Genomic DNA, 133,427 nt, shown 5'->3' with positions numbered 1-133,427 from the left:
ATATTATAGTGCGCACTTTTATATTATTTAACTAATTTTAATTAAAAAATTAAAAAAAATTAAAGTTATATTTTAGGAACAAAAAATTTGCAACAATCATTGTTTTATTTCTTCTAGGACTCTATTATCTATACATATTAATAAAATTTGAGTTTCTATACGTAATATCGAGAGAGAAAAAATCTGTCTGTCTGTATATCTGTCCGCAAGGCCGCGTTTGTTCCGGGTAACCTCTCGAACGGCTGGACTAATTTTGACTGGACTGTATCGGGAGGGAAGCTGATGCATGCATATTATAAGCTACTTTTTTTTAAATTCTGTACTGAAGTCTCTATTAAATATGACTTAATACAAACTTGTATCACTTAAATACATACTCAGAGTTGCAATTTATATTCTATTTGAATTCCATTTGAGATTGCATTTTCATTCCTTCAATTAAACTCTTTATAATCGTTATGATTACAGACCTAGATTTGCTGAGTAAGCTATAGTAATGATTTATTGTTAAAGTAATACGGAATGATTATACAATTATTCCTTAGGTACAAGCAAGCCCGATATAACCAATCTCGTACCTTAGGTTACATGTTACATGCAAGCCCGACATAACCACTCTTTTCCCCGCAAGGATAATATGCATAAGACATTTCCCCACGTTAAAAAAGGTACATGTTTAATATCTGTATTTTAAATTGTGATTCAGTTCTATTAATAGACAATTTAGGTCTATTAAATACCTACATATGTCTACTTACGACTACAAATAATGGAAAATATTCTCTAATATCTCGTCAGACAAATTCATGACTTTTGAAAGCTGTCGCACGCGACTCCGTCAACGCGGAATTATAAAGAACTTAATTAGTGTTCTTCCAGACTATGTTCTACATCTATGCCAAATTTCAACATGATCAGTCATTCTGGAGACACCTTCTAACAATCATCCATATATTTGCATTTATAATATTAATAAGTAAGATATCATCATCATCATCAGCTCACTATACTCGTATGTCCCCACCGAGGGGCTAGGAGCCTACCCTAAGTTCAGGTTGATTAGACTATAGTCAACCACGCTGGACAAGTGCGGGTTGGTTGACTTCACACATATCTTTGAATTTCTTCTCAGATATGTGCAGGTTGCATCACGATGTTTTCCTTCACCGTAAGAACATCGGATAAATGTACATATGTAAATCGGAAATGGAAAAACACATAGGTATATGGCGGGATTCGAACCCAGGACCTGCAGATTGCAAGTCAAGTGCTTGACCACTGAGCCACCGACGCTCCTGAAGTAAGAAATGCTTAATTAATACTTAAAATACAATTAACGAAGGTTTGAAGTTAGTTGTTTTTTTTTCATACATTTATCCTAATTGGATATATCGACAAAAGATAAATCGTATTCACAAGACGCATTACACTGAATAAACTTTAAGATAACTTTCTGATTTGAATAATTCATTGCGTGAATTATAAGTGAAATTTACCTTCCGTCGTTAAAGGCAAATGGGGTCCACTATCTGAAGAGCTAAGCCTCTCTTATCTCATCTGTCAAGCTGTCAATTCACGGCTGGCCAATGCTGTGCTATATAGGTATATTGCTAAGGGTGTTTACACATCACGTCAGTCTAAATAAGAAGCTAGTACCTGGATGACCGAGCTTTGCTCGGTATTTTGTTTTTTTTTTTAAATTTTGTTTTTTGGAAACTATATTTAAGTACGAATTACTAATAAAATGATGAAATATGAATAATATTTTTCGATCTTACCGATAGAAAAAGTTTATGTTTAAGTTGATTATCGATAAAACACGAATAAAATGACATTTTCTAAAAATGATTCCTAGCTAGATCTATTTATCGTCCCCGAAACCACCTATATACTAAATTTTATGAAAATCGTTGCAGCCGATTCCGAGATTCCAATTATATATATGCAAGAATTGCTCATTTAAAGATATAAAATAAATACTTTCTTAAGAAAGATAAGAACTTTTTACTACGTGTAATCGTTTGCATTTTCTATACAGTTTTATACTGTCAATTTTATACTGTGGCTATATAACTCTTGGTGCGGATTTTTGACAAATCATGGCTAATGGAAACATTATGGGTAGGCTTACGAAATGAGTTCTTGATCAAGAGTTTATAAAATACTTTTGCATAAAGTGTGGTGTTACATGGTTATGGTGAAGGATATAACTTTGACGTCTATAATATTCTTCAACGGCGTTCAAAGGCACATATTAACACATTTTTAACTACCATATGATAGGGGTGCCTAGACTATAGTCAACCACGCTGGCCCAGTGCGGGTTGACATTACATCTTCGAATCTCTTCTCAAATATGTGCAGGTTGCATCAGGATGTTTTTCTTCACTATAAGAACGTCTGATAAATGTACATATGTAAATTGAAATTCGAAAAACACATTGGTACATGGCGGGATTCAACTCAGGACTTACTTAATGTTAATTACGAGTAACTGAGTTTTTAAATACGTAGCTCTGTATACAAGCCATCTGCCACCAAGCCATATCTGTACATACTCGTAAGCCATGTCATAATTATAAGGAAAATAAATAAATTAATTATAAACTAAGTGCATCCAAACCTTTATCTATCCAATGAATCGTCAGTTTCGACAAATAGCAGAGCTGAATTGATTTGATTTAATTTTAGCCGATCCATTCCTTTTATGTTATACAATATAAAGCCTTACTTAACATTAATAAAGTTTAAATTAGCTTAACCAATATCAGTTGGTCTGGTGGCGTGTGTCTGGTAAGATTTGACGCATTTCAAGTCTGCAGTTCTATATGCAGGAAACATAATGCGCTAAGCTATGAGGAACTTCGATTGATTTTGCTTAACTAACGATGCTTAAGATTTTATCGGAGTATGAGGAAGATGTGGTTACATCTAGGTAGGTGTAACCACATCTTCCTCATCGAGGAAGGAATGGCAAACGAAGGTTCGTTTGCCATTCCTTCCTCGATTTATAATCTTACTAATGTTGAATGATGTGAAAAGGTATCTGCAAAACGGCTCAATAAATCTCGATAAAATTTGACCTTGAAATAAAACAAAGTTTGGAAGAACACATATGTAGTTATAAAGTTTTCTTTTAATTCAGCGCGGACATACATATTTATACCGACTTCTATTATAAAAATTATGTATGTAATGGTAAAAAGAAAATCCGACACTGTGCCGGTGTATCGGCGTAACACTAGCCTTCTTAAAACATCAACGTTTATGTCCCCACACTAATCAATCTGACACTTGACTTGGTAATGAAAGCGCGATTCGAGGCCAAAGGATTCTTACTAATAATACGCACAAAGGGCTACTTAAAGCTTTAATGATATTTAAAAAACTTTGAAAATAAACTAACTTAAAGTAACGTATATATACAACATATATTATTTACCTGTATGTTGATTTTAGGTCAAGAATAACAATTGCGAAACTACATACCGAACGTAACTATGTCCCTTCACGTTCCAATGAAATGTAAGGGACCATGTTAAATGATAATAATTTAGAATATTAATCTGATAATATTGGTACAATCGAGTAAAAACAACTTGTACAATCAGACACAACACGGCTTGTGCTAGCGATTGTAACACATTTGATCGATTCGAAATAGAGTTGTGGAGCACACACGTCTAAGCTAAGCTATAATTTGATATATATATTTACTGCGCGACTGTACTTGTTTACTTATTAGATATAAACTTTTTTAGCCGATTCCAAAAAGGAGGATGTTCGTCTGTATGTTTTTTTATGTGTTAATAGATATAAACACGAAGATTTGTTAAGAATTTATGGCCATTTATAGCTTGTCATCTTGGGTGATTTAAAATGTTAAAACTGTGATTATTAGTACCAATCATCGTCAAACTGCCCTTATCTCCATACATCTCTATCAGCCGTCATATCAGTATTAACCCCTCTTTTTATACATATCCTCTTTCACACAATCTATTCATAATTTCTTTGGTCTTCTTTGTAGCCATCCACATTCAAACTCATGAGTTTTTATGTGATCAATAGTACCAATTAACGTCTGTAATTTCTAGATCTTTAAGCATAGTTCCAGAATGTCAATTTGATTTTCAAGTATATTGATTAAAACAAGAAGTTGAATACAAGAAAATAATAGTAATATTTGAACATTTTCAAGGTAAGTGGATAAATTTAAAGTTGAAATAACAACAACTCTATAGGAAAAGGGAAAATACAAGTACACAATTTAATTATGATTAGCTCCTAGCATTGAATAACAAATCCATGCCTGCCTAAGGCGTGCTAAGTTTATTTGTAATGATAACACGACATTGGTTTAAGCATTAACTTTGACTTATAATGATTCCCATTATCATTATTATTTAAATTTAATGATTCGATTTATAAACTAAATGACAATCAAATTAATCGATACGCATACCAATATTCAGTTTCTTGTAGAATTTCAAAGTTATTCGAATAATTTCCAGCAATTAAGATATAATAAATTCATTAAACCTGTTATCAATACTAGCAACATTTTGTCAATTGTGAAATTGACAACGATATCCATTTAAGGTATATTTTAAACGGTTTTTTTTGGGGATACTATCGGGGAATTTGGTGATATTCTACTTAAAGGTTTTTAAATGTCTGTACGCAAAAAGAACTCTATGTCAGTGGCACACGACTAATAGCTTTTTACTATTATGTTTGCGCAACTCTCAGCTACCTTATTAGTTATTTTGTAAAAAGAGTTTGTCGTGTTATTAAAAACACAACAATATTTCTGTAAGTGTAACATCGTACATGGCCCTGACTGTACTTAAGTTCATCCTTATATGAAGCGATGAAAGCTCATTAGCAGTCATCTTTTGTTTTGATGTGCTTTTGTTTTTCAAATTACCCTAATCTATGCAACAACCAATACGACTTTTCTTAGCTACAATCTTACTAATATTATAAATGCGAAAGTGTAGATGGATTTTTGTTTGAAGGTATCTCTGGAACGGCTGCATAGACCTCACTGATGTAGAACATAGTCTGGAAGAACACATAGGCTTATTAAGTTCGTTTTTAACTCCGCATGGACGGAATTGCGGGCGACAACTAGTGGTAATATAAACGTACAGTACGTCTAATCTTGAATTGTAAACAGTAGAACAATAATTCGCGTTTGCATTATGCATTCAGTCGACGCAACCGGTTGTTAATAAAGATATTGTTTGAATAAGAAATGCGGTTTGCCGCTTGCATCGCAATCGCGTACACTTATTGCAAATTTGAAGGTTTATCAGCTAGTTTTTATTCAAACATAGAAGTAACCATTGTTACACGACGACAAACTTTGGACAGTTCAAAGTTTGTCAAAAAGGAAAATTTAATGGCTACAAATTCGTCATCATACTACGGAGGATCGACACAGTATGTACTCTCCCATACATCTCTATCAGCCGTCATATCTGAATTTACCTCCTTCTTACGCATATCCTCTTTCACACAATCCATCCATACTTTCTTTCGTCTTCCTTTACAAATTAAATTATATAAACGTGAGATATTAAGTAAATGATGACGTCATATCATGTAGAACTTATTTGTCAAAGACATGCCTTTTTGACCAAAATGGCGTGATCTAACGTTAAAGAACAAGATGAATTTTTACCATCTAAAACATACCAGAGACATTACCCTAAGAATGTTTGAGTTATTTTAATCACAAATACAATACTGTAGTTGAAATTAAAGCTTTTGACAATTTTAACACGTTCAATGCCACTTCTTTAATGTCCGTGATCATCGGTGGCATTGAATGTGTTAAACAAAACGTGTACAATGGATACGTACTGTTTTGTACAAAGACGGTACGATAAGGTATGCGAGGTGTCCATGCGCGGCGAGTGCTGCATTGCATATTTGTGCATACTTAGTTGCACGGTTCCGCATTTATATACATACGGGTCAGTCTACTCTGAAGTCGCTAATGTTCTATTGTATCCAAATAAAAAATAATAATTTCTCTCACGTGTTGACGTGACTTTTTTTTTACGTATAATAATTTAAAGGAATGCATTTAGATTTGATAACTGTAGTTATTTTGTACTCAAATATGCCTAGGCAGCGTTGAACAACTTTTTCGCTTGGCACAGGACCGGAAAGGGTTCGCTGAGCTGACGGCCAACCTCCAGTAATGGAGAGGCATTGGAAGAAGAAGATGCCTAGGAAGGGGGTGGATTCAGATGTGAAGGCTGATAGAAATGTATGGAGGAGTAGTACATACTGTGCAAATCCTCCATAGGGATAAGGGCAGGTTGATGATGATGACGATGATCTGTGTAAGATAACCAGTAGGATAACTTATTAATTCGAATGTATAAATGGATCGATGTTTGTTTGAAGGTATCTACAAAACAGCTTCATGAAATTTGGCATATATATAATATGTAGAACATAGCCTGGACACACTGAGTACTAATTAAGATTTTTTCTTAATTTGGAGACAGAGTCACGGGCAACAGCTATCAGTAATTAGGAAAAAAAAAGGTTTTTTTAGGTTAATCAGAGTTTGTTTCAAAGGATATTGCTTTCAAATTAACTAACCTATAGATGAAATTTCTACAGCTTGATATGTTTCTAATCTTTTAATATTACAAAATATATCGTTTACTTTAGTATAATTATTAACAATTCAAAAATGCCGTTCTAAAGCTGTTAAGTCAGCTTAGCCCGCGGCAGTATAGTTACTTTATAATGATTTCTCAGTACAAATGAGCCTTGACAAAATCCAAGGTATTATAGAATTATGTAGGTGTCTAGGTCTTATGACCATAACTGATTGGAAATCGGATAAATAGCGTTTGGTTCAAAGTGCCGCTGTCTGTGTGGGCTCTGACGTATTTCCATTTTGTACCGTTTTGAAATAACATTTATTGTTTCTTGTTGCTTCGTTAAAACAATTTGTTTTCGTAATTATGAAGATATTTTAATCAATAACAAGCTACAATAAATTGTGTTTAATAAATTGATTAATCATTCAACCCATAAGACATCTCTTTAAATTATCAATACACTAGCTGTGACCCGCGTCTCTATCCGTGCGTAATAAAATGTGTTCTTCTAGACTATTTCTACATCTATGCTAAATTTCAGCGAGATCCATGCAGTCGTTCTGGAGCTATCTTATAACAAACATTCATCCATCCTGGATCAAAATTTCGCATTTGTAATACTAGTAAGATTTATCTTCAGAACTTTACTACTTGGTATTATAATTTGGGATATCTGTCTAGTGGTTTGTTACCAAGATATTGACAATCGAATCTAAATTAATTACACTTTGGTTCACTGTTTAAAACATTCTGGAATATTCCATTTAAACATGGCTTTAATTCATCAAACCACTATTAAGTACATTGAACAGTTTATATTGTAAAATGTTGTTTATTGCTATTTCACTCTAGTTATTTGTAACTATTCTGCCCTTTCCTATGAACGTTTCCTCGTTTCCAATATTTATAATCCTCGTGTCGATACTTAAGCGATAATTTCGATGCATATGCAGTCAATGCACGACTACGTATAATACCTTGCTCACGATGTCTGATTTGCACCATTATTCCATTGCTAATATGTATTTGCGTTCAGCAAACTCATCATCAATTCATTCAACATCTTATTTCATTCGATCTAACGTCAATTGTGCATTGGATATATCAAAAATGACTGTAGTGTTAACTTTGTCGTTGTCCTTGTAGGTACATTATGGGCCGCATTAATGACATTCCTGTAATGTGTTGACGAGCGCTCGCGGCTCACTCACTTCTCAAGGTTATTACGAACGGCCAACGAACATATTTAACGTACAATTAAGTACTATTCGACGTGTATCAACCAGTTTTTGAGGCAATTTACCTCATGCACTATACAGAGAGAGAAACGCTTTCGGCTTTTGTAATTCTGTAATTGTAAGAAATCACACACATTCAGATCTACTGATATTTTGTATGCACGTTTGGCATTTAAACAAAACGATGATCGCTTTGGTTTTTTACGCCTTGTTTTGTTTTTTTAAAAACAACTATCACATAGACTTTAGGAAAGACGTAGACGATACGGCCCTTTGTCTCCTAGTAATCATACTAATATTATAAATGCGAATATTTGGATGGATGTTTGTTAACCCTTATGTTCATTTTGTATAGTATACCATACATACAACTTTATAAAAATATACGATCACTATAACGAATTTTAACTTTGTTTTTTGCTTATCTTCAAAACAGAAATCTTGCCACAATAAGGGTTAAAAGTTATCTCCAGAACGGCTGAATGGATCTTGCTGAAATTTAGCAATGATGCAGAACATAGCCTGGAAGAACACATACTTATTAAGTTTTTTTACAGCTAGTCAGAAATAAAATAGACACAGTTTAGGATTATCTGTCATAACTCTAACTGCCAATGAGTAACATATGTCCATCATATTGCATTTGGTGATTCACACATCGTTTTAAGTCTTCACAGAGATCTATCTGGTTTTTATGAGCCACGATGACCTTATTCACTACACTGGTGGTTATTTCGAGACGGGTGTTAAATGAATTTGACCTCAATTAATGCGGTGTTAGTTAATTAATTGTGTTGCGAGTGGAACGTTGTACTAATGCATTACTATATACTTGCAAGCTCTAATTACTACTGAATAACTGTTTCGTATATTCTCTTACATTGTTTTCATATGACTGGTAGAGATAGCGATATCATTTTATGCTCTTCTTACTTACTATGTCTGATTGTATAATGCTTAATTATCAAAATGTAAATAATTAAAATAAAATACAGTTTAATAACCAAAAACAAAATAAATGGGTCCCCCATTGAGTTCGAAACTAGTCGGTGCCGCCACCGGACGAATATACGTGAGTGTTTTGGTCGTTTTTATATAAGTTTAAAATAAATGACAATTATATAAGACATCAATTAAAAATAAAACATTGTTATTGGCTAGTTGGAATGGCTAATGCTGCCTCCAGTTTATCACTGAAGGCCATGCTTCAGCTTCCCCGGTATTACTACAGCTAGGTTACATTATGAAGTTGTTAGGTTTATAAATCCTAAATAACACTTGTAAATTACGCTGCTGTAGAAGTTTATTTTTTTGTCTTATTTAGTTTTGATATGTTTCATTCTGTCAGTGTGCCCACGCATGGCGGTTATACGATTCAATAACGTAGAAAAAAAAATCAATTACCTGCCAAATGTAACTACTCGGTTACGCCGTGTAATTAGTGGAGTGTAGAATAAAAAATAATATATTCATAAAAATTATCGATAGTTCTGATTCATTTAGCATGAAGCTCGGTAACTGAATTGTAATAAGTTTCCAATTGTTTGTTAAAGGAAAAGTCTTATTATACAAGTACATAATCAGGTCACAGATCATCGCAATTCTTCATCATCAGTTCACTAGACGTCCTCATTGAGGGGCTCGGAGCCAACCATAAGTTAGGGGTGATTAGGCCGCAATAAACCACGCTGGCGCTGGGGTTGGTTGAGTTTACACATATCTTTGACTTTCTTCGCAGTCACGATGTTTTTCAGATAAATACATATGTAAATCGACCATCGAAAGAGTTGGCGACGCACACATGCTATAAGTAAAATCCTACAATATTAAATTTGTTATAATTTAAAAAAAAAAATTTCAAATGAGAAATCCGTGTAGTTCTCTGGTAAATTCCTTTAGCCTTCCATCACGCATCATCATTCAACAATGCAGTTGCAAATTGTTATCGTTGATCGTCAAAGGAATTCTTGATGTTTATTCCTTCTGCCTACCGTGATTAGCATTGAGGCATCCGACGTGTTCCTACTATCAGCGGATCCTGTGCTACATCGAGAGCGGTCAGATTTGCTCCGACTGACGTAATCTTATCCAATGGTCTCATCTTTTCACTAACGGTTTCTACGAATGCATGATTGTACGTATTGAGCATCGGTGGCTCAGGGGTTAAGCACTTGAATTGCAATACGGAGGTCCTAAGTTCGAATCCCGCCATATACCAGTTTTTCGATTTTCGATTTACATATGTACATTTATTTGACGTTCTTACGGTGTAGGACAACATCGTGATGCAACCTGCACATATCTGAGAATAATTGTAAATATATGTGTGAAGTCAACCCGCACTGGGCCAGCGTGGTTGATTATACCCTAGTTACCCCTAGGTTGGGTAGGCTCCGAGCCACTCAGTGGGGACCTATAGTGAATTGATGATGAACGTTTTCCTGTAATGATTAACTGGAACTTTTATAAAATACTAAACAGATAGACTTTGTAAATATCTGACAAAGTGTTAGCAAACACTGTCGAGCACGATAGAGTATGACTCGTGCTAAATTGTCCAAAACAAAAACGCGTGAACGAGGCGTGGTCCGGATACTTAATTGGGCTTGGATAAGGGCATGTCCTCTTTACTGTTCATCCTACGACTATTTGATAAGATAAAATAATTGTTGTAAATCCGGAAGTTTCCTACGACCGAGACGTGACCTAGACATATCCACATCATGATTGTGATCGGAGAAACAATTTAAAACAATTCATTAGTCAGTTATGCCTGCATCGCCATTACTGCCCACGGGTGGGGTAACGCGTGGGCTTAGATATTGTGTTATAATGAGATGTTTTTTTTATTCAATTATTACTGATTGTTTATTTGATTTATAGACGTGAACTATAAAAACTATTATGCTACTAAAATTAAGAGAAAAAAATAAATTATGGAATATTTGTCTCGTGAATCTTTGAATTGAATTAGTGACTAATACTAAAGCTCAAAGCGCATTCAATTATTCCTTTACTTCGAATCCCTTTATTTACTCTCTCACCAATAAAACTCCAACATAAGACTAGCGATCGCCCTCGGCTTTACAGCGCAGAATTTAAAAACTAGTATCAGCATAGAATATGACCGCATTCACTAGCTACCTACCTGTTAGATCCCGTCAAAATCGGTCTGGTAATTGCAATGATTACACAGAACGCTTTTCGGACAAACATATAGACATACAAAAATGTCAAAAATTGGATTTTCGGTATCAACGCAAATACATCACGTGTACGAAATACGATTTTTTACTCGATTTTCGATACAATTTTATTAATAAGTGTAGACAAGGTAATGAAAGTCCAAAAATATAGAATCCATAACTCATTTTTATTTCCAAATCAATTCTTGCAACTACGGTGTAAACAGCATGTTTGAATTTGAACGTAACCACCTACTTGTTCAAAATAGAGACATAAAACTATGAGGTCTGAACGACCTCTTATCCGTGCAACGACACAGTAATTAGGGTTAAGTGTTTTATAACTACCAAGCTTATTAATACAACCACTTTAATGTGTACAGATGCCCACACAAGTTGCTCAGAGTTTTTTGTGTTGACGCTCGCTTTGGTTGTGCAACTCGTGTTACTATTAAATTGCCTCGTCTGGTTTTTATATTCTGAATTACTGTATTTATATTTATTAACGTTATTATAGTGATTTATTGTTTATAACTAGCTGTCACCCGCGACGACGTCCGTGGGCAATTAAAAACATAATTAGTAGCCTATGTGTTCTTCCAGGATATGTTCTACATATATACCAAATTTTATCGAGGTCCGTTCAGCCGTTCTGGAGATACCTTCAAACAAACATCCATCTAAACATTCGCATTTATAATATTAGTAAAATAAGATTATATAATTTCTCTTACATATTTTTTCCTCGTTGTTACTTTATGCTAAATCTTCTGTTTGTTCTTAAGGTCTATTAATTAAAAAAAAATAAGCTTATTATTTTTTTCTTTCCATTTCGATCGTATATATGCTTTGAGTCAGTACAGTATATTTTTTATAGTTTGGTTGATTTTACAGACTAATAGAAGATAATTTTGGTATTTCTAGTTAATAATAAGATTTATGTGATTCTTTGGTCACTTCCTTACAAACATGGATATTGGAAATGTTACTTCGAATAACGGCCATGTTGTTTCCGTCAATACACCGTTCATTGCTTCCGAGAAATAAATTAATTACTATTAACTCAACTAACGTATTCCTTAAAAGATGGAATAGGTTTTTTTTTTAGTTTGTTAGTAAAAAGTTTATGCCAATTATGGTTAGTGGCGCGAGCGGTGGCCGATGGTAGCGGTCGTTTACATTTTATCCCGCCAGGCGCCACTGGCACGCGGAATCGAACCAAAGCGTACATTTTTTACTTCACCAGAGTCGACAGTTGGTACACACTGCGCGTTAGTAAACGTTTAAATAACTGACGAAGTTAATACACAAATTAATAGCTAAGTGTATAAAGCAAAAAAATCTGACAAATTTTAGCACCCTTTCTCTTCCTGTTTTCTTACAAGCATGGGAAGAGGAAGTAGATTTTACGTAGGATGTGCCTAGATAAACCCTTTTTCTATGCGTCCCCTCCTCTGTCGATTTAAAGTTGGCAACCCATCTTCAATTGCGAATGTGTAGATAGCTTCGCTATTTTGGCGTATTTCGATGGACGGCGACTTGCTCGTTTCCCATCTTATGGTATAAAAAACCCCTAAATTTGATTATTATTCGATGACGTAAAAGGCTGTTTTTTTTAGGAATTTAGTTCATCAACTAATATTTAAACGGAAAATGATACGTTATGATTTTTAAAACGCACATTGCACGCAACAAAATCGCCTAGTGTGTACCCAGCTGTTCTACGTAACCCTTTCTCTCGCCGCATTGAAATTTGTTCTCGGTAACAAAGTTTCCAAGATTCGAGATGCGATAGAATCCGGAAAGGCATGCGACTTGCTCTTAGCTAGTTGTTAGTCATGACGATTGATGATCTTATAATTAAGTTAATATAATTGTAATTTAATTAGGAAATCTTAATAATTTTTAGATGTGTTTGTTATAAGATATGTCCAGAACGGTTCAACGGATCTTGATGAAATTTGTCATAGATGTAGAACATAGTCTGGAAGAATACATAGGCATATTTTTTTAATCTTTAAAGAGTATAGTAACAGTAAGAACAATTAACTATTTTTACTATAATTTTTGTTTTAATTTCGCTTTAAAATTGATAATGTCTTAGAACGAATTTTACTATAAAATATTTAGTTTTCTTAACAAATTCCCCACAGAAAATAGAATTTTCCATACACATGGTATTTTCTGATGTAATTCACAAAGTAAATACCAATATATTTATCTCTCAAGTTGCATAAAATCTTTCGATGCTCTGTGATTTAATACATCGAAGTGCTGTAAGTAACGGCTAACGATTTGTTATTCAATTTGCTTATCTACCACAGACCTGATTAAATGGCTATTAATATTAGACACGAGCGTTGGTGGTTCAATGGTCAAGCACTTGACTTGCAATCTGCAGGTCCTGGGTTCGAATCCCGCCATGTACCAATGTGTTTTTCGATTTCCGATTTACATATGTAGATTTATCCGACGTTCTTACGGTGAAGGAAAACATCGTGATGCAACCTGCACATATCTGAGAAGAAATTCAAAGATATGTGTGAAGTCAACCAACCCGTACTGGGCCAGCGTGGTTGACTATGGCCTAATCACCCTTAACTTAGGGAAGGCTCCGAGCCCCTCGGTGGGGACGTATAGCGAGCTGATGATGATGATGATATCTAACTTATTCATTTATTAGCCTTATTCTTAATATATTACATTTCATAAAAAAAAATATACAAAACATATATTAAAAATAGAGCACCACCGGCTGCGGAGTCCCATGACTCAAACAACCAGTGGTCAGGGCTGCAGAGACAGGAACCTTCTCACGATGCGTACGGTTTCTAGGATAACTGCCTTTTGTATCGGGCCCTTAATCCAACTGTTAGGCGAGAGCTTCTTGAGATGTTGATAGAAACTCTTCGCTATCGCTATTATTATAAATACCGTTTTAATAAATGTGAGGGCTAATGAGGCCTTTCAAATATATTAGATGTTTAATAGCAATTATCTTTTACCTTTTAACATATAAATAAAACATGTTGCACATAAATTTATATTTGATGTCCAACATAACATATTATTGTCATACGCAGGTGTACTTAGCATTTAACTTCGCTTTATTGTTTAGTATTAAAATAAATTAAGTCTACAAAGTCCTGTCACTTCCATTCAAGCTGGAGAAATTAAATATAGGAACTTTAAATATTCTATCAGAAATATTAATAACAAATACATAAAGATATGATAAAAAATATAGGTTACAATTTATCTATTGTTAGGAACAAAATCCGATATTGTGCCGGTGTACTGGCACAACACTATCCTTACTAAAATGTCGACGCCTATGTCCCTTCACTAATCATTCTCACACTTGACTTTGTAATTCAAAGGATTCTAAATAATAATGTCTAAAACTATATTAGTAATTGCCTTCTTACACAAGGTAACGTAAATCTTCGAAACTTTAATGGTATTTTTGCGTTATATCGCGATGCGCGTGTTACACACAACATTGAATCGTAAACTCAAGTTGTCTATACCGTCAGTAAAGGCATAATAACTACTTTTAGACAGTATTAGTTAGAAGCACCCGGCGCGAATGACGTGCTTTCCTTCCAAAGTCCAGTGTCAGAATGAATAGTGAGGGGACGTAAACGTCGACATTTTAGTAAGGCTAGTGTTGCGACAATACATTGGCACATTTTCGGATTTTTTTGATAACATCCGACCATACATGTTAATTCTCAGCGACCAGGAACGTAGGAACGTGTGCGAGCGATCGGTTTTGTCAACTAAAGAACAAAATGTCGGCAACGCGTGTCTGTATACGAACCTTTAATTGCGCCGTTGCGTAGCTTAGTGACTAAAATCGCTGGATTTCTAAGATTTACTTTGCCTAGTTCACGAAGGGTCTAACTTTATTGCACAACTTTGTGGAATAAATCATTGAACTTTCCCAATGTTTTGTTTAAAAACTATAAATTTCAAGTTATATTAACGTAAATGACTCCTTATGGCCTTTTGTTCGTCGAAAAATCAATTCTAAAGAAAAACACGACTAATCTTTGGTCGTCGTTTAAATTATACGTAACATGTAATTGACAAACAGTCGGAAAAAGAACTCATTAAATGGTTTTGTGTAGCAATTTTTCTTTGGCCGCTTCAAGTTAAATCCATTGCTGTCCCCGTCCGACCGGATTACAGCGCCCCCTGCTGGCAAGTGCTGTAGAAACGAGCAAATAAAATGCTAATTCCCAGCAAAATCTCCTTTGATTAAATTGTAAATACACACAAACATGCTTCCTCCGAAGCTGAGGCAAGTTCTTAATTGAAAAACATGGATTTTATTTTTTCAACAAATGAAAGTTTCCTAATGCTAAGAATGTGTTATTCAATCCTAAGGACGGCGCTCCGAGCGCGCGGATAAAACGTGCACTAAACAATAAAAAAACCAACCCCTTTCACACAGTGCTGCCACCCTTACATGGAGTTCAAAGGTGAAAACAACCCTTGCAAAGTTTGACAAAAGTTCTACTACTGCCCGCTAGGTGGCGCTGTCCCACGACGTCCCGAAGCATTCGCAAGTTTGCGCTAGTATGCGTGACAGAGCGAGAACGCAAGTGAAAATAAAAAAGGAGTAAAATAGACAGCAATATGTGTATACAAAGGCGTGGTTACGTGCATTTAACCGTTTTTTTTATCGCAAAAATGGCCGGAACTTTACACGTTTTGCATTAGATCATAAAGTCGCAACTACATTGTACGAAACCAGATTTGCGTTTTATCGTTTACGAATAAGGTTGAAAATTGTTTAGTCGTATGAAACACTTAGGTTAGAAGTTGGAAAAATGGCGAAATAATTGGCGTCACCGGCGTCGCGGCGTCAACAGAGAGAGAAAGTAGCAGGTCGGCGGTGCGTTAGAGCGGGGCGCAGACGACCGTTAGGTGAAGGGGGACGGGCTATTGGAGTGAGTGATGCGTTAGAGAGGGACGTAGCGAAAAAAATATTCGAAAAAAGCGATTTTCACGAAAGGTACGCGTCGCGATAGAAATTACAGTAACATGGGCGCGGTTTAAAAAACGCCAGGGGCGCCTGCGCGGCGGTAAAAAGCTGGCGCGGAAGTAAAGGGGGAAAGAGACGTTAGTGAGCGTTATGTGTGGAGTTGCAGTGCCGCGGCGACGCGGTCGGCCGCCAGCCGCCACTCGCCGCGACCCGCGACTACACCCGCTAATTACTGCGACCCAACTGCGACCCGACTGCGACCTAACTGCGACCGTGCCAGCCACGCAAAATGCTTGTGTCACCACGGTTCATGTCACCAAAGTGTTTAGTGCTCTTACTGAAAGTTTGGCGTGAAGGCGGTAGAAGGTAAATATCACGGTCTTACCAAATTTTGGACTAACAAACAGTGCACACGGTGTAATCGTTGTTATAGTACAAACATTAAACTGATACATCGAATAACGTGTTATTTTAGGTAATCCCGTGATCTTAAAGTCATGAATTTTAATTAGGAACTTACCGTGAATATTAGAGCAAGCCTAAAATTACGTCAATTTTCTAAATACGTTCAATTATTAAGAAAAATTAAAAAGTCATTAAATCGAATTAACTTATAAAATATTTTATTAAAATGATAAATAGGAATATCAGGTTTCGAGTGACTTCTTATCTCGAAGTAGAAAGTACCGTTGTCACATGCGTGTCACAAATCGCACCTTCAACAATAATAAAAGTGTTATCGTCGACCAATGTTAGTGTCAGGTCTATCTCACGCGATAAACCCGATAACAGGCATCAGGTGACAGATATTTTGTGTCTACGTGCATTTAAAAAAAAAACTCTTAAAGATATTAAAATTTTATACCACTGGTGAAACGCGTTTTTTAACTTTAAAATACCATGATAATGTCAAGAAAAGTTATATTTAATTTGAAGTCGCTATTGACATTTATTACAGATTGATAATTTAAATGTTAATCATCATTGTAACAGACGAAGCATTGCCGGAAAATACTTTTATCATTTTGTCTCTGCCCGATGATTTAATATTTATTTTTATTAATGCACACACTTACAGGAAAATGAGATTGGCGATTTTATCAAACTTAAAACGTCCGGTGTATTTAATTTAATGTCAGTTATTTCTCTAAAGTTATTTCTGACAGAAGAATTTATGCGATTCTTAGTTTTTATAACGTTCAAAGTAAATTATGCACATATAAATTGTGACTAAAACATAATGGAATTTCTCTAATATAAAATACCGTCAGAATGATTTAACAATATTCTAGTCATATTCTAAATGGGGCCATCTTTTAAATATATGAATATAATGAAATGGAATATGAATATATACATTAAAAAATAGTGTCCAATGATAAATGAGTGATTTTATTCAGCAAAGTTAGGCCTAGATCCTCATTTGCAACACGAGATCGAAAAACAAGAAGGAATTCTGATCTAATTTTTAAATGTAGCTTTAGTAAATAAGGCTAACGATGTAGAAATTTGCATCACCATTTTTACGGCTAAAATAACTACAATTTGTGAAGCCTGTAGCATATACGAATCTTAACAAAAATGCCATCTTTTAACTAGAAACATAAATCAAATTCTAATTAATAATAGGCAATTTTAGAATAATATATGATTTGATTCAACAAGATTTTAAAACCGATCACTTTAACAGAATCACACAAAACAGGCCTAAATGTAGGCCTAGGCCTAAGCTAATAAATCTTAACGTTTTAGCCTTTATTTTGAGCACCTGTGTAGATCTGGCAATATTAAATATTATTTATGGCTAAATTATTCATGAATGAAGATTGAATTTGTGACGATGTTTTTGTATTTGCATAACTCGAAACTAAACGGGCAACTAAAATATTCTTTATAATTTTAATGAAAGGTAATAATCGAAAATCTGGAAAATATTTAAAGTTATTTTTATTAATTTCTTGACTAATTTGTAAAATTACTATTTCATTTTTTGTAAACAATTATGATGACGATGAACTAAAACTAAAGATAAACCTCTCAGTTCTGTAATGTGAAAGTTGTCCACGGGATTATGTTTCTCTTAAATTAATACGTATGAAATAAGATCGTCAAGTGAATTAGTTTCCTAAAAAGCAATTTGACTACCGCTTTATTAGTGAACATCTAAATCGAGCGTAGCTTGTAATGATCAGCGGTGCGTGAAGTTATATTAGTTATTAATTTCAGTAGACGACTCATATCAACATCTACACGCCACATGCCGCGGTTTCGTGTATCAAGATTCAAAATGCAAGACGATGAGTGGATGACAGATGCCCCTTTATTATAATTTCAAGATACGACACTAGTCCTCGACTCGTACTTACAAACTCCGACATTACTACGGCACTGACACAACGCTGCTACCCGCTACCCGCTACGTAGGCAGTGGTGTGGTGCTGACTAGCTGAGCGTTCGTTCACTACACACATGCGTTACGTACGTTACCCGCTCAAACTACCGATTACACTCAGTCTCTTTCATACACATAACTACACGTATAATCTCTCGCTCTACACGTACGATCGGTGTTGTTGCAGTAAATTACTTAGATCGATCATATGCCTTAAGTGTTAAATACTAAAATTGCGTGGCGGATATTCAAAATAGGAGCGTTAGTAATGGACGGGAGCTGGAGATTTGTATGTGTGCGCGAGAGCGCGCCCCTCCCCGCGCAGTCCCGCGTCTCCCCGCTTCGCCCCCGCTCGCCACCGCCCGCACGCGGACGACGCGCGAGGCGCGAGGCGCGATCGAGTAGCGCGCGTTTACACAATCCGTTGGCGTGGCGCGGGCTATGCTTGTGTCGCGTCGCGTCGTGCCCTTCTTGTGACGACAATCGACGCGCGAACACGTATCGTCACTTGTTCTTTTTTTTTATTTAATAATTCTAACATTCATCCGGACTTGAAGACGATCTTGCGGTTTTCGAGCATCATGATACAAACTAAAAGTAAAAAAAAAACAACAGCAATAATTGGATGGTTTTGAAGATTTGTAACTGAGCCGCGATAGTGATACAAAAATGAAGACCATTGAGGAATATAAAAAAAAATGTAAATTTGCTGCCCGCATTGCAAGCAGCTTACATGAATATAGAACTTAAATCGAAAAGTCAAAATGGAATTTAATTTATTTTCAAATTTTTAACGGTAGAATGCAACTGTGAAATTTTTAGCGACTGTTAGTGAAGAGTGCGATACAGTGCTGGATACTATGGAACAAGAACAAAGCCAGAACTTAAGTGCAGAAGACTAAAAAAAAGAAAAATCCAATTTGAAAACTTGGCTGTTCAATGATACGATTACCCACAAAATCATGGTAAGTGTTCTTATGTTATATGTGTGAAAATGTAGACCCGTCGGTTATAAAAGTATTTTTTAAAATACCTTTAAATTTTGCATACTATTTTTAATACTGTAAATTTTAGTATTAATTCTTATAGAATAAATAATTAAAATTAATAAATTATAATGTCTTTAATTTCATTGTATTGTACAACAAATAAAAAGAACTTCACAATTTTCAAAACAACTAATGTGGGCGTACGGTGTTTTTCTTTATATGTTAAGCCCGGTTGGCAACAAAAAAATAGCTGATAAAAACAGCTATATTATCTTGTTGCTGCGAGAATTCAAGCAAGCCTTATCGGCTCTGTTTAAAAACTGTAAATATTTATTTCTAAAAAGACATGCGTATATATTCAAGTTGTAATAAAAACAAAAACATTACCGATTAAATAACGGTTAATTAGTTAGAAAATAATCTAAAAAATACTTGGCAATGAAACTTAGTTCTGTGTAATTATTTATTTTTAAGGCGATTTCAAATATATGGAGGTTATCAATTCGTCCGTATTGTTTTAAACGAATCATATTATTTTATTGCTTACAAATTGCCGGTAAAATCGTGTGTATACAGTGCTGTTTCCATTTCCATAAACAATTTAAATGATAATTATATTAATAACATGTCGCATAAACTAAACATTTTTTGATCATTTTTTTTTCATCATTTGGCCTGTTAAGCGCACGTATTCTGTTGAAAAAAATGAATAATACGTTCTAAACTTACTACCATGAGTGATCTTTTTGTGGATGTGTTTAAATTCTTGTAATTTAATTTATTTTTGAGTGTTAGTCTAACAATATCCACATGGCGACTATCGTTACCTCACCTCTGTAAAAAGTGTTAGAATTAATTTAGACAACGTTTGCACTTTGTCTAGTCCGTTTCTCTATAGTTAAAGAAAAACTATATAAAATGCACAAGTCATTCGTTCATTTTATTGAGGAACTTGCGTTCTCGGAGGTGAATTAATAAAATAAATATAATCTGTCTTAGCACTATAATTTGTTTTAATTACGGAATGCATTTGAAACTTGAAAATATCATGGTCGTTGGCAATAAAGGAGTTCGTAGTCATTCGTTCGGAAGCCTGTCATTAACAGCCATCAACAATACGGCTAATACCCGCTATGAATATGACAGATAATTGTTATTTATTATTTAGATAGAAACCTTATAGTACGTGTGTTTTATTTTACAAGGCAAAGCTTTGGTATAATAATTTTGAAGTATTTAAATTTCAAAATACCCGACCGCAACCACAAAATTTAATGTATTTTTGAAATCTTCCTTCTTACTATTGTAAATCCGTATGTTTGCATGTATGCATGGCTGGATGGATGGATGTTTGTTAGACGGTATCTCCAGAACGGTTGTATTGGTCTCGATGAAATTTTGGTATAGATATAGAACATAGCCTGGAAGAACATATAGGCTTTTTGTAAATTTTAACCGTACGGAGACGCGGGCTTTTATAATTTTACATATAACTTCCTTTATCATTATTGGAATAAATTCTGTTTTGTAAACAGTTGTATTATAATTTTAAAATTACCTTGCTTGCCGGTATAGACGGAAAAACCTTTTCCAAAAAGCCAAAAAAAAAAAGAAATAACAAAAGCGGTTTTTGTAGCACAAGTTATATTTATCTAAAATTACGTTATATATATAAAAACAAAAACGATTAGTTTTCTCACTATTTAAATAGGTATAGATAATAAAATGTTTTTAATTGATAGTGTTACCAGTTTAAAAAAATATTGTGTGAACCATTCCAAATTTGAATTTTGATATTATTCGTCTATAGTAAGATGCAATTTGAACGGATCATTTTTATAACAGTTTTACCATTTTTGTTTCTTTAATTATATTAAATTCATATGACTATAACGCAATAATTATTGAATTGAAAGGTAAAATTACGTATTTAGTTAATAGCCTACCTAATGTATTAAAATTATACTTGTAAAGATAATTTTATACGTAACTCTAATGTATCGATATCGGCCATTACGTGCAATGAAATACAAGAGGTATGAAGATATTAATCTGCGGTTCGATGCTTAAACTAATAATTTAATCGTGCCTCAGGCGACAAGAGGATCGTTAGTCACAAACTGAGGCCCCGGTTCGATTCCCGGCCGCTAATTATTATTTATGGCCGCTGTTATCTCACGCCCGAGGCACTAGGAAGTGTTACGAAATATTAAACATGCTTGCCCCATGAACACTTCGAACGTTAATTGCTTAGGCTACAGAATCGATCTTCGCCTTTGAAATTCTAACGAACCCAACATGGAATGATCGATCATTATATACGAGATTAATTTCTGTAGCATTATTATACTAACTCTAGCTCGAGAGTCCGTCGGGGAATTTAATAAAATCTTAATTAGTAGTCTATGTGTTCTACATCTCTGCCAAATTTCAACGAGATCCATTCAGCCGTCATGGAGACACCTTCTTTCAAACATCCATCCATCCATTCGCATTTATAATACAAGTATCAAATTCAGGTAGTACACCATAATTTGGGTAAAATACAGCAGAATAATTACTGGCAACATTTAATAAAATATTTTACCATCTAACTGATTTAGTGAAAGCAATCATTTTAATGTTAAATGTAAAATAGATATATAACATTAAACTTTAATTGTTTGAAGTTGTGACAGTTTATAAAACCATTGTAAAATTGTGAAATACAAAATGTAGGTAGATCGTTAACTATAAAGCCACATCAAACAGTCATCCGTGAGTGCGGCCATTTTGGTAGCTTTTAGCGCATTACGAGTTGCCAGTATGGCTTCATAAATTTCTTTTAATCCTCAACTAGCTTACGCACTATAATCTTTGAAAACTTTATTTGCTGTTAATTGTTTGGCTCTATGCCATAATCGTGATGCAATTCTCGTTTCAAAACTCACCTGTATGATTTTTGTTACGTGAACCTTCAAAGTCATAAATATCTATTTAAAAATAAAGCAACGATCTTTTATATTTATTTTAAAGAAAAGCTAGATTGTTTTCGGAGCTACATGCATCGCACAGAATGAAAATGACCGGCCTTGGATTTATTTTAGCTAAATCTAATAATAAACTATATCTAAGAATCCCTGAATGCATAATATTTTGTTACAATGTTGCACATTCTTTATGTCAGTGATCAAGTACGTTGGCGAACCCACATGGCTTCGGAATATAAAATAGGTACACGTCAACGCAATGTTGCCAAGTTAACAAATTAATTGATATAAAATTGTTATTGAGAGCTACGTGTCTTGTGCTTTCCTTGATTTTTAAAAAAACATAGAGGGTTAGTTCATGTACAAAACCAGTATAATAAACGTAATAATTCTCAAGAGATTGAGAATGACTCAAAATCGAATAAATTTTAAATGCCTCCAGGCAAATCGTGGTTTCGACTTACAAGGCAAAATAATCTTAAATAATATGTTGTTTTGATCTGACTCATGCATGACATTAATTTGACCGTTGCTTTTTATGTTAGGTTAGTTGTATTGATTGATTTTCGTCCTAATGGATTGTTTTATGATAGGTGTTAATACGGACAAGCTGTCCTGTTGTTACGTTGAAATGTGATATCGCTATCAGAAATGATGTATGATGTATCAATCTTATCAATTTGAGTGACTTTGTAATGCTTCTAGGTTATATTTAAATTTAAATAAAGCGTGTTCCTTTTATTGCACTATTTTTCAATTTTTTTGTTGAAGACAAAGATATTTAAATTGAGAAGCGCCATCTGTTGATGTAAAAACAAAATTGATAAAAAACGGTTAATTTTCGAAGTACAATTATTTTAATTAATACAACCAATACCAAAGGTTTCAACGGTTCTCCGTAAAATGAGATATAAGATGAAATAATTCCATGTGTTGATTAATAACAGCGGCAAATGGGCTGCATTGCGGCGTTCACTTATTACACGAATTATATGGAAAGGCATTCTGATTCTATGAAGAGAACGCAACGTAATTACATCTCAGTTTTCTTCCTTCATCGTACAAGGAGATTCGGAATCTAGGAGGAATTTTTCTTGGTAATAATCGATGGTTAATAATACCCGATAAATACTTCGATGAATTTATCGATATTTAAGGTCTGATTGCTTTTGACTTATTACTTAGTACCATGTAGGCCTAAGTTAAATAACTTTAAAACATTTATTTTTGGGCAACAAAACATTTTTTTATTTCGATTTGTTTTTAATAACTTATTTAGAACAATAGCATATGTTGGTAAAGCGCGACGCCATTTTTTATTTATTTTTCTTTCATGATTCGTTCTTTCTGATCAGCAGTGGGTTTTTGTGACCAAAATCCTCGTTAAAAATATTGTTATCCCTTTTTTGTCAAAGACAATGACAGGGATGTTGATATGTTTTATACAAAGATTTTGTTTTTCCTGTTTTTGCTTATTAAAGGAATGCAATTATAAGTATTATTAATTGTAAAGTGGTACTTAACGGCTCAATTATCTGGTAACATGTTTTATAGACTCGACAATTGTGGTGTTTGCTCGAACACTCGCGTGTTACTTTTTAATTTATCGTAATAATTCTGTTAACTAAACGATTCACGTATTATTCATTCGGCACTTATATTACGATCCATTTCACTAATAAGGCGCGGTCCGTGAAAGTTAACATGCCACGCGAGAACACTGGATACCATTTTGAATTGATTGTACCCAATTTGAAATTCATATTACGATTTATTGTTTCTAATTTTAACACGTTAAATGCCAACTTACTTTCAAGTTCGCTTCATGAACGTAGTAGCATGGATAGTGTTAATATATCAATTAAATGAACATTCACGTTTGTTATCCAGAGTGTGTTGACTTCCATTTATCTCAATCCTGACGTACTATCGTGCTCAGAGTCTAAATTGTTCTCTAAGGGAGATCCTCAGTGTAGATTTTTTTACTAAACCTAAGCTAAAACACCTATAAGAAGCATTTATGACAAGCATTATGATTTCATCTGGGACTAATTAAAAATTTTAAAATTGTTTTTATAAATAAAATGTACGGAAATATTTTAATCAGTGTATTTAATATGCCGTTATTTAAGTACTCACTGACTAGTTTTTGTTGCAACAATTGCATAGATGTTACTCGTTTATTACATCATCTGTCAATTATTAAAGCCATTGTAAGTTAGCTGCTATTTTCCTTAAAAATTATCCTCATTCCTTCCTCGTTTGAAGTCATGCTTGTTAATTTATTATGCATCAATCATTTTTAAACATAAAATATATTCAGCCAGCTATTTATTCTTTCTTAAAGACATGATCGTTGTAGAATTATGACTTCAATTTTTTTTATATCATATGGTGGCAAACGATCGAGCGGCCACCCGAAATCGCTGAAATAGCGAAGTGACCGTTGCCCTTAGACATACGCAATTGCATATGCGTTGCCTACCTTTAATCGACGGATAAGAGAATGCAAGAAAGAACAAATATTTTCCCTTTCTATGCATACTCTTATCCGGAAAGTCCACTTCCCTTTCCCATCCTTTCCTTATAAGAAAAAGGGTGGGAAGGGAAAGAGGACTAAATTAGGCCTCCGGGAAGCACACTTAGACAAAACGCGGAATTGCTTCCACCTCACGCCTGTCTTCTGTGTGGATTGTAGTTAATAATGTCTAAAACTATGTATATAAAATCTTTCGTAGTTATCATATATTTATATTATCTATTGTGTTACCGTGTACACATAAATATATAGAGGTTAAATATCTTCTGCCGCTGTGTAGTTTGCAATATGTGTTTTCAATTATGAAAACCAAACATGGTATTGTCGAGAGATAATATTACATCATAAAACAAGATGCTACTTGGCAAATGCATTTACGCTACTGTATTTTGTTAATAAGAAAGATACATGTAAATGACTGACTACTACCTGTCTTATGGCCGTTAATTTATCGCTAAGGGTCTTCCTTAGTGTAGTATCATTTTATGCTTAATTTCCTTTCGAACCGTAGTAGCTTAGTTTTTATATGTGTAACAAATTACATGTAGAAAAAGGTCTGCCACGTTTTTATAAGTTTGATTTTTTAAGCACTTTTTTTGCAACTTTAAACTAAATATTAAACAAAATAAAATTGTTTATATTTATTACTTTGTTGTTACAATATTTTATTATATAAATAAGGCAAATGGTTCAGTAGTCGTCTTTGAGTATAAAATTCCTAGGATCAAAATCTGCTACAGCCAACAATCTTTTATTTAAAAAGAAAAGTGGTGTGCCGCATCAAAGCGATTTTAATACCATTATTTGAAACAATTAAATTAATCATTACTTTATAAAAACACATACGATAGCACTTTAATTTTCAGCAAGCGAACGGCAAACATTGAACCAATGGACAAACACGATAGTATGAAGGAAAACATGTTTGTTACAATAATGTAGGTGATATGAGTCACGCGCGGTCACGGCTCGGAATAGAACACCTACGGTGTCTAGGCTATCATAGCAGAGCACTGCATTGACAATTGAAACTTATTGCTATCCTTTTCATTTCCTATAGACAAAACAGAGACAACAATAGGAATGTTACGACAGTTGAAGTCTAGGCTAAAGTATTTTTTTTAGCTAGAAGTGACAGGGACTATGGACTTTTGTCATACGGTGAAGTCATTATGAACTTAGGTCCTTCGTACACATGGCAACAAAAATCTTTGGAATCGGGTATCGCGCGTGCGCTCCCGTACACGACTTTGAATCGTCGACCCGAGTCGTGTACTCAGTAGAGGGGCAGTATCTAACTACATGTCTAGATTTACTGATAGACAGAGATAAAATTACTATTTTTGTACAAGTGTTTTTGCAGTAGGATTACACAGTAATTTAAAACTTACAAAAAACTTAACGTTATTTATATAAATAGATATTCGATTCATTATTACTTTAACATATCGATGTATCGTTATTGAACCGACAAAGGTCATTGATGTCAATACAACAATCGCAAACACTATTTTTAAAACACGTAAATGTCAGTTCAATCATTGCGCGATATAAAAAATTGTCTATGAATTATTGTGTTTGAATAATTTACGACCGTGTATTATTTTATAAAATATTAAATTAATTACATTCATTTTGGTAATTTTGTTACAATGAATATGTTTTAAATTGAATCCGCAATATTAACATATAAGTTGAAGTACAAAAGATTAAAAAAAAACTTGATATCAATTTAAAATGCTCATCTTTTTTACTGTTAGTGCCACAAAAACTTTTTTGTAAAGTTTCTTTGACAGTTTTAACACTGGCAGGAAAGAAGCGGTAAAAATTGTGTTTATTTTTTTAAGAATCTATTTCTTTTTATTCGCCCACTTGTAAAGGTTAGATGTCAGACATTTTGACAGGTAATTAAACAGAGACATCGAGTGCATTGTGAGCCAGTATTATTATTTATTGCCGTCGACGTCGGAGAGTCGTTCTCGTTTTCTACTCAAGGGCGTTGCATGACACTATATTAATGAATTTCGGGGCTTTCGACCTTTGGATTAAATTTTATTACACATTTAAATACGTAAATTTTATGATTTTTAGTTTTATATTATACATTTCACCACAACATCATAAAAATACTCTTTACAGCATTTTCAAATAGTTTGTGTACGATCGGTGACTAAAATATCTTATATATAAAATTCTCGTGTCACAAGCTTCGTTCCCAAACTCCTCCGAAACAACTTGACCGATTCTCATGAAATTTTGTGAGCATATTGAGTAGCTCTGAGAATCGGCCAAGATCTATTTTTAATCCTGCGCGGACGGAGTCGCGGGCGACAGCTAGTAGTAATCTAAGAGTGAAATTAAGATTATTCCGTTATTGTTTCGTAATAAACCGTTTTGATTCGGACTTAAGTCTTTAAGATTTTAGTCTCAGAAGCGCACGGTCATTCCTTAAAGACCTGTACAATATCTCACTTAACTTAGTTACACGTTTCAACGTAGACGTTTTTTTTTCTATTTTCGTATCACGTTCGTATGAGTCAATAAGATCTGTCACAACATGTTTTAAGTCGTAAAGTAACAGGCAATTCATTACTGTCTGCGACACAAAGGGATTGAATAGAAACCCATAGCCCGAACACACAAAGGGACAATCACGTCGGTGCATTACCTTTTATTATCACTTCGAAACTTGTAGAACTATTGTAATTTAATTTCCCATTCTTGTAAGTTCCAAGTGGCTTTTTTTCTAACCTCAAAATGCATTGTTGTTTTTTAAAGCAAGAGGTTTGATTTTGTTAAGCTTTTAAATTGGATATTTAGATGTCATTTTTAATAGAAGCAATTATTTAAGTCGCCCTTAAATCATCTTGAAAAATTCATGTATAGATTTTTATAAGAAAAAATACTCATTTTTTAAAATATCACTATCACTTCTTAAAAAAAAGTTGTTGTGTGGCCAGTTATAAAAAAATAAAAAGCACCTTTTTCATAAAAAATGCTGACAATCAAAAGCTGTATTTAAAAAAAAGAAAGTAATCAGTTATCAATTTACAATTTTTGGGTCATATTCCAAGCAATATTACATCATCCAGTTTTACGAAGTTAATTTTGGCAATTTGATATTTTTAAGATAAAAAATTTACTTACTCTCTCGCCAAGTTCAAGGTTAACTACGTCAGATTAAATTACTTGGTAACATAGAAAATTATTTCTAAAATTATTCGATGTACAAAAATAAATGACCTTCAATTAAAAATATCTACAAATTAATGTTTAAAAATACGACATATTTGTTATTTAATAGTAAGAACCAAGAAAAAACTTGATAGATAATTAATGATATCTATTAGTGTTTTAATTATGAATTAATTTAACTAGTTCTTGAGAAATAATTGCTATTAAACGTTTATTTTACAAGCTTTTATTGATATCCTTTTAAGTGAATAAAAATATTACTTGTAATGGATTTCGAGCAATTTAACGCTTAAGTTTTTACAGCCAGTATGCGCCTTTTACAGCCAGTTACAAAAAAAAATATTTTTAATCAACAATGCTGGCAATAAGATTCTTTATTTAAAAAAAAGAAAATTAGGTATCATTTTAAAATATTTGGTTATTATAGATACGTGAAATATGATTTACATCCATATTTGAAGGACTGCCATTAAAATTTTGCTGGAGATTTAAGGTTGTCAAATACTCTGTGTGATTTTGTTAACATTTATTTTTAAAGATGACATAGCTATATATTCGAATAACCTGATAATTTTAAGTTCAATGACTTTTAATTCATCATCATCAGCTCACTATACGTCCCCACCGAGGGGCTCGGAGCCTACCCTAAGTTAAGGGTGATTACCAAAATTTTATATAAAAATGTCAAACTATATAATCTTAATATATTACTAATATTATAAATGCGAATGTTTGGATAGATGTTTATTAGAAGGTATCTCTAGAACGGCTGTATGGATCTCGCTGAAATTTCGCATAGATATAGGAACATCATCTGGTATAAAACTTAGACTACTTAGTAAGTTTTATTTTTAATAGTGCGGACATAATCGCGGGCGATAGCTAGTGATAAATAAGGCATGATACAAGCTAGGTAACCTTTGATAAGTTAGATGCATTCTATGCATAAATAAATAATACTTCGCCCTCGACACGTAGATATTTGCGAACGATAAGCTGAGTTAGACAAAGATGGATGGGACGTATACGTTGACAAGTCAAAGGCGTGATAAAATTTCACAAGACACGTATTCATATTCATATTATTAATTAGTTGCTACCGCTTCTGTACGATTTAATGACGTGTTGGTTTTTTAAATATATTATCTGTGCAACGGTTTACACAAAAAACATATAACTTTAACCTTTACAATTTAGAAATGTCGACGCTGTGATGAATATTTATTAAATTTTCGTGCTCATGCTCGCAATAAACTAAGCAATTCTTCATTTATTATATTCTATTTTATTATAATGAGTTTAATAGTGACGGTAACAAATAATAATGTTCCATGTTTTTTTCACCATATTTTTAATATATTATATTTCATATCCAAAATAAAAAACATACAAAATATATAATATTATATTTGAAATAGAGCACCACCGGCTGCGGAATCCCATGACTCAAACAACCAGTGGTCAGGACTGCAGACAGGAAACTTCTCACGATGCGTACGGTTTCTAGGATAACTGCCTTTTGTATCGAGCCGTTAATCGCAAGTGTTTAGCGAAAGCTTCTTCATATAACACTATTATTAATATGACTATTGTATGTTCTAGTTCGTATGTCTTTAAAAAAAAAAGTAAACATTTAAAATGAAACCAAATTAACCAACAATTTGATCAAATATTGAACGCAGTAAAAAATCATACTGTCGTACATTACTAAGCAACTTAGTAATTAACTGTTTACTTAAAAAAGAGGTTAGGTTATGTGTCAAACTTTTTAATCTATGGTACCTGAGAAAAAGATTTTTTTAACATGTTTTATTAAAAATTGCGTAGGAAATTATTAATAAGATACTTTTTTTAATTAAAAATTAGAACTATTTATCGCGTATTAATCAGGAAATAAGCTAAAAATGCTTTTCAGTGCATGTAACACGTTAAATCTGATATGACATTTATTAGTAATTGACCTTCACAATGTTATTTTAGTACTAAAGCACTGTATTATCAATTTGTCATTGTTATAACTTTGACATCATAATTAATTTAATATTACTTTGTTACAGATTACAAAAATGACATCACAATAGAAACTTCATACAAGGTAAATACTTTTTTCTAATTATAATTTTAACAATTAACATTGTTCATATTCAAATGACGTAAAATTAAATGTCCATCGCTAATTTTCAACCATTCTTAAAGCGGTTTCATAGCCTATGTTGTCTTGGGACAAGAGTGGCCTGTGCGTTCTTGGTGTAACCGAGTTCGAATCTGACCGCGGTAGCAGTTTTTGTTGGGCCTTATCGAAGCTACGTATTACTTTAGTGAATATGTTAGTCAAATTATGGCCAAAATCAGTTGATCCCTAAACGGTCGCGGTTTAGACAATCTTATCTTCAACGTATTACCATCGGGACCTACAATTTTTTTTTATATTGAATTTTGTGCCAGTATTTGGTTAATTTTTGTCAATCTGTATTTTTAAATTTTAAAAATAGAATATCTACGCTGTCAAGCTTTAGTCGCTATTTTTATGTGGCTGAATTTATAAATTTTACTAATATTATAAATGCGAATGTTTAGGTGGATGGATGGATGTTTGTTTGAAGGTATCTCCGGAACGACTACATGGATGTCGCCGAAATTTGGCATATCTGTAGAACATAATCTGAAAGACCATATAGGCTATCAAGTTTGTTTTAAATTCCGTGCGGACGGAGTCGCGGGCGACAGATAGTAAACTTATAGATTAAAAAATATATATTAAAGAGTTGTTTCGAGCTACGTGTGCGGTATTATTTAAAGCGTGATATGACGAATGTCCCGTACAATAAGTGGGGATGTTTCAAGGAGAAAGTTGTAGATAAACAAGTTGATTGATGGCGCTGACGATGCCCGATGTAACAGATGTCCTACAAATTATCGCTTGTCGCGATAAGATAACTTAATCATTCATTTTCTTTTGCCAATTTTTTTTTCTTTGAAAACATTGCTTATAAAATTTATGAAACATTTGATCAATTGGGTAAAAGAAATATGTTTTTAATATTCGTATTAAATTAATTAAAAATCACGTGATGTATTTTCGTTCCAATCAAGTAAGGAATAAGGTCGAAATTCGAATAATATAAATCATAATTAAATGATTTCGAATGATTGTTACTCATTTTTTAATCATCACTAATGATTGCATTGAATTATTAAAACGTCTGTAACCTATTTATACGATTGACAAAAGAAAATCGAAAATATGAACAACAATGAACGACCGTAATAATTCATTTCTTAATGTTTCACGTATTATGAACGTTTCTTTGTATACAGCCGGTCCGAGCTGGAACCCTTTCCCGCCATACGGTGTCTTTTATACCCCCAACTTTCACATCCTTCCTGTTTTAAACGTATTCATAACGCGGCATAAAAAAACTAATCCGTATCATTTGACGGTTTCTAGACAATAGATCGATCTGTTATGGGGTTAAAAGGGTTTTTTATAGTGACCTCGGTACTAGATAATGAAATGCAACCGATACTTTTCAACGCTTTTGAAGCACTTTATCTTTTTATGTTGCCGTCTAATTTAAGTTTCCTATATGCCATTAGTTTTCTTAAGTCGTACTATTTTATTCTAGACTACAAAGATAACAACCGTTATATTTAATCTTTTATAATTTACGTCGACATTTATAGTTGTCAAAGCTTTAAATCTGGAATATAAAACGCTGTGGTTATCTTTTATGTATAAATGTAGTTATTTTAGTCAGAAAACCTTCAAAGAAAGTACTTAAGTGCTTATTTATAATTAATAAAATAAATAAAAGTTCTTACAAAAATATTATCAACTAGCTGTAGCCCGCGACTCCATCCGCGCGGTATTAAAAAACTTAATTAGCAACCTATGTGCTCTTCCAGACTATTTTACATCTATGCCATATTACAGCAAGATTCATGCAGCAGTGGAGATACCTTCAAACAAACATCCATCCAAATATTCGCATTTATAATATAAGCAAAATTTTAGCTAACAAATTTCACAATTAAATGACAGTTCATTATAGTTATGAAGTACAAAACAAAAACGTATGACGCACTAACGTAGTCTTATTTGCACTTAAAGGTCAATGCACTCGTCAGTGTGTTTAAAAAATTTAACATGTGTTCTGACGAAATAGAAACTTATTACTATAAACTTACATAGAAATAAAACAGTGAATAACTGGATATGGCTGCTTGCATTTGTGTCTCTAGGATTATAAAAAGGTTTCAATAACAATGTAATCGATAGATATTGCATCGCTATTGCGTAGAAATCTTGTAAGCAAAGTGCATCATTGTGTCGCGTCCTTTATCTCACAATAAAAGCTACCGTGGTATAAACCGCCGCTCAAGCTGCTTTGAATAACGCATCCTATTGTCAATATTATAAATATTATTCTAATGCGATAAAAGATTTTTGACTCCGGGACTAAACGGCCAGGTGTCGTTTTGAAAGGGTTAATTCATGAGATTCAAATGTCTTGCGACCCCTATTTTGAATTCGATCATTTATTAAGATTTCCTCTATTGTTTAGTCTCTTGTTCCCATACGTGTACACGCATCGTTTGTAATTTATGTGAGAAGACTACCGGTGATATTTTTTTTTTAATATTCTAATGCGTTCGCTGATCGTGATGGGAATGATTCGAAGATGGATCGTAAATTTTCGGTTTAACTTTTTATTTTTTTCAATCAAATAATATTTTTAACATCGTAAACAGAGAACTAATCGCAATTGTTCTACTTGTTTTACCATTTTATAACTATTATCAATTAGCAGTAGCCCGCGACACCGTCCGTGTTAAAAAAACTTAATTCGTAGTCTATGGTAATGGTTCGTGGTCTCCTTTCTCTATGGTAAATTTCAGCTAGATTCATAGAGATACACCTTCTCAGATACCTTCTAACAAACATCAATCCATTCATTCAAACAATCGCATTTATAATATTAGTAAGATTAGCCCTAAACAACAGCATAAAAATAAAAATGTCTCCATGCAACATCAATAAACTTTAAAAATAAAATAAAAGTTGATGCATATTATTCAGTGTTAAAATTATCACGATTGTCACAATTCGCATAAGAAACAATACATCCTTCGCAAATGTACGTTATTTATTTTTAATCTGTCAGTTTGTAATCGTCATAACATTTGTTATCTGTATGTTATGGGATTTGTTTTTTTATAAGTTCACAGATCACCGCACATGATCATGCATTACAAATAAGCATTATCTCATACATATGACGTGTCTGAAATAATACTCTGTGGCTGGCAAAGACTAAAATACATAGACACGATTACTGCACATCCGTCATCCATTCACTCATTTATTCATTGAATCTCTGTTTTTGATTACAAGCTTTTTCATTCAAAGATAAATACTGTTTTTAATTTTTACAAAAAAAAACTAAAACGTCCAAAAAAACTGTCTTACCGTTGGTTTCCGAGACCAAAATATCTGTATAAAATATATCCATGTCATTATTATTGACAAAACAAAGATATCAATATGTCTTAAATTAGTGATTATCTTTAGAAAGCCGCGGTTAGTTTGTGACAATTGATTTATAATATATTATTTAATATTTAACAGTGGTAGAGCCCGCTTTAACATCTTCGCACGAATCGGCCCGGCTCGCCCGGTGAAATACCACGACCACACAGACAACAGGCATCAAGTGGAAGCAATTCCGCGTTTTGTCTGATGAGTGTGCGTCCCGGAGGCCTAATTTAGTCCTCTTTCCCTTCCCATCCTTTTCTTTATAAGGAAAGGATGGGAAGTCGAAGTGGACTTTCCGGATGAGAGGATGCATGGAAAGGGAATATATTTTCAGCGATTTCAGGTGGCCGCTCGCTCGTTTGCCACCTTTTGATATAAAAAAATCAATTGACTCGTACGTTTAACATTTAATTTAGATTAGTTGATTTGATATTTGTAATGGAACATTACACAAAGCGTCAGTACACAGATGGCGAGACAGCTGTTCTTTTAACTATTCTTATGCAAAACGTACCTTTGTAAAGTGTACAAGTAATCGACAGTTGATGTTTTCAAGACGACAAATATACGATGCATTCAACGCTCAACAAATTATATCTTACTAATATTATAAATGCGAATGTTTAAATGGAAGGGCATTGGTTTGAAGGTATCTCCTTAAAGGCTGAACGGATCTCGATGAATTGACACAGATGTAGAACAGTCTGAAAGAATATATAGGCTAATTATTAAGTTTTTAATTAGTCGCTTGATAAGTCTAGAAACGTTTTGTCTTTTGAAAGCATAATTTTGTTCCAATTCTTTGCTTACTTTTTAGACATACCATAGACAATGTTTTTTTTATTTATTTCATGTTTTATGTTGCCAGTGTTATTAATCAATTTATGTTGTTATGCGAAACGTCAATAATTCATTGTGTCTATTTTAGCGGTGTTATAAATGTCAGACAATCTCCATATCTATCTAGCTTTCTCACATGTCCTGTCAAAACGGAGATATTTTATGTGCAATTTATTTAAATTTTCGAATTATAGCAAATTTTAAATTTATAACGTTTTTAATCAAACATAAACGTATTTCAGATGAAATGTGACATCTTTTATTCCTCTTTCTAATACATAGTAGGCAACATTTATAACTTAAAAGTTTGGCATAGTAGATTCATCTCTATAATTATAATTTATTTAATAAATCTTTGACGTGTTTATTTTAAATCGAGTCGTTTTTTATTTAGAGGATGTTCCTAGAATTGTATCTATTCGAAAGCTGAGAATTGTTTTTGCATGAATTCACTACAAAGTATTCTAAGTTACTTTGTTCGATTAAGTTATGTGAGGTGAAGTTAATCGTCCTTACAATACTTATTTTTGCTTTTATATTTATGTATGAACTTCCTTACTGGGTATAAACATGCTACAACAGGTTCTGGTTTTTTCAACAGCTTTTAAAAACTTGCACTTATGCTACCAAACACATTGTTTTCTTTTAGGTTATATACTGGCTGAATTTATAAAAGCTTTTGTCATTTGTAAAAAAAAATATGGCTTTTTATTTCGGAATTGCTATTGTAAAATACTGGCTGGTTATAAAATTACTGGCTGAATGAAAGAAACCATCCGTTTAAAAGAATAGAATAGACGGTCTTTGTAGAAGCGACATGTGTGTAGTACAAAATTCAGTCATCACACGTGATGTAACGCGAGGCCATTAAACAGTTAACGTTAACAAACACTTGGGTGAAGAAACGGCGACTTTATTACCGCCATAAATTATTTACGAGTGTTCGCGATTATTATGGATACGAACCATCTTCATTCAGCCTTGGGTACGCTGATCGGACATCAAAATAAAAGGAATTTAATTTACTTGTCAAATTTATAAATACGAGCGTTAATTTTTTTGTATTCACTTATCGATCCTCTGACCTGACCCGAGGTCAGATGTCAGATGTCAGTCTCTACCTTCATGTATATCTTATATATATAAAAGAAAGTCGTGTTAGTTACACCATTTATAACTCAAGAACGGCTTTATCGATATGCCTGAAAATTGGTGAGGAGGTAGCTTAAAGTTAGGAGACGGACATAGGATACTATTATATTTATTCATTTTTTTTTCGAATTTATGCCTTGAAGAGCTGCTTTTTATTTAACTTATTAATATTATAAACCCGAATGTTTAGATGCATTTGTGTGGCGACAGTTAGTTTTTATATAATGAAATAAAGTACATAATTATTAGTGTGCGTTAATTGTGATTTGCCGTTCATATTGCGATTTCCATGAAAGTGACTTTAGAAAATTACAACGCTTTTTAACTCCTTGATTTTAACTACCTCAGTATAGTGATAATGGCGTTAAACATATTTAATGAAGGTGACAAATTAAAAAAGCACGTGTTGTATTTCTTGTGTTGATGAGCCCTTTAATTTTGTCGCTTCCTCAATAAAATTTTATAGAGGATAATTAAAGACAATGTGTGGGCCCACACACTGTCACTTGTGGCAGGCACGTCCTGGTTTGTTCAAAACATATGGTTATGAATATATCAAACAGATTACTTTTATTATACGTTTTTCTAACCTAAAATCAACTAACTTCATTATCTCTAACACATTCTGTGCTACCGACCCGTCCTGATAGTTCATTTTTAATAGTTAAATATAGCGGTGACATGGAACGAGTTGACTAATCAAACATTACCATTTCCATCCACACCATCTCGATGGCTGGCAATCCACAACCGTGCGGTTTGCACGAAACTTCCTGCCTCGCACAGCAGCGTTGTGGAATGGTCTGTCCTTGGCGGTATTTCCAAACCGTTTAGGGTCCTTCAAGAAGCAAGCATATCACTATCTCAAAGGCCGGCAACGCATCTGCGTTTCCTCTGGTATTGCTGATGTCCACAGGCGTCGTTGAACACCTCGGTGTTCCTGCTGCTCGTTAGCCGCCTTGTTATAAAAAAAATACTCATTACAAATTGTTATGAAGGTAAACAAACATATCAAAACGGATAAACTGCTCCTCAAAGAATCCTGGAACCAACGTAACCTGTTTACAATTCCAGAAACACTAATCGCGTACTTGGCTTCAATCAAAAGGCAAGAAATATATCGTATTTACAACACTAAAAGTGTGTTTCCACTGTGCGTGAAGCTGACGACAAACGACTATAACACGCATCTATTTTAATACTCAAAGGTATATTTTATGGACGGACATAGACATTTTTCCACGGTGTAGAGTCCGTATCCGTCCACAGATCAGACACCGTGGAAACGCGACATAAAACAGGCTTGTTAATACATCGATAGTTTTATTTTTAATTATTAAGTGCCAGTATTCGCACATAAATATTATTGACAATGATTTATTAGTAAGCTTTTTATGCTTTTATTATTTATACCAATAACTTGCTACGATGACATTAATGCACATTTTAAGAAGAATAAAGGCACAAAGATTTGAGATAGAAAATTGGGTTGGGAAAGAAACCTTAAATTGTATAAAACATTTGGCGACTTTTGTTTAATAAAAGAAAGTGGTGTATTAATAAATTGCTGTAAAATGATGTGTTAAATATTTATTTCGTATTCGACCACTAGGCAATCGTAAGTAATAATAAAATAAATAAAGAGCAATTACGAATGCGAGTAACCCTCTATACATCATGGCGCAGGCGTGGCTGTCGAATGAATGTAATCGCTCCCCCGCCAATAGACGCGACGCCATCTTGATTTTATTTTTTTTTATTTTTTTGCAATGCGCAAACGCAATTCGCATTGAGCTAATTAAGTCGCCATATAGGGAACTTTTATACAAAGAAATGTATTCCCATGCTGTAATGGCTTTATGATCTGTTTTATTACTGTAATAATATTTACATATTACTATATTTAACCTTTTACAGTTAATAAACACGATATTGTCCTTTCCTAGTTTATTAGGATCCAAATATGACATTTTATTTGCATAAAAACACGAATAAATTGGCAACATTCTAATAATCTTACTTCTTACTAATATTTAAGTGCGAATGTTTGGATGAATGGATGTTACAAGGTATCTCTAGAACGGCTGCATGGATTTCAATGAATTGGCACAGATGTAGTAGAGTGGAAGAACACATAAGCTACTAATTAAGGTTTTTTTTTATTCAGCGTGAACAGAGTCGCGAGCGACAACTAGTTTTCTATTAATTATTACAAGCGCAATTAAATCTTCATTAAAATAGTAAATCTTAAAAGATATTTAAATACTAATTAGGATAACAACATTGTTAATACTTGAAAAATAAGAGTGCAACACTGAATTGAGATTCAGATCTACCCGCGTCTGGTCTATTCGGCTCAGCTTTAGTACCTTTTTTCTTTATACCCTCCGTTGAGTTATTTTTCACGATGTCGTGATAAAACCAGTATACAAATGGGACGCGTGCAAGCGCGTGCGTATCTTTCGTCGGCATCGCTTTGTTCCTACGTGAGCGACTACTCTCATGATCTCTGACGAAAAGTAAGTTATATTTTATATAACGCGAGATGTGTGTATTAGTTTAGATTTTTGAACTAATAAATTTGATTGAAGTGTATTCAGTTACCAATAAAATGGCAATCAGTGTACTAGTGGACAGAGATGTTTTGTTCGGTTTATTATCCAATTGGTCGAGTTTTTGAGGTATATTGACATAATACATTATTAATATTTTCTATTGATTTTTTTATCCTTTATATAATTTACTTTTAAATTTATGTGTCTGAGCCGGTTAAGATCATTTCAAAGTCAAGATATACGAGAATGTTTAACGAATACTCTAAAATGTTAGAAAAACCCAAAAAGTTCCGATCAACCAGTTCGATTTGAAATCCGAGATGATTTTAACCGGACAACATGTTGTGTCGGAAACACAAAAATCTCAAATATGAACTGGAAACCCGCTCAAACCTGTTGTGCCGGGGACATTTGGTGGGCGCTCAAAATTTATCTTTTACCTTTTTTGTTCCACATTTTCGAAGTAAAAAATGTAAATAATACGATCGTTTGGAAGACCCCGATACGATTGGGATAAAGTTGGGAACACACACAGTTTTTTAAAATATTAAAATTTAATAAATTATTTAAAAAAAAACCACTTATTTTTAAACAATTAAATATCCCAGAGCAAACGTAAATCATTTTTATAGTAAAAAAAAAGTATGTACAGTTTTATAGCCGTCGTAAAATTAAATTATTTCTCTTGCCAAAGGAGTAACACTCGTAGTTTTCTTTCCCGGATACAATTAACGTCGAAAACCACTCGACGCGTTTTTTGCCTCAATAACTTATCGTGTTTATTAGTGTTTCCGTAAGATATCACTTAGCTGGTTAGAAATTATTTTTTTTCAAGTTTTTTACCAATTCAATATACAGTAGCAATATAATGCGTTTCATAGCTGGCTTAATAAAACTCATTTGTCAAAAGAAATACGCTTTAAAAATTTTTTAACCGATTTCAAAAAGGAGGAGGTTCTTAACTGTGCATGAAGCGATTGTAGATTGTATGTATGTACTGCCTGGATTGTATGTAACCTTACTAATATTATAAATGCGAATGTTTATACGGAGGGACGAATGGATGTTTGTCTGTATGAAGGTATTTTCAGAACGGCTGTACATATAGAACATAGTATGAAAGAACACAAAGTCTACTAACTAAGTATTTATTAATTCCGCGCGGACGAAGTCGCGTGCGACATCTAGTTACGTATAAAAACAATGAATATTTCACTATGAGACAGTAACCTAAGTTTTTATATTTTTTTAATATTTCGCTCGGTGTGCCCCCAGCCTAATACGATTTCCGACTGACTGGACCACTCTGGCAGGGGTTAAGTGCAGGTATCACCTTTATAGTTTTTTTTTCTACCATTCCAAAGAAAATAGGTTATAGTCTATTTATTTCGCTTTTTATATTTCCGACCTGGCAATGAGTAAGTTTTAGTTTTATGACAGTAAGCACATATTTAGTTTTGATATATAAAATATTACTTTAAATATAAAAAAGAGTCTTGATAGACAGACGGACAGACAACAAAATGATCCTATAAGGGTTCCGTTTTTTTCTCTTCGAGGTACGGAATCCAAAAAACTGCGTAATAAAACAGTTTCATAAGATTTTATAGTTATTTAAGATATAATATGAAAAAAAAAATTTATATTTATAATCTGTGGTATAGTTGCTTCGTAGAACTCTTATTGCATTATATACTTACAAAACATTCTATATAACAGGAAATTGGGGCAATTGCTTACTTGTAAAGCAAAACCAAACTATAGTAATAATGTAATCATTATATAACCACAAATATCTTAAACATCCAATCCCACAAAGTAAATTATGTAAAATAATAGTTTGGATATTAAAAACCTATTAAAAAAGTTTGGATATATACATATGAAACTGATGCGCGGTTTACATTATTCCAGTTCAGCGATAATTTCGAGCACTGGACTGGAATCATGTAAACTAAAAGTACTGCCGAAATATCTATACAAAACATATTGCCATCTCTTTCATTCTCTTTGCAAGAAATGAGACAACATGTTTTAGTACTTTCGGCAGTGGACACTCACGGAAATGAATTGCTTCTTTTTCCTCGAATCGAGCGTAATCATTGTTAATTAGATTAGTTTTTGTTATTTAACTCGGTCCGAACTTCACGGGATCCGTTGATACGTTTTAAATTATGCTCATAAAGGCTATTTGTAACATTTCTTGGTAATACACGAATTTATTTCTTATGCACGCAATATTTATTGGTTGTTTTTCTTTAAAATTGCATCCAAATTGAGCTGTTTAGAGATGTTTTTATCAACTTTAATTAACATACTTTTTTGTTTACTACGTTGTTTCTAGTAGTCTTTACCTTATTTATCTCTTATCCTATTTTTTTCGTTCCTTTTAAAGAAATTTTATTAAACGTGAAACAATCAAGAATTAAAGCCACGCCATAAGCCATAGTAAGTTAATTAGAAGTAATAGCAAAAAAATAATGCCTAACAAAAACAATTTAAAACAACTCTTAAATATGTAGGCCATTGCACCTGTCCGCACGTTGTAAAAGGCACAAAGCAAAAACTTTTTCTCAAAAAAAAAAAACATAAAAACGTTAGTGAGCGTGGGACTCTTTCCCGCCATTTATAATATTAAAGCTTAACAGGATTGTTTATAAAAGTTTACAACTCGATGAAAACATGTTTGTGAGAGCCGCAAAATAAATAAATCCAAAAATAATACCAAAGAACTCTGTGGGAGATTTTCGAATTCTCTTTGTTTCCTATCTTACTAATATTATAAATGCGAATGTTTAGATGGATAGATGTTTGGTTAAAAGTGACTCATGGCTGCATGGATCTCACTGAAATTTGACATAAAGGCATAGTCTGGAAGAACACATACTACTTATTTTTTTAATGCCACGCGGACGGTGTCGTTGGCGACAGCTAGTATTATTATAAGCATACGCGTTTTTGTTTTGAGGGACACTCTCATTTTAACTTTGAATTTTTGATTAAAAAAAACATGAATTTTTTTTGCTGACGGAAAAATCAGTTGCAGAGCGGAATTGACAAATGTACCAGTTTTGGGCGTCGTATAATAAAGTAGTAATAGTACAGCTAGTGATGTATTCAAAGAGATTATTGTTTTTTTTTTGTTTTTTTAAAAACAAGATACCATAAACAATTCTATGTTTAGTTTATGACTTGTTTATTGAGTCCACAAAAACACAAGTAATGTTTACGATAACAAAAACAAATGTATTTACAATAGTAATTCTGTTAATATTTACCATACATTTACATTGAATAAGAAATGCAAGTGAAAAGTGTTTATTTTTCACAGAAGCATGAGGAATAGTAAAAAGTAAAATATGCGTTTGCCAATTCATCACAATAAAGGCGTTGTACAAATGTAGAAGGCAGTAAGACCTAATTTGTAGATATGCTAAGTTCATGAGATCTCCAATAGACCAGTCTGACCACACCTTTTGATGAACATTCAAAGCAATTCTAAACCTTATTCCTAAACGTGTAAAGTTCATTATTGAATGTAGCACATATATAGTGTTGTTACCTAGACATCGATAGCTAGTAGAGACTGTATTTTACTAAATTAATACCTTTCAAGAACTCAAACGCTGTTATGGCTTGTAATTAGGAACAGGTTTCTTAGGTCCTGATGATTTTTTATCTATATTAAATGGAATCCATAGACCACTAGCGAACATTAAAATAAGCGTACGAACTACTAGACTATTAATTAACTATTTTATTGATTTTTTGTACTTTGTTTACGACATTTTAATAGTCGTATCTAAATAAGAGTTTATTAAAAACAACTATAAATGTATTATATTTTCAGATTTGTAAAGAATTCATATGTTGCAATAGGATTTACCGGATTTCCAAAAAAAAAACAATTCGTTTTATCCAACTTTTATCATTATTTATGTAAAAATGCTTATAGAATTGTTACTTATAAATTTAACGAAACAGTAAGAAACAATAGACAAGATAACTGAGCCTCATAATTATTCCCAAAGTGCCGCATCTATTAGTTTATCTGTCGGACACCATTACGAGTTATTAACTATATAGTTACGATAAAATATCTATTTGGAAAATTCCATACCACTTAAACTCGAAAACGATTCGTTATTTAAAAGTTAATTAAAACAGGTATCGGGATTTCATGTAACTGGCCGCTATTGGGCCGTTTGTTTTTTTTTCTTCGTCCTCATCATAGACAACACATTTTATTTCAATATTATCGTTCAGTGACGTCGCAGCCGGTTTTTTATTGTCGCCTTTCCGATTTTTATTAAACTCGTATCGCGCCACTCGAATCGATTTGAAGCGCATTTTATCGAGACAAACGTTGTGACTCGTTGTTTCATTTATATATATAAAAAATTTATGTAAAAAATGGAGGACAGGCCTAACAAAGAGATAGGTCGTGCAGGTCGCGTCGGGCGTTGCACGTACGTAAAAAATAACGCAAAATCATCTCGAATGCAAAAACACGAATGAGTCACGCATTCTTTATCGAGCGTTAATAAAGGAAGTTTGCAAGGACCCCGGGTCTTTTGAACGTTGATCGTGCAAAACAAAATTAACGTAAATAACGCAGTGTAATTTATTTTTTTAAATGAAAAAGGATTTTACGAAATTTTTTATCAAAACAAATTTATGTGTATGCACTTTAATTTTAAAATAACATTCATAATAGCACCCATTAATCAGTATTTATCAAATTAAACTATTGTTTTTGCATGTAAATTTTCGTCTTCAATAACAAAAACTTTTTGTTCATGTATTCTTGACATTGAGGAAACTAGTTGAATGTTATTTTGGTTATAATTTATATACGTCACGAATACGACGGAAGGTCAACAAGGCCTAAATAAGTATTTTGCACTCGAACAATGCGATTGTTTGCGTTGTTTATGTCACGTGAGATCTTTGCCCTGACGACCTTGGAATTAAAAAGTTTTGAATGTGTATTTATTTTTTATAAAATTATGTTGTTGTGTACCAATTTGAGGCAATAACAATTAATTTAAAAGATTTTATTTGTGTTGTATTTCTTTTTTTAACTGTTATTTTCATATTCTCTTTGTTTTTCTTAAAAAATAAACAAGATGGAATGGAGATAGTGAATAATAAAAATGCATTTTAAAATTCAGCCAAAACAAATTCATTGGCAAAGCGCAGAAGTATAGTCGACTGACATGTACATATATTCTAGGGACGTTAGATATAAAAATATTTGGCCTAGGTTACACCGTCCGTAGTTGACCGTGGCAAGGTCGCGAGGCTTTTGAACTTGGAACAAAACCATTCGAATTTACTCGGAGCTGATTGATGGGGTTTCTTCATAACACGCGAGATTGATTTTTCTTTGTTCTCTTTTTTGTGAACGGGCAAACGTATACGATGCGTTCCACCGCGGTTTGTCATTAAAAGACGTTCGGAAATGTTTTCGACTTGTTTACTATCCACTTATCATTGTTTTTTTTTTGTTTCAGGGCTTTCAACTTCATTGTTGGCTGTTATGGTGACATACGGACAAGGTGAAGTGAGTGTTTTGTTGATATTTTATATTATTTCGTTATTGATGCTATATTAAAAATTTGTTTATTACGTAGCATCTATTTTAGAGATCTCAAGTTCGGATAATCGCATTAACTTTAGAAATAGATGTGCAATTAAGTTGCGAGTATCCGAACGCCCTCGATGCCGGTTACGCACACGGGATACTACGGTAGTCTATTGTCTTTTGTACGTCACTAGTGAGTCAGGCCATTGTGCGACTCACAATAGCCGCTTTGTTCATTGTACCTCAGGGACCTCGCTGTTACGTATTTTCTAATGAGTAATTAGTACGGCATAGGTAAGTCTAGTGGATATTACATGCTGTATGAATGTTGCTTTTCAATTGCATACGATTATCTGCTTGTCTAGTTAACTGTACAGAATTATGACCTGTCTTCCATTGTTTACAATTCATGTCGACTCATTTGTTCTTAGTATGTGACTCAATGATTATTTTAAAGATAAACATGTAAATACGTTACGCTACCTAGGATCCGAATATGATGAAATAGTTGTCCGCGACTTCGTCCGCGCGGAATTAAAAAAAAATAGAAGTCTTTGTGTCCTTCTGGACTATGTTCTTTCGCCAAATTCAATCGGGATCCGTTCAGCTGTTCTGGAGAGACCTTCAAACATCCATTCATCAAAACATTCCCATTTATAATATTATTACGATAGTATGAAGTAAATGAACATAAAACTAACAATATCTAAGAAAAATTCAGATTGTAACTGACCCTTCTTTCATTTGGATTAGGAGAATATTTATCGATTTCTTTACATTTAATTTTTTACCGAGTAATGTGTTTAAGTGTCTATTTCGGTTACAATACGAAAAAAAAATCTATAAACTTTTTTGTTTGAAGTATTGATCCACCGCGAAATAAGTTTTTGTGTGCCCACTTTATCGGATGGCACGCGTGCATGGGGTATAGCCCTCAAATACTTCGTATCCAAACTACAAAGGGCAAAAAAAGGGCTCAGCAGAAATACAATAGTCATAGCAAAACTCCATCCAACTACAACTAGCTTTGAAAAAATTGTCAATAGAATTTCAACTCTATTCCTAAACGTCAAATGCCATATTCCCTTTTTTTCCATTTTTTGGGCCCCTGCAAACTTTTAAAGCGGGAACTTGTAGGCGGGAAAAGTGGTCGTTCGTTTAGACATGTCAAAACAAATTAGCTGTAGGTATATACGCGAATTTACGAGAAGCGTTTATTGAGATAGCTTATATAGGTTTTTGGTAGGTGCGAAAAGGATGGTTGTAATGTTCATGTGAAAATCTAAATTTATTGCCGCAGTTTTTCCCCTTTTAGGCGTTTATGATCGATGTGTGGGCGATGAATCAGGAGTTTTAGGTTTTCTCATATGTGAGGTTAGTTTTATTACGTATACATCTGTTTTGTATAGATTTGATAAATAATTATTGCTCTTAAGAAATATCCAAATGAAATCATACAAAATTGGAATAAGAATAGATTCAATTTTGCTCTTAATGAAATAAATTCTTGCCTATTAGAATTACACACAGGTTTCTAAAAGAAATTTCAATTGAAATCGTTTAAGATTTTCTAGAAGTTTGTTTAATTCACAAAACGTATTTTTAAAAATAGCTGGCTAAAAATAAAATCAATCGAAATAAAAGCACCCGTAGAAATAAAGAATAATTAACCTTAAAGAAAAAGAAATTAAAAAACAAAAGAACTAAAATTGAATCGGTTGACTCAAAATTCGAATTACGAAATTGCTTATAACTAATTCAAACATAAAACTCATCCATTCTAGTGGGTGGCGACATACGATGATGGGGTAAAAATTACCCCCTAGGGTAATCCGGCCCACCCTACGTGCAGCGTACACATGCACTGCGTACACTCACGCACACTAAAATATTTCGGAAGGACTGATAACAGTGTATTTCCGTTGCCTGGTGAATCCCTAGTAGGTAGTACCAAATGAAAATGGAGGATGACGTTCAATTGAACGTAATTTTTAACTATTTATGCATTTAACTATAAAAATATACTAGAAAAAAGCGTATATAAATATAAAATACTAAACTACAATAATAAATATATAACTTTACCGCGTTATCTATTTTATCAAATATTAAACGGACTTTAATGGATCTTTTCTATTCGTTGTTTCAATATCAAGTTAAGTCAACGATAGACGTTAGTTTTAACTAAGAGTCGACTTGTACTGTTTAGTTAAAACTGATCGTCTTTAACAGGCTTTACTTTCAGTTAATTTTATAAGATAACGTCTTACATCTAAATAGAGTGTTGTCAAATCGCTTACACATAATGGCTTCTACAGAGATGAACAAGATATGTTTAGTCGACTTAACAGAGATGGAACTGGCCTTTAAATAACAGAGCTGCAGGTCTATTTCTGATGTTTGGTAGTCGTATAATGTTCAAATGACCTGTTCCTTAATAATGTGTTCCCAAAAGGGTTACTTTTTGGGCTGTGAGGTGTTTAATGGTGAGTCTTAATGACCGTTTTGTTCACCGTACCTCGTGTTTACGGTTGCAATAAAAATTTAAATGCCCCGCGGAACACGCGCGATGACGTCGGCTTTGCATTCTTTTTTTAAATTCATATTTGTTCAACATACTTACAAAGTTTAGGCTTTTATTATTTCGTAATAAGACCCTAATTTTGATTATAACACTAAAAATTAACCTAATCATGTCTATAAAGTTATAAATTCCACTTCTTTTATTAATGTAAAAATTGACACAGAATAGGGTTTCTTTAACAGTTTTAAGCTACATATAGTATTACTGCAAACAATTAATTACTAGAAGTAATATATTTATTACGAATGACCGTTCCGGTCCGTAGTTGCGTCATTTGCAGCAATTAGTCTATTAAGTCACGCTTGACTAGTGCTCACTTCACACTGACAACCGACCTAAAACTGTTACAATAACCTCTACATTTCATGCTTGATTGGGATACGTAGAAAAACATACAATACTCCAGGTGGATATCATTGTTCCAAAACTATTGAGTTGTTTTGTTTTTTATTACTTTTTTTTTAAATCTAACGGTTAATTTAAGTAAAAAAAAAATATACCCACTACATAGACAATACGCTTAAATCCACATAAAACATTTAGTACTTTCTTGTGGAATTTTATCTGTCATCATCATCATCATCAGCTCACTATACGTCCCCATACAAGGTCTCGTAGCCTACCCTAAGTTAAGGGTGATTAGGCCATAGTCAACCACGCTGGCCGAGTGCGGGTTGGTTGACTTCACACAAATCTTTGAATTTCTTAGATATGTGCAGATTGCATCACGATGTTTTCCTTTATCTGTGATTTCTACTATTTAGTAGAAACTAGATTAAACGTAGATCAAGAACTTCTGTAAAGACAAATCACTCTAGTTAACCTATCATTCTATTCTTGAGGGTCTTGGACGTGAAATCTTTTTTATGTGATTTTTTTTATTTACTAGCTGTCGACCGCGTCTCCGTCCGCGCAGAATCAAAAACAAACGTAATAAGTAGCCTATGTGTTCTTCCAGACTATGTTCTACATCTATACCATTTCATCCATGCAGCGGTTTCGGAAATACCTACAAACAAAAACCCATCCATCCATCCAAACATTCGCACTTATAAGTAAGAAGTAAGATATATTTGAACCTTAGACCCAAGTTACAACAGGCACTTTAAGTGACTATAAGAGGGTCAGTAACTTTCGTGAAGTGGTGATATACGTATTGGGCGTCAAATACGTATTTATGAGCGTAGACACAATACCCAAACTGCTGCGATGCACGCGAGGTTAAGCTGTGTACACACTATCTCTAACTGTCGCACAGATACAGTCAGTAATTAACATTTTTTAAAAGAATGTGATTAGGGCTTTACATTAACAGACACGAAATCGGGTATAAAACCTTTTTTCTTGTTTTAATAAGTTCGTTTACTTGTTCATTACTTTTTATTTTATTTAGGAAAATACAAAATGGTTGTTTCTTGTCACTACTTCTTACTAGTATTATAAATGCGAATGTTTAGATGGATGGATATCGGTATCTCCGGAACTTTGGTATAGATGTAGAACATAAGGAAGGACACATAGATTACTTATTAAATTTTAGCAATGCCGCGCGGACGGAGTCGCGGGCGACAGCTGTCTTTAAATCGCAATAGATATAAAACAGTAGGTATAATTAATGTAGCAATATTTATAAATTAGAATTTATTAGAATTATTATTAAATTTGAAGACTATGTAAAATATTTTGAATTCTAGCGTTAAATTATAATATGTTTTTTCAGAAATTTTGTTTCTTTTTTGTCATCAAGTGTACGGGCGCGTGTTGGTGGCATCGCATAGCGCGGTGTTTCAATTGAGCCGTGCATACATATTTAGCTGGAATTAGGCTCGGAGAATGTGATTTATCGCTTTGTACTTGGCTTTCACACAAACTTTCGTTTCACGAGTGCTCGTTTGTCACGGTACGTTATTTGTTAGCGTGTTATTTTTTTTTCGTTTTTCAAACAATCACATGCTTGCTTGAGCGAATAAGTATTTCTTTAATTTACAGTTATAATAAGGTCTGTAGTGTTGTTTTTTTTTGGTATATAAGAACCTACAATCGTATGTCTTTCAACCAAAATAAACACTGCATATAATCCTACTACGATTTTTTTAAGTAGCAAAAACTCATCTCAGTTTATTGTTTTTCTATTCGTAGTTAGTTTTTTTTTTAACTTTTTTGTGTATGTATCCAACCGTCTTCACTTTTATAGATAAAACGGCATCAAAAACACGCCTTAAAACCTTCATCGAGTTATTTACCGTACCGTGTACATCTGTGTCGGAGGGAGATCGGAGTAAGCCAGAGATTTGCGAACTAATTTCAACTGCAAATCCCCGAAATGAGCAGGATTTGGTAACCGGCGTTACGACACCCCATCTGAACGCACCTTTATGATTATTCTTCGAGATAATAGTTGTCTTATTACTGTCAGCGGACTGAATGTTGCCAACCTCTGGCATCCAATCCTTAAAATGAAATTCGAAAATCATAAGCTTCAACTCATTTTTATATAAGATTTACTACTTATTTGCAGACCTTTCACATTCAAAACTGTTTATTCCAAGTTACAAGATATCTTCAGAATGCCTTCATATATGGATTTGGTTTAGATGTAGAACACTATCTGGAATAACACATAGGCTACTTAGTAAGTTATAACTTAATATATTGCGGACGAAGTCATGGGTTAAAGTCCCAATCTTAAACAAAACGTCCGTTCGTTTCCGAGACCACTGCCTCTACATAAAACATATCGTTATTATTTTTGAAAAATTACAGATAACAATATGTTACAAAAGGGCTTTTAGTCTCAGAAACCCACAGGTAGTCTTTTTATTTATATTTTACTTAATTAAGTTAAATAAGTAGTCGTTAAAAGTTATAGACTCAGTTTCTCTTCATTTACACCTCATACTGCAGTTTCTTGTCATTAACGTAAACAGCATCATTACTCACTTTAAGCACATTATCACGAAAAATTTAACGTTAAGACTCGAGCACTTAATTAGTAGATACACTGGTGTTTCTTTTATTAATATAGTTTCTTGTTTATTATCTTGTATGTAGATTCATGATAGGATTTTTACTATTATATTAAAACGCAATAATTCGGTAACCATATATTTTTATATTGAATAACCTAGCGCTTGACTACGCTCCTTCATGTTAATTGATGATGTAGTCATAAGTTTGTACTTTAGTAAATGCCTATTCACTTTATATTTGTTAATTCTCACTGACGCTTCGCTCTTATTGGTCGCAGCGTAATGTTATATAGCGTAAAGCCTTCCTCTATAAATGGACTATCCAACAAAAAAAGAATTTTTCAAATCGGACCAGTAGCTCCTGAGAATAGCGCATTTAAATAAACAAACTCTTTCGCTTTATAATATTAGTATCAATTTGTCAAGCGCTTCATCGTTGTTTTCACGGTCCCAACATTGTGACACAAAAACATATTTTATATCTTTATTCTTTTAATGATATATGGCTGTGAAAATTTAAAGCTATTGTTCATCATCATCAGCTCATCACCACCGAGAGGCTCGGAGCATACCCTAAGTTAGAGGTGATTAGTCCACAGTCAACAACTGGCCAAGTACGGGTTGATTATTACCAAGATGTCTTACTTAATCTTATGGAAAGACATCAGTCTGTTATCGTGACGAATGAAGGTAAGATAATTTTAAACTATATTTATGAAATTAAATTATACTTAAAAACCTGTTACCTTTCAAACTGACGTTAAAACTTCAATATTAAAAAATATATGATAAATCGTCGCAATAAATTCTCAAAATTAGCAGTAATTTAAAGTCATTATAACATTACAAGCTTACATATAGATATCATCTTTTAATCAACAGCATTGCCATTTTAACATAGCCTCCGGACCTTATTTATCCTCAGTGAAATTATAAAGACCGCGAATTTTTATAAGAAATGCCGCAGATCAAGTTATAGTGGGCGTTACGATGCCACCCGCCGTCGAAATAATTATAAACCGGGGTGAAAACTTGTCAGTTGCAGCTCATTAAAATTGAACTTTAAAGAACATGTGTGTACGCCGCCTTAGGGCTGGTGCGTGTACGCAACAATTCTGAAGGGGACCATCTTAGTTTAGTAATTACCTTTCGTCCGTGCGTTTAGCAACTGTTTGCGAAACAGTAATTATATCATGTACTTTATAAGGGTACTATTGTTTTAGAAATAGTTTTAATTGAACTTTCTTGCTGCAAAGTACATCGACATTTGAAGTTACCTACTGTTTTTAAGTTAAACACGTGAAAATGTCTGTATATTTCTTCATGTTAAATAGCAAACGTCAAGGCAAGTATGCATCAAATTCACCAAGGTTTTAGAAGAACAAAAATCGTACCAGCAAGTACTAAGTTACATTTAAAATAGCACAAAATGCAGCTCCTTACTCTCAAGGGCGTCGAATAACATCGTGGTAACAATTTCCGTGATTATAAATTTAAAATTTAACATTGTAATCGTGGGTAAGACTTCCCACGGAGCGTCTATAAAAAATTACCATACCGCGAAGGGGTTGCTAAACTTATCTGCTTACAACAAATCCCGTCTTCGGTATAGAATATGTTAATTGTGGATACCTACGTAAATTTAATTAGAAGGGTTGCGCACGGCAGCTGTTTTATTCAAATGATAATTTCGTTTATAACGCTTCGGTCGGGAGGAATTTCGTGCAGTAAATCTTTAAAGGGTTGTTTGCCTAACTCTATTATTACTAAGTTTTATTGTTTTAAACTGTGATGTTTAATTGTGAGTTTCCACTGTCAAAATAATTAGACAAAAACATCAGATATATAGGCAATAGAAGCTCATGGTTATAATTGTAAATCATTCCCTTTTTACATGTCGTGTTTTGAAATCTTCCACAGAAATGTAAAGGTAAGTATACACTAAATCATTAACTTGTTACAGATCAACGAACAGTCTATGAGACGCTTTCTCTGCATTGTAAAATGCTCAAGAAAATACTAGTGTATATCCACCTTTATTTTATTCAAAGAAGAAAACCAACGCTTTATTGTTCATTGCATATGTTTGAAATTATTGATGACCATCAGCAAGAGAAGAGAGGAAGAAAGAAGATAAAGAAGTAAAAAGAAGATTGTACTGGTGATTGCCACTAGCGAGGTATAGAGTTCCTACGTATGCACAAACTGTAGGAACTTCATACCGTGCTCTTGGGTTTGCCAAACTTCTGCACGTCGTACCAACTGCTTCTAAGATATCAAGCAAGAAGAAAGAAATCATTGTTTTGTTTTTAAAATAAAAAGACATGTAATAATTTATTTACTATTGTAATTCTGTTTTATTTACATTTTGTGTAATTATATTTTATGACAGAGATTTAATAAATATTCTTAGGAGTTGTAATTAAAATGAAGCATACTGTTTGTTGGTTTGTATTATATGTTTTATCTTTTTCCCTTTCTAAATTATTTTAGATAAGAAAACTGCATAACAAGATCCACAAGTTACAACAGGGTGTACAAGAAATCATTAAAAAAAATACTCTACATATTTCATTAAAGAAAATAGTTAGAATCACACCTTATCCTGCAAACTTGGTAAGTCGTTTAATCCACACAATATTAAAGGCATACACCAACAGAAAGTTGTTTCACTACTGTCAGCATAGCAAAATGACCTTACTAAACTGTCATTTTGTACCCTAGTATGGTACAGTCAGGGCCATACGCGGTGTTCCACTTATAAAAAAAACTCCACCCCTTCTTACAAAATAATTAAGTAATTGTTTACGACCTGTTAATTTATTGCTTCTGTATCGTCTTAATACTTACTAAAGGTTAAAACGATTGTGCTTTAATGTGGAATACCGCTAGATTCCCCGATAGTACATTTAATGATTCATCAAGTGTATTAATTGCAATTCCTATCTCTTAATCATGAGTACTGTAACGTAAGTCGACGCTTTACTTACATTTTCATGCTTGAATTACTCTTAGTCGGTGCCTCCACGATATCTCATTACAACGCTACATTGTAATGGAAACTGGATGCTATGTATTTACTTTTAGTTTAACGGCTAGCAAGTCGATTGAAATACCACAAGAGTTGTTGATTTGATACCAGTTGACGTCATTGCTTTGTAAAAGATTAAAAAAACACATAAAATTAAAGATTAGAAAATGTACATTTAAGAGGTATAGTCTTCATTAACTATCGTACGCAGAGACTAAGTGGTCTTTTAGTGTAAAGTAAGTCTGAATAAACTACACTTAAACCTTAATGAGTAAGGCCTTTCTCCGTACATTAACTAACGCATGTTTCTCGTGTGATTATCTCTTTTTGAATAAATCACTTCTTTCTCAATATTACGAATTAAAAATAAGCAACCGTGGAAAAACTGTAGCAATTATAAGCATGTCTTACTGAAAACATAAGAACGTAATTTTAACTGTTTTCAAACCAATTATTGAACAATGAGGTACCAGGAACACATAACATAGTAGGTAGTGTGTTTAATTTTTGTTCAAATATGGTATAACGATAGCGTTACGAAGCCGCGCACGGAACGTATGAGTGACGGCGGTGATGTTTTTAGTACCTCTGTCCGTCTTACTGGAGGTAATACTGAGAACTTAAGCTTATGAAAGTATAAGTTACAAAAAACGACAACACGATCGCTATGGCAAAAAGGCCGCCCCCCGCAATGGGAGCTCGAGTTTCATTGCGTGTTTCGAATTACGGCCTTTTTTGTAAATAAGTTCGCACTTAATTAGATACTACCCTATTTAGTTTTATCATAATAACAAGGTTAATTTTTACTGTCTTCATATACCAGACTGATGAAATATCTAAAATCTCATGGTGTTCCACTTACAAAAACTTGCCTTGTTCCTTGCAACGAAACAAACTCTGCCTCTTATAAAATAAAAATTGGTTTTAGCAGTGAGTTGCGCAAATGATATCTATAGTCTATGGTGGTGATAAGTCGTGTCAAGGTTTCGAAAACCTTAGAGTTACGTAAGATCGAATACTGCCAAATTCCCCGATTGTACATAATAAGGAAGTAAATATGTTAGTGAATTATAATACAAGAGTTTGCTCTTTTCAGATCTTAAAGAAAAAATCTTTCGTTCCGATTTTAATGTCTACATAATATTAAAGTAAAATTTTGATACATACGTAAACTAATTAAATATATAAGAATTTTGAACTTAAAAAGAGATATAATCAATTTATTTTAGTAGAGTCATAAAAGTTTTTAAATTTCATTAGTAGTTTACGACTCTATAATTAATTCGGCTGTTTTCTAAATTGATTGCATTGTTAAAATTTTTATAGAACTAGAAACATCGACTATTTAATGTATTTCGTAATCAAAACTGTGGGGCCTAGCATGAAAATTTGCGACAAGCGTCATCGTCGTCATCCTTAATTATGTCGAAATTAGTATGAGATTGGTGTAGTTTACGCTGCACAAATTTTAATACGAACTTTGTCGATGACTATACTACTACTATACGATGTCACTTGTTCCAAACATTCGAACTAGGCCCTCTGATATCTGATTCCTATCATGCAATGTTAGTACATACATATTTTTAGGAAGAAAGTCCGACACTGTGCCGGTATACTGGCGCAACACTAGCCTTACTAAAATGTCGACGTTTATGTCCCCTCACTAATCATTCTGACACTTGATTTTAGTAATGAAAGCGCGCCATTCCCGCCAAAGGATTCTAATTAATAATGTCTAAAGATATGTATATTTTTTTTAATTGCAAACCTAAACAGGACGATGCCGTTGGGATATGCCCAGAACGTGAACACTTGGTCTATAGAAAGGAAACAGTTTCATATTTCAGAAGAATCATGAAGATCTTCCGAACGAATGTGATTTTATTTAAAAATAATTCATAATTTTTATTTACATCATAAAACAACATATAACAATTCACTGAGACGCGTTGGAGATTACAAACTTCCATTTGGCGCAGAACACTTCACTCGTCTCTTCCTGATTCACACGTTGATTGATGTATAAATCTAGAATAGGTGAATATGTGTCATCGGTTCAGGTCCGTTTTACCTTATCATTCTTCCATCGAGAGACGGTAAAATTTAGTTATTAAAAATATATAATTTACGTCAAATAAAGCATCTTACCAAATACAAATCTCGAACATGAACGACACAAATCGCATTAATTTTAAACACAATAAAAGAGATTTATGTTGAAGGCAGACTGGACTCAGCCTCGTACGATGTCGTTCGTAAAAAGTGATAATAAAAATATATAATAAAAGAACAGACAGACATGCACTTAATTAATTTTGATACGGATGGGCCGTTTCTTCGTATTCGGTCTAATTAATTAAGATTTCCTTCTCAATGTAAGTATTAAATTATTTAACTTCATTCTTATATGTAATTAATACATTGTATTTCCTTACCCGTTCTTTGTTTGCTTTTTAAAACAAGGGAACGAACGACAACTAACCTCACTGTACTTGAAACTCTCTGATATTTACAAAGAGCAGTTATGATATTCCTTTAAAGACCTAACCAATAGATTTTATGTAGGTACACAACGCAAATACACTGAAGTGAAGTCCTAGGGCTCATGATTCATTAAGCAAATGCAAAACTTTACATATTAGTAGTTTAGTATAATATAATCTTACTAATATTATATTATAATAATAAACACGAATGTTTAGATTGATGGATGGATGTTTGGTTGAAGGTATCTCCAGAATGGCTGAACGGATCTTGATAAAATTTGTTATACATATAGGACATAGTCTGGAAGAACACATAGGCTTATAATTATCTTTTTTTTATTCCGCTCAGCCGGAGTCGCGGGCGACCGCTAGTATTAGTATAGTTAGTTTCCACCGCCGAAACACTTGTATAAAAAATATCTTTTTTTTAAATAGAATGACAAAATGTTTCTACCTGCAATAGCATTGGAAACTGAAGGTTTAAATATAATTTGTCAAATATAAAACATACGATAGTTTATTTTATCGTTATTTATCGTCTTCGTAAACGAGCTAGCGGCCACATGAATTCGCCAAAATAGCAAAGTGACCCATAGTCATCTGCATTTGCAGACGCGTTGCCTACCTTTACTCGACACAGATCGTCCTGTCAGGTAGAGAAAAATTATATTTCCACTTCCCATGCGTCCCTTCCTCTGCCAAATCTACGTTCTCTTCCCATCCTATACTTAAAAGAATAGGGTAGGAAAGGGAAGACTTACATTAGGCCTCTGACACGCCACTTATCAGGCGAAATGTGGAATAGCTTCAACTTAACGCCTGTCTTCTGTGTGGTCATGGTATTTCACCGGGTGAGCCGTCCCATTTGGACAAAGTACATTAGTGCGGGCTCTAACACTGTTGAAGATACTGAAACCGTTTGTATGTCATATACATCTCAATATTTAATAATGTTGGCTATAGTTTGGTCGCAATTTACATTCAGATATTCTATAAACAAACTGTTTATGACGACATTCAAAGTGTTAAAAGTCATAAATAAAGATGGTTTAGGTCGTATCTCAATTGTAAATTGAAGCAAAAAAAAGCCTATCTCAACCTTTCCAGCGCGCCTCTACCATCTGGCCTTTAATGTATTATTCAAAAAATACCAAACTAAGAATCAGATTTGATGTCTCACTCAACTAATAGATTTATATGCGTCGCTATGTCGTTAGCATACATTTGTAGGCAAAGAGCAGCGTAGGCGTTGTTCAGTTATTAGCATACAGATGGAAGTGTGGGTTCGATTCTGTATGTTTTTAGAAAGTTCCAAAGATATTTATTATAACAGTGTTCGTGCTGGAGACGCAACTCGCCTATGATTTATAAAAACCGCCTGCCTATGGGCGTAAACGATACATCGTCTGTCTTTTTCTCACGTAAGTATATATCTGTATATAAAAGAGAGACGGTTACAAACTCCGTGTGAGGCGTCCGTAACAAAACCACCTACGAATATTGTAATCACGATTTATGTCCGCGGAGAATCTCGTGGAAATCGCTCATTCATATAAACGCCAACATACAAGTTCACAAAATTAATTTTAATAAAATGATTTACATTCTATTTTTAAGACAGCATTGACTCGTTTATTGGACAAGTTTGTAACATGTTTCTACTAATTCTGTGTCTTCAAAAGTTTAGTAACCATTTTTATTTTTGTTAATGTCTCCGTAGAAGGCAGGGGTCACTGATTTTGGCACTGACTTTGGCACACCTATTCTATGTATAGCGTACGAGCGTCAGTGGCTCAGTGGTCAAGCACTTGACTTGCAATCTGCAGGTCCTGGGTTCGAATCCCACCATGTACCAATGTGTTTTTCGATTTCCGATTTACATATGTACATTTATCCGACGTTCTTACGGGGAATGAAAACATCGTGATGCAACCTGCACATGTCTGAGAAGTAATTCAAAGATATGTGTGAAGTCAACCAACCCGCACTTGCTCAGCGTGGTTAATCACCCTTTACTTAGGGTAGGCTCCGAGCCCCTCGGTGGGGACGTATAGTGAGCTGATGATGATGATTCTATGTACATAGTCATGTAATATAAACTATGGTTTTCAACTTTTAATGTACTATGTGTACAACAGATGAATTTCATTGTCGCAATATTTGTACAAAAAACATATTGATAACCTTGTCTTTTTCAAGGAGAATAAGAGAGACGACTATATGTTTTGTACAAGTGTTTCGAACATGAAAACTTTATAGAGATAAAGGTAAAATGAACCAGAAATCTCAGTGTAGGTGTATAATATATAACATTATTTTAATCATGTTGCTTTGATGCAAACTTACCTTTTCTTACTGTAAGTTCCCACTGCCAAAAGACACTGTATTGTACAGTCAGCTGCATTAATGTGTATATATATTTACAAAAAAATATACGACTTCCGTTTCAAAAGTACACGTATCAACCATGAATACATGTTATTCTCAAGTACTTGGCCTACACAACTTTTCAATTTCTTAAAGTATACATATTTTTGCAGCTGACTGTACTTGAAATTGTAATGTTATCCCTCTAATTTTAATTATAAAACAAAGATTATACAAAGTTTTTGACATGTATTACGACAGTGGAAACTCATGGTTTAACGTTCCTTAGACGTACTACCAGCATTTATAATATTACTAACAATACATGAGTCAGTCGACATTGAATAATAGTGACTGGTGTTGCATATATGTAGAAATGGGAATTATTTTTATTGACAACCGTGTTGAATACCAAAAGCACACGGCGACCGAAACCCGTCGAGTTCAACGTTCTTTGCTCATTAGCTTTTGATAACTTCGACTCCAATACTGTAGAGCTATAACATTTAATTGGTCATTAATCGAAAATTGATTTTATCGTGAACACCCGTAAAGTTCAATTTCCTCTAAATCGTTAGTTGGTTTTTTTTATTTACAAGTATATAACTGGTTCTCAACATTTAGACGGTTGAAATGATAAAATTCCTCGCTCCGGCACGTATAGATTAGGAAATTTTTCTAACCAAGTCGGTAATAGCAGGGTCGGACAAACAGTCCGACATACCAGTAGTGGTTTAAGAATGATGCTTGGTTAATTTTCTATATAACTAAAAAAAAATTGTATAATAAAGAAAATTGGGGAATGCTCTAAGAACTACTGCTGCTGCAGTAAGTAGTAACTGCTGTAAGTACAAAAAATTAGACAAACTTAAGAAAAAAACTAACAGTCGAATAAATTCAAATGATCAAAGTAATTCGTACAACGTTGGTACTTTCAAAGTATTCAATGCAAATTTAAAATCCCCGAAGCTGGTCACATTCTCTCACGGATGGACCGCAACCTCCATACAAATTGACCCCAGGGCGAGACCGTGCAACTAATTAAACAGTTTGAAGTGCAAAACAACATCGTTCTCGGAACACTTACACAGTTAGACACATTATAAATTATTAATGACTTGAGATATACAAATCGTCAACTAGGTACAGTCACGGACGATTATTTTAAAGCATTTGAGTAAAACATCGTGGCTTCAAAATATTCAAAATCAAATGAAACTAATTAATTGTTTGACTACAACTTTATTGTCTTGCCTGTACTTGTTATGAGTTATTTGTTGGCGTAGTGTCCAATAGTGCGCGTGCTCGCCGCTAGGGGCACTCACTTGGTGGCGGATCGTTTCACCTGTATCATTCTTAGTAATCTGTTCTTGTGGTACACAGGTACAGTGCCTGGTTTCTTCTCATCGTGTTCAACGGGATACAACTGAAAAAAAAGACTTTATAAATTGTAGGCACTTATCTTTTTTTCCTTTGCCTTTCTAACTAATAAAAGATTTAAGAGATAAGCAAATACTAATTTTTAATCTACAATATTTTTACCACGATTTCACGTAAGAATGCCTTGAACTTTTGCATTTCGTAATGATTTTGCAAAAAAAAAAAATTTGTCAAAACTTTAAAATAGTCAAGTAAAATTGTTTTTTTTTAGATTATACTTTTTCAATACTACATACCACTTCGGTTTTTGATTGTAAAAAACCCGTAACTTTTTTTTTGGCCCGATGTAATATTATTTTTTTCGGTGAGTTTGCGGCTTGTGAATATTTGGATTTCTGTTTCTTATCTGCCGGGTCTAAACATTTTGGCTGTTTCCTAAGCATCGCAACATGGACACGGGGATTGACCGCAGTGACACCGTATTTGGGTTTACATGACAGTTTCACTAATTCACAAATAGGCTTCTGATTGAAATGATTATTTCTTTCTTTCTTAGTCAATGGTATTTGACATTCACTCGACGAAACATAAGGTACACCGTAAATTTCATATTGTTCATCTGCTTTATCCTTTTGGGTCCAGATTCTTTTACAAAAATTATAACTGCTATTTTTCTTCATTTGATTGACGGGCCAAACAGCCACTGGAGGCTTCTGATTGGCGTTAGCTGAAGGCAAATTAAGACAACCGTTGATAAGAATGCAAGGAGGATTGTGAATACATAATATTTCTCCGTTGTATTTCTGTTTCAGTTTTGAGACAACTTCATCGTGTGGCGCTCTACATGGCTCGTCTCCTTTATTTGACTTCGCATCATCAGGATCTTTTGAACGTTTATCATTTTTACTCTTGTCATTATTGCATTTATTGCAAGGTGTATTTATACGCGAACATGTGTGCACATCTTTAGTTGTCGGAATTACGGTTTCAGTTTTATTTTTTTTACAATCGCATGTACAATTTTTTGAACGTGTGTCTTTTGTAGATTCTTCTGTATTCTCTCCTGGACTTGTTAATATTGCATTGACCTTTTTCTCGGTTTCACTCATTTTTTCAGCAACTTTCAAACAATCTGGATCCCCGTTTACACTGGAAATAAATGACGCAGATTGTCCACACTTACAACTTTTAGTGCGATCACCGTCTTTTGTCTTTCTAGTAATTTTATCAGTTAAGTATTCCCAAAAACCCGAAGAGGTAGATGGTAGAGCACTGCAACGGGTTGAATTTGAGTCGTAACTCTTCTCTTCCTCCCAAAATGGAGTAGCAATCACTTGATAGGGTAGAAATCTTTCAACTTTAGAATAACACTGTTGTTTTTTGTTACCAAAATATTTCCTATTCATTTTTTTATTCCTTTCACGTTCCTTTAAAATGTAATTTTGCATTCTCTTCTTATAACAATACCTAGATATGTTTTCATATTCTGAATCACACGAAGTGTGGCTGCTGGCACTGCTCCTTGAAAATGGATTTTTTATTAATTTAGGATTGTAATACACTGAATGGCGATGTCTCTCCGATCGACTGGAATCCGGTCTCTTGACATCTTCGTCAACGTAATAAGGAGATCGCATAGCGCATTTGTATCGTTTCTTACTAATGCATTTTATTCGTCTTTTTTCGCATCGCGCACAATAAGGTTCTCTATAAGTCTCCACTGATAAATTTTTGACGTTAGTTCGACAACATTTTTTATGATTTTGTAATATATTTGAAAAGCATGGAAATATTTGAGATCTCTTTAAAAAATTTGAACTTTTTTGTACCACGGTGCTGCTTCCTTTGTGGGCATTACTGATGTTATGGAACTCCGCTCTGGGATCTATCTCGTAATTAAAGCAATTTAAAAGTTTTTCAACGCTCGTATCTGGTATGTAAGTTTGAGTTTTACTGGTAACAGATGATAAACCGTTCATCGGCTTATTCATTTTAATTTTACAATTTAAACTATCCTCTTTTGAAAACTTCCAATTTTTATGTGTAGCTGCTTCTTTATGATGTTTGTCTGTTACTAAAAACTCTCGCTTTTTCCATTTTGATATGTACATATCGGATTTTCTGTCAATTTTTGAGCTATCAGATCTTTGTTCTAAGTATTTTGGATCATAACAAATCAATAAATTGCTGCAACAAAAATCGTACATTGCGTAAACCCCTATCTGGTGTCACGCGTAGTTCTTCATCTCACTTTGTTTTTCATATTTATTTTATATATTTTTATATTTATTTACACATGTTTTTTTATCGGAAATAATGACTGAATTGACAATGACATTGAATTTATTTTTTCATGAATAAAAGGTTATAAAAAGTTTTACAGAATAATTCAACTCATTGTTATTAATTGAACTTTTTAGTAAAATGTTTAAAATGAACACAAAAAATGTAACACAAAATAAATGTAAAATAAATATTGATAAACATTGTGCCTTTACAATATAATTTAATAAACATTATTCTGTTCGTTTACGTAATATATATATATATATATATATATATATATATATATACAGTGTATATATATATATTTGTGACCTTGCATACTGCAATAATAAGTAGGTGAAAACATTGCAAGAAATTACTTAAATATACATCATGCTACAAATTATTTAAAGCATATATTATATCTTACTAATATTATAAATACGAATGTTTCCATGGATGGATGTTTCTTTGAAGGTATCTCCAGAACCACTCGACACATCTCGATGATATTTGGTATACATATACAACATAGTCTGAAAGAACACATAGGCGTTTTTTTATTTACGCAAACGGAGTAGCGGACGACAGCTAGTTGTGCTAATATTATAAATGCGAATGTATAGATGGGTGGATGTTTGTTTGAAGGTATCTCCAGAACAGCAGAACGGATCTCGATGATATTTGGTATGCAACATAGTTTGGAAGAACACATTGGCATTGTTTTTTATTCACGCAAACGGAGTCGCGGGCGATAGCTAGTTATGATATAAAATTTATTAAAACAAAAGCAAAATCTTCACTCGTAAACACTAATTAATTAGTAACAAAAGCGAGGTTTAAAGACATCTATAAATTTTCCGCAGCGGATTTGCATTTTAATTTTGGAATATATAAATTTTTTGCAACAAAATACGAAGGTCGCATCTAAATGTTGCGCATTTAAAGAAACCTAGGAATAAATCAGATGGTAAACCGATGACCTTAATGTCAAAGACCTCTAAAATACAAGGAAAAAATCTATACAAGGAAAAATAATCGATTTAAAAAATCGAGTAACTAAGAATCGAATTTTATTTTTAAATTATTATATATTTTATTCCGTATATTTACTCTTAGTCATTGTTAGCTAAAATCCTTAGGCGCGAATGACGCGTTTTTGTTACAAAGTCAAGTGTGAGAATGATTAGTGAGGGGACATAAACGTCGACATTTTAGTAAGGCTAGTGTTGTGCCAGTACACCGGCACAGTGTCGGATTTTCTACGTAACATTAATGAAATAAAACTCAAGGGAAGAATATAAATCGATGGCAACTCATCTCCAATGGATTACGACTAACATGATAAAAACCCAAAACATTACTATTTTTATCTTCTTGGGCTAATCGTGTAATAAATAGGAGTTTCTTTAAAAGCTAAAATATTTTTTTTACTGTAATTATAACGATATATCGACTGATATCTACAACTAGCTGTCGTCCGCGACTGCATCTCCGCGGAAACAACTCATTAAGTAGCCTATGTGTTCTTTCAGACTATGTTCTACATCTGTGCCAAATTTCATCGAGTTCTGTTCAGCCGTCCTGGAGATACCTTCCATCTAAATATTCGCATTTGTAATATTAAGTAAAATAATAAGATTAACATTATGGAATCTGCTTTTGTACCATGTAATATATTTTGACGAAACATTTAAAATATAGAAAAGAATGTTAATTTGATGACGTCAATTAGCTAATGAACATAAAATGTCTTAGGTCATTGGACGACAAAATTCTACTTTATTTTTAAAAACGACGACTTTTTTTTAAATATTAGCAGATTTTTTTGTAAATTTACTAATATTTCTTTAACCATTCCAACTAAGCTCTATGCCTGTGCTAGGATATGGTTTACGACAATAGTCGAATGGCGGGATTCGAACCCCCTACCTCGTGATCGGAAATCCGTACCCTTAACCATTAGGCTATTGACGCTCAATTTTAAAACATAATCTTAAGTGTTTTAAAACAATATAATAGTATTGACTCACCGACATATAACATAACTAGCTGTCACCCGCGACTCTGTCCGCGCGGAATTAAAAGGAAAACTTAATCAGTAGCCTATGTCTTCCAGATGATGTTCTACATCTATGCCAATTTTCAATGAGAGCAGATCAAGACAGAGCGTTCTCAAGATACATTCCAACAAATCTTCCATGCATCTAAACATTCGCATTTATAATATTAGTAAGATTAAAGCAATTTGATACTTTACGTAACGTTGAAAACGTTTGAACATAGGGTTGTAGACTAAAACAAAGAGTTGGTTCACGCTCTTGTATTATTATTATCGGAATTAAACGCTGAATTAATATGCAAAGGTGATACGTCATGCTGGAAGCGCTGTGCATTGCTCTGTGGGGGGAACTTACGGCGATCTCTACATCTTGATACTTGATATTTTCATTGCAATACAACTGTATAAACGTCTTATATAAATCACTTTCAGAATACTTTTGTGCAATAAAAAACGGGATATGTGCTAGAAAGTTTAGTATGATTTGTGGTAATTACGACGCTACCTACGTGTCGTATTGTTTCTTATTATCGTCCGTTTTTTTTATGCCTGGGAGGAATTTACACGACTTTATTCTGCATAATGTTACTATAACACATTTTACTGGAAGTTTCTATGGCCTGTAATAGGTATGTCGATAACAAGTAAAATACATTAAAGCGAATTCAAGTATCAAGAATGTATAGTCATCCACTAATAAAGCGAAGCAACACGTCACACTATGAAATAATAGGAAAGGAATAAAAAAATAACCCAAGGTGAATGCCGGAGCACGTAGGTAGGTTTTAGAAATAATGAATCGAGCCAAAGGGTTCGGCATATTAATGTAATAGGGGTGCGACCCTCGTAATCATAGGTGATCTGGCGGCGGACGACGCTCTCTATCCTTTTTTTTTATTTTTTTAAATTAAACCCGGCACGGCTATTAAGTTTGGTCAAGCACACAGTTTCGATTACTCGTGGTTTCGCTTTCACGAGATAAGTCTTCTAAAATTGATTCTTTGATATACAAATTATATATGTTATGTGTTCTATACTAAAACTTTATAATCGACTACAATAGACTTATTAAAGTATAAACTTAGAAAATTTGTTTACACTTTAATAAGTCTACTGAATATAAATATAACACAGACTAACTCGTAACCTTGACCGATATCCGATATCCGATATATTCTCGATTAAAATCGATTTAAACCTTGAAATTAGCCTGAACCTCGTTTAAGAGTAACAAGACTCCAGGGATCCCTCAGGAGCCTTGGCTCGGGCTGTTACTTCATTATAGTTACCGGATTGGGAGGTCACCGAGCTCTTAGATCGCTTAGGTGGACGCTCCGTGGAGTGACTGGTTTCAAGGGCCCCCGAGAGGGGACCTCGGCTTGGGCTGTCACTCATCCGCTGAGATATTTGAAAAGAGTTGTACCATCTGTAAACGTTCACTTAATGTCTTTTACGTTTTATTTTGCTATACAAAAATGTATAAATGATTAAAGAAATCTACTTCATTATTTATCTGAATTTAAAATTTTATGTTAACAACTACTTTAAAGGTTTTTTTTTTATTAAATACTAGTTTTAGTGTAATAAATGGATAATATTTTAACATATTTTATATTAGAGATTGAATTTTATGAAAAAAAATCTTATCTTAATCGTCAAAAATCTTTTTCAAAGCCGGTACTATTAGTGCTTGAAACTACATATCAAGTTTGTGTAGGAATTTTGAAATTCAAATATTGAATGAGATTAAAATCAATATGTAAAATGCCATTTAAAAGCCTTTGAAAGTTTGCAAGAAAATATTATAGAATGTACCGCGTTGAATGTAAATATTTTAAGTCTTTGAAACACTAACAAACAAAACAAATGTTGGTTGCTATCGGAGTTTTTAATTTGTCAATAATCGTCTATTGTTTAAATAGAAAAGCGCTATTTAGCTGAAATGTGTATTTAAATCTATATATAAAAGAAAGTCGTGTTAGTTACACTATTTATAACTCAAGAACGGCTTTACCAATATGGCTGAAAATTGGTGAGGACGTAGCTTAGAGCCAGGAGACTGACATAGGACAAGGAATTTATGCCGTAACGAGCTGCTTTTTATTTAACTTACTGATATTATAAATGCGAATGTTCAGATGGATGTGATATAGATGGATGGGTGGGCTACACTAATTATTATTGTTATATATCCACGCGGACGGAGTCGCGGGCGACAGCTAGTATTGTATAAAAAGACACCTGACCTGGTAATCGCAAATGATACAAAATGCAGCTCATTGGCGCCCCTTAGTTGTTGTCAAAATGTCCCACGATAACCTTGTTGTACTGTAGCTGTCATGTTATGTCTTGTGTAGGCTGGTGTTATGTCTGCGTAGGTTTTACATAGTTTCTGACAGAACTGCGCGTGATATCTGCGCGTTTCTCACCGGGTCAGATAATTTACTCGAACTATAATAATTTTGATATTGTTATGTTAACGTACATTTTTTTTTGGTCATTTACACGACAATATGTGAAACGGACAAATTACAGCATAATGTCTTAAATAATTACTATGTTATTTTTTTGTATCGATAATCATATAGCGAGAGAGTGATCATGGCTGATTTTTACTTATTAACTGTATATTTATGTGAGACATAGTTTTTTTTCTTCTTCTTTAGCGCCTCTTCAGTCAAGGTTGGCCGCTAACTTGGAACATTTGGTGTCAAGTGCAAGGCGAAACAGTTCCTCCGCTGACCTGATCCCCGTCCACTTTCTAATATTATGTAGCCACGACTTTTTCCTACGTCCAGTGCGTCCCTTGCCTTAGTTTTTAACCGCCCATAACTCACCGGCATAGAGATTTAACTGACAATCATAAACAGATGATAAATAAAAAAAAAATAAAGTAGGATTAATAAATATAACTCTTTTCAAATATCTTCGTCCCAAGGTCATCGGGATATCTTCGTAACAGATAATAAATTGTATAAAATCAGCTTTCATTGGACCTGCAATTCAAATAAAAAGCAACCTCAAATTACGAACATTTTCGAAATTAGAACGGCATTAAAAAACACAATTCGCAATTCTAAGTGAGGCACGTCAATCGCGGATTTAATTTGATTGGACAAACTCCCGCGGGATGCGCCCGAGCCAGGAATAGGGGAAATCGGGGGAAAATAAAACTTTTATTGCATCACACGTGTAGACCGACCAATATCACTTGACCTCGCATTCTCCCTACTTTACTCTCATTATTGAAGTACTTAGAGGAAGCTTATAGGATCGCGGGGTCTAGAGTTTCTGGTTTGTTTAGGGGAGTGTGGGGTAACCAATCATAGGTCGATGTTTCGATTGATTGGTAAAGGGCGATTTGGCAATGTATGGGGGCGCATTCGCGATTTTTTTTACGCCGTATGTGAGATGTGGGTGGGACTTTTATGTAGACAAGTCTGACGAAATCAATAAGTTTTCTATTATGTATTTGTTATTGATTTAGGAATATAATTAGTATTTACTGAATAAGTAACCTTTTTGATATTAAATTAAAAGTACTGTATCTATATAAATATAAAAATTATCGATTTAGTTTAAATGAAAAAATAACAGAATAAAACTTTGCTGCAATTTCAATGAAGTTCTTAAAAGAAATAGGTTAGTAGGGGGTTAGGGTTGTCAAGACAAATAAGAAGTCTTATTTTTTATCGATAAAGTAGTAGTCGGCTGCAAACATCGATATTATTTACTACTAAGTAATCGATAGATTCCGTGAGATTGTTGATGCGAGGTGTAATGTATGCAACACTTACATCCGTTACAGTCTCATCCGTATTTATGTCGGTGATTAGCATTCACAGATCTTAGGTACAGTCTCACGCGATCACAGATTTCAACCTTATTGGCTTATCTGTGAATAATGAATGCAACTTGGGTTTAATCGTGCTCATTTAAATTTATCGATAAGATTTTTGTCAACCCTAGACAGGTACTACTAGTCTTTAATGTTAGTGGCGCCAATTCTTGTTTTTTTTATTATTTATTACTAGCTATTGCCCACAACTCCGTCCGCGTGGAATTAAAAATACTTAATATGTATATGTGTTCTTCCAGATTATGTTCTACATCTGCGCCAAATTTCATCAAGATCTGTCGAGTCGTTATGTAGATACCATCAAACAAACATCCAAACATTCGCATTTATAATATTAGTAAGATTTAACCGTAAAGGACTTATTTATGCTGAATATTTATATTTTAAATTGAAATAAAATTACCAAGTTAAAGAACAAAAAATTTCTTATTCCAGCAATTAAAGAAACGGCCTAGTATTTTAATTTTTTTATATTTTTATCGATAAATTAATTTTCACTCATATTTTAGAACATACCTATTTTATTAACCGACTTCCAAACCGAAGTTGTACTTGTTAGTTGTTTTTATAAGTATTTTTAATCCAACGTTAACTTTAGAAAAGACCGTCCTTAAAGAAACCGGTTAACTTCCGTATACTATATTAAAAGATTTGCAAACGTTAAACCCTTATTTGGTATTGCATAAATTTCCTATTATAATGTTAATTTCTAATGCAAAAATTCCATAAGAAAACTTCTTACTATAAATACCTTGAGAACTTTTAAGGTAGCTGGCATTTGCATACCAAATAAATTAAAATATCGAAGGCGCATTAAAAGTAATAATCAATTGGGAATTTAAATCCGCGTTCATTGTGATGTCACAGACCCTAAACTTTTTCCCACCGTGTCTCAAAGCGCGTATGCAAATCAACGCACCGCCGAGCATCCAAATGTAACCGGCCCCGGAAACTCAAATATTTAAATTTCGACCACATTGTACGTTTACACACTTTGACTATTAAAAGACGGGATCTGTTAAGAGTATTCCCATCTGCCAAAAAATAATAAAAATTACTAAACTTGCTCATTTTATGTGCTTATTTTTTGAGACATTAAGACGTTTTAATCTGTGATTGTCATCTCAATCTTTCTTTACTTCAACAGCTGTGAAAAGTAACAGGATTTACTTATTAAAATTGCTTTGTCTAGTCCGTTACTCTATAGTCTAAGTATACAGAGCACATGAAGATTTGTTACTTTTTCTAATTCAAAATATGGCCCGTCTCTACACTACGATATCAGGATATGAAATAAAGATTGGCGTAATGTAGAGAATAAGAATGACGTTGGTTTTGTTTCATTTTATTGTTATTTTGTTGGATCTATGTGAGTCATCTGTTGTTTGGAATTACTAATTCTTGTAAACATAAAATAAAACTACAATGAGTAAACGGAATTAATTATATCTTCTAAATTATTATTATATACGTGACTGGCAAGATGTTTTTCGCGTGTATGTAAGTGTTTTATATGTATGTGGCTTTGTTTGTATGTATGTAACGACGCAAAGCCTAAACGATTGAACAGTTTTGGACTAATAGTTGTCGTTCGATTCGTGTTTTACTCCGAGTATCTTAGGGTATATACCATCGTTTAGTGTTTTCAAATATGTTCTTAAATTTGAACTTATATATTAACATACAGTTTGTGTAACTTGAATTAAATATGATGAAATTATTGTTTTAAAATGCTGCCAATAGATGGCATTATTTCATCCTTTACAGCCAGCGTCATTTGACTTTTATTTTTTTTTAAATTAAAGTTAGGTTAGGTTAGCCTTTTTGTCTTTTTGAATGCCAGTTAAAAAAATTATAAAATAAATATTAATTTAGGCTTTATTAAATGTAATATATACGATTCCTATATACATACGTATATAACTGTGATTTACAGAAAAGCATTAAACTTTTGATCTTAACTAAATTATTTAACAACGTGTCTTTTACTGTAATAAATTTAAACTTTATCACGATCTCTCTATTTAATTATATTTCATTTATTACAGTAATCAACTACTGTGACGATCATAAGTTAATACACAGATTTCTCTGCCTATTCAATTTGTTATAAATATAAATATCGTAAAGGTGTAGGGTCAAATGGTCTAACTTCTGAATAAAATATTACTGTAGGAAGTTAACAAATCATTTGCGTTTATTTCTCTAATTAATCAATGAGACAAAATGACAGAGCGTTTCTAAACATTTACGACGACTCACCGAATATTTAATGATAAAATTAAAGATCCAATAAAATGGTATGTAAACTTCAAGTTGTTAAATATATCTTACTAATATTATAAATGCGAATGTTTGGATGGATGTTTGTAAGATGGTATCTCTAGAACGGCTGTATGGATGTCGCTGAAATTTGACGTCGAATAGAACATATCTGGAAGAACACATAGGCTACTAATTAAGTTTCTTTTTAAATCTGCGCGGACGGAATTGCGACGGCTAGTTTAGTATATCTCTTACAGCTATAATTTGCGTTGTTTGAGTGAATCGTAAAGCATCGTTTGCTTTCTCAGCTTTGATAGTTGTCTTCGTCTAAAATCATATAAATTTTTGTTTAGACTTGTGGTTTGTTTGTTCTTAAAACTATGGTCAAAATTAATAAACATTTTTCAATATTTTTGAAGATCATATTCTACAATGATGGAATCTTGGATTGAAGTTCGATCTAGGTCATCTAGTTATCTAAATTCCTTCTCTACCTGATTTACTTCTAAGTACAATTATTAAATTTGTTTTTTTTTTAATTTCTACAATTTATGGGTCTGCACGATTCGACATGTTTGAAACGTTCTCGAAATTTCGAGAAGATGTTCATGGATCGGACCGGACCAAACTGGTTTGCGGCGGAAAGTGGCGGATGCTGTTGTAATTAAATGAGCCATCTTTAAAAAATGTTACGCTAGTTCGTCTCTGTTATGGATTAGTAAACTCCTTATAGTTTATTATTTATCCTTTTTCTAGAAAAAAAATCTTAGTGATTATGGTTATTTTTTGTAGCTATGTGTTTTCATAAAATACTAAACTAATGTATATAAAGGTAATAAGCATTAGACTAATTATTTGTCCTAAAGTGTAAAAATAAAATGAAAATTCTATATTTTAATATTTGTATGAGAGAGTCGAGTAACTAAAAATCTTTTGTATTTACGAACAAACGTCGAAATTAATTCGTATAATAAATAAAAAATGTACTACAAAAAAATGGCAGATGTTCTTGAAACAAAAAGTGAATGTTATAAAAGATATTTTAATATAATGACAATTATTTTTTACCGTAGAAGTTTAAAAAAAAGTTAACCCTCCAATGATTTTTTCCTAGTTAGTTTAACCAGTAAGAAAAAAACTCCCGGGTCATATTAACATGGACGTATGCAAATAAGATTGGGAGGAATTCATCCACGGAATATGATATTAAAAACAACGACAGGGCGAGGGTTAATTCCTGGGTTCTGTTCGCATGTCGACATTCACGTACTTTTTTTCGTACAAAAAAGTAATCGTATGCGCTTTTATAAATGCCAAATCACGTTTAGATAATTTGATTTAGTGATTTAATCGTACTGCTTACTAATATTATAAGTGACGGATGTTTTTAGAAAGTATCTCTAGAACGGCTGCATAAATCTCTTTGAAATTTACCATAGTTTTAAATATAGTCTGGAAGAACACATCATCATCATCAGCTCACTATACGTCCCCACTGAGGGGTTCGGAGCCTAACCTAAGTTTAGGGTGATTAGGCCATAGTCAACCACGCTAGCCAAGTGCGGGTTGGTTGACTTCACACATATCTTTGAATTTCTACTCAGATATGTGCAGGTTGCATCACGATGTTTTCCTTCACCGTAAGAACGTCGGACAAATGTACATATGTAAATCGATTCGAACCCAGGACCTGCAGATTACAAGTCAAGTGTTAAACCCCCTGAGCCACCGACGCTCTGGAATAATACATAGGTTACTATAATAAGTAAGTTTTATTATAGAACTAGCGAACTAGACTTCAACACAAATTTTGACATCGCTGAAATTGGTCAAAGTGCTCATTAGATATTATCATCATCAGCTCTCTATATATCCCCACTGAGGGGCTCGCTGCCTTCCCTAAGTTAGCCATGACTAGGCTATAGTGAAAAATGTTGGCCAGGTGCAGGTTGGTTGACAAACATTACATTCAGTTATTCACTAGCCTCACACTCGCCCGCGACTCCATCTTCGCGGAGTTAAAAAAAACTTAATAAGTAGCCTATGTGTTCTTACAGACTTTGTTCTATATATATGCAAATCTCGTTAAGATCTGTAGTGACGTTCCGGAGATACCTTTAAACATCCATCTAAACTTTTTCATTTATAATAGTAAGATTGTTTTATTAACTTAAATAATTCCTTGACAACAAAAGAAAACATCAATTCATCTTATACGGAAATTTCCTGTCGTTCTTTCATTCTTATAAGATTTTATTACGTCTATATTAAAACAATGGATACTGTCAATGGTGACATAAGGAAAATAAAATGTACAAATGGATACGTGACCCGTAATAATGAAGAACGTCTTTGTCGGGATTCATTAAAAAATAGCAATAAGAGGAAAATGCTGTCACTGACTCACGTAGGATTTCTACAGCTATTAAATTAGATTATATGCCGTAAATTCCTATTAGCACCATTCAGTTGCTACCTTAACTATCACAACTAATTTTAACATTGGTAGAGCCCGCTTTAACATCTTCGCACGAATCGGCCCGGCTCGCCCGGTGAAATACCACGACCACACAGAAGGCAGGCGTCAAGTGGAAGCTATTCCGCGTTTCGTCTGATGAGTGTGTGTCCCGGAGGCCTAATTTAGTCCTCTTTTCCTTCCCACCCTTTTTCTTATAAGGAAAGATGGTAAGTGGAAGTGGACTGTCCGGATGAGATGATGCATGGAAAGGGAAAATGTTTTCTTTCTGTGCATCCTTATATATATCTCCTCCGTCGATTAAAGGTTGGCAACGCATATGCAATTGCGTATGTCTATGGGCAACGGTCACTTCGCTATTTCAGCGATTTCAGGTGGCCGCTCGGTCGTTTGCCACCTCATGATAAAAAAACATAACAATTATTTTTATATAATATATTTTACTTTACTCTCTTACTCGCTATCCAGAACATTCTGGAACTACAGCTACACTCTATCTGAAGGAAACTCTTTGAAATAATTTAGATTTGGAACCCAATCTTGGGTAATCTAAAATCCAAATTGAATTCCGGTCAATTCAGTCCAAATAAGAAGTTACCCTAAAAAGTTTAATACAATTATTTTTTTTTTTTTTAATTGTAAGTAAAGGAACTATTCGTAAGATACAAGTGGAACAATAGCACTCATTTACTGGAATCCGCATTCGACGCTAAATTGCTCTGAATCACATCGTTCCATTTAATTACACGCAACGTCTTTGTCTCTGACTTTGTTACCTCACAGATCTGACGAGTTGGCTTCGAATGTTGATATCTGAGCAATATTTTTATACACCAACAACGTCAACCGACCCGGTGGGAATTCCGTAATTTTTTAAATAAGAGAACGGGGCAAACGGCAGGAAACCGGGATAAGTGACGTCCATGGACATCCACAACACTAGAGAGCTGCATATGCGTTGCCGGCCTTTGAGCAAACGGTATGTTCGCTTCTTGAAGGACCCTAAGTTGGCCATTCCACAACACGGCTGTCTGAGGAAGGAAATTACCCGAGAATCACAAGCTGTCATGGCATGTTTCTTATGAGTTAATCAGAGTAAAGTTGCATTTTGATTAATAGTTTTGAAATGTGTGAATTGTCTTTGTCTTATAAAAAGTCAATTTCTAATAAGAATTTCGAATATTTTACAAATTAGGAAGTAGGAACATACAATATTTCCTATATACGTCATATGTACGGTTTTATTCAATGTTTGAATTCTGTTCAAAATTTCAAATAAATTGCACAATGTTTTAAGCCGTCAATAAAAGCGTCCCCGGCAGGCGGGCTGGCTGGATGCAAATTCGTTGAAAAATAAAAGTGCCCGCATGGTTGACACTTAAGCCGAGAGGTCTCTCGTGCGGACGCACTAACTACCGGTCTATTGTTTCATTATTATAAAAGCGTTTTTTTTTTAAGAACAATACACTAATTGTGATCGGCGCCCCGTGTTCTCAACTCCAATTCTTTTATGTAAATTATTTTTTGAGTTCAACTATTGAATTAATGCGGGTGTTGTCGAGCACGTGTGCACTGGCCTTGTTTCCGAGGCCTATTTTTTATTTTTAAACCGAGAATATAGGTCTACACGCCCATATGCACTAAGTACAATGCCTATGCGTTTATTGATTTCGAATTTTAAAAATGGAACGCTTTATTTTTTTTTCGTGAGAACGTATTTTTTGTGCTTTCAAAAGAGGTTCTATAATTATTTTTTAATAATAATTTATAAAAAAATTACTTGGTATGCATTATAATGAACTTTTACAAACCATTGAATAGACGTGTATGTATTATAATTTATATTTGTATAGAAAAAATCAAAGTTCAAACAAAAGAGTAGAATTTTTGAATGTAATGTAATATTATAACAACAGAGTATAAAAATGTTTTTAGTTTTATTTCCTGAAATTAAAAAAACGTGTAAATTTTTACTATTTTGTTACAAAATAAAAATAAAAAACAAAAAGGAAAAAACTGTTTCCGCCCGGGATCGAACCGGGGACCTTGTGCGTGTGAAGCACACGTGATAACCGCTACACTACGGAAACTTATTTAGTGTAGTCGAATTTATGATACATAATTTCGTTTAAAATTAGAACTAAAACAAAGAAGCGTTATCAGTTGACAATGGAATTATTTATGTTAAGGTTGAATTATATGTTATTTAGAATTAAAATTAATTGCGTTGATTTTCCTTATACATATACCTGCAGGGAAATCTATGACTGTCAGTTTAGTTTCCATATTTCGGTCAATCAAACTTTGAATTTCCATTACCGAAACATTGACTAAACATAGCATAATAAATAAATGTATCGGCAGTGGAAACTGGAAACATCTTAGTTATAATATAAATGCTATGTTTGGATGGATGGATGTTTGAAGGTATCTCCGGAACGACTCAACGTAAACACATAGGCTATTCAGTAAGTTTTTTTTTAATTCCGCACGGACAGAGTCGCGGGCGACAGCTAGTAGAATAATAAATATGATTGTAAATGAGGTAATTAAAAAAAATGTCAAAGTACATTTCTAACATAAGATATTTTAATCTTCCTTATATACTTATTATATATAAAAATACGTTACAATAGAACTAATAAATAAATAATACATTTACTATTAGTCATGTGATTCCAATAATCATTTTAAAACGTCAACGAAATATCGATAAGTGATAAATCACGATTGTTAGAAATATCTTATTTTTTTACAAAATTTACGTCTAAAGTTCAATAAATAAAGTGGTAAAATAAACATAAAAAAAAACTTTTACTTAACTTATAGCAGTGTTTTATAGTTACATTTGATTCTTATAAGAAAAGAAAAAATACTCCAATTATTATCTCTGGTCAACAATAAAAGCTATTTATTGATAACCGACGTTTCTTAAAAAAAAAATAACTATAAATTTGTCTTCCTTTTTATTGACCACATAATATCCAATCACAATTTACTTAGACACTTTTTTATTTTTTTCTTACAACAGAAGGGGGCAAACGAGCAGCGGGAACACCGAGGTATTCAACGACGCTCATGGACATCAGCAATACCATAGGAACCGCAGATGCGTTGCCGGCCTTTGAGAGAGCGGTTTGGAAATACCGCCATTTTTTTCTTCTACTCACTGTTCTGGTGAATATTAGTATATGAATATTACTTAAACCAAATATATGTTATGTACACTTAAGTATACTTAGTTTAAAGTAATATTTTAATGAAAGTAATTATTTAAATCAATATGGAAATTAACGCCGAAGAGATTTAAAACAGCGCCCTCTATCCTCTGCCACCTTAAACCACTAGCTAGAAATGTCTCCTAAGGGCAAACACACATTAGTCACGAAAATAAATACATGCATTGAACATCACAGAAAAAAAATAATTTATACTTCACATTTAAATTCCTGCTTCGTTTTAAAAGGTAAAATATTATAAGGTTTTGTTCAGACGAGTTTGACTACCGCAGAAGTAACCGGTCTGTACGCCGAACATTACAATATTATGTAAATTTTATCTTATATTATTAATATAATGATTTCAAATAGACGCAATCTCCTTACAAGGGCTTGAGATAGGCCGAAGCTTGATTATCTGGTATTTGATTGGACGGAAATATGCACAGCTTCCCATCTACATTACTTAACGATGTTTATTTAACTAAACGATACAAGTTCTTCATAATATAATTGTGTAGCGTCGGCAAAAAAAAACGATAAATCACATTATTGTTTTTTATGAGAAAGTATAAAAATATGGCAAGATATGTAAGACAATAGAACAAGGAATTACCATCACAAGAAAAAGATCTTATAAGGGTTGTTTTCCTATGAGGTACGGAACCCTAAAAATGTTAAAATGTGACTTATAAGTTTTTGTTCCAACGCTCCTCAACAACTAAATATTTTAACAAGGATAGTACAGGACAGCTGTACTATCCTGCTCTCGTGTTAAAATTACAGTATGGATACAGTGAGACTTGAACAAGCGATAGTCCTTGTCCGGTCAAGACGGACGACCTCTTTAGGCCAGAAATTCGGATTTGAGACAAGAAGTCTGTAACGAATGAAAGATTATTGCGGTCCTTTGGACAATCGCTGATCCAGCGGAGCTCGACAAAGTGCATTCACTCTGAAGCATTTTCACAACGAACTTTAAAAAAGTACATACAGACAAATTAATAACCCTCCTTCTTTTTGATGTCGTATAAAAATGTTATAGAACTGACGCGCGATAATCACTTTATTTATCGAAAACTAGCCGTCGCCCGCGACTCCGTCCGCGTGGATATATAAAAAAACTTAATTAGTGTAGCATATGTATTCTTTCAGGCTATGTTCTATACGTATGCCAAATTTAATCGAGATCCGTTCAGCCGTTCTAGAGATATCTTCAAACACCCATCCATCCATCCACATCACATATGGATGTGATGTGGATGGGTGGATAGATGGCTAAACATTCGCATTTATAATATTACTAAGTTAAATTAAAAGCAGCTCTTCAAGGCATAAATTCGAAAACAATGAAAAAATAGTAGCCTATGTCCGTCTCCTGGCTCTAAGCTACGTCCTCGCCAATTTTCAGCCATATCAGTAAAGCCGTTCTTGAGTTATAAATAGTGTAACTAACACGAGTTACTTTTATATATATATATATATAAAAGTATATATATAGACTATTGTCAGTTCTATACATTTTTGAAGTGCAATCGCTTCGGTGTGAATGCACATTTTCTAGCTTCTGGTTCTATATTTATAAAAAGATAATATTAGTGAACAGAGTCAATAGAATGTTGAGTGTAGAAGCATCGCGTATAAAAATGGCAAACATAATGTTATCACTTTACATTGGCGCGCCGACGTTCAATCTTTCGTGTTTATCCACTTGTTAACAAGCTGTATATACAACGCCGCCAGCTGCTGATAATAAACACAAAATACAACGCTTTACGATCATTTTATCAAATGAACAATATCTTGCTTTATTTTTTTTTATAAACCAGTTATCTATGCTGCAAATGCACAAGTGACATCAAATGCCTATGCTATTGGCTTGCAATTATTACACTAGCTGTCGCCCGCGAATCTATCTGCGTGGACTTTAAAAAACCTAATTAGTAGCCTATGTGTTCTTCTAGATTATGTTCTATATGTATGACAAATTTCATCGAGATCCATTCAGCCGTTCTGGAGATACTTTCTAACAATCATCCATCCATCTAAACATTCAAATTTGTTATATTAGTAAGGGTGCATATTATATTTAGGTAAACCAAAAAATTCCAGTTCGTAGTATACAAGAGGTACGCCGGAAATATACAACTCTGTCGTCTGATCGGTTGTTTGGCACCGTATTAATTAAGTTTCATTTCAGGCGGAAATTTGCATCGCAGTGACGTCACAAAGGCATCGCAGTGACGTCACAAAGGATGTGCAATATTGACACTGCGACTCTTGAAGTTTTTAATGGTAAGGCAAACGTATGAGTAACATCGTAAGGGATTGCTTATTTTGGTAATATAAATACGAATGTTTAGATGGATGGATGTTTGTTAGAAAGGATGTCCAGAACATCTACTTAAGTTTTTAATACCGCGCGGACGGATTGGTGCGACAGCTAGTTTCACAGTTTGATTGTAAAAATCCATTAACGTGACTAACCAGTTTACATTCTTTACAATGTAAAACTTTAACATATCAAGTATTGCGCGACAATCTGAAACGATCGGTCGTTAAGATGAAAAGGCAACATTCAAAGGTCATGGAGATAGCTAACGGCGAAAGTAAAAACTCGACGGACATTTTATAGCTCCCCTTTAAGAGTCTGATATTATTCTGATAGCGTTGAAGTGGAATTTTAATATTGAATTTTTATTCTATCTTACAATATTCACAATAATGCACTATCTTTATTTATATAGACCTTATTTAAAACTATCGCCAACGCGGAATTAAAAAGAAATTTAATTAGTAGCTTATGTGTTCTTTGAGACAACGATCCACGTCTATGGTAATTTCAATGATATCCGTGCAGTTGTTCTGGAGATTACCTTCAAACAAACATTCGCATTTATAATTTTAGTTAGATGGGAATCAGATCGTTTACTGATTACTAAGTTAATTAAATATTAAAAATGTGTTACGATGGATGGATGGATGGATGTTATTACGTTTCTCCTAGTTGAACAGATCTCCATGTTTGGCATTGATGTAAATTGTTTGGAAGGACGCATAGGCTTGTAAAGTTTGATCTTTTAAATTCCTGCGGACGAAGTCGTGGGTAAAAGCTAGTAAGTTTTATACTATAGACCAGTAGAGAGATATACTGTAAGTATAATTAAGCGAGACATTTACGCTTACGCAGTACAAAGGATTATTCCAACCAGTATATTTCCCCGAAGAATCCCAGTAACCTTATTATGTTAAGTACATTTTCCAGCAAAGAAATGTACTTAGATCCTGAATTAACTGGGGAGTGCAGGGCAATGAAATGGTAATCAATTTTCCTATGTATTTACTGGCTGTAGCCCGCGACTCCGTCATCGCGGGATTAAAAAGTAGTAGCCGGTTCTCAGACCTACGGAATATACATGAAAATCGGTCAAGCTTCGGAGGAGTATCGTAACTAATATTATGACACGATTGGTATTATATAAGATTGTCTACTTAGTTTAAAATCAAACAATAATTTGAATCACTTTGACGTATACAATGTGAAATCGTGGCAATAATATTTTAATGTATATTTTTAGTACACAAGAACAAAATCAGTACATCGAACTTGGATTTTATTAGATTTTTAACATCACAAACGTGGTTCTTACACGTGCCGTCCTTGATAGTGGTTTATTTTTAAACTTGAACGTGTAAATGACAACAGAACTCTACTGGCGTTACACTTCTAATAATAAATATTGCAGTCTCTATTTATTAAAAGCGAATGAAAGAGACGACAGTATTGCTTAATAAAATTGTCAAGCCAATGGAGTTGTACGTTAAGTGTGCGACAGCGGCCGTGAGTTGGCAATGTGGATCGAATCTTAAGCGTGTCACGCCGCGGGTCGCAGCAAGCTTGAAGACCACTATCACGGATTTTACGACCTCGTTCAAACGGTTACAAATCACGCGTTAATATTAATAGAGGCATCGTGGTATTTTCTAAATAAACAGTGAATAAATATATTAGCGGAAGTCCGAAAGTTGCTTCTGTAGAAGAAAAATTGAGAAGTTAATGTTAGCGTGGTATGGGCATGATATAATAAGGAGGTAAGAATCACATGTGACAAGGAGGACGTTAAGTATGGGCGTGGAGGGGTACACCGGTATAGGTAGGCCTAGGGAGAGATGGATAGATTGCGTCAAAGGTGACATGATTAAGAAGGGAGTGACGACTGAGATGACGGCAGAAAGTTGGGGACTGATACCGGGTGCGCCAGCCCTACAAATGTTTAGGTGGATGGATGTTTATCACGAGGTATTTTCAGAACCACTAAATGGATAGTCTGAACACATAGCCTTCTAATTAGGTTTTTAAAAAGCGTGCATATGGAGTCGGGGGCGACAGCTACTAAACCCTGTGCTAATTGCTACAATAAGCACAGGGTTTAGTAGCTGTTGCCTTGCCTGCTTTAATAGACGATTTTAGCAAATTTCGTAAATCTCTAATTTTACGTCTAATTAAATACTTAACAAAGTGATTAAAACTGGTGTACCTACGAGGAAAATGTGGAAATATCCTAAATTTCTCGGTCACAATATTCGCTGGTTAGATGACCTTAAAAATTTAGGGTGTCTGACGGAGCACGAAATATACGGTCCAATGACTCGGGTCCTGTAACCAGCCTCAGTTCAGTGAAGCTATAATGCCCCCGAAATAACTATTAAAAGAGACGATGCTTTTTAAGACTTTGTCACCATATTTTCTGGCATTTAACATATTAATATTAATGATTTTTCTATCACTAAACTTTAAAATCTAAAAAATAAAAATTGGTCCTTCGAGCAAGACGTTTCAATTTTACGTATACTACAACAAATAAAACACTAACAGATTCGTAGTTAGTTTAAATTGTAATTATATCGATGGTACACAATATTTATAAGCGTTGTTATTCTTTAACCAGGTGAGACTTTGAAATCAATATAATGCGTTCTTGTAACGTAAGACGTGCATGCGACATACATTAAAGGGAATAACGTCAAAGGGAAGTCATCTAAATACTAAATGCGCAGTGAAAGTGAATACATCGTCTAGATTAACTTTGGAGGGCTTCGACGCTTGCATTTCTCACAGCTGGATGAATGCGTGCACTTTGTAATTGAAATCGACATTTATTTAGGAAGAAACATGTAACATTATTATCAAATGGTCGGTAAATTGTTTTTATTTGTGTTTGTTTTTTATATATTTTTTTATCTTAAGGTGGCAAACGAGCAGCGGCCACCTGAATTGACCGTTGCCCATAGACATACGCAATTGCATATGCGTTACCTACCTTTAATCGACGGAGGAGATACAGAAAATATATTTCCTTACCATGCATCCTCTCATCCGGAAAGTCCACTTCCACTTCCACTTCCCATCTTTTCCTTATAAGAAAAAGGGTGGGAAGGGAAAGAGGACTGAATAAGGCCTCCGGGACGCACACTCATCAGACGAAACGCGGAATTGCTTCCACTTCACTTTTTTGATATTGAAATTGAATTGAAATTGGGTTGCATTTCTTTAATCCGCGAATAGTGAAAATTCGAATAAGGAACTATTACTTTTGTCCTTTACCGTCATTTTTTATACAATATCAAGATCAAAGATAACTTGAAGTCATTATCTAGTAATCAATATTATATATTCAGAATAATATGTAGTTACGAGTATCTATATTTGTAACCCTCCATATGTTTATTTCCGAACGGACGTATTAATCTAGAAACCATACAACGCTTCGTATACTCTTGCATTCTAAGAAAGGGCTGACTAATTTCAGTCTAATTTATATATTAATCAATACAGACGGCGTTTGAATGGGTTGAGGACATTATGATGTGGGCTTACTTGCGTTAAAATCATCAAATATCATCATAAAGTTTAGTTCATCATCAGCTCTATACGTCCCCACTGAGGGGCTTGGAGCCTACCCTAAATTAGGGGTGACTAGGTTATAGTTAACTACGCTAGCCAAGTGCAGATTGACTTCACACATATCTTTGACTTTCTTCGCCAATGTTTATCGTAAGAACGTCGGATAAATGGACATATGTAAATGATAAATCTAAAAACACATTGGTACATGACGGGATTTGAACAAAGGACCTGCAGCTTACAAGTTAAGTGCTTAACCCCTGAGCCACCAACGCTCTAGCTAAAGGTTAGTTAAAATCTTTAAAAGAAAACAAGTTTTCTTCTTTATCTTAAATCAATAACAATTTCTAAATATCATTATTTTATGTATAAATATTTAAATCATTAATTTTAATTTAACTTTATTTTGTCATCAGGTGGGCATATTCCCTACGTTCAACGACACTTAAACGAGAGACAAATTTAAAGACATCGTGTATCCTCATTAAGATTTTGAAGCAACCAATTTAATAATACCTTTGTAACCATACCATTTTATACGCGATCAAGTAATTTAACAAGTATAATTCCCACTAAGCAAGTTTCAACTTATAATGGTCAGAGTTTTACAACTTCGGTGACGCAATAGGCAAGAAATAAAAGTCCCGACTCTGGTTGTAAAAGTTTTTATTAACTTAACTGAAATAGAAACTGAACTAGAGCCGTTTTACGACCACTTGTAGATTGAGAATATCGTATATATTTAAATTTAATTTTCTTTCATTAGTTCACGAATGATATGGCAACATTGGTGGGGGTTATTGATGTTGCGCTATAATATGGGATTATTATTTGATAAAAATTTCGTTATAGACATATAGACAGAGAATTTAATTCCCATCCCACTTAGAATCGAATCGTCATCGTCATCAGCTCACTATACGTCCCCACTGAGGGCCTCGGAGCCTACCCTAAGTTAGGGGTGAATCGAATACCATAAAGGAAACTGTCTGTGTAGCTTAACACGTTATACAAATATCTATATAAAATAAGATTTCGATTTTATTGTATTTTTACTAAATGGGTCTGGAATTAAAGTCTTCGACTGTACATTTCATAAGCTTACATTTATAATGATTTGGAATGTAAGAATGTTTAATTACGACATTTTATACATTTACTAATATGAATTAGTTCGATAAGAGGTCAATGATCTGTTAACTATTACAGGTTATTCACTTCAAACTTACAAAGTCTTTGATTCTTCTTTCGTTATTTTCATCATGACATCATCAGCTCACTATACATCCCCACCGAAGTGCTCGGAGCCTACCCCAAGTTAAGGGTGATTAGGGCATAGTGGGTTGACTTCACACGTATCTTTGAATTTCTTCTCAGATATGTGCAGGTTGCATCACGATGTTTTCCTTCACCGTAAGAACGTCGGATAAATGTACATATGTAAATCGGAAATCGAAAAACACACTGGTACATGGCGGGATTCGAACCCAGGACCTACAGATTGCATGTCAAGTGCTTGACCCCTGAGCCACCGACGCTCCCCCGTTATTTTCATAGTTGTACCAAAAAGCGATATTATTATTGATTTTAGAATTTTAAATCCAATACGTTTAAGTTATTTATTGACCAATCAACCGAACAGAGTGAAATAAATGCGGAAAATTGCTTATAAATGCATAGGTCATTGCTTGGAAATAACTGCTTTACTTTCGTTCCAACTTAAACGCGTTCTTGATGTTATTTTCATTTAATTCTATCTCCATTATTAGTTCGGAATATCACCACCGTTACCGTCAGCGCCAAATTGGCGAATATCAAATAGTCACAAAATACCACGTCTTATAGCCTGTCCACCATAGTCGTTTATAAAATACTGCTGGTGGCAAATCATTCTAAAATCAATAAAAAGACAAAATATCGATTTATTCGATTCTCAAATGAATAAATTTAAAAATAAACTACTTATTAGCATTTTATTAGAAATGAGTTTTGCCGGTTTTAGTAATCTTACTAATATTATAAATGCGAATGTTTAGATGAATGAATGTTAGAAGGTAAATTTGTCATAGATGTAGAACATAGTCTGGAAGAATACATAGGCTACTATTTTTTATTAATTCCTCGCGAACTAAGTCACGCGCGATAGCTAGTCTTTGATAAAACTAAAATAACAAAATGTTTTAAACGGAGATTTTGGCACAAACTCACGGTTATAACCCTGGTTAGTGAGATAGTCTTTTGTTTTTAAACTCTTTTAACTTTCTTGTCTCGTGTGCAACGTCGACCCTGGGCAGTGGGGTGCGTGTTTCCAGGTCAGAGCAATTCTTCTGACAGCCGCCTCCAGCGCTCGCGTTCCATTCCATGTCTTTATTTGGAAGTCGTATTCTGCAACAAGAAATAAAATGTTTTAATTATATAGTAGAGTTGAAAATTCATAAAAAATAAGATGATTGTTAAATAAATTGCGTAGTGTAGAATTAAGTAGACTCATATGATTAAAAAATTATTGTTCTCGTTTAAAGTACGGTTGCTTGTAAGTTAATTGCATAATCAGACTTTAGAAATTACAAATCATTGCTATTTTCTGGATACAAGGTTGAAAATGTATTTTATAATAAATAAAACCGAAATAAACGAATCACTTAATTTACTACGTTAATTTTAAATTGGCGGACAAATTTTGCTATATCATTGTTCGTATTTTTAAATATTTGAGAATGTCCCTGTAGATCCTCGCGTGCCGTGCACTCACGAGCGCAACGTGTCCGTCACGGCGACGGTGCGATGTCGTGACGTGCAGCGTCGCGCGACCGTGAACACCCGCGCTTACATTGTAACCGATCTCTATTGCCTAATTGTTTCTGCATAAGCGTTATTGAAATAATAGACGGAGAACTCTCTTCTTTGTTTTAATATGTTGACTAGCTGTGGCCCGCGACTCTGTCCGCGCTAAATTAAAAAAAAAAAACTTAATTAGTAGCCTATATGTTCTACATCTATGCCAAATTTCAGCAAGGCCCTTTCAGCCGTTTTCGAGATACCATCAAACAAATATCCATCCAAACATTCTCATTTATAATATTAATAAGATTGAACCTCTATCTTATATGTTCTTCCAGCTAACCGCAACTAGGATGGCTAGATTGTCGAGCGCAAAAAGCCCAAAGTAGCCGACGTGGAGAAATTAACCACGCAGACCTATTCACGGCTGTAGCGCTTCAGACTATGATGTTCAAATTTCAGCATTATCTATGCAGCGGTTCCGAAGATACCTTCTAACAAACATCACTAAGCTTCGTGATCAAACGGCGTACACAATAACGATACACATCTGTAAATTGATTTATTAATTTACGATACACGATCCGTACCACCTTTTACTCTTAGAGATTAAAATAAACAACTTGGTGTACCAGAGTAACTTTTATATGAAGTTCTGGATAACTAAATAAAGTATTTATATGACCACATGATTCATTGGTAAAATGCAAATTCGTTTGAAAAAAAAATGACTATCTAAAAGTTGAAAAGAATATTTACATTTAAATAATTTAAAAATAAATTTTAACGTAAATACTCTTTCGGTTTATATGGATATTAAAATGTAAAACGCGGAGGGAAACGACCTCGCGGCTAATATTTCATTGTCATGATGCCACGCTGCAAATGACCGTTTGTGTAATTTTTTTTTTATTTATACGACCAGATATTTATAATTCATACCTATTTCGTTCGGAGCCAAAAATGTCGCATCTGCCCACAATAACAACATATTAAAATTATAATAAAATACGATTAAGGATTCTAAAAGTTTAAAGTACAGTCGAAGACATTTATTTGTGACCCATATTGATATTTCATTTATCCACAAAATAATTAGGTCTAAATTTTGTCATAGATAACATGTGCTTAATTATAACCTAAAGTTAATTATTATTTAAACTTGCAAATGTGCACACATTAACAAAAAAAACATCTGTTTATCGAAAAAACAATATTTAAAAATTTTTGTCAGTCTGTATGTTTGTCCGTAGAGCATTTGTTTCATGTAATCTTCTGAACTGCTGGATCAATTTTGACGGGACCTTGACAGAAAGGTAAGCTGATGCACGCGTGACAGTCGAGGGAGACCGCTAATAATGCTTAAAAACTATATCAATAACATTTTAAAGTTTTTAAAACGGTTAACTTGTAGCACACGACAGTACAAGATCAAAGACTACATATAAATCATAGTGACACAAAAAATAAATATTCAGTAGCCGACCGTTTTACGACACGTGTAAATTTAATTGCTAACTATAGACCACAACTTTGTAGTACAACGGTATAATTCTTCTATGGATATTAGGATTTTTTTACTTTGTATAAAGGAGCGAGCACCTTGCTATCATCGTACACAATAACAAGAAAGAACAGTATTTAAGGAATATCATTAAATTATTTAAAGACAGAAATCGTCTATGTATAGTTGGAGAAAGTCACTAGAAGTCGTCAGGTTCGTAAATCGGGACAATTACTTAGTCGGTGCTTGCGATCATATGCTTTTCTTTTCGTAACTAGATCTTTACTATCTATTAGATGAATGCATGCTGCATATCTTTTTCCTTATGAAGCTTACATTGACGTTATTTTAGAATCAATTATTTATTTGTATTATGACTTAATTGTTCAACCGTGGGTTTCCGAGCTCACAATCGTCGTCCCAGTCATTATCTTTGACATAACAAAGATATGTTTTAAATGGTGATTTTGGTCTCAGAAAGCTATTCTAAATGTATTTAATATGTAAACAAAAGTGTTGAGTAATTTCACAATTAACGTTCACTAACCAGTCGATGTCCGAAATCATTGTATCCGGGATTCATGGGCCGTGGAGTTTTTGTTACAAAGACCATAGCGATAGTTCCCTACGGTAATTGTGTATTGTTAGTCTAGTTTATGTTCTGGTTTATGTTGATTGTGACAGGAGATAGCGTCTCAACGGCACTTTACAGATTAGATAATAATAAAATTGTGCCCAACTCGTCGGCTATTGCGACCCCGGGCCCGAGCCGTGTCATTACATTGCTCTAACAAAAGAGATTTTATGTATACGTCACGGATCGTAAAACTATACGTATAATATGGATAAATTAAAACAAACAATGCTACGTAGTTTTGTTTTAGTAGAGTTTGTAATTGGACAGCTCTTGGACTTATAATCACCAGGTTTCTTCCATATTTCTTTGGATATTTCATAGCGTTTTTATAAAGATTGGAAATTTCAGATCCACTCTTACAGTAATGTCACTAAAATTGGAATGATTTAAATCTACACAGATAAGAAGAGAAATCTTTAGATTCTGTGAGCTTACTTTCAGTAGCGAGAATGTAGTACAGTGGAAGTTAGCAATAACAGTTCAATTTGGATTAATTATTAAGCTGTACAAAGTCGGTCCCATTTCAATATGAGAACAGCCGGTCGCCGCGGGAAACAGTGCAGCAACAAAACGCCGGATGCGCAGGCGGGTCCGCGCATTGTCATTCCAAAGCTCGTTACTTTTTACACTCGGTGCACATATTTTGTTTACGGACAGTCCTAAAACTTTCGGGAAAGCATTCTACTAATTAATAATTTATATGGAAATGAACTCTTCGTAGAATCAAACACGTACAAAATCGTATACTAATGTCGTCTCTCCTATATTTCAAGTATGCATATACATCGGGAATACTATGATTAAGTACTACTAAGGTTTGGCCACAAAAAAACTTTTTCAGACCATATTTTGATATGAGATAATCCACATTTATTGAAGCCAAATTGCTCTCAGAACGGACGGTCGATGGGGCCGCAAAGTCTTGGAGTGACGGCGACGGATAGGTCGACGCAGTGTCAAGGTTGCGGGAGTATCCTGGATGGGGTAGCAAAGTACCGATCATCGTGGCGATATTTGGAGGAGGACTATGTCCAGCAGTGGTCAAAAGGCAGATCAATCTCACAGTCGCAACCTCTGCTATGCACAATTAGATTAAGCAATCGATACTTCTTCAAATTATTGTCGAATCAATTGGATGCATTACATACTGTCACATTTCTAGGTTAAGTTCAATGAACTTTTATGTTAGAATTTAAGGACATTTCAAATGATCATCACCCTACACAATTATTACAAAAGGTATTGTCTCCGATAATGCTATTACAAAAATTATAATTTACCTGTTTCGTATCGTTCTTCAACCACTCATTAGCAGCCGTTGATTCAGTCCCTTTCCGTTCAGATTTGTTTTGCAATTCCTAATTGAGTTTTATTGTTTACATCCCTTTGTTGCGTCTCGCTTTGCTTGTTTTTCATTACTTTTGTTATCAAATGACTATTTGATAGCTTTAATAATTTATTAGGCTCTTTGTATTTGATTGAATTCTTTGTGATATTTTTTTTGTTTAATTAATATATGTTTTTGATTACGCGCAGTTGGTTCCTGGTTGGTGGTATTTTTTTTTTAATAACAGAAAAAAGGGGGCAAATGAGTAGCGGAAACACCGAGGTGTTCAACGACGCCCATGGACATCAGCAATACCAAAGGAACCGTAGCGTTGCCGGCCTTTGAGGTGGTGATAAGCTCGCTTCTTGAAGGACCCTAAGTCGTAGCGGTTTGGAAATACCGCCGTGGACAGACCATTCCACAACGCTGATGTGCGAGGCAGGAAGTTTAATAAGTTTAGAAATAATCAGACTTTATTATTGATTCTGCTTTTTTGTTTGGAAGTCAGAATTAAATCGTAATTATTAAATTTTGAATAACTTTTATATCTTACAATCCTCAATAAAATATCAAAATGTGTCTATGGTTATATTTATCTATGAATTATTTAAAACATACCATAAATAAAGAAATGTCGATAATAATAAGATATTAGCAATTTAAAAGTATTAACAGAACATTTGCTTAACCAAAATATAGTTATGACAAGATTTGTAAAGCCACATGACTCACAACTAGAAACTCATGGCTTTTAAACGTTGACGTTAAATATAAAAAATGTCTTCCATTCAAGTTTATTATTTTGTCTAATTTACAACAATACAATGTTATATTTTAACTATTAATAATATAAACGATTCCATTTACATTTCGATTTGAATTTGAAAAACAAACTTATATTTACCGATGGAAAACTACAGACAAACGAAACTTTAACATTTAAAGACGAGAATAAAAGAATGATTGGTTCTCCTAAGTGATTTGAGGAGGGACAAAATAAGTTTGTACGATCGTACATTTGTAGAGAGGTCAATGAACTTTCGTAACGACAATTTAGAATTCTCAGCGCGTGGGCCGGAGCCGAAATAATAGGCCCTGAGCACACGTCCCTTCTGCCCGACTACAATGGTCTATAAATATTGAAAAAAAAGACGAGATAATCTATTGGTACCGCTTGATATTCTAACTATGTGGTCACTTTGTATGCTTTCGCTGTGTCGGAGTATGGAGCGATGACGCGAATATCTGCTTATGAAATACATAATGTTTGACATATTCCAAACGGAATGCATATAGAGACGTATTTGTGCCATGCGAAGACAATGTTCAGATACATTAGCTCCTTAAAATGATGCATATGAATTGCTTAATTAGTTATGGTTTTGACACCTTTAATGTCATGAATTTTAATGTTTTTAATTAATGTTTTATTACTTTATGCTTTTTTTTATTAGATGGCAAACGAGCGGCCACTTGGATTTGCCGAAATAGCGAAGCGACCGTTGCTCATAGACATTCACAGTTGAAGTTGCGTTATCTACCTTAAATCGACGGAGGAGGAGACGAGTACAGTCTTACTCGTCTCCTCCTCCTTTCTTTTATACATAAATTTAACCTCCGAGACTTCAGGTGACAGCTTCTTCATGAACACACCGCCACTTAAATACGAAGGTAACCTATGTCTTTTTGTTAAAGGAAAATGAGAATAATCTCAAAGTATGCGTAGTACCCACGGCAGTGGAAATCCACGGTAATATACTTTGTCTTAATGTAAAACATCTTTGTAATTTCAAATGTAAAAGTTACGTAGTTGTCGGATTTCCCAAGAAATGTGACAAACACATTCCGATCATCCGCTTCAGAGGGAAAACCAATGCCTTTGTTTCATTTAAATAATGTAATTTACTTTTTACTCCCACACTTATATTGCAACTAGCTGTCGCCCGCGACTCCGTCCGCGAAGAATTAAAAAACTTATTTAGTAGCCTATGTGTTCTTCTAGACTTTGTTCTACATCTTTGCGAAATGCGAGATCTTTGTAAGCGTTTAGGAGATATCTTCTAACAAACATCCATCTAAAAATTCGCATTTATAATATTAGTATGATATTGTTATGTTTGACGGCGCTCAGTAGCTGCCGACACGAAGGCAATCGGGCTGACATGGTCCGAGACCAAACCCAGAGTCCAAAATAGAGCGAACTGGCGGCGCACTGTGGACGCCCTCTGCCCCACTACGAGGACATAGGACTTTAAGTCTAGTCTTAAGTCATTGTTATGTTTAACAGAAATGTCTACATCGTTGTGTAATAAAACAACTATGTTAAAACTGACCAGGAAATCAGTATCAAAGAAGAATTTACAAGCGATGAACCTCCAATTACATTGTTATGACACAGTTAAAGCTTTTATAGTTAATACAACATTAAACTGTTAACGGTTTTGTTAGTTTGATAGCGTTTGACTATGTGATAGCCGTTACGAGATTTCAACAAGCTATTAAAATGTACAGGAAAGTTTTATTGTAAAATGTACTTTGGTACATTGGAATAAGGTCTAGTTATGATTTTATGGACTGTATAGATAAAATTGTCGATGTGATTTCAATGTTTTACCAATTTTGGTCGTGTTAAAGGTTATGCGTCGTAACTTTGGTTGTTGGTTGTTGCGTGTTTCGTTTTGTTTAACCGTGTACTCTATTGTTTCTCTATGGTTCTCTTAAGAATTGTGTTTATGTCTCTATATATAACCAATGAACTAGCTTTCTGTGCTTTTTTATATCTTTAACTATTTTAATAAACGATTTGAAGTAACTGTCAAAATAATTCTGGTGAATAGAATATGTCTACTAAATAATAATAATAATAAATAATTCTTGTGAATAGAATGTGTCGCAATATTTGTATTATTAAGCAAAAATAATAAAAAAAAAAATAAGAAAATAATTTGAATATAAACAAAATAATAAAATCTTCTGCCAATCATAAGATTGTATTGATAAAATCTTCATTTAAATATGGAATTTAATCTTTATTTTTTAAAGAAGAAAAACACCATGAAAGAAGGTTTTATATGTCAGCCAGTTACGAGAAGGGTTATAAAAACAAAGCATATTCTCACATCTAGCGACAGGCCTCGAATACAAATTCTGTAAACAATTTGTTGTATAACTGACTATTCACGGAGCAATCGTAGTCCGACAGCTTTATATCAACAAAAACTTATGCCTGAAACACACTGCCGTCAATTATAAAAATACTAGATGCCCACGAATCTGTTCGCGAATTATAAAAAACTTAATTAGCAGCGTATGTGTTCTTCCAGACTATGTTCTATTTGTGTGCCAAATTTCATAAAGATCCGTTAGACCGTTCCGGATATATCTTCAAACAAACATCCATCTAAACATTCTCTCTTTAATTCCGAAGAAAGGAGTCGGGTGCGATAGCTAGTAAGTATTAATATAAGTGTAACAGTGATATTCTACGGAAAGATATCAGAGACTTCTGAGCGTCGTGTTAACGCGTTTATCAAGCAATTTGTATGCTTTTTCTGAAGGCGTAGTGTGAATTCTAAACTAATATCATAGGCCTGTTCTCGACGCCGCTTTGGACATTTACACAGAACATTTCCGCATGAATCTGACGCGAATAGTAATAATACGTTTAAAGTTATTTTGAGTATTACAAAGCCTGTCATAAAATTAAATGACAAAATTCAGAGCTTCTATTTTTATTCTCCCATATCTCCCAAATAGATGTCATAAGAAAGTACACACGAACCGAATTAAAAAAATAGTAGCCTATGTGTTCTTCCAGACATTTTTTACATGTATGCCAAATTACAACGAAATCTATGAAGCCGTTCTGGAAAAGCCTTCTAACAAACATTCCTCGAAACATTCGATTATTGGCTTCGTCTGTAAAGTGATACTTTTAGTTAAACTCAGCAAAGAGTTTTAAAACAATCGTGTCTATACAATCTTTTAAATAACACGATCCTCATTAACATCACACTGGATTGTGTATACAAAGTCTTACTTTCTTACTTATGTTATAAATGCGAATGTTTAAAAAGATTAATGGATGGATGGATGGACAGATGGGTGGATGGATGGATGTTTGAAGATATCTTCGGAACGGCTAAACGGTTCTCGATAAAATTTGGCATAGATATAGAGCATCGGTGGTGGCTCAGGGGTCAAGCACTTGACTTGCAATCTGCAGGTTCTGGGTTGAATCCCGCCATGCACCAATATTTTTTTCGTTTCGACGTTTTACGATGCAGGAAAGCGTCGTGATGCAACCTGTGTATATCTGAGAAGAAATTCAAATATATGTGTGCAGTCATCCAACCTGCACTTGGCCAGCGTGGTTGACCATAGCCTAATCACCCTTTTCTTAGGGTAGGCTCCAATCACCTCGGCGGGGACGTATAGTGAGCTGACGATGATGATCACGTCAGTCACTTATATGCTACTAATATTTTTTAAATACCGCTCTTACGTAGTCGCGAGCGATAGCATTCATATTTTCCAGTTCTCATATCTTTGATGGATCATTAATCCGAACATCCTTCGTATCGATTGTTATGCAAAGTGGGTTGACGAATTCTGATAATGTCATTCACTATTAAGATGACAAGCAAATGACAGGTGCTGTTATACAAACAGGCCTCATCTTATATCTTATAGTTATATAAATGTTACTTAAGTATGTTATTATAAAGCAAGCAAAAATATTCATAAATCAATTACTGGCAAGATAGAATTTTTGTCTGGTGTATCAGATTGGGTGAGAATATCGAGAAAAAAAACCATTTTCGTACACGTGTATGTCTATAATATATGTAATATTTGCGTCGCTTATAACGTAAAACCAATTTTTAAATTTTTTGACTGTCTGTCTGATTGTTGGCTTATCAGCAAGGCCACGTTTGTTCCGATTAATCTCAGGAACGGCTGGACCTATTTTGACGGAACTTCGTCAGGAAGGTAGGTGAGGCACGAGGGTATCCAGCACGGCTCACTAGTGTCATCATCATCATCAACCTGCCCTTATCTCTCAGCCGTCATATCCGAGTCTAACAGTGTATAACAAATATAATTACCAAGAAATATATACGATCAAGACTTAGTATTTAAATGAAAGGAATTATATATAAATTGTGTCACTGCAGTAACGAAGTGCACGAAAATAACCCAAAGACGAATGACTCACAACAATCTAACTGTCAAACTCGAGCAATCAATTATATAGATAAAAAAACATCAATTGTAAATAGAACACGAACAAAGGAAGGGGGTCAGTGTTTGAATCGTGACCCAATCCGTAGCAACAAGGTCGCTGTGAGTTGGAGAGGTCAGGATTGTTGCAGTTCGCAAATGACTCACCTTTTAGTCACACTTTTAGTAACGTACACAGCTTAATGGTATCTAGCCGCCGCACATAAAAAGTGGCTTTCCTAATTCGCCAAAACAGCGAAATTTCCGCTAGCCATAGACATCCACGTTTTGCAGATGCGTTGTCTACTTTTAATCGGCAGAGGAGACAGACGCACAGATAGAGGATGTCTCATGTATCCTCTCTTTCGCCAAATCCACCTCCTGCACCCATCCTTTCCTAGCACAATTAATGTAAAAAAAGTAACACGAATATCGGCTTCAAAGTTCTTGGGATGCACACTGTTATGTACTTCATATTTATGAATTTCTGATTCGGCATGGCGCTACCCCGTAGAGCTGGACCTGCGGGAGCTACAAGCGACGGACTGACAGGACATGGCGCAGGACAGGGGATTTTGGCGATCTCTTGTGTCAGGGGCCAACACCCATTTTGGGTCACTACGCCAGCGGAGTGAGTAAGGAGTAAGCCTGTGTTTTTAACGTTTTAAGTCAAGGTAATTTCATTTTAGTAAATTGTATATATAATTCCGAGTATTTTAATGCTTTTACGTGAAGGTAAGTGACAAAATAAATCTAATTATTCGGATGAAATACCATAAACTGCGTGAAATCGGTTTAATTCAATTCTTTTTTATTAAGAACGAAGTCATCTGAATGTTGAATCGCACAGTTGGAGCATTTATTGTCATTGTAGTTTTTGCTCTAGAAAATCAAAATTTGTCTCTGATTCGATGAAATCTGTTATTATCAGAAATTCCTGGTACTTATTAGATAAATGTCATTACTATTTTAAATCTTTTTTGCAAGAATTCACAGCAAAGTTACGTCGCTCGCGTCTGCGTGCGCGCGGATTTAAGAAAAAACTTAGTAGCCTATGTGTCCTTCCAATCTACATTCTACATCTATGCCAAATTTCGTCAACATCACACTTTCACATTTATAATATTAGTAAGATGTAAGTTTGTATGTCAGTTCCAGAAAACCTTTTTAGCTTCAACCGCTTGAATGATTTTAAGGAGTAATCGTTTGTGAATCCAATCCTAATCACTCAAATATATGTGTGGAATAAAATGTGTAATAAAATTAATAGCAAATTCTCGGACACTTGGGTGCGAGAGTCAAATAATCATTCTCAGTGATGTTACCTGCGGCGCACGCGGCAAATAGCCGAATAAGATTACAATTAAAATTAAATTTTAATAGCCTCGAACGATGTCAATGAACTTGACAACTTTTGGTGCAAAAACAACAAAATTTTAGTTTACTTTAGAAAAATATACCTAAGAAAGGACTTTAACTGCCGAGGAAATGTTAATTGGTGTACCAAGCGGGTTCCTTAGGGTAGCTTAACTATGATACAGCAAAGAAAACTTCAATGCGGCTTAGTGTTCTTGGATGTGATAGCAAAATAAAATAATTTGTTCCTTACACAGCAAGGAGTAAGCCAATAACTTTATATAGAAACACATAAACATGTATCCATATAAAACTTGAACTGGAGTGTTTGTCGGTACCATTTTTTCACACTTAAGGGAAGTCCTAACTAGGTGTCTACGATTCATAAGTAATAGATCTGTGACAGGTAAATCATGAACTTCGCCAGTTTATAATTCGTATAAAAAAATAGCAAAGAATCGCCAAATTGCGTAGCGAACGCATTTATTCACAAATTACCCTCTTAATTTACCGCAATTAAATAAGATGAAATCACACAACCAATTAAGTGTTGACAGCAAATCTTACTAATATTATAAATGCGAATGTTTAGATGGAATTAAGTATTTTTTGATTCCGCACGGACGAAGTTGCGGACAAAGCTAGAGAAGAATAAGTCCTCTATTTACTAAGTAAATATAATCGTAATATGACACGACAATTTTTGAATAAATGCTATCGATATGCAGTGTTCCTAGGCAAATTACAAACGGACGTCTTACAAAATTTGCCGGTGACATATCTGAAAAAAATCGTGCCATTCACCTTATAAAAAATGGATACGGAAAAAGGAATATGCGAGTTTCTTCTGTTTGCGCTGCGGGAGGCTGTCGATTGACAATGAGAGATCCCATTGAAAGGCTTACGTTATACAGCATTGAGCTTGGAAGTGTCGTTTCAATTGAACATTCATTTTGTACGCAATTTGTTGCTACGACGCGACGTGGCAACGATCTGTCTGCCCGCGCTTCCTCGTTCGCTGCGACGCATAGTAAACTTTATATTGAAGTTATTTATTTATTTTTCTTTTTAAATTGTAATTTCAAATATAATATGTATAGCTTTTTTTAATTCGTAATAAAATAATGTTGTCTGTAGGATGAAAAAAAACAATTTAATTATTATAATTATGAACAATTTTAATAAAAATAATTAATTTAAAGAATGGATATTGATTATAAAAAGGAATATAATTTATAAGAGCGTTATTTATATATTTGTTTATTATGGCCACCGAAAATGGACGGAATAAAAAAAACATAATAAGTAGCCTGTGTTCTTCCACACTATGTTCTACATCGATTCCAAATTTCAACAAAATCCGTTCAGCCGTTCCTGAGATACCTTCAAACAAACATCCATTCATCCATCTAAGCTTTCGCATTTATAATATTAGTAAGAAGTAAGATTGTTAAAGAGTTAATGTGTTAACAAAATTACATTTATCTGAATTTTCATATAAGAGAAAATAAAAATCCTTGACCTCAAGTACCAACAAAAATCAATAACAATCCTAATAAAACGTATACATACATCTATGTGTAGTACAAATACGGTAGTACATTGCCTTTACAATCTGTATTCGAATGCATTTTAACAGTACATTGTATCAGAACACGTCATCTGCATTTGAATCGTATATTTATGCTTCCCGGGACGTGTTAGCGCTAGTGAATGGTATATCACCAGCCGTATCGGAATATACAATAATCTTTTCGTATCTGTTTAGGAATTGAACGCATGAATCTTTTGATTACACTATGGATACCACAGAAACATGCTTGTACTTGTTGAGAAGAAAATCCGACACTGCCGGTGTACTGGCGCAACACTAGCCTTATCAAAATGTCAACGTTTATGTCCCCTCACTAATTAATCCGACACTGACGGTATAAATGATTCCAACTAATAATCTCTAAAAGTACGTACTTAATAAATCGCCCTACTCACTCGTGATCTTGTCCGTGTGAAATTAAAAAACTTAATAAGTAGCCTATGTGTTCTTCCAGACTATGTTTTACATTTGTCCCAAATTTCATCAAGATCCGGCATTGAAAAACTGGCAATGCATCTGCGGTGTCTCTGGTATTGCTGATGTCCATGGGCGTCGTTAAATACTACGTGTTGTCGCTCCTCGTTTGCCCCCTTCTGTTATAAAAAAGCTGTAATGTAACAAATTTATCATGTTTAAGTTGAAAATTTTTAGGTAATATGTTTTCTATGTGAATATTTCGGTTGTGTAAATTTACAATAGGAACCGCAGAAATACAGGCTTAATTAAATTGCTTAAATTTATAGCGGAGAAATAGCTAATACGTTAGTGTGCGCTAGGTTTTATTTTACGGCAGTGCGCTGCCTACAACTCTGCGCGAATTTACGTATACAGCCAACATTTGAATGCCTCTTTAAGTTATATGTTGTTTTAAATGCATTTTCCATACATTTTAGGCACTTTTTGAAAAGTTCCTTTCTTATTTTTTTTTTAATTATTATAAGAAACGTTTACTAACTTATGATGTTAACAAATAAATACTGAACTTTAATTCCAAATACTTAGTTTACCTAAAATCAAACATTAATTAAATATAGACAGGACAGATTTAAAATTACTAATTTTAGGAAGTAAGAAAGCTTCCACAGAGTTAGCGTTTATTGAAGACTGAGCACATATTCAGTGACAAATAAAATAAACAATTATTTGAAAACAATTCATCTAAATAGCTATTATCTCTCCATTTTTAGTTTAATCATTACTTAAAATGTTTTTAAAATACCTCACAAGATGTCTCTCCTAGATAAGGAGTAATCAGGTCCACCTGTCGTACTTATTAACATAAATTATTTCGAATCATTAAAGAACCTTGTTCAAAACAATGCGGCAACGAATTAAAGCCTGCAAATTAAAACCTGCACACGGCGCGGTCGTTTCGCTAAAATTTCGCGTTCAAGAATGTATGTCTCAATTACGTCATTTTTTCAACCAAAGAGTCGTGTCACTAACGAGGTTCATTAGCGATTTTTTTTACGTTCTGTTTACAATACAGCCATGTTTTTTTTAATGTCGTAAAATAGTCATCCGAGTATTTAAAGGCAGAATTTCAAAACATATTAATTGGTAAAGTTTGTTAGTTTAAAACTATTTTGTTATACAAATGAATTCACAAAATGTATCGCGCTTTGGAATATTCTTGATTTTAGCGAAACGATCAATTCAATTTTATTATTTTGATTTTGTAGAGTATGTATGGATTGTGTGAAAGAAGATATGCGTAAGAAGGGAGTAGATACAAATATGACGGCTGATATGTATGGAGGAGTACATACTGTGCCGACCCTTAATAGGGATAAGGGCAAGTTGATGAAGATAATGATGATTTTGAATTCATTTATTTTTAGAAATTGGAAGACATGTTATATCTGAACCTTATTATAAAACAAAAGGCCAATTAAAATGATTAAATGTGTTTATATTTACCACATTCCTTTAGTTGTAACCTTGCTAGAAGCAATTCTATGAATGATATTGCCATAAATTGTTAGAACAAATTCGCCAGTCATCGTTCTAGTCGTAACTCAGATGTAAAGCTGGAGAAATAACAATATTCTAAATGTATTTGCTATGATACGTATTAAGTTACAAAGGAATTATTTTAACGTTTATATTATTGAATTTATATTCATTCAAGCTAACTATATTTTTTTAATCTATTAATACAATTTTTTTACTTTACAAAAATCTCTATATGCATATTGGAGAGCTAGGTTAGGACAGTCTTAGGGATGATTCATTTATTAGTTGAGCTTCAAAAATTGGTAGAGGTTCCGAAATCACAAAACACAATCACATGATGATCGAGGAAAATTTGAAAAAGTAAATTATAAAATTGTCTAAAAGATAGTCCAGCGCTTGAAGAAAAGATGGTTGATTTTAAAGGTTGAATTTAACTAACAATAACAAAAATAACAACTTCGTTTGGTTATGGCCTAGTCACCCCTAACATAGAGTAGGCTCCGAGCCCCTCAGTGGGGACGTATACTGAGCTGATGATGATGATAACTTCGTTATTAATTTACCGAGTATTTCTGACACTAAATTTCTGTAAGAAACATATCGTTATCCTTGTCATTATCTTTGACAAAACAGAGATAACAATATGTTTTAAACAGAGATTTGGGCTTCAGGAACTCACGGTAAATGTGTTTGGTGACTTCTTTTATCATGTGTATGAAACGTTGGTGTAACATGCCATCTTTATTCTTTATGTTTATCTGTATACTTACAGTCAATGTTTCTTACCTTAAAATTCTACGAATAGATACTGAACGATGTAAATTCATCAATAATTAAGACTGCACTATTTGCAGTTACATTTAATTAAAATGGACGAGCAATTAAAATGGATTGAATATTTTAGATAAACATCAAAACAAGCAAACTGGCCGGCGTCATTAGTAAACAAGGAAATATTTCAAATACTATTTATGCAAATAATTGCATAGCATTATAATCATTAACTGTTTTATAAATACTGTAAATTATGGGTGAGCAGAAAGATACAATTTATTGCGATTATGGTCCGTAATTTGTAACACATACATACTAATCGAATCCATGTACCAATGTGTTTTTGAGCGTCGGTAGCTCAGGGGTTAAGCACTTGACTTGTAATCCGCAGACCCTGGGTTCGAATCCCGCCATGTACCAATGTGTTTTTGAGCGTCGGTAGCTCAGGGGATAAGCACTTGACTTGTAATCTGCAGGTCCCGGGTTCGAATCCCGCCATGTACCAATGTGTTTTTGAGCGTCGGTAGCTCAGGGGTTAAGCACTTGACTTGTAATCTGCAGGTCCTGGGTTCGAAACTCGATATGTACCAATGTGTTTTTGGTCATCGGTGGTTCTGGGGTAAATGGACACATGACTTGTAATCTGCAGGTCCTGGATTTGAATCCCACCATGTACCAATGTGTTTTTTGATTGACATAAGTACATTTATCAGGAAAACATCGTGATGTTGCACATACACTAAAGAATTCAAAGATGGGTGAAGTCGACCGGAACTGGCGCAACGTGGATGACTATGGCCTAGTCATCCCTAACATAGGGTAGGCTCTGAGCCCCTCAGTGGGGACGTATAGTGAGCCGATGATGATGACGCACACTAACCCTGGGTCCCCTTAAACACACGGTAACGCGCACATGTACTGGATGAGTTATATCTTTTTTGTTTCTTGTTTAATTTCGATAAATAACTACACAATAAATATGCAGACTGGATTCCTTTTTATCACTAATAAATGTAACTTTATAATCTTGAAATAATTAAAACAAAAGAGAAATAAATACAGAAACAATTTAAGACAGAACTCAAATTAAGATCATTTCATTTGAGGTCATTGTAAATATTTATAGCGTGTAATTACACGAAACCATTTTGTATGGACAATGGACAAATTGGAGAAATATTTTTATGTTATGTGAAAGCGTTATAAATACAGATAATTTAGGTAAAATATTTTTATGGACTGTTGTGATATCTCTTAATTGGACGCAATTTAAACACCATCTTGTAATTTAGTCGTACGGTTTATAATTGTCGAAAGTTGAATATTTTCGAGATATCCGTTGAGATAAGAAATAAATAGTTTGATGATTAAATATTAGTCAATATTATGTTCAGGTAATTCACTAAAGCTATAAATTATTAATATTTTAAAACACTCTTATGTATTTTCAATGTCAATGCTAATGTTTGGATGTATGTTTGTGAGTAGGTCACTATAGATCACTAGATCGTCTGCATGGATCACGCTGAAAATTTACATAGCTTTAGAACATAGCCTGGAAGAACACATAGGCTACTTAACTGATATATAAACACGGCTAAACACTCACGTAGTCAGCGACGGGCCGCGTCCGCGAAATAATACCAGTACCACTCATCCTGATGAAGGGCCCCCGATGGGCTCGAAACTAGTCAGTGCCGCCACCGGACGTATATACGTGAGTGTTTAGCCGTGTTTATATATCAGTTTAGTATAATGTCTCACGAAAGTTTGAATAATTAAATAGGCTACTTATTAAGTTTCCATTAAACTCCGCGCGAAAGGTGTCGCTGGTGACAGTTTATTTTCACACAATCCTAGAAAAACATTTAACATACCTGATTATATTCCTCTTGAAGGCAACTCAAATTGTAGTCAAGCTTATTTATTCCACTTTCTTTTACACATCGCGTGTATCTGTAAAATAAATAATTAAAATAATTATTTGCCTCATTGAGTCATTCGAAGTGGGTCTATGAACCAACACACCCACCCAAATGTTTTCTCAATTCTCAAAGTGCTAAATATCATGGTCGCATGTTAATCGTACGTTATATATGTTTGTATAACAGACAATGTTTACATTCACGAACAAATAATACTAACGTCCAGTGAAAATTTCCGTTCCTGACAAGACAACTCTACTATCTCTAGATAATAACTATATTAAATGGTTATTTCTATCTACCTATATTCTAATTTAATTAATTTCTCAATCACACTCTCTTTCTCTCTACATATCTGTTCAATATTTTCTTATTCCTAAGGGTCGTCACTACTCTACTTGACCTCATAGGGATATGGTGCTTTCTCTACTCTCTGCGGTCTTTTACGATGCGGATGGCCGTATTCATTGTGGTCTAAAGCGTTGTGCATACTTTTAGACATTACTAGCTGTCGCCCGCGACTCCGTCCGCGTGGGATTAAAAATAGATGTTGGCCGATTCTCAGACCTACTCAATATGCTCACAAAATTTCATGCGAATTGGTCAAGCCGTTTCGGAGGAGTATGGGAACGAAAACTGTGACTCGAGAATTTTATGTATAAGATTAGTTAGAATCCTTTGGCGCGAATGTCGCGCTTTCGTTACCTAGTTAAATATTAGAATGAATATGGCTAGTGTTGCGCCAACAATACATACATGGTTCATGGCAGTCCAGAGGATATTGTAGTGTTAGCGTAGCTCTCCGTGTTTCCATAGATATGCAAAAGTGGCATCTGTTGTCGAATTGGCGGCACGACCGATGATATACCACTTAAGACAGGCGTATGACAATTGTCCTAAGTATTTGTTGTGTTTTGTTAGACGGAATGTACTCCCTAAAAATATACACCTGTTACTACAAATTCAAGAATAACCATACAATAGTGTAAAAAACGCAGGTGCGTACGATCCACCTCTTAGCGGTGCACCTTGACTGTTTTTTCGACAAATAAAAGTCCGTTAAAACGCTGTTTTTCGGCTTCGATTTTCGAATGTATAATTCGAATTTCGAACCGTGAAGATGGCGATCGTTGACGTATCTGTTAATTTGAATGGACAACTTGATTGCGGCCCGTCCACACTCTGACTTTGTACGGAAATGTAAAATCGATATAATTTTTTTTTTACTTAGTTAAGTTTAACAGTGATCAGGCATATGTTGAACGATTTTTATTAGATTTGTTAATAATACTAAAAGATATTTGTGTGTGGTTTAATATAATTTTACTATACTGTTAGACATAGGTTAAAAACCCGTCGATTAAAGGTAGGCAACGCATATGGAATTGCGTATGTCTATGGGCAACGGTCAATTTGCTATTTCAGCGATTTTAGATGGCCGCTAGCTTTTGCCACCTTATGATATAAAAAATACGCGTGGATGGAGTCGCAGTCGATAGTTAGTTATGAAATAATTGTTGTTGGCAATTTATCATACACTTATTTCCATTCTGTACAAGCCTACAGCGATGTAATTGTACGTAACAATTTATAAATGTGAAGACATAACACGTAACGTTATAAATAACATAATTACATATGTTACGTACAAAAAATTATACTCAGAAATATTAACTACTTAAATTATAATAGTTATTAACTTGGTTAATACTCTGTTATGTTGTCCTACTTGTAGGTTTCTGAGACTTAAATCCAATTTTAATTTTTTTCTGTTTTGTTCAAGATGGTAAATGAGATGAGATGTTTTATTCAGAGATTTTGGCCTCAGAAATCCTCGGTAAATGTATGATTTTAATACTAACATGTTCATGATAAAATTATGTAGCATCTTAAAATTGAATTACTATAGCAATAAAACCTTACTACTATTATACCAAGTGCTCTTTTGACGATTTTTTTTATTATATTTTAGATTAAAACTTGAAGGTATCTCTAGAACATCTGTATAGATCTCGCTGAAATTTTGCATTAATGTAGAACATAGCCTATAAGAACACATAGGCTACTAAATAAATTTTGTTATCTGCGCGGACAGAGTCATGGGCGACAGCTAGTAATAATACTAAAGGATTTATAACAGTTTTTCTATTGAATGTTTTACGTTTAATAATCATCCGTCTTTGTTGCCTATGCTAAATTTATGTGTAACTATCAGACCTCAAATGGGAAAAAGAAAAGGGCTGTTTTTTGAGTTTTGCCGGCAATTATACGAATTTTTCTCACCTTTTAAACCTTCTCTAGACCTCCACGAACATTTAAAGACTAAGATATGATAAATCCGTTCAGCCGTTCTCGAGTTTAAACTAACGAACAGCAATTAATTTTTATATACAGCGTGTCCCAAAATTCTCCGGTGTAGTTCTCGAGCTGGCTATACAACATTTCCGTTTTATCGTTGAATTTTGGGACAACCTGTGTATAAGACTATAACTTTTTAATTATAATAAATGTTTACGTCCACAGCTCACGCGAGCGTAGAACACATTCATTATTATACAACTTGACTCGAATTAATACTAATATGTAATAACCAATCATTAAAACCGCCCACGGGGATTAGTAATGATAGTTTCGATACATAATATATAGAAAAACTTTGATTTACTATCTGTTTGTAAAATTTACAAATGTTCATTCCAAGAGATAAATATAAACTTTAATTTTTTTAAGTTATTGTCCAGAAAAAAGTCTTAAAATTCAGCATATAACTTAATTGCGTGTTTTTTTATATCATAAGGTGGCAAACGAGCGAGCGGCCACCTAAAATTGCTGAAATAGCGAAATGACCGTTGCCCATAATCATACACAATTGCATATGCGTTGCCTACCTTAAATCGACGGAGGAGAGGATGCACAGAAAGAAATTATTTTCCCTTCCCATGCATCCTCCCATCCGGAAAGTCAACTTACACTTCCCATCCTTTCCGTATAAGAAAGAGGTTGGGAAGGGAAAGAGGACTAAATTAGGCCTCCGGGACGCACACTCATCAGACTGTACGCGGAATTGCTTCCACTTCACGCCTGTCTTCTGTGTGGTCGTGGTATTTCACCGGGCGAGCCGGGCCAATTCGTGCGAAGATGTTAAAGCGGGCTCTACCACAGTTAAAGTATTCACTGAAATGTGTTACAGTTTGTATGTAAAATTACTTTCAAGTAAAATAGATACAATGCTAATGAAGTAATCATCTTAATTATATTATAAATGCAAATGTTTGGATGGATGTTTGTTAGAAGATATCTTTGGAAGCACTCATAGAATCTCCAATACATTTGGCATAGACGTAGAACATAGTCTGGGAGAACACATAGGCTTTTTATTAAGTTTTCTAACACGGACAGAGTCGCGGGTGACAACTATATATTGAAATAACTAATTAGCTTATTTTTTTTACTTCCATAATAAAATACCATCCTGTTTATAACTGTAAAGGGTGTTTACATTTTATAAACCTACAAATCACTACCAGAAATAATATGTTGTTAGTTTGAATTTGATAACCACCTGTATGTATACATTACATAAATATATCAAGTTTCATTACGTATTAAGTTACATTACTTCGTTTCCCATCTGCTTGCGTGACAAAAATTTCAGTTCCAGACTTAGCAATCAAATAATTTACTTACTCCTTAATTACTTGTTCACTTAACTTTTATCAATCGATTTATTTAGTGTCTTCGTTAAAGCTTTAAAACTATAGCATTATATAAATTGTTTTGTGATAACAAACCTTAATACTATTGAATAAGGTATATTTTAACTTGTGTGTGTTAGCAGATGTTTACAGTCAGTGGGTCGTTAGTACATTAACAAGTCATTTTCTTCGATGTTTGCTCGTAGTTTGGGGGATAATGAAATGATCCTTATCATCGTATGAAGCTTATTTGTGGGTGCTTTGTGACGTCACGAGTATGACTTTTATTCAAGACAACTGTTACATGGGCTTATATAAACCTGATCGATTTATTTTTATTTACAAACTAGACAGTGGTAGAGCCCGCTTTAACATCTTCGCACGAATCGGCCCGGCTCGCCCGGTGAAATACCACGACCACACAGAAGACAGGCGTGAAGTGGAAGCAATTCCGCGTTTCATCTGATGAGTGTGTCCCGGAGGCCTAATTTAGTCCTCTTTCCCTTCCCACCCTTTTTCTTATAAGGAAAGGATGGGAAGTGGAAGTGGACTTTCCGGATGAGAGGATGCATAGAAATGTTTTCTTTCTGTGCATCCTCTCCTCCGTCCATTTAAAGATAGGCAACGCATATACATATTTCAACGATTTCAGGTGGCCGCTCGTTCGTTTGCCACCGTATGATATAAAAAAAGATGTCGTAAGCGACTCCGTCTACGCCGAATTAAAAAATATATAATTAGTAGCCTATGTATTCTTCCAGAGTAAATTCTATATGTATGTTTAATTTCATCGAGATCCGTTCAGTCGTTCTGGAGATACCTTCAAACAAGCATCCATCCAACTAAACATTCGCATTTATAATATTAGGAACAATTTCTTTATTAAAATTACATAAATAAATAAGGTTAGCGTGGTAACAAGTAATGATAATTTAAATAGATGATTACAAGGGTAGAAGGCAAAAAAAGTATGGAGTGTGTGAAAGTAGATATGTCTAAAATACGACAGAGTACTGGACCCTACGTAGGGGAAAATTCAGGATGAGCATTTAAACATATGTATGTTTTTTAGAAGGTATCTCCAAAACGCGACAATGAAACTCGGCATACCTATAGAGCATAGTTTGGAAGAACACATAGGCTAAGTAATTTAATTCTACGCAGACAGTATCGTGGGCGTCAGCTAGAAATATAAAAAAAGTTCCTTAATTTGATATTCATTTAAATATCTTTTTAAGAATTAACTTCAATCAGAATATGTTTATTTATTTCATTACTTAATTTACCTTGAAGTGGGGGTTAATTAATAATCAAAATACGAAGCTGAAATTAAAATAGACAATTTATTTGAACATTTTTATACATAGATGTTAATTGAAAAACTATTACAAAAGATATCTATTCTTAAAATTAACAGTACAACAGTAACAAAATATTTTAACAGGGAAGTCTAAAGTTTTATGACATTAATTAATTATGTACACAGATATTAAGAGAAACAACGGCTAGGAAAAAAATCGTGTCTTACAATTGCATTTTACTTGCTACTAGTGTCGCCTGCGACTCCTTCGGCGTGGGATTTAAAAAACTTAATTAATAGCCTATGTTCTCTTCCAGACTATGTTCTACATCTATGTCAAATTTTATAGCACCACTAAATTTGAACTTAAGAAAATAAACATAAAGAAAATATTTAAAAAATCTCTACATTCCGTTAGGTAAACTATCAATTAGAAGCGACCTCATATAGTAATAAATATAGCTTATTTGACTCGGGTATATTAAACCTTTCTAACAAAGAAAGCATTTTTCAAATCGGTTCAGTAGTTTTGTAGCCAATTCAATACCAACAAACAATGAAAAAAAATCTTATATATAAAATTCTCGTGTCACAATTTTCGTTCCCATACTCCTCCGAAACGGCTTGACCGATTCTCATGAAATTTTGTAGAGTAGGTCTGAGAATCGGCCAACATCTATTTTTATTCCCGCGCGGACGGATTCGCGGGTGACAGCTAGTCTTTTTCTAATATTAGTATTGATAAAGAATAGATGATAAATTTTAATATGTAAAGACGTAAGTATTTTAGCATAATTGAATTAAACTTTCGTAGGCAGGAAATATAATAGCGCGGGCTATTACTCAAACAAAGGATGTATAGCTAAGTCTTACGGACGCGCCTCTACATTTTACAACTACCAAGATCAGAGGTCATCGTATTTATGTTCGTAACCGGCCACCGGTCGCGGTTCAATAAATTGTTTTCGAGTAATAAACGAAATATTCCTAGTTTAAGGAGATGCCACATAAGCAGCGACGCATCGCCGCAAAGCAAAAACAATCTTACTAACATTATATATGTTTAAAAGGTTAGATGGATGTTTATTAAATGGTATCTCCAGAACGTCTGCGTGGTTCTCGCTGAAATTTGACATAGATGTAGAACATCTAATAAACTTTTTTTTTAACTCCGCGCCGAGGGAGTTGCAGGCGACATCTACTATAATGATATAAGGTATCTGTGAGTTTTAATAGGATTTTTCAAAGATAATGGGATAGAGAAAATTTTAATAAGACTCCATTTATGATTTTTGACATTTTTTATGACTATTGACCCAATACGAGCAATTTTAGAGGTATTAGTAAATTATACACCACAACGTATCATCACGATGCGACGCGGTTCGTGTGGCACCTCGCTTAAGTTTAGTCCTAAGGCAGTAATCGGTTACAGCAACTGATTTAGCATAACCCTTACGGTACTTTCGCCTTTGATTGTCTAAGTTTAATTCGTAGAATAAATATTGTTACCTACATTTGAAATGTAAGTACCAATATTTCAGCAAACAGTTATTCAAAATGCATACGAAAATTCAATTAAAATAAAATTATTATTATTATGAGTTATATTGTTTACTTATTTAATGGTTTAGGATGGAAGCCTAAAGACCGATTCTTGTATGGTAAGCTTTGTAAATGAGTGTTTTGGTTGTAATTTTTTAACATTGGTAGAGCCCGCTTTAACATCTTTGCACGAATTGATCCGGCTCGCCCGGTGAAATACCACGACCACATAGAAGACAGGCGTGAAGTGGAAGCTATTCCGCGTTTCGTCTGATGAGTGTGCGTACCGGAGGCCTAATTTAGTCTTTTCCTTCCCACCCTTTTTCTTATAAGAAATTGATGGGGAGTGTACTTTTCGGATGAAAGGATGCATGGAAAGGGAAAATATTTTCTTTCTATGCATCCTCTCCTCCGTCGATCAAAGGTAGGCAACGCATATGCAATTGCGTATGTCTAAGGGCAACGGTCACTTCGCTATTTCAGCGATCTCAGGTGGCCGCACGCTCGTTTGCCACCTTATAATATAAAAAAATGTATACACATTTATGCAGCTGACTGTACACTATTACACACTACTTATTACATCATTCGATTATTATTTATGATCATAAGTACATTTATTTGGTATGTTAATTTATCGAGCAAATGAAGTCAAACTTTCTCTACTAATTATGTTAGAAATGTTAGGAAACGTGTTCGACTGCTTGTCGTATTTTATCGGCAACATGTGTAATGCAACGCTCAATTAAACACCTTATTGATTGAGTATTTTCCTTTAAACAATTGCGTTAAATGTTCGTATTGTAATTAGTTATTCCTAAACAAATAATAATAAACTCGTAAATTTTACAAAACTTTTACCTCATGCTATTTATTTAATTATTAGCTGTTGCCCGCAACTCTATTCGCGTGGTATTAAAAGAATCTTAATTATTAGCTATAGTCCTATATGTTTTTACAGACTATGTTCTAGATCTATGCAAGATTTTAACGAGATCACTGGAGCCATTCTGGAATTACCTCCAGACAGATATCCATCCATCCAACATTCTTAATATAATTTTAATAAGAAGTAAGATTTATGGGTAACGGACATTATCAAAGTATTTCCTTATGTAGTTTAAAAAACAAAAAGTCTATTTAAACAAAAAAGTTACAAAAATTAATCGAAATGGTATTTGTTAAAATTAACTAGAGATTATTTGGACTATTATATAGATAAAATTAACTAAAGATTGCATGTACCTTTTCCGTTTCTGATCCACTGACCAATCTTTCTCGAGCTTGTCAAACTAATTACCTAGTGGTGCCAAGCCGTATATTACTGTTTAATTAATTGAATTATAGAAAATAATGTTTAACACTTATATAGTCAAATGGACCGACAACAAACTCTTTGGAAAAGCAGATGTTAGAAAATCTATGTCAACATTTCTTTCTACTTTATTTGTTGGACCACACACATTTCTTTATGGTATAGTTAATTATTATTTATGTAGCTTCTAATAAGTCTAACCGGCCAGTAATTAATGCCTCTACTTTCATTTCCATATGGGAACTCTTTTCTATCTAATTAAAAGAATATTTAAAATGTTGATAACTTTATGATGTTTTTATGGTTATACTAACTGTTGCTCACAACTTTACACGCATAAGCTTCTCTTCTTTTTAAGTAGTATTTCATTTATTAGTGCCATATGTGATATATACAAGCATTGCTCATTTAAAGATATATATATATATATATATATATATATATATATATATATATATATATATATATATATATATATATATATATATATATATATATATAATTGGAATCTCGGAATCGGCTCCAACGATTTTCATAAAATTTTGTATATAGGGGGTTTCGGGGGCGATAAATCGATCTAGCTAGGAATCATTTTTATAAAATGTCATTTTATTCGTGTTTTATCGATAATCAACTTAAACATAAACTTAACTTTTTCTATCGGTAAGATCGAAAATATTATTCATATTTCATCATTTTATTAGTGATTCGTACTTAAATATAATTTCCAAAAAAACACAATTTAAAAATAAAAAATACCGAGCAAAGCTCGGTCATCCAGGTACTTTCTATAATAAGCGCCAATAGCTTAATCGTTAAGGATACGGGTTTCCAATCACTTGGTCGAGAGTTCGAATCCCACCATTCGACTCGTAATGTCCTAGCATAAGCTAAGAGCTTAGTTGGAATGATATAAAAAATATTAGTAGATTAACAAAAAATCTGCTAATATTAAAAAAGAGTATTGGATACAACGTGTAAAAAAAATGATTTGGTTAAGGTAGGGCAAGTTTCAATATGGGATTGCAAATTGATTACAAAAACAATTTTAATGTAACTAGATGTAATTAAATTTGTTCTAGGAGATTAATTAACTGCAAAGAAAGAAATTAATTAAATTAATAAGATAAAGATCTAAGTTTTTGCGTTCAGATAGTTAAGAGATATCCAAGGGGTGACTTACCAGCACAATTATATTTATGGAATACATTCTGAGTTTTTCGTGTCATTAACGACCCGGTCTTGAGACTACGTTGTTTATTTCCAACAACTTTTTATATTTTTGCCAATTATGTGTCTCGACTTACGCAAAATTCATTGAATGATTTCGTATTTTCGAGTTGAATGGTCGATAAACTTTCGTGTGGTCGCGTCCGTTGCACATCGGACACGCGTTTCCGTCCGATTGCTTTCCATGTTCTCTTTGAGGCGTCAAGCCGACGACACAACGGTAACAAAGTTACGAAAACCGCCGCCCACTTTTATGGTTTTTCTTAACTTTGTATGACATTGGATTTAGGATTAAAATTTTATCTAAATTGTAAAATTTTATTAAATGCAAGAATATTTTTTTTGTATAAATTTTCCAAAATAAAAATATTCATCAAACATTTTAAATGTAAACGAGAGTGTTCAACAATACAACGCAACAAATAAGTAATTTCACAAACACGTAAATTGACAAAAAAAAATATTTATGCTTCAAATAAGTATCCTAACCAAAATTCTGATTATGAAAAAACCACAAGTTATTGCTTTGTTTATTTGTATAATACTATAACTAATCTACAAAGAGCGTCGGTGGCTCAGTGGTCAAGAACTTGACTTGCAATCTGCAGGTCCTGGGTTCGAATCCCGCCACGTACCAAGTTACCAAGTAAGTTCTACATGTATGTATGATAAATTTCAGCGAGTTCTATGCACCCGTTCTTGAGATACCTTTAAACAAACATCCAAACATTTACATTTATAATATTAGTAAGATCTGAGAGCATCGGTGGCTCAGGGGTTTAAGCTCTTGACTTGTAATCTGCAGGTCCTGGGTTCGAATCCATATACTTCTGTGTTTTTCGATTTCCGATTTACATATGTACATTTATCCGACGTTCTTACGGTGAAGGAAAACATCAAGCAACCTGCACATATCTGAGAAGAAATTTAAAGATATGTGTGAAGTCAACCTGCACTGGGTCAGCGTGGTTGACTATGGCCTTATTACCCTTTACTTAGGGAAATCTCCGAGCCCCTCGGTGGGGTCGTAGAGTGACCTGATGATGAAACTACAAAGATTTTTTGCAATTTCGCGAACTTAAATTCGCATTTATAGTTAAACATGAAAGTCTTTAGTTCTTAACAAAGTTTAATCCTTGGAGTAACAAAAACAATAAGATCGCAAACGTTGTAAAATAAATGTCAAAACAACATTTAGAGCAAGTCTCCCGTTTTTACAATCGCCCTCAATGATCCGATGGAAAATTAAAACAGTTTGTTATTATCAATCATGTTAAACTAAAATAAACATTATGTCTAATAGAATACATTCCATAATCGCGTGCAATCAAGATCGATCTAATAAATATGAATTCGAAAGTTGGTTGTAAGAAGCACATTATTTTATAAATTCAATAAAAAATACTAACATGGACACGACCACACGAAAAATATGTCCTATTTTGATATGAGTTATTGCTTAAAAGAAAACAAATGCTCGGCAAATGAAGGCGAGAAAAATAATGCATTCGAAGTTGGATCCATGTTCTTCTTATAGAAACAATTTACTATGTTTTTTGTACAGTTAAAAACATATCGAATATTATCATTTTAACTATATTCATCATCAACTAGCTGTCGCCCACGACTTCGTCTGCGCAGAATTAAAAAAAAAACTATATAAGTAACGTATGCATTCTATGCAGAGTCTCGGTGGCTCAGGTGTCAAGCACTTGACTTGCAATCTGCAGGTCGTGGGTTGGAATCCCGCCCTGTACCAATGTGTTTTTCGATTTACATATGTACATTTATCCGACGTTCTTACAGTGAAGTAAAACATCGTGATGCAACCAGCACATATCTGAAAAGAAATTCAAAGATATGTGTGAAGTCAACCAACCCGCACTTGGCCAGCGTGGTTGACTATGGCCTAGTCACCCTTAACTTAGGGTAGGCTCCGAGCCCTTCGGTGGGGACGTATAGTGAGCTGATGATGATGATGCATTAATCAAGACTCGTTGAGCCGTTCTGGTGATACCTTCTGACAAACATTCATCCATCCATTTAAACTTACTTACAATATTAGTAAGATAAGTAAAATAAATGGATCCTAGCATTCACACGAAACGAACCATACCTTTTTTTACTAAGCTTAGAAATGTATTCCTATAATTCGAATTAAGTGTTAAAAAATTTCATCCATAGGCTACTTAAAAAAACTTGGGTTATTAAATAAAAAAATAAACTATTCGATAAGTCATTCGAGAGACGAATTAATGTAATACCGCGACCCTGTACCATTGTAGAGTGAAGGGTTCTAACTCATATCTGTAATTATTAAATTATTTAAAGGTCGAACACATTGCTTTGAAGTCAGTTCAATAACGACACATCTAAAACCAGAATAATAAGCGAAAAAGAACTCTACAGAGATTGTTTTAGAATTCACTTTGTTAAATTATGTTTTATGGTATTCATAGTGTCTTAAAGTCACGGGCATATCTTAAATGGGATTCTAAAAAGCTGTAACAACGAAGACAAGGTATTAACACTCCCACGATATTTCAAAATTAACATAACAAACTGTGAACATTCATAAATAACATTTTAATGATGTTTCATGTACCCCTGCATCTTTGTCTCTCTTCCTAAATATTATTTTCGTATTAATTATTTTTGGGACATGTCAATTTTCAACGTAATATCAATAGTATTAGTCAATGTAATTTATTAGGTAAATTAATCGAAATCACAGGGAACCGAAGAGCTGGCAGCTACCTCGGTCAAAGAATTAGTTTAGCTGTCCAAAGGGGGAACGCTGCCAGTATCTTCGGGTCAGATCTAGTAATTCATAATAATGATTTTTAATCATTTCACAGGTAAAACTTGAAAAAAAAACTAATTTGGCTCATACTTTTCTTTATACCATAAGACTGTAAGCATACTTAAATTACTAGTGAATTATGAATTATGAAAAAAAAGAACTAACTACTGTGACAAAAATCTGAGCCACCCCTCCGCTCCTGTGCCTGACCGTAGTATTTTAAGGACTCCCCCCCCCCTAAACGGGTCACGTAGTATGGGTATGTTCCCTTAAATTGAAAGATTAGAATTACTTTAACTACTGTTTGCTTTATTTGAAACAACATTTTTTTCTTAGGCCAATAGGTACTTCGATTCCATTGAACAGATCACATAAGATACCGAAATCCTATTCAGAAAGATAAACGAATTTCATATTTCAATGTGTAGATTTTACTGCCTACGGAAACTCCACAATGGCCACATTTCCATAAAGTACGGATTATGAATTTGACTATTTTACATCCATTCGTTTTTATTGCTTTTATAAACGCTGGACAGATGTTCTTAGTTTATTACAAAACTGATTTATGCGTTTAATCCAGTAATATTATAAGATTTAATTCTAAGAGCCTCAGTATTAGAAGACCACGCTTTCTTTTTGGGACATCGGAATATTTTGTTCCCTGACTTTAAGCGTTATCTATGCTTCGTTAACTAAGGTAATTTTTAAGGAGTTTTTGATCGAAATTCTTTACTTTAAGTTCATACTTCTGGGAATAGTGTTACGATTATTAGTTTCCTAGGAATGTTATTGTTATCTTCTTCTCTTGAACTTTACCATGTCTAAGAAAATAAATATCTATTCCATCTTTCAAAGGATTTGTGGAAATAAATAAAATAGCGTTGGTTCACAGTTTCATCTGATGTGTCTTCACCATATCTGATCTGATCAAAATACACTACACACATCTTTTTGTTGTTAATAGTATGGGAGATCACCCAAAAATTTATGGTAACACGTAAGATTGAATCAATGGTTTTTTTTATAATAGTAGGGGGCAAACGAGCAGCGGGAACACCGAGGTGTTCAACGACGCCCATGGACATCAGCAATACCAGAGGAACCGCAGATGCGTTGCCGGCCTTTGAGGTGGTGATAAGCTCGCTTCTTGAAGGACCCTAAGTCGTAGTGATTTGGAAATACCGCCGAGGACAGACCATTCCACAACGCTGATGTGCGAGGCAGAATTTTTAACGTTACCATATGTTCACCTTAATAAATTCCTCATTAATATATTCCGGGTATATAACATCTAAAAATGATCACATTACATAATCTATCAAATACAAATAAAATATTAGACTTTAATATTAATGTATCACATATAAAATTACAAAATCATATTTGTTAATGCAAAATAAACTTACTTACTATTGTAATAAAGACTATATTCGATGTGTTTAATGATAAACAAATTATCTTCGACGGACATAAATCATCGTGGCGCGATCAACAGAGTAAGAGAAAACAATCTGATAAGCAATCTCCAAAAAGTGAACGTTAATTGAAATTTGAAGGTACACACAAACTATGCGTTGGGCAATCCCGTACTTCGGTGTAATAAATCAATGAAATTTCTTAATATGAGACAATAAATAGTATTAATATATTATAGGTTACACTCACGCGAACCTTGACTTGTAGGCAGATCTCTGAGAATTGCATTATTAGATAGGGACGCAGATTTAATTTTTAATGAGTTTGCAAAATGCGTGGAAATAAAATATTGATGGTTTTGTATTTCATTTGAAGAGACGAACATACGAGACATTAAACGAAAGAAAATTTATAGAATCTGTAGGAGTTAGTAAGTAAAGATGACTAGTAAAATATATATCAGATGTTGCTTTAAAATGAAATAAAGTTATTTATAGACGTCTAGCTAATTTGGCAAAGCTAAAAGGATAAATTAGAGTTTCTTTTCTCATGTACTAGACACTGAGTCTTTGGCTAAGTAATTTGTTACAATACATACGTAGTCATCATCAGCTCACTATACATCTCCAATAAGAGGCTAAGCCTACGCCAAGCTAGGGGTGACTAGGCTATAGTAAAACACTGGCCCAGTACGGGATGACTTCACACTTATCTTTGAGTTTCTTCGCAGACATGTGTAGATTGCTACACAATTTTTTCCTTCACCGTAAGAACTTCGAATTTAAATCTAAAATCGAAAAACACATTGGTATATTGAGGGATTCGAACCCAGGACCTGCAGTTTTCAAGACAAGTGTTTGACCTCTGAGCCACCGGCGTCCATATTTTTTCATTATCATTTTTTATTTACTTCTATCATTGTATGTAACTTAAGGTTTTTGAGTAACTTAAGCTCGTATGTATGTCACGTTCCAACTTGATATGTTTACAACATGATGTGCTTAGCTTAACTTAGAAAGGGGTTGGTATTTTTACCTGCTCGATTTATGTGAACCCGCACCTGTGGTTATCCACTTGTTTAGCTTTCTTTTTTTATACTAAACTATTTCCGATAAAAATGGTATAAGTAAAAAAAGGAGAAACTATCATCCCAATATTCGAGGGTCGCATTTAAAATATTGGATATATGAGGGTAGTTTTAAATAATTATATGGCCATGGGAATTTCTTAACCTAATATTAAATTACTAGCTATCTCCCGCGACTCCATCCGTACGGTATTAAAAAAACTTAATTAGTAGCTTATGCGTTCTTCTATACTATGTTCTATATTCATGTTAAATTTCATAGGCAACTGTACAGCCGTTCCGGAGATACCTTCTAACATCCGTCCATCTGAATATTCGCATTTATAATATTAGTAAGATTAACTGCTGCACCTAGAGCCGGTCAATTCAGTGAGACCCTTGTTGTAGATTTAACACCTAGACCGATTTTAGTATGATCAATTTATCAAATTTAAGGATCAAGGAATTGATAATTTCGCAATATGAAATGATACATTGTCACTTTGGTTGGCGTTCATAAATTGCGATGACTTGGAAGGATCGTAAATCAAATGATTTGAGACCATGTCTCATATTTGTCACCGCTGTAATTCGAGATCGTGATCTCTCAAGTTCTTGGCACTGACTCGTTTAACAAATTGTTGTCTCAGTTAAGGAATTCTGTCTCTACGTGGGTGTGATAGCAACTTAGCTTATTGTAACATTAAGTTTACTTTAAGATGTTTTTTTTATTTGTCGTTCAACATGTGCAACTTGATTATTAAGTATTCTTCTAACCGTGAGTTTCTGAGACCAAAGTCTCCGTTTAAAACATATTGTTATGTCTATTTTGTTAAAAATAATAAATACCAGGGATGATGATATGTTTTATACAGAGATTTTGGTGTCAGAAACCCACGGTAAATGGTAGAGAAGAATTAAGAAAATGTCATGCCTTGTGCCGTCACGAAAAATAGTCGATTTTATTGTTGCTTCTTGACGATTTTAGATGTATTAACAAAAGTTTGCTGAGGATTCAGTAAAGTATTAATGTTTCTACATTATTCTAAACTAAAGTTACAGCGCGCGTTTCGTTGTGTGTTGTGACGCAGTAGTGGGCATATCTCCAGCGAGCCCCGCCTTAGCCGTTGGCCGCACTGCGTCGTAAATTAAATTTATTATCTACCTCCACTCTATCGATAATTTCGGCTGCGGGCAACCTTTCACTCGGCCGCCGGATTCCTCGGCGCATCGTCACAATTTCACTAATAAATAAAACGTTGTTTGTTGCGTTCATTTCGTAACTGCGCGTGGGCAGGCGTCAGCGTCACAGACGCGTGCGGAGGTCAACGAACTCTGAGCTGTCACTTGGTAATGAAATTTGTGTGTTGAAATTGTGATTTTTTTAGTTCTGTTTACGATTTTATGCATATGACCCTCTGTATACTCGTTACCTAAATAACTGAGAGTTTATGAAAGTATAAAAATATGTTTTCAACATAAACTTTATCTTTGATTACTATGTGGGTGTTGGAAAGTCTCGCGATGAGCTGCCAAATGTACTACATTTTCTCTTAGTGTGTTGGTCTGGGGCTTTAGTTTTATAGACTTTTGTAATCAGTTAATGCGGAGCGTCGGTGGCTGAGGAGCGTCGGTGGCTTAGTGGTCAAGCACTTGACTTGCAATCTGCAGGTCCTAGGTTCGAATCCCGCCATGTACCAATGGGTTTTTCGATTTCCGATTTACATATGTACATTTATCCGACATTCTTACGGTGAAGGAAAACATCGTGATGCAACCTGCACATATCTGAGAAGAAATCCAAAGATATGTGTGAAGGCAACCAACCCTAATTTGGCCAGCGTGGTTGGCTATGGCCTAATCACCCTTAACTTAGGGTAGGCTCCGAGTCCCTCGGTGGGGACGTATAGTGAGCTGATGATGATGAATCAGTTAATACAACTAAACAGTAAATAATATGTAGCAAACTTAAACTTAATATTTAAGTAAAATTAATAAATAACCAGCTTGTCTTGGGTAATTGGATTAAATATGAAAGCTTGTTCTCATCGTGGGCAGTCTGATATGGATCCCATCATCATAATGTCTTTATACATCTCGTTAAAAAGTAAACAGTTCCTGATGCATCCGGCGAATAAGCAATAAAGATAAATTTTAAAGATATTTTATAAAGTCAATGCTAAAATAAATACAGGTTTGGTAATCTTTAAACTTGCTTATGTATACAACATAACAGTTTTTTTTTAAGTAAATTCATTATTTATTATTCATCTTATTTTCAGAAAAAAGTTAGATTAACGTTTGATTTCGATGGTTAAGTAGCATAAGATTTTTCATGGGTTAATATTCTACTAGCTTTCGTCTCCGTCTGCGCGAAATAAAAAAAAAACTTAATTAGTAGCCTATGCCTTTTTCCAGACTATGTTCTACATCTATGCTAAATTTCAGGGAGATTCGTTCTGTCCTTCCGGAGATACCTTAAAAAAATCCATCCATCCATCTATTTATCCAATTTTAATATTAACATTTATAATATTAGTAAGATGGGTAAAAATGTATGTCCTTTTTTAACCTTTTTCTTTAATCCGTATTCTTCTATTCAGTCACATAGCAATACAATCACTTTAAAACGTAAAATATCATTTGCTTGTTTAAATAGATTATTAAATAATGTTCGTTACAACAATTTCGTGTAGCACAGACCTAATTTCATCTGATTTGTACGTCGAGCCATTTAGATAGGGATATTTATGACCAACGAAGCAGCGGTGGCATCCGTCCAGTGTCAGACCGAGTTGACAATGCAGCGGACATTATGAGATAAGCAAAAGACTTAGTGGAAACGTTAACTTTAAAAGCTTTCGCGGTTAAGATATGAGCTGATATGGTTTCTTACTTTGTAACTGTTAGGTGACTATATGTTATCAGTCTGAATGACATTAAATGGTAATGCGAGGTTAGACAAAGTGATTCCATAGCGAACTTCAAAATTGTATGGAACTGACGAGTGACAATCACGTTACTTATCGAAAGTTATTGTCAGTTCTATTCACACAAAGCAAACTAAAATCCGTTGCGGGTAGTGTGTGCGGTGCAGCTGCGCGGGCCAATGGATGAGTACCATTAAGGTCCGCATGTGTAATGCAAGAGATTTCTCTTTTACGCATGACATAGCGCTTGCATCCGAGAATCGTTTTAATTAGGCGTTAGGGCCCGTATGCGTTAGGCGATAGTCTTTACGTTTTCTTACCGGGCATTATACTCGTCAACTAAGTACCACGACGCTTACTTTACATCGACCAAATTTTATTAGTCGTTAGCTCGTAGCGTGGACTCCCCGTATACTGAGTTATCGACTAATGTGTTTGCGCCCTTAAGTTTCCTCATCTTTCTTACAGTATAATCAAGTAATAAAACTACTTTATAACTGAAAAAAAAATAAAATATTAAGAGCAATTTCCTTTTTCATTCATCTAACAGCATCCTATGTAATGTTTTTATTTCGCAATCTTTTAAACATAGCATGAATGAAGCAAACAAGTTTTCAAAGCATTACGTTTTTAATATATCGCAGGAGAAGTAATGCTAGTTTCACACGACGGTAGAACAATATATTTACTGGCGTATCAGCAGTGTGTTGTGCGTTGAAACAATTGTTGTACTGCACAGTTTACTGCTCTGCTTTAGTGTTCCGTCTTGGTGTGAAAGTAACATTATATGTTTTTCTGAACAGTCGGAGGCATCAATCGACATAATGTCAGTGCCCTCCCACAGCGATGGGGTTAGATTTCGAGATTACGTACAGATTATGGGATTTATTGTTACACTACAATGGTCCCATAAAAGTTTTATGTGGGTGTCCATTGATATTTGTATGGTAATGCGTAACAACGCGTCCGCGCCGTTTTCTGATGCGATCATGTGAAAAAAACTAAATGGAATTTCTATAAAGTTGGATTAACCATCGGTTTTTGAGACCAAAATCTTTAAAAATAAATATTTAACGGGGATTTTGGTGTCAAAAACCCACTTTAAATGCTCCATCGTCGTGCAAATGAAATAAAAATTCTTAAAGAGACCCAAGGTATTATCCCTTCGATCCTGTTCTATGTACCAGAGTTCCTCAAACTTTATTTAATAGCTTGCTCTAATTATTTTTCCGAACTTTACTTTTTATGAATAATAGTTTTAAATTTCTTCGCAGATAAGTAAAGGTGCATCATGATATTTTCCTTCACCGGCAGGTAAATGTACATATGTAAATCGAAAATAAAAAAAAACATCTTGGTATGTGACGGGATTTAAACCAAGGACCTGCAGATTACAAGTCCAGTACTTTTAACCCTTGAGCAGCCGACCCTCATTTTGAGAACCACTGAATAGCCTTATAGAAAGATGTATTAATGTTTTATATTTTATGGTTTCCTGTATTTAAACATCTTCAATATCATAGTCTTGTCCTAAACTGCCATCATAAAAGCAATTATTAATTCCTATGCGTTTAATATTAAATGTCTTAATTATACTATAAATAGTTATAATAAGTGTTTATTTGAAGCAATCATCCCTTTTAATTACGTTCATGTAAACACATAAAAACCAAAAGCGAGTACATTCGTAGTACAGTCCATTAGGCTGCTTCACACGTGCACACGAAGGTAGGAAATTGATACAGAGTAGTAGACATTGCAGTACTTCTATCGTTTGAACGTGCTATAAACAGTACTGTTGAAACAAAAGCTGTGTTCTTAGTGTTCTGTCGTGAGCTGTCCTCGTGTGAAATATACATTAGGGCAGGCGCACGTTGCATTTCTAGGAAGTAAATGATCTGAGCACACATTATCCATTTACAATGAAATGCTAGGACCAGTAATGGACGCCGGTTATTCCCTTACTCTTATTTCGTAAGACATTTCCACTATTATAGGGTTGTCACAAATAAAATTGACAAGGTTCTTTAAAATGAAAAAAAAATTAAAGTTAAAAAAGTTATAAGAAGGTTTGCAATTTCAAAGGCGTAACGATTTTTAGTTAAAAATTACATGATTTTTTTTTTATATCAGTACCGTCTTCTTCTTTTTTTTTTTAATCTATGTCAAATTTTTATATAAAGCCAATAGCATTATTGAGTCAATATTTATCTGATATTTCACATTAAGGCATTTACATTTGTTCTCACCCATTCTTTAGTAATAACATCCATTTTCTTAGTTTCGAGTCAGACATAGTCGTGGTCGATCCCTAGCTAAGATTAATTGGCCAAGGTCCACGACAATTATCTGAGCGGCATCGTCGCTCCGACAGAATATTTCCATGTAATTGAAACATTCATAACGGTTACAGGTAAAACGTTAACACATTTAAAAAGTAAACGCTTAAGCAACAAAAAAACAAATTAAGGACCGTTATGAAACTCTTAAAGAAATCGTTTGATTCCAAGGAATTTAGATTTCTTTGAACTGAACGATTTTACTCTGTTGTAAGTATTCATTTTGGTTCTAATTTAAGCTTGAAATTCTGAATTCAAAATAAATTACTCATATTTAGAAATAGGTATAATGATTAACTTTTTAAACAGATTTCGATAAATGAACACTTTTGATGATACATATTAAATTTGATAAAACTTTTTTCTCAGAAATTAAAGCATAATATTTAGTTTTTAAACGAATATTATAAACTAGTAGTTGTCGTCCGCGACTCCGTCTGCATGGAATTAAAAACAAATCTATATGTTCTTCCAGATTATGTTCTACATCTATGCCAAATTTCATCAACATCCGTTAAGCGGTTCCGGAGATACAAACATTTTGCATTTATAATATTAGTAAGATATAAATTAAGAAATAATATTTCAAGTTAAACTAATCTATAGTAATAAAGTTAATTAATTAAAAAGTTGACTGCAATTTGTTCCTTGTCAATGCACTATCTTTAAAAGCTGTGTACACTTTGCGTTTGCGATGCATCCGTAGAGCAATCAATAAGCTTAATGCCAAGCTATAAACTTCTACCTTATCTTCATATCTTCTTCTTTAATTATTTTTAAATAAACTCATGCAACTTCAAATTATATTTCTATGTTATTGCCCACTTTGCAAGGAATCAAAATTTTTTAAATCAAGGAAATTTTAAACAACTACTTTTATTGTTGTTTAAATCTTACATATATAATTTGCGTGTCATATTGTTAGTTACCATATTCCTCTGAAACGGCTTGACCGATTTTTATGACATTTTATATGCGTATTCAATAGTTCTGAGAATCAGTTACTATCTATTTTTTAAATTCCGCGCGGACGGAGTCTCGGGCAACAGCTAGTAGTATTAGTGTACTAGTTAGTTACTCAGCTTAATATTATCTAGAAAATCAATACTCATTCCAAAGCTAACAAAGTAGGAGAACGGATGTTACATTCGCCATCAATCTAGTAATCCGAAAAGAAATCGCCAAGGTGTGGGAACGCATTTCGTATCGTCCATAATGTCACTAAGACTTGGTAATTTTTCAAAGCGACACAGATGATATGGCCGGAGTGGGAGACTGGCCGGAACCGGGCACGCGGCGTGAGAACCCACCGTGTTGTCTCACACTGAGAGTAAACACAACCTGTTGGCGGACATCAGGGAACGAATGGTGCAAGTTGGAAAAGAAAGCGTCGACACTGTATGAGAAAATATTGCAAATATTATATAAGGTAAAGACAGATAGAACATGTTTTATAATGATGAATGTTTAACTACAGTAAATTTCATGGTTTTTTTTAATAACATATATTTTATAGTTTACCAGCTGACGCCTTACCAGCGTCACTCCGTCATCGTTAAAATCTTAATTAGTAGTCTATATGTTTTCCAGACTATGTTCTACATCTATGCCAAATTTCATCGAGATCTATAAAGCCGTTCTTGAGGTATCTTATTACAAACATCCAAGTATATAATTTTATCAGCGTTTTGCTCTACAGGGGGTTACAACAAAAGGAAATGATAACGCGGTGGAATGAAACACCAGATCTTATCTAGTTTATTATATAATGAAATTAATTTTGAATACTATTTATTATTTTCCTTATTAATTATAATTATATTCAGTATAAATATCATAAGAATAACATTCCGTTAAATTTGTCGGATATATTTTAAGGTTAATGACATTCTTGGATATTATTTAAATGCATGTTTTAAGTTAATTAATGTTTGATTCTTGTTATTTTAGTATTTAATTACTACAGTCAATGTTCTTTTTATGTTATAATGTGTTTTATAGTCCTGTTAACTATTATAGAAATGTCAACAAAGTTGTGAATAATTTTAGAATCCTTTGAGTGCTAGATAATTTGAATAGGTCCCAGTTTACTACCTTGTGAAAGTCATATTAAATTTATCTTTTAAACGTATTATTATGAGCAGTTATTTTTTTTATTTGATTTATTTTAGCTTGCTTTATTAATATAGTTGGATCTAATATCGAGGCTTATTCAAAGTGACCTTGACGTTTTGTATTTTGGTGTAAATTACAGTCGCAAGCTTTGTAAGATTCAATCAAAAATTTTGAATTAATTTTTATATTAGTAACAAGGTTTTAAGTTTAATTTCTTATGTTGGCATTGTATCATAAAAATTATAAGGAATTTGTATTTAAATAATGCATAATCTACTAACGTATCATATTTCATTTGCCAAATATTTGTCGTTCAAATACTTTGGAAGTATTTTCGATAGTCAAATATCGCTATATCTCTTGACTCAAACTAAACAATTTGTCAATATGTCCGTCGTGGAGGGATGAGGGGTCCCTGACCTGTCTTCCGGCTCCGTTCGCAAATATCCTCAACAAATATTATGGAACTGGACAATCTCCTATCTTCGAGTCCACAATATTGTGTACAGAACGTTTTTTCGATCGGCTTTCAAAAATCTTTCAAACAGGTTTAGCCGGTTCGAGAGAACGGACATTTTTTTGTCGACTTGAATTTTTTTAACCAAATTTTGTAAATATTAAGAACTCTTAGTAGTATTTAATATATTAAATATTTCACTTTAACTTATTCAGTGTTACGAATTCAACACGCCAAATAATTACTAAATGGTCTCTTCTCTTACTAAATTTACACTTAGGGTCTCCCTTAGTTACTAATAATCAAGTCAAAGATAGGCAGCTCGGAAGTTCCATATTCATGATGTAAATATGTTTAGTTAGTAACCAGGATTAATAAAATGAAACGAACGTAATAATAAGTAACATCCTAGTGAAACAAGCCTTTAAATACCTATTTCTTAATCGCATAATAGCATCGAATTAACATTGTTTACTTTCATAATATTAATTGGACAATTATTACCATCAATAAATAATCGTTATTGAAAAATCGATTTTTATCTACAGACTATTCTTTTATATTTTCAATTCGAATATGACAGTTGAATTTATGTCCTCTTTGTCATCCAATTAAACATGGCTGGAAGTAAAAACGAATAATTCGTTGCATCGGACCTCCCGCTACAAAAAGCTCTTAAAAACATACGATTAAGTGTTAATAATGAATAGCTTCGATATATGACAAGATAGGAAACAAAATACGACAAACAATTTGTATTTAAACCTTCTTGAAACCATTTAATCTTATTATTTTGTGACAGTTTTTTAATTGCTGTTTAATTATTTAAGAAAAAAAAGATATTTTGAATCTGTTGTATCTGCAGTTGTTTGTAATCTGTATTCAATACATTTGGAATGAAGATGAGATATATGTAAGAACCGCGTCAAATCAAAGTCGGTCGTCCCTGCTTACCTCTCTTTGCCACGGGGGTGAATAGTGCTGTTATTGGTTTGTAAAATAATGCTAAAAGATGTTTAGGAATTAATATTAATTGCGTTACTAACTGTGAGATTCTGAGACCGAAATCCTCGTTTAATAACATATTGCTATCTCAGTTTTGTCAAAGATGAAAGACAGGGATAACAAGTTTTATACAGAGATTTTGGTCTTACAAACCCACGATAAGAAAGTCACACGTAACGTGTCATATACAGAATTCGATTACAAAAAGTGTGGAGAAAGATTTTTTTACCGTAATAAAATCACAAGAGATTAGAATTAATTTCTTTCTTTTCTTTTTTCTCCTATAGAATTCTCTAAAGTTAAATACCAAAGCAACTCTACCGAATCCAACTCGGCTCGTTGATTGCGCCCGTGTTGAACGTAAATCAAAAAACTTATAAACTTTATTTTCAACCATATAAATCATCACTCAATTCCATTAAGACTTACAACAATCTCTCTCTAACAACTAAAAATAACATTCGAATAAAAGAGATAGCTATATCTTAGAAAGGTTGATAGCACTTAAATCAAAATTATAACAATAAAATTATACACGAGTTTCATAGAACGCCCATGCGCATAACGGAATCTAAAATTTATATATTTTTGTTATTTATTACCATATAAGATTACAGTTCTTAATAAATTCTTTAATTTATAAACGATATAGATTAATTAAAATGAAAATGTAACTAATGAAATAACTTATCAAACCTTTTTAATTACTATTAATAGTTCCTAATTAGATTGTAATATAATTCGATGTGCGCTGTGATGTAGTAGTGAATGAGTAGGCTAATCAAGTTTTGCTTTTAATTCCACGCGAACAGAGTCGCCGGTAAAAGCTAGTATTTCTAAATCACCAAATGCGGACAGATATTGATAGATTTCAATTATCTTTTGTGACCGATATATAAACACGGCTAAACACTCACTCGCTCACTGAGCGACGGGTCGCGCCCGCGAAATAATACCAGTACCACTCATCCTGATGAAGGGCCCCCGATGGGCTCGAAACTAGTCGGTGCCGCCACCGGACGGATATACGTCAGTGTTTAGCTGTGTTTATATATCAGTTTAGTATAATGTCTCACGAAAGTTTGAATAATTTAATCTCTTTTATGATTTATATGACAGGCTATCTTAGCTACAAACAATATAATCTAACCGACGTATTTAACCGTTCAAATAGTAATCTAGTAACTAATTACAATATCTGAGGAAAATTAAATGATAATGAAATTCGTTGTTCCATTTAAGGTATTGTTTTAAAGCTCGTTAAAACAGACAATTATGAAACAATGCTTTGAGACAAAATTAAATTCTTACTAAAGTAATCAGAGACAATTTATACAACGATCAAGTTCGATATTCTATTAAACCGGACCAAAGATAATGAGACTGTTAATCAAATCATTCGCCTGTCATGTCAACTAATAAATTATTTAACTCGTACCGTGAAATCATTCTCTTGTTGAGTTTATTGTCTATAACTAACGCCTGCGATTCCGTCCGCGTGAAATTAAAAAAACTTAGTACCTGTGCTTTCACCAAGATATATTGAGCTGTTCAGGATACCTTTTAACAAACATCCATCCATCTAAACTTTCGTATTTATAATATTAGTAAGATATAGTCAAACTAGCTGTCGTCCGCGCGGGATCTAAAATAGATGTTGGCCAATTCTCAGACCTACTCAATATGCTCACAAAATTTCATGAGAATCGGTCAAGCCGTTTCGGAGGAGTATGGGAACGAAAATTGTGACACGAGAATTTTATATATAAGATGATAGGAGCCAAACGTTGACACGACTTTGGTCAACGCACTCAGGCGAATCCGTTTTGCTAGTAATGATATTAATATATACATTAATGCAGAATTCTAACTAACTAGGCACATTTTATAAATGTGTAGAAAAATTAGGGTGACAATGAGTTGCAATTTCACTGGAAAAGTTCCTTACATTGTTTTCAATTCATCCGTCTAGATTTAAAATTAGAAAACGATAAAATCTCTTTTATTTCTTTTCATAAATTAAATGTTCTTGTAACGTTAACTTGTAGATCATAAAATACTAAAGCATCAGACAGGATCGATAAATCAAACTGATTTTCATTAAAAAAAAAATTACTTTTAATTCCATTGCCGTTAATTTTTCAAAGAAATTGTAAAATAACTGATTTCAAGTTTTTCAATAAACGCCTTACAGTAAAATCTTTTATTTATTATTATATTTCTTTTTTCAAAAATTCCTAATGGACACCTTATTTTATCTGTACGTAGAGTCTAGGATATCATTAATATATCAAGTATTATTGTCACCCTAATAAAGAGTGTAACACATCGGGCGGATGGGATGCAATCAGCATGTAAATGTAGCTCTCACTCCGCGAAGCAAACATCGAATATTGATCGTCGCATTATGATAATGCGTGAATTTTAAACGTTCGCCGACCGGCTCCGGCGCTCGCGAATCGTTGCGCGCCGGTGTGAAGCCACCTTTACTTTTTATTGTTCCTCAGCACTTGAAGTCATTTGCTATGCGGATACTTAGTCCTTATTATCGATGCAACACACCAGGACACTCGTTTTCCTTCTTCGGGATTTTATTTTTTATGGAATAAATTTACAGTGGAATTAAACATACAAGGTGTATTAACAATAATGAGTTAATTTATTATGAAATTTAGATAATCGAAAAAGGTTCCGTATATTTAATTTCTTTATTGTTTTAGACATTATTAATTAGAATCCTTTGGCGTGAATGACTTGCTTGCGTTACAAAGTCCAGTGTCAGTATGATTAGTGAGGGGACACAAACGTCGATATTTTAGTAAGGCTAGTGTTGCGCTAGTACACCGGCACAGCGTCGGATTTTCTTCTTAACAGTTGTTAAAATCATAAAGACAATTGTCACTTGACTTTACTATAAGTTTAATCATCAATCGGTTGGTAATTAATGTTTTATCTGCTTTTCAAAGAAATACAATTGTTAGGTTAGAAACAGCAAATAAATTTATTTTTAAATAGTGTCATTCAAAAGTTTTTCTTACAAAAGCTTAAAATCATCTATTTTTTATATTAAGGATAGTATTGGACGAATGTAAAACGTATGGATCGAATTAACGGATTTAAATTGTTTCTTTGTTAAAGTTTGTTGCGTAAGGATTCCTAAAAACTTTCTGCCCTTTATGCGATACAAGTAGTTGATATTTTTTACGGAAATATATGCGCATATTTACATTGATCTTATACAACCGTATACAGAGTTATTCGATACGGCGTTTTTTTATTGTGATAATTTACTATAGTCACTTCTATCCATTTATAATTTAGTATCCTTAAATGTTCTGATAGTATTCGAGGTTTTATTAATACTGTTTTATTCATAGTATTGCAATTATGGAGTACAGTCTTCTTGAATGGACACAGCAAAGTGAATGTGGTTGTTATTTTACTTAAAATGAATACGACACTTGAAATGCAATTATTTAATTCTTAAAACTTCGATTGTCTACAATATTTTTTATCGTTAATGTAAGTTTATACATAAAGGTTTTAATATAAGAAATTGTATCATCAGCTCATTATACGTCCCAAGAGGAATTCAGAGCATTCCCTAAGTTATGGGTAACCATAGTCAACCATGGTGGCCCAGTGCGGATTGACTTGACATACCATTGAATTTCATGGCAGATATGTGCAGGTTGCATCACGATGTTTTCCTTCACCGTAAGAACTTCGGATAAATGTACATATGTAAATCGATAATCACATTGGTATGGCAGGATTCGAACCCAATACCTGCAGATTACATGTTAAGCTTAGCCACTGAGCCATCAACGCTCTACCGTAGGGTCTTAATAATGCTATGAATATATTAAAAAGAGACAGGAAACAAATGTACTTTAAATGAAGTGGTTAACTACCGGGAAATACTAATTTGAACATTTTATAACACGTTCAGTGCAGTCCGATTAAACGTCTCAAAAACAGAAAATCATCAAGTTATTCTAAATAAAAAAAGTAATCCTGTGCTGTATCTAAATTAAACACATTGTAGATGGCTGAAAAGACGAAGGTCGAAGTAGGTTTTGACAGACGAGAGGCTGCATAGGAAAGGGGTATATCCTCGCGTCCCCGACTCCATTGATTAAAGAAGTAGTAAGTAGGTGCTGCAACTCCGTAAAGAAAAGGTCAAGATGATGATTTTTGTTTTCGATGGATGTTTGTTTGAAGGTATCTCTACAACGACTGAACGGATCCCGTTGAATTTGGCATGGATGTAGAACATAGTCTGGAAGAACACATAGGCTACTAATTAAGTTTTTTTGTGGGCGACAGCTTTATTATAGATCAATGTCAACTTAGCAAATGTGTAAGGGCGACATTCTTCCATTCAAATATGTAATAGAGTCGTCCCACACGATATTCAAGAGCGGTAGCTAAAGATTGACAGCGGCCTACGAGGGACAGTTAGGAACGACGCTTCTCTCTCCATTGTATGGTAATAGATATGTGATGCGCATGCGTCAGTAGTCTAGCTCAAACCAGCGCCCTCTAGCGATAGGCGATGCAATTATCATAATGATCGATTGTTGATGGGCCTTTTATTACGTGAAATGTCGCACTGGAATCAGAAATAGAAGGAAACAAAGAAGGGACCGTCCGTCTCGAATGTTAAAGAGTATATATGAATAAAATGTCTGATTTATTTTTATATTGACACTAATATGGGGAATTATTCAGAATAGAATGAAAACAACGCTAGTAAGATCTTATTTGTAGAATATTCTATATAAATACACGATATATGAAGCGATAGCTTTTTACTACCACTTTTAAAGAAATTGCAAGCACTGATAAACGTGGAATCTGATAAAGGTAAGAAATTTATGCACCTACAATGATATTTTAATCTTACTAATATTAAAAATGCGAATGTTTAGATAGATGGATGTTTGTTTAATGATATCTCCAGAACAGCTGAACAGATCTCGATGAAATTTGGCGTACATATAGAATATAATCTGGAAGAACACATAGACTACTAATTATGTTTTTTTTAATTAGCGATCGCTAGTCTATGATATACAATAAGAAAATTAAAAAAAATAATGCGAAACATAAACAAAATACGCAAACGTGTGAGATGTAAATTCTTTTGAAATAAATTGAGAGAAGCATAACCAATAAAGTTTCGATTAACTGATTTTAACAGATAAAATAAATATTAAACAACCAATAAGAAGTTGTATTTTATTGTCTGTCTGTTCGTAACGTGGCACTGTGAACCCCAGATGGTATCACAAGCATGCCTCCTTCCTCGCACTCAAATCACATTAATTTATAGAAAGGTTCAGAACCCACGAAAGGTGTCAAGTCTTACGTATTTAAAAAATTGAAAATTATTTAAAGTTGTTATTAAGTTATAAAACTGTCGATGTAGTAAGAAAAATTTTGTCAACAATTTTTTTTTAGATTTTAAGGTGACAAACGAGCAAGCAGATCTTGAATTCGACGAAATAGTGAAGAGACCGATTGACATCCAATTGCAGATGCGTTGCCTTTATTTAACTGATGTATGTCGTAGAGAAAGAGAATATTTCCCCTTCCTATCCTTGAAGTAACAAGCGAGTAGGGAAACACACACACGATACTTACCATATACAAAGTCAATTTCAAGACAATGGAGAACACTTCTTGCAACTTCGAGTCAGTTGGTGATTTTTTTCTTTTTTGTATCGAGCGAGCGGCCACCTGAAATCGCTGAAATAGCGAAGATACCGTTGCCCATAGACATACGCTATTGCATATCCGTTGCCTACCTTTAATCGACGCAGGAGAGGATGCACAGAAAGAAAATATTTTCCCTTCCCATGCATCCTCTCATCCGTAAAGTCCACTTACACTTCCCATCCTCTCCTTATAAGAAAAAGGTTGGGAAGGGAAAGAGAACTAAATTAGGCCTTCGGGACACATACTCATCAGACGAAACGCGGAATAGCTTCCGCTTCACACCTGTCTTCTGTGTGGTCGTGGTATTTCACCAGGCGAGCCGGGCCAATTCGTGCGAAGCTGTTAAAGCGTGCTCTACCGCTGTTAATTTTTTTTATTATTAAATTTAAGCATAAAAGGAAAAATGTTATTTCAAGGTCATATTTTACATCATATATAATAGTGGAATATATCATTTACTTATATTAACAAACAAGTCATAGTAATCAGTACTGACAGCAAAAAAATTTAGTCTCACGATACGCCTAGGTTTGTACTTTGACCGCAAATTCTCACGGCTGGCACGTAATACAGTCTTTGTGGCTTTAGTCATTAATAATTTAGTGCATATTTATGGCTCACTGTCAGGAACTGTCTAAGATTTTTCATTGGTCTCCGTGACACACAGCTCTTAAAATGCTTAAGTATTTTTGGCGGTTGGTTCGACACTGATCTTATAAATGGACAGGCGATTACTTGGAAATGATAGCTTTTGCTTCGTTTCCTTCGTTACCTTAACGCGTTCCAAAGAAAAGGGTCTTGACAGACAGACGGAAGACAAAGTGATTCTATAAGGGCTCCGTTCTTTTTCTTTTCGAGGTACCAGTAAGACCGTGGCCAGAGATAGACTGAAGTGGAAAAAGTTACTGGACCAAGCCAAAGCCCACAAATGACTGTAGAGATAGAAGAAGTTGATGGTACGTGACAATTAAATCTATCTATATTATTAGTTCGTATTCACACCATCGCAAACTGCGACCGTAAGCCAGAATGGCGAAAATCAAATAGGCACAAAGTACTCTGTCTTATAGCCAGTCCATTCAGAGAGGTCAGTATTCTAAATGCACAAATGATTTAAATATCTGTTCTAAAATTCACATTGTACTGTCGTTTTATAATTTGAATTACAATTCAAATACAAATGTATAAAAAATGTTTTTTAAAGTATCCAGCAGTATAACCCAAGAGATTACGAAAAACCAAACGTACGTGAACTTCAACACCTTATTCACAGTACTGAAGTAAATGTCTTAAAGGAAGCAATGATAATAAACATGTTTATTGTAGGAAAAGTCGATTTGTATCTGAAACGTTGTTTGCGGTCAGCTTACTGATGGAGTTTGCCTGTTTTATGACAGTGTCAACGACAATTGCCGACGAATTCTTGTTGGCAACTATGAAACGATTCATACGGTTGTTCCGTGTTTAACCTGGCAAGGACGGATTGATGATGATGGTGGATGTAAGTTAATTAGCGTTGGTTCTCGAGACCAAGATCCCAGCTTGAAATCTATCTCTGTATTGTTGATGATTGATGATTAAAGATTGTATTAGTGTGAAACATGGATTTCAGACTATAAGGTTACTCACACAGATTTAATTCTTTAAATAATAAACTTATTAACTGGTGTAAAATCATTTTATTGTTCTCAATACATCAAAATATTAATACATTTTAAATCATGCAAGTAATTCCCATATCCAAACGGAGCTTTAATCTAATTACAACGATTCCGCGCCCCCGCCGCTGTCGGCCAGTGATTAGCCGGAGTTGCTTCGCACGCATTTCATTATTGCCATTTTCACACGAGGGCAGAACAGTCACACAGAGCAGTGGAGAATGCAGTACTGGTCTTTAAACGCACACGCCACGCCGAGACAAAATAGTCCTCTTAGGAAAAATTTCATTTACCTACTTGTCACGTAATTATTACTCTACATTTTGACAAACATTTTAGATTCTCCTAAGGATATCGCTAATTTTATCTCATGATTATCAGCTCACTTTACGTAGCCTCTGAGGGGCTCGGAGCTAACCCTAAGTTGGAGATGACTAGGCCTTAGTCAATCACGCTGGTCCAGCGCGAGTTGACTTCACACATATTTTTGAATTACTTCGCAGATATGTGCAGGTTGCTTGATGTTTTCCTTCACCGTAAAAACGTCGAATAAATGTATATATGTATATCAGAAAATTTAAAAATACATTGGTACATGGCGGGATTTGAACCCAGGATCTTCAGATTACAAGTCAAGTGCTTTAACGCCTAAGCCACTCTACTTTGTCTACTTGCTCTGTGTTTGACAATAAGTGTACACCCAAACAATTGCAGTACTACACTATCTACTGCTCTGGCTCACTCGTGTGAAACTAGCATTACTGATAATCGCAGCGATAGTAACTAAATAAATAGCGTGACTGTAAGCCACGCTCGTTCAGCCACGCTGTAAATATTTCAAACTGGACATGCAACATTTAGTTTAATACCTAACGCTTATAGCTTAGTAATTAAAACGTAAGTACTAGAATTAGATAGCTTGACTATTTCTACGATTAATGAAGGGACCAGCACGACATTCGCGACACGCGCCTTCGTCATCGATAAGATGTTAAAAAATGACATTCGTATTTGACTCCCGATGGAGGCGCTAAATCTAGCAAATCTCAAGTAGAAAAATTGTAACTAGCGTGCGGCAATCCTAAGGGCTTTCACTAAACATCGATGCTGAATGGTCTTCTATGTCCTATTTTATTTTAGTTAAACTAAATCGTACCATCTTACTTCTTATTAATATTATAAATATCAATGTTTGGATAGTTGGATGTTTGGAGGTTTCTCTACAACAGTGTAAAGGATCTCGCTTAAATTTGGCATAGATATAGAACATAGTATATAGGCTACTAATTAAGTTGTTTTTGGACACCGCGCGGACGGAGTCGCGGGCGACAGCTAGTAAGTTAATTGAAACATGTGAAAATAAACTTCGATTACTATTTAAGTTATTTTCAGAGAGCACTACAAGTTAGACAAATGTAAATATTTACAAACTTATTTATGAAAATACCTTAAACGATATGGAAATGAAGTTACTCTGCAAATTAGAAAACGAAATAAATTATCTGGAAATGTAACAGGAAGACTAAAAGTGTGTGATTAATATAATTTAAACCTTAACAAAATACAATAAAGCTTACATTTACCTGTGTATGAAAACGTAATAAGTCAGATTATACTCGTATGCATTAGAATAATTGCAATGGGTAAGTCGAATACTGCGGTTATTAAAAAAACATTTGCCTCTATGGATTAATTAGTTTAAGAGTAGGTAATGCATCACTCTTTATAGCGAACGAGATTTATAAATGCAATATAAACATATTTTACCTTATTTTATGCCCAAGTTTCATTTCATTCGCTAAGTCATCAAAGATCACTTACTACAATGAGTCTAAATTTACGGTTTTTTTGGTCAATTTTTTTTTTTCATATTTTTTTATTGTAAGACTAAATTTTTTTTTTTAATAAAACATTAGCAGATATTTTTGTAAATTTACTAATATTCCTTTTACCATTCCAACTAAGCTCTAGGCTTGTGCTAGGATATGGTTTACGACAATAGTCGAATAGCGGGATTCGAACCCCCGACCTCGTGATCGAAAATCCGTATCCTTAACCATTAGGCTATTGATGCTTGACTTGAAAATAGACAAGTCAAAGGTGTAAACTTCATATTAAAGGTGACAGAAGTATTTTTGGCCATCTCTTGCGTTACAGTAAAGCACAGAGTAAGTTCGAAATAGAGCGATTATTTTTGTCTTATTAGTAAAAGTACATCTGCGGTTCCTCTGGCGTTCCAGACGTCCATGGGCGTCGCATCAAATAATTTTAAGCGATTTGTTGCTCGTTGGCCCCCTTCTCCTATAAAAAAGTTACTTATCAAAATTTACTTATAAAGAATATGTTACTTAAACAGAAATATTTAGTGAGTTTTTATAATTTTAGGAACTTTTACATCACAACAAATTTCATTACGATATTAAAATTATTTGAAATCAAACCAAAAATGTTAAGTTTGATAATAATAAAAAGTTAAATGTCTTCTCTGACATTTAAGTACTCTATGCAGTTATTAATATTTATTATCATTTGATTAATGATGAGATAATTTAACTTTTTAATTAAAAGTGACGCTCTGTCTGCCACCGTACGACACTGTGCCAGCTTGAGAAATGTTTACGTATATAAAAAGTCATAAAACGACAGCAAATATATTTAAACACACACATATCATTATGATAAATTATAAAATGAATATTTGTCATTGTTTAAAAATGTCATTTTTTATCATTCATCAATCATTGAACGATAAATCTTTTGTGGGACTAAAAAAATAACGTTATTTTCTTAAAGTTAACGAACCCTAGAAACATATTTTCAAGAAAGGAATGAGATAAAAGCATAACTCAACATCACCATCTTCTTTCTTTATTCCATACAGCTGTTGCCCGCGACTCCATCCGCGCGGAATTAAAAAAACTTAATAAGGAGTCTATGTGTTTTCCAGACTATGTTCCATATCCATGTCAAATTTTAGCGGAATCTGTTTAGTCGTTCTGGAGATACCTTCAAACAAATATCCATCCATACAATAGCATATATAATATTGGTAATATACGGTGGGGCGCACCTGGTTT

General features: G+C 33.8%; 1 protein-coding gene, 1 long non-coding RNA gene and 1 other non-coding gene across 3 annotated transcripts; 1 reads left to right on the top strand and 2 right to left on the bottom strand.

Moving 5' to 3' along the window:
* Positions 1-18,874: 18,874 nt before the first annotated feature.
* On the top strand, positions 18,875-51,631 carry LOC106121532 (uncharacterized). Its single transcript, XR_001228059.1, has 4 exons — positions 18,875-19,405; positions 30,190-30,227; positions 43,732-43,781; positions 51,319-51,631. It is a non-coding gene; the product is annotated as an uncharacterized LOC106121532 (long non-coding RNA).
* A 6,843-nt stretch (positions 51,632-58,474) lies between these two features.
* Positions 58,475-60,947, bottom strand: LOC106121083 (uncharacterized). Its single transcript, XM_013316578.1, has 2 exons — positions 58,919-60,947; positions 58,475-58,668 (listed from the first exon to the last, which is right to left on the bottom strand). The coding sequence occupies exons 1-2, from the start codon at positions 60,827-60,829 to the stop codon at positions 58,564-58,566; spliced, it is 2,016 nt and encodes a 671-aa protein (XP_013172032.1). The 5' UTR covers positions 60,830-60,947; the 3' UTR covers positions 58,475-58,563.
* A 12,619-nt stretch (positions 60,948-73,566) lies between these two features.
* On the bottom strand, positions 73,567-73,639 carry TRNAV-CAC (transfer RNA valine (anticodon CAC)). The gene has a single exon. It is a non-coding gene; the product is annotated as a tRNA-Val (tRNA).
* Between the last annotated feature and the right edge of the window lie 59,788 nt (positions 73,640-133,427).

This window comes from Papilio xuthus, unplaced genomic scaffold (genome assembly GCF_000836235.2).
Source record: "Papilio xuthus unplaced genomic scaffold, Pxut_1.1 DF826945.1, whole genome shotgun sequence".
Lineage (NCBI taxonomy): Eukaryota > Metazoa > Arthropoda > Insecta > Lepidoptera > Papilionidae > Papilio > Papilio xuthus.
The sequence above is the reverse complement of the archived record's forward strand: the minus strand, read 5'-3'. Positions and strand labels throughout refer to the sequence as shown.

Excerpts from the sequence above, each read along its gene's own strand:
- LOC106121083 (XM_013316578.1), bottom strand. The coding sequence starts at position 60,829 with ATGTACGATTTTTGTTGCAGCAATTTATTGATTTGTTATGATCCAAAA. Across the intron at positions 58,669-58,918 it reads TACAATCAAAAACCGAAGTG|TTGTATCCCGTTGAACACGA; the intron begins GTATGTAGTATT and ends CTTTTTTTTCAG.